This window comes from Panthera onca, chromosome C1 (assembly GCF_046562875.1).
Source record: "Panthera onca isolate mPanOnc1 chromosome C1, mPanOnc1 haplotype 2, whole genome shotgun sequence".
In the NCBI taxonomy this organism is placed as follows: domain Eukaryota; kingdom Metazoa; phylum Chordata; class Mammalia; order Carnivora; family Felidae; genus Panthera; species Panthera onca.
The window spans coordinates 22,453,420-22,597,598 of NC_138346.1; the positions used below are offsets into that span (position 1 = coordinate 22,453,420).

Genomic DNA, 144,179 nt, shown 5'->3' on the forward strand with positions numbered 1-144,179 from the left:
GGGCTATAGATTCTTTTTTGGAAATTTAATATAAATGCAATGTATTTTTAATATTTTGAGTGATTCCAGGAAAGGTAAGATTATCATTGTGTAATTCTGGGTTAAGAATGAAAAGTATTGTTATAGTTATTTTAAAGGTAATGCTTTTTGGTTTGACTCAACTTCCCAAGCTTCCAAATTGATACCTAAAAATGGCATAAATAGATGTATAGATAGATAGGTAGGTAGATAGATAGATAGATAGATAGATAGATAGATTTTGGGGGAGTGAGGGGCACAGACATTTTTAAAAGTTGAAACACACTGGATTCCTGTCTAGTTGAGTACACAGGATGATATTATGTCTCTTATTACCTAAGAATAAAACTCTCATCATTGTATCATTCTTGAACCTGGAGTTTTTTCTTTTGCTTTGATTTTGGAGAGAGAGTAGGCAAGCAGGGGAGAGGGGCAGAGAGAGAGAGAGAGAGAGAGAGAGAGAGAGAATCCCAAGCAGGCTCCCTGCCCAGTAAGGCTCCGGATGCTGGGCTTGATCCCACGACTCTGGGGTCATGACCTGAGCCTGAAATCAAGAAACCGACACTCAACTGACTGAGCCACCCAGGCACACAAACATTGAGGCTTTTGTACAGTAATAAGTGCCAGCATTTATTAAGAATTTACTATGTTCTAAGGACTTTACTAAGTGTATTAGCTTATTGTATTCATACAACAGCAATAAAATATTTTCTATTATCCTTATTTCACAGATGAAAAAATATCTAATCTATCTTTTGCTATAGTGAGAAAAGTAACTAAATGAAGGGATTTGCAAAAATATGAGGAGAGATTTAATGAACTATCTCTCACAGAGAGTGACTTTACAACAGTAACTAAATTTTAATTCAGTTTTCTAAAACTCTAGAATGTATTGCTGAAGGGCTATTAAGGGTTATTACCAATACTAGTAAAGTGAATCCAATATGAACAAGGCATAATTTCTAAAGCAGTATATATAGATGGAAAAAAATAAAACTTTGTAATGACCATTGCTTTCAGGGATAATAGTATATAGTCATTCACTCATTTATTCTTCTTTTTATTGAACACATACTGTATACGAGGCATACTTAAACATACTAGTTACCTCTTACTTGTCCATTGAAAGAAATTTAAATTATTGTATGGATGTTGATTAAGCTGATTACAAAATTTTGAAACACAATAGAACCCAAACTAAGGCCAATGCTCATTTCCTAAATGAACATTTTATGTGCAAACAAACAGCTGCTGGAATTCAACAGAATTTAAAACAAGCTGTTTGTAAATTTTACTGACAGCTGTTTTTGGTGATTTTTGTCAACAGAATTTTCCTGCTTTGCATCGCAGCATTTTTTTATTATCATGTCCCCTCGAAGAATAACTTGCTTGCTTTAATCACGTTTACAGAGATTTATGACTTGATGCTTATTCAGTGGTAGAGCTTCTCAACACAAAATGTCAGTGAGCCTGTTATAAATTGCTTCTGGCATTCCTACTCTATCTTTTATTTGGCTGGGAGTATTTCCACCTGAAAGTGATAAATTCCTGCTATAACCACTTTATGTGCTTCAGTAATTACACTGTACAGAAAAAGGGGGTTTCTACTGAGGTGTCTCCTTAAAAATAGCAAGCAATAAAAGGCAGTGGAATGGGCTGAACTCTGAAGTCTATTGAACAAAAAACAATGACCAGTGAAATATCTGTGTCAGGCTAAATTTGATAAATGGTCAGGAAACACAGAAGATACCAAAACCTTTAAAACCACTGCTATAGGGACGCATTAATGTAACTATGTCCTTAGACTAGTTACTTTTGAGCCTGTGACAGAAATTTGGCAGATGCCCACAAGAATGGAGCTAACACTCTTTCAAACACCATCTCAGAATATCTAGATGCTTCTAGAGACTTGGGTAAGTTTTCAGTAAATGTCAAGGTCTATGTGATGTTCAGACTGTCGCTTAAGTGCAAGTCTGAGACGGCAGCATGTCAGAAAAGTTCGGTATAATCCATTGCAACCAATAACTCGATCATATGCACAATTGTGCCAATCCAGAAGAGATCCACATCGGTCATGATGGCATGTATGAGTGGTGGGTCCTGATTAGTTTGGGCCACACTTTTTTGTTTGGTTCATATAAGCTATCTACAGCACACAGAACAAAGTTACTGTTTTTAGTTGCTGAGGATGTTTTGCTCTTAGAGGATGAACAAAATGTTGTAAACAATTTCCAACTTAATAGAACAAACACTATAAAGATTTTTTTATTATCTAGTACTAACATCATTCCATGGATGGTGTTAGAAATCCAGTGGACACTTCGTTTGAGATGATACTGAAAGAGATTAGGATCGTTAAAATTCAAGCTTCCTTTCAGAGTTATTGAGTCATATTTGCAAAGCAATTACTCCAGCAAGTATCTCTGATCCAACAGTCATGAAATGAGTGGCTCCTTCTTACTCAGAATATGCACTCTTAAGAGAATTCAAATTTTTTAATTGTTTATTTATTTTTGAGAGAGAGAGAGAGAGAGCATGAGCAGGGGAGGGGCAGAGAGAGAGGTAGGCACAGAATCCGAAAGCGGGCTCCAGTCTCTGAGCTGACAGCACAGAGCCAAATGCGGGGCTTGAACCCACAAACCGCAAGATCAAGACCTGAGCCGAAGCTGGATGCTTCACCGACTGAGCCACCCAGGCACCCCTCTTAAGAGGATTTTAAAGCAAGTATAACTGGCTTAGTGCAGCTCAACAATGCCAGAACTAGTCCTATAATTGGGAAAATGTATTCGATGCCTATTGTGAATTAAGCTTTGATGTATTATTAAAGCTCAGTCCAGTCCATCATGAAGGGATTTCCATTGGTTGAGCTACACTACTGGTTTAGAACATTTTCACAATTTGTAATTCCTTTCTCACCACAACCCTACCAGTGTGAGGTTGGGAGACGTCAATCCTAAATTTACAAGAGATGAAACAAAGTTCCAAAATAGGTTAACGCGACGGGCCCCTGGGTACAATCGTAGGAAATGGCAGGACTTGGTTTATAACCCAGTTTTGCTTCACTCCAGAGCTCTATGCACTTAATCATTATGCCACATTGGATTCCAGAAAAAATAGCACAGAGCTTATGACTTTAACTTAGGTTAAGAGCACTTTCACGCAGGAAGGCCAGGTGAGTCAAATGTAGAGAGCACAGACCACACTCCCGGATGCTGTGGAGGTTTGTTCCATTCAAGTGTTCCTTATCAATTGTTCTCAAACTGCATTTTTTGCAGGGACAGGGGGGAGGGTCTAGGTTTCACAGAGGTCCTTGCAAACCAAATTTATATCTGAAAAAGAGAATGCATTCAAAAGAGTCAAAGCAGTTGATTCCACCGTGTGACACCATAATTCAACGAGAAGAATTTGGGTACATGCTGAATTTGTGAGGTAGCTTCGCATTCCACGGGAGGAGAGCCTTGGCATTATGTCTGTCCCATTTTGCTTGTTAAATATGTTTATCCAAGTGCATAGGAGGGAGATTTACTATGTGAAATCCTTCACAACACAACAGAAGAAAGAAATTAGCATTTAGACAGTTTGTTTTCAACAAACTGTTATATTGAGCCTGAAGATCAGGAAAGAGACCAGACCGAGATGCCTTTGGAGTATAAACAGCACTACAGATGGTAATCAATGCAGTTAGGAAGGGCATGAAGAGAGAAGGATATATAAACAGGCTAAAGCAAACCAATTTGTCTGCCTCACAATGCCCGTAGGACCCAAATGTTGCACTGGGTGGGCTGAATAATTTTGGAAGAGTCTAAGGTACTGCTTAGCTGGAAGAGAACAGACTAGGAGCAAAATGGAGCAAGGAACCTGAACTCTGATGTACTCGGGAGGTCCTTGCAGGGACACAAAAAGGGAATTAAGACAGTTTAGTCCCTTTTAAACTGAAGACAGGATATTGCTAATACACTAAGCTAAGGCTTTACTAAGACCCCATAGACGGAATGGATTTTCCTGGGAAGTTTTTCTCTGGAAGCAGAGTTACAGGATCTTAGGCATTCTTGGTGTATCTCATCCTGGATTGGCCCGTCTTTTGTACACATAAATGCACATGGGAGAAAGGACTGGCTTTTATTTTTTATGTTTAAAAATTGTTTTAACGTTTATTTATTATTAAGAGACAGAACGGGAACAGGGGAGGGGCAAAGAGAGAGGGAGACACAGAATCAGAAGCAGGCTCCAGGCTCTGAGGTATCAGCACACTGCCCGATGAGGGGCTCGAACTCACAAACCGCAAGATCATGACCTGAGCCGAAGTCAGACACTTAATCAACTGAGCCACCCAGGCACCCCTAAAGGACTAGCTTTTAAAATTCAGGATCTAAGCCTGGGAGGAAAGGTTGATTAAAAAACACATATCCCATACCATCTCACACCTGTCAGAATAGCTAAAATCAAAAATAGAAGAAAGCGTAAGTGTTGGTAAGGATGTGGAGAAAAAGGAATTCTCATGCACTGTTGGTGGGAATGCAAACTGGTGCAGTCACTGTGGAATACAGTATGAATTTTTCTCAAAAAATTAAAAACAGAATTATCATATGATCCAGTAAGTCCACTACAGGATATTTAACCCAAAGAGTACCAAAACACTAATTAGAAAAGATATATGTACCCCTATGTTTATTGCTGCATTATTTGCAGTTGCCAAAATAGCCAAGTGTCCATCCATAGATGAATGTATAAAGAAGACTGATCTATCATCTATCTATCTACGTGTCTATCTCTATCTACACACACACACACACACACGCACGCACACACACACACACAGTATAATACTACTCAGCTATAAAAAAAGAATGAAATCTTGCTATTTGCAACAGCATGGATCAATCTAGAGGGTATGCTGCTAAGTGAAATAAGTAAGTCAGAGAAAGATAAACAGCATATTATTTTAGTCATATGCAGAATTTAAGAAACAGAACAAATGAACGCAGAAAAAAAGAGAGAAACTGAGAAATAGTCTTATTAATAGAGAACTGGTGGTTGCCAGAGGGGAGGTGGGTGGGTGGGTGAAATAAATGAAGGAGATTAAGAGTACACTGTGATGAGCATTGAATAATGTGTAGAATTGTCGAATCACTATATTGCACATCTGGAACTAATATAACATTGTGCTAATTATACTGGAATTAAAAAGGAAAGGTAGGGGCGCCTGGGTGGCTCAGTCGCTTAAGCATCCGACTTCGGCTCAGGTCATGATCACATAATCTGTGAGTTTGAGCCCCATGTGGGGCTCTGTGCTGACAGCTCAGAGCCTGGAGCCTGCTTCCGATTCTATGTCTCCCTCTCTCTCTGACCCTCTCCCGTTCATGCTCTGTCTCTCTGTCTCAAAAGTTAACAAACGTTAAAAAAAATTTAAAAGGAAAGGTAAAGTGGGGTGCCTGGGTAGCTCAGTTGGTTGAGCGTCTGAGTCTTAATTTTGGCTCAGGTCATGATCCCAGCATCCTGGGATTGAGCCCTGAGTCAGGCTCTGTGCTGAGTGTGGAGCCTGCTTGGCGTTCTCTCTTCTTCTTTCTCCCTCCGCCCCTCTTTTCTGCTTGTGTGCTCTCTCTTTAAAAAAAAATTTTTGGGGGGAGCACCTGGGCAGCTCAGTTGGTTAAGCGGCCTACTTCAGGTCATGATCTTGCAGTCTGTGAGCTCAAGCCCCATCGGGCTCTGTGATGACAGCTCAAATCCTGGAGACTGCTTTGGATTCTGTGCCTGCCCCTCCTCTGCTTGCACTCTGTCTCTCAAAAATAATGACAGAGCAGCACCAGAGGAAGGCAATGGAAGGGGAAGCTGCAGATGAGAGAGTAACCTTGCTTATTCTCTTGATGAGTTTACTATGGCTGCCATCAACCAGCTGCTGAGAATTTCATGAGATGTAGTGAGAGGTGATGGGGCAATGGCAGAGGGAAAGAAGAGGAAACTAACAGCAGGAAAACCTCACTGCCCCTGCACCACAACTCATTTAACAGCACTGTACAGATAGTTCAGTAACAACTGTTTGGTCCAAAGTGTGAAATTTGCATTTACTCTGCTCATAACATAATGTTATGTTCTAATTACAAAAGCATCTGATAAAAATATTCAGTGTTATTCTGTGGTAAGTAAACCATTAACAGTACTAGTTATGTATGTCTCCCTCTCTCTCGCTCAAAAATAAGTAAACATTTAAAAAAAAAAGTACTGGTTATATACGTAAGCATCTTCATATTACCTACCATATATTGACCACTTATGATGCAGGTGATTTTACATTTATCTCATTATAATCCTCCAGATCTACAAAATAAATATTCCCACTTTACAGATAGGGAAACTAATGTTCAGAGGACTTAAGACTTGATTTAAATCACACAATTATTTAGCAGAGGAAGTGGGATTAGAAGTAGGGATGTCTGGCTCCTGAAATCCCCAATTTACTCCATTATATACCATAGCATCTCTAAGTGTATTTAATGTTTTAACTTTTCTAGAATTTGATTTCTCTGAGGCTCCGCAAAGAGTAAGCAATGGCTCAACAGGGTTAATAATCAAAATCAATTTCTTGACTGCCTGTGAGTTTAAGAAAATATTTGGTTAGTTTAATATGCTATTATAGGTCAGTTAAGACACCCTTTAAGATCTTCCTTAGTTTTACCTATTCTGTTTCCACTAACCAAGTGGTTATTTGGCAATGTTTTAGATGGCTACAGTGTAGCCTAAGGATTGGAGGGGACTTGGGTGGACACAGGGATATCAGCCAGAAGGCTACAGCAACAATCTAAGTAAAAAATGAGACAAGGGGCCTGTGGTGGAGTAAAGACAGAGACGTGGGTAGATTTGAGAATAAGTCAGAGGGGCAAATGCAATGATTTGGCAGCGGATTGGATGGAGAGGGTGAAGGTGCTCAGTAGGTGTTATCCATAAAATATGGTGAGCAATGAGAGATCATTGTGCGGATCTGATGAAGTTTTGGGGTGATGGTGGGGTGGTTCGAAGCCGAAGGCCAAGTAAGGATTCTTGAAGATGTCTTTGGTGCAAAAATGGGATTTTATTAAAGCATGGGGACAAGACCCATGGGCAGGAAGAGCTGCACTGGGGTACTGACAGGTAGCTCATTATATATCCTCAGGTTGGGAGCGGGTCAGGGATAGAGTAAGAGTTTAAGAAATTTTGGAAACAAGGTTTCCAGGACCTTGAGGGGCTAGCTGTTGCTAGGGAAACACTATTTATTACCATTTAATAAAACTTCAGCCATGAGACCCTTTAGATATATATGGGGGGCGGGGCACAAACTTGGAGTATGATTGCCAGCATGTATCTTGGGGTAGCTGAGATAAAGGAAGTTGACTTACAGGATCCTGGAGTTTGGGACAATGTTAATTTTCTCTTTTGCCCCCCAAAGTGTCATCCTTGAAGCAGCTGAGCTCCTAGAGGGAGGTCACTGCTTGTTTCAAGACTTGTCAATGGGCAGTAAAGGAATTTAATTTTTCATTTCCTTAGTTTCCCACATTACGGCGGGGCAAGCACCTAAACCCCTTTCCTTTGTTCTGGGTAGCCAGGAAGTGTCTGAGGATTATCACGTTTTCCACCTGCGCCTGGGGGTGGGTGGTGGCCAGCCTGTATTTTGCCTTTAGCTTTCCCCAAGCTCCCTCATCATATCTTTAACAAAACAAAAAAAAACCTGGAAGGGGGAGGGGAAGGAGAAAGTTAACTTTGTTAGGAGTGAAGAAGGTGGCACATTCAGTGTCAGGACCAAAACTTTTCCAAGTTCTATGGTAGTCAAAACAGCACTCCTTAGAGATTAGTCTCTACTAAAAGTTCCTCGCTTTGAGGTCCCTAAAACCCACGGTTCAGAAAAGGACTCGCTTTTTCGCATCTTCTTCCCTCTAGGTGGCCTGGACCCGTCCCCTTTCCCGCCAACTGCAAGCCCCACCCCTCCGGCCCCGCGCGCGGGACTTTTGGCGCGTTTCCGGGGCTCCGCCTCCCAGGGCCCCGCCCTCCCAGCGTCCCGGCCGGCCCAGAAACTGGGACCGTTCGGGCTGGGGTCGGGTCGGAGGTTGGTCGCGTCTCGGTCGTTGCCCGAGCCCGCCGAGCCCGCCGAGCCCGCCGCGTCTCCAGCTCTGGGAAGAGCCCTTCCGGCGAAGGCGGGGCGATGCCGGGGAACCGGCAGCCGAGGGTCCGGTCCGGGAACGAGCCTCGTCCCGCGCCCGCCATGGAGCCGGAGGGGCGCGGGGCCTGGGCCCACAGCCGCGCCGCGTTCGACCGGTTGGAGAAGCTGCTGCGCTGCTCGCGTTGGTAAAGATGGACCCTCGGGCGAGTTGCCGCGAGGGCGGGGGGAGGGGATCTTTTCAAACCCCCGGTTCTCTCCTTCCATTCCCGCCCCGCAGTCGGGTCGGCGAGCAGACTTTGTACTTGCCCAGGGATCTGGTGTTAGTTGTCCCCTCCCTCGCTCCCATCCCCTTCCTTTCCGCGCTGCTTGCTTGTCTTTTCATCGTCAAACCCGACTAAGGTGGTAGTTGTCGAACTTTAGCGGGCCGAAGACTCGTCTGGAGGTGTGGTTAAAAAAAAAATGCAGATTTCAGGCCCCGCCTCCATACTTTGAATCTGTAGGGCTGGGGTGGGGCTAAGGCATCGGGACTTTTTACTGGGCCTGGAATCCCTCCTGCCCCGGGCTGCGCAAGTTTGAAGGGGCCCGCTAAGCTTCAAGCAGCTGTCACTCATTGCTGAGCTGATCCTTTGACCATTACTCCGTAGCAGCGCTTTCTTGGGAGAGGAGAGTTTGGGGGACCCTTGCTGGAGGTAGATTGAAGATGGCAGTGTGATGGACACCGCCATTCTATTTCTCACTCAGTTTCTCATTTCCTTGGTTTAGTCAAAAGGCTGTATGGCTTGGGGTTCCGGCTCTTAGAGATGCTATTTATTATCATTTTTTGCTTCTTATTTTCCTTCATGCTGTTGCACCATGGGAGCCCTCTCACTTCAAGGTTTTCATTATATCTGAAGACATCATGTTCATGACTGGTACTCCATGCTTTTCCTGTAGCTCTTCCTAGTATACAAACCAAGAAGGGCTTGTCACCCTTATCATTTCTTCCAAGAGCCTTGATTGAGCCCCTGCTGTGTGCGCAGCTCTGTATTTCTGCATGGATATAACTCAGGTTTTCTCTCTGCTTGTAGCTGGCCTGACTTTTTTGGACTTTGTTTTGACCCCCCCCCCCCCCCCCCATTTCCAACCCGCAGAACTTACATAAAGCACAAGTTACCGCAGCTGTTTCTTTAAAAATGAGGACTTAACTGTCACCGAGTTTTGCACTTATATTTGGTTTTACAAAAACTTAAAAAAATCACCGCGCTCCTTAGAAAAGCGGCACTTTTGCTAGAATACATGGAGACATTCTGAGTTGTGTGTGTTTTTTAATAACACAGGGGTCCTCCATCTGAGAATAAGAAATTTAAAACTAGTTCTGCTAGTTGCTATAATAGAAGCAATTATAATAACACCTTAGTAGTTAAACAAAAGTTAGACATTCAGATGGGACATTTCTGTATGGAAGGCACTAAGGCAACATCATAGTGCTTCACTTAGAGTGTAGAGTCAGGATGCCTGAGTTCAGGTTCCAGCTTTGACATTATGGCCCAAGTCATTTATTTATTTATTAAAAAAATTTTTTTTTTCTTAAATTTATTTTGAGAGAGAGAGAATGCATGAGGTGGGGAGAAGGGCAGAGAGAGAGAGAGAGAGGGACAGAGAATCCCAAGCAGGCTTGTGCTGTCAGCACAGAGCCCTATGGCGGGGGGGCTTGCTCCCAACAACCCTTTGATCATGACCTGAGCTGAAATCAAGATTCTGACGCTTAACCGACTGAGCCATCCAGGCATCCATGTCTCGAGTAATTTAATTTCTGTGCCTCAGTTTCCCCATCTGAGTGATAATAGTGCTCTGCTCATCCACCTATGGGGATTCATTACTAATAAAAGATACTATTGAACACCTGCAAAGTGCTATTTTGGCGTTGGGGATTCGTTAGTGAACAGAGCAGGCAAAAACCTCAGTCTTTAGGAAGCTAACATTCTGTGGGGGGGGGGAACTAAATGAAATTATATGTGTAAAGTGTTGAGTATGGTGGTTGTTATAGAATAAGTGATAAGTAATAGGTGTCTTATAAAAATACAAAAAAAGCATAGCCTGCTTGCTGAATGGTTTGGTGAAGGCAAAATAGGTGCTTTATAAAAAGAAGAGTAATCCGTAGGTTGTCCTGAACTATAATACAGCCAATTTCACTTAAAAATTTTTTTTAATGTTTATTTTTATTTATTTTTAAATTGTTTTTAAGTTTTTTATTTTTTTTAATTTTATTTATTTTGAGAAAGTGAGAGCACAGATGGGGGAGGGTCAAAGAGAAGTAGAGAGAGAATCCCAAGCAGGCTCTGCAACATCAGTGCAGAGCCAGATGCAGGGCTTGAACTCAAACTGTGAGACCATGACATGAGTGGAGACCAAGAATCCGGATGCTTACCCGACTGCGCCACCCAGGTGCCCCGTAATGTTTGTTTGTTTTTAAGAGAGAGACAGAGTGTGAGCGGGCAGGGGCAGAGAGAGAGCGAGATACAGAATCCAAAGCAGGCTTCAGGCTCCAAGCTCCTATCTGTCAGCACAGAGTCTGATGCGGGGCTCAAACCCACGAACCGTGAGATCGTGACCTGAACTGAAGTCAGACGTTTAACCAACTGAGCCATCCATGCATCCTGCCAGTTTCAGTTTTTATCCCTGCCAAATATTTTTCTAGTTTCTAACAAAAGTGAGCAGACAATAAGAGCCAGAGGACTGAAAGTAGACATCAGTAACTAGGTCTAGACTTTTATTACAACTTACCCTGTTGGGTGGAGAATAATACTGAACTCTAGTGAATTTTCTTAAAAAGTTAATATATGAACCACTGATGGAATAACAACTAAATCTCAATGGTGTCTTTGCAGATTTTAGCCAGGGCTTGGCAAACTTCTGTAAAGAGTCATATAATAACTGATGCTGACCACCATCTGTGTTCTTACTATTTTTTGTCTTTTACAACCCTTAACAACATAAAAAGCATTCTTAGCTCAAGGCTGTACAGAAACAGTCTACTGACTTGATTTGGTGCATAAGCTATAGTTTGCTGAACTGTTTTAATAGGTAGAATGTCTTAAGTTTAAAAATCCTCAGTGTAAAATTTTATATGACACGGGATTTAATATTTAGAAGTGATTTTGCATTCCTGTTGGTGTCTCTATATGTCTTGGCACTGTCTACAGTGTATAAAGCGTGGCCCGTTTCTTCTTACCCAGGGAAGATAACCCCTTTTTTCCCACCCACGCCTTTCCCTGTAGCTGCCTGACGCCATTGCTTCAAAGAACAACTCAGGATGGTCTGCTTCTTGCTTTGCTACCTACCATTCCTGGCAGTGTCCTGTTACTTGAAATTGTGTGTCAGTATGCCCTTTTACAGAGTTTCAAAGTTCTACCCAGTGGACTAGTGATTACCCCGATTACCCTCACATTCAGCTTGCAGCTGTCATCTATATTGTGTTCCCAGGTGTCACCTGTCTTATACAGCATATTGCATCTGTTTTACGGGAAGCATTGCTTGTGGGTGAGGGTGGATTGGCTACATTACAGGGCATCGTTTCTTGACCTTTAACATAAGTAGGACTCCAAGGTGAAGCTGATGAAATTTTTTCAAGAGGCCAGATGTGACATTTGTGTTAGGTCCAAGCCCCACAACCAGATAGAAGCTATTTAAAGATTTGGAAAAATGAGACAGGAAGACTGTATCATTTGAGAGGCTGACAGAAAGCATAGTAATAATGTGTTCCTAAAGGAAGTAGGAAAAAATAATAAAGGCTGTAATGTAAACCCCAAGTGTCATATGACACTATTTTGTGAGTTAAAATTAGGTACCTCTTGACATTTTTAGGTGTGTGCAGGTTGACCTCTACTATAGTGTAATTTGGAGTTATAGCAGTTTTTTTAAAAATTTTTTTTACATTTGTTTATTTTTGAGAGATGGAGTGAGACAAAGTGAGAGTGGGGGAGGGGCAGAGAGAGAGGGAGACACAGAATCCGAAGCAGGCTACAGGCTCTGAGCTGTCAGCACAGAGCCCAACACCGGGCTCGAACCCACAGACCATGAGGTCATGACCTGAGCTGAAGTTGGACGCTCAACTGACTGAGCCACTCAGGCGCCCCTGGAGTTCTAGCACTTTTTAAATCAACTTTTAGTAAAAAGTAAAAAAGCAATCTTGTGATTTTTGGCATAGATGATTTTATTTTTCTAAATTATTTTTTGTCATTTTAAAGGCGATAAAGATTATTTTCTCTTATAGCATCACTTAGTGATTAAGAACATTAATTTTGAACCCTGGCTTGAAATCCTGCTTCAGTGATTTTTGGGTAAATTAGTTTATCTTGTATGCTTCCTTTTCTCATTTGTGAAAATGAATTAGTAGTAGTTTCTATCTTATGAGGTTACCAGAATCAAATGAGTTAATATTTATAAGATTCTTAGAGCAGTGCCTATTATGTTTTATGTGCTATATGGATGTTTGTAAAATAAAGGATAGATTTCTTGACCCCAGCATTAAGCTTTTGTCTTCATTAGCTTTGCTCAGAAGCACTTTACTAGGCCAGTGATCCTTAAGTGGGATGATTACTCCTTTAGCTTGCTCTGATGCTGGTTCTTCTTTAGGACCATAAGTGATCACTGATGGACCACATTAGTGGTGACATGGTGAGACATTTTTTACCTTTAAGGAGCACATGCTTAACTATAAGGGGTAAAATGCACACAGAGTTCAGGGTAAATTATGATGAAGGCCAAGGAGATGTAGAGAAGTGTACTTGGATGGTGCCAGTGGAGGAAAGCTTCATGGCTTTTGAATTGGGCCTCGGAAAGAGTTTCATAGATGGAGACTGGTGGAGTATGCTAATCACAATATGCTAAAAGGTACTGTAGAATAAAGGGGAAGTGAGTCAGATGGGCAGAGAGTAATTGGTAGCCTAACAACTGACTATTCAGTTGGTTCACATAATTCCTAAGTAGAGCAATTTGTGTAACTTTCCTGTCACTCTGATGTCCTCATCTATAAAATGAGGAAAATGGACAAAGGGCTTTCTAAGACTCCCTCTAGTTCTGCAGATTCCATAATTATGAGTTTCCTTTGGGTACAAATTATTCTTTAAAACTTTCTATTGACTTTTAACATACATCCAGAAAAGGGCACAAATCATTGGTGTTCAGCATGTATCCTATATCTCTTCTAAACGTAGAATGTATTTACTTATGTGGTATTTTGATTCTTTGATACACATTTCATAAAGACAGGTTCACATTTGTGGCCACAGTGTTGAATTCATGGTTTCTTAGCGTTTGTTAAATTAGTGCATTAAAGAATTTAGGTTAAGTTAGGATCACATTTAAGGAGTCTTTGCAAGTGGGAATACCATAAGGACCTGGTTAATTTCACTTGACTCACCTAGAATCCTCTGTAGGTTCCTGGGGTTAGTTACCCATAGTAAACAATGACTAGGGTCTTGAGCAGATGTAGAAGCCAAGGTCTTTCGCCCTGGGAGGTAAAGGTAGAACCATGAGTTACACAGACCCATTATAGGCCTCCACATACCTGGTGTTCTATAGTGCTTGTGTCTGCCAGAGAAACTTACCAGAGACATTGAGCACCTGTTCCCCATAGCATTGGGGATGGTCTTACAAGTGAAGTTCTTGTTAATATGAGCCTGGGACTTTGAGGAGAGATTTTATAGGCTGGGAGTGCACTCTTGACAGTCATCTGCATTAGATGGTTTGAAAGCACACTTCTGGAAGTGAGCAGGGAAGAGAATATAAAGAGCCTTAAAATCAACATTTGAGCATTAGGTGGAAGAGGTAAAGCTTTAAGGACAGTTACTTAGATACTGTTTTGCTTTGGAAGAAAAGAAATAAAGGACAGAATAACCAGAAGTATTTGAGGCAGGTATGCATAATATTCTCTGTGCTCATCTGTCTCATAACAATAGATCCCATTATAATCAGTCATTAATAGACAGGAGTCTATTGCCCATTTGGCTTTTGGGATATTGGCTCCTTGATTTATTCAGTATTTGTCAACACTAAATAATTAGACATGATTAAAAAATTTTTTTTTTCCGTGATTTACTTGAATCTGGCATACAAAATACACAGAATAAGATGCCTTTGTGTCATTATTCATATCCCTTGTTAACAATTTTGTTTATTCTGAAGACAAATACAACAGATTGTTTAATTGGCTTGAAGAGCCTGTGCATTTTGGTGTTAAATGTGTTGGTCCACACTTAAAAATAACTTGGCGATTTTCTAAAATGTAAGAGTATTGTGGTAGCTATCTTGCCTAATGTTAAGTAGCAGTTAATCTCAGTAAGCTTAGGGAGCCATTCTGTTAAGAAATAGGTCTGCCTCAGTATTGTAATCTCAACTGAATTTACTTTCCTTTTCTTCTTTGCAAAGAAATTTTTATATCAATAGGCCCTTTTTAAAAAAAAAGAAATTGTTTGTTCTCCCTACTTAGTTCTTCCCCAAGTTATAATCCTCTGACTGCGCTGATCTTTCCAAATCAACTACATGTGAAGTAACAGAAGTATGACTGCAGATTGGAAAAAGTAGAGTAGCTGAATTTTCAAGGTACAAAAATCCTGTTACCATGCAAATGTCTTTTCTTATTCTTCTGGACTTTTTTCTTTCTAATATATATGTATATCAAACAAAGAATAGGGTAAAGATAAAATAGAATTCTTAATATAAATTCATTTTTGCATGTACTCTTCCATTTGCTTCATTCACTAAGGATTTATCGAAATTCTGCTGTTCGTATAGCACCATGCTAGGGAGGTAGTGGTGGGGAGCTCAGAAAAAATGAAAGTCAAGATCTCTTGTTTGTAGGGCTAGAATCTATTTGGAGACCAGGGGGAAAAATAAGGAATCAAGCAGATAAAATACAAAATAATTTAGCTTTCAGCATTGATTTCCAGGGCTCCAACTAGAAGCCATCTCTCTGGAACTTGAGAACATTTTGTAATTCTCTTAAATCATACACTAACTTTGCTTATCAGATTACCTAGTTAGATTATAAGCTCCTTAATATAGATTGTATTGCAGTCAACCTTGTGTTCTTTACATGTATGGTGCAAGGTACAGATTTTGCATGAGTGATGGTATGGAAACTAAAATTCAAGAATTTCTGTGCTTTGTTTAGTGTCATTTTTATTATATCATCCTGTATAATATTTGGATAATGTGTTGGGCTTGAATAGTTTTGGGAGTTGTGAGGAGGAAGTGTATTCTAGGATGGGAGAACAGCCTGAGCAATCTGGTTTTGGATCTTGGGTATTATTTGAGAAATGTTACAGACACTGGCCTGCTGAGAGCAGAGGTTTTTTTTTTGTGGAGGAGCAGTGCAAGAAAATGTTGCTTGCTTTGGAGTTAACTGGATTGTGAAGAACTTTCTAATATTAAGTTTTTAAAAATTGAAATAATACATGCATTAAAATATTAAGGTATATGGTGATTAAATATTTAAGGGGATGACAGGTGGGCCTGAATCCTTTTCTTTAAGAACCCACTATGATCAATTTATTATGTGTCCTTTAAGAGGTTCTCTGTGTTTGTATAAGCATTGTAAGCCTCAGATGAGAAGATACTATACGTCAGGGAGATGTATCATGATTTATTTAACCATTTTCTTGTTGGTTAAAATTTAGATTGTTTCTGGTCTTTGGCTTTAATAAGCTGTGCTGGAGTGAATATCCTTGTCCATGGCCTTTACAAAGTTTTAGTTGAAATTATTTGTGAACAGGGTGCCTGGCTGGCTCTGTCAGTGGAGCCTGCAACTCTTGATCTCAGGGTTGTGAGTTCAAGCCCCATGTTGGGTGTAGAGAGTACTTAAAAAAAATCTTAAAAAAATAAAATAAAATTATGCATGACTATAATCAACAGTCATTAAGTCAGAGACATAATAAAAATATTCATTTGCTTCATCTGTACTCCAGATACAACTTCTTTCATCTCTTAGTTCTTCATGGTTTACATCTACATTTCCAAATAATAGGTTTCTATTGCTACCTCTTGATTTTTTCCATTTTAGACATTATTTATTAACTTTCTAACTTCCTGCACTAAAAGATCAGTTTTCTTATTATTATCTGTTCACTTTCTACTGTGGGAGATGACTGGGTATAAAATTTGAAGGACAAAATAATTTTCAATCATTATTTTGAAGGCTGGGTATCCCTTGTCACCCTTGGGATGTCATATGCTGTTCTGGATCCTTAAAACAAGAAATATTTATATGCATATATGTATATGTATGTGTATATGTATATATGTGTATGTATGTATGTATATGTGTATATGTATGTGTGTGTGTGTATACAGACATATATATATGACGTTTTATTTCTTAATCTCTGGAATCTCTTTATTATCCTGTCTAGATAGACATCTTTGGTATTTTAGAGTTTCAGTTTTGCAAGCACCTGAGTATCTCTGAAGGATAAATTCCTGACACGGGAATAGTTGAATTAAAAGTGGATGCATTTAGGGGCGCCTGGGTGGCTCAGTCGTTAAGCGACCGACTTCGGCTCAGGTCATGATCTCGCGGTCTGTGAGTTCGAGCCCCGCATCGGGCTCTGTGCTGACAGCTCGGAGCCTGGAGCCTGCTTCAGATTCTGTGTCTCCCTCTCTCTGCCCCTCCCCTGCTCATGCTCTGTCTCTCTGTCTGTCAAAAATAAATAAATATAAAAAAAAATTAAAAAAAAAAAGTGGATGCATTTAAAATTTTGATACTTATTGTCTGGTTGTAATAAAAATTGTTTTATTGCAGAGTATCTTCTCTAAGCTCTAGCCATTGTCTGAAAGCCTGGCTTTGACAGAGATCAGTGCCACTCTTTATCTGCTCTGTGAGCTCTTCATTAACAATTTTTTGAACTTGACACCACACCTCCCTCTCCCAGTGTTGGGTATAACACCCTTCTCCCTGCTCCTTCCACTATGCATGCATACATACTTTTCTGCACATGCATATACTTCTCTGTCAGTCTTCCAGTGTCCTTCCTCATCTGTTAACAGCAACAAAAAATATATTCTAGCTCACTAATTAGAATTAGTATAATTTATCAATTATTCATAGATACTAGAATCATTGCTAATCACACTATAGCATCTCATTGCTAGGGTGAAGGGTCAGAACCAGAGATAAAGGGTTCAGAGTCATCGTAAAAAGGAAATTTAAGTTTAGAAATAGAATCAAGGCATTGAGTCGAGTACTGCCATAGAAAGCCAGAAGACTGTGAACTGCGTCCTGGGGATAAGCCTACAATTGAGAGACAGGAAAAGAAGCAGCTAACGAAATGGTGGAATAGGCGGATAAATGTGCTATAAGAAAATTAAAACTCAACAGAAGGAAAGGTTTCAGGAAAGAATGTGAGATCAGTGTTGCCTCACAGAGAAGTCAGGGAGAACGAGGCCTAAAAATGCTTTAGGGAATAGTTTCAGCAGAGTTGGGAGTTCAAGCTAGGGAGATAAGGAGATGGAGAGAACCATGTAGAGCACTTTCTGAGGACTTTACATCCACAGAGAGGGGAAGAGCTGGGGCTGAAGGTAGAGTGAGGCAGGAGCTGAAGAAAGGGCTACTTTTTAGGGTGGAGGAGAGAGTACCTGTGCGTGTTTAGTTGCAGATAGAAGAAGAAATTTTGCTGAGTATAATGATGAGAATCGACTACTTTAGGAGACAGGGAAGATACTGGATCTAGGGACAGGGAGAACAACACATTTTAAGAAGGAAGAATGACTTCAGGACATCTTTCCCCCTGAGCCCAGAGGGAGGGACAGGGTTATGGGTGAAGAGGAAGGAATAGGCCCAGGTGGTGAAAAGCTCACAGTCAGGTTAATGGGATTTAGGAGCATGGAGATTGTTTTGAATAGCCATCTATTCAAGCATTTGTTCTACAAAGGTGAAGAAAGTACCAACTGAATGTATAGAGACACGTGTATATATCTGTCTGTATATATCTGTCTTTTTATCATTGTTATTCATCCCCTGAGAGTAGGCAAGGAAGGAGTGGACTGTGGGGCCTATCTGGTATTCCTGGCATCTGTGAGTGTCTAAAAGGTCAATGCAAATAGGGTGGTGGTGGAGATGTCCGTGAAGTAGTAATTGTGGCCTGGGAATCCAAGGAGCTAATGAACTGAATGGCCTTGTCTGAAGGCAGAGAGCAACTGAAGGTGGAGGTTTGGTCAGAGTGGTGGAATAAAAAAAATATAGGGAGTATATAATGATAGGAGGAAGTGAGATACATCACTTCTGAGATCTTAGAGCCAAACTTGTGATGAAGTAGAATTCAACACACTTGATCAGGAGAGATCAGATTAGATTTGGTGGGTGAAATAGTGAGCAGAAATTATAGGAGGAGCGTGAGCATTGTAGCAGAGATCATCTTCATTGCCAGAGTCACAAAAGTGCCTGGCACTTCACAAGTCATATTTTTACACTGTGATCTGTGTGGTGGGATAGAAAAATCAGACATTGTGAGTTTTTAAAAAGCAATGGGTTTTATAATGTCAGTGAGCACCATTTTTGGTATCTTGAGGATAACATTATAGGTGTGTACTCTGTTTTTAGCATTCTTTCTGAAAGCTCAATTTCACTTTAATGTTCACATCTATTAAATGTGCTATTTGATACTTTTGATCTTTCAAGAAATGTGGAAAACTGTTTTTATTGATATGTGGTACATGTACAGAGGTAATTGGATAATAATGCTGTAAATACCTAAAGGTCCTAAGGTTAGTGTAATAAACCAAGCACAAAAAATATTCATACTTCAAAAGCTTTATTTTCTCCTGTTTGCTCTTGCTGCATTACGCTCTCTGAATACAATGACTTGATGTGTTTATTAATAAGTACGTACTGTTACTTTCTGAGGATTATCAAATGTAGCACGTATTTTGATGGACAGTAATTGTGTTTCTCTCTCTCTTTCCCCAATGCCATGACTCTCATTCAGTCTGTAGAATGTCAACCTGATGATTCCTGTTTGCAGTTGCTTAACGAACAAAACAGTCAGTTAATTGTGAACTGAAAGAATGGCTGTATTTTTGACAAGGCATCTATGTAAAATAAATTGCCTCTTAACAATAGCCAGAAACCAGTGTATTCCTATGGGAAACCATGAATGCTTATGGTCAAGGTGGTCAGATGTTCTGATTTTCCTGGGTCGGTTCTGGTTTACACCTGCTATCCCAGTGTCCTGTTTAGTTGTCATGCCCTGTCACTCCCAGAAATGTTCTCATTTGGACAATATGTTATATGGTCATTCTGCCTTTTAGGCCTTATTTTGAAATTTATGGTCTATACTTTGAATCGTTAAGCGAAGATGTATCTTAGTAATTGAAAGAAGCAGTCAGTGGTCGGTTTTGCCATCCTCTATAAAGGTATAGGGATACTTACACAAAGTTCCTTCTTTCTGAATTCCCACTATATGCGTTATAAAAAATGTTACAGTTTGCACTGAGTTTGCTAGTAGCTATTTGAATTCAGCAGATGTGTGATGATACAATATTTAATCAGTGAGTAACAGCCTTTCAAATAAATATATCCTAATCTTCTGCTTTGGAAAGAGAAATACAGTAGTGTTGGCCCTTGGATTTATGAAATGTTGGGTAATAAGTGTTTATCTCACAATGACCTAAGTCTTGATTGTCTTCCTTTCTTCAAACAGCACTAATATTCTGAGGGAGCCTGTGTGTTTAGGGGGATGTGAGCACATCTTCTGTAGGTAAGTAATTATGACTTGATCCATAGTGTAACTATATTTTTTACTAGGTCATTACTAATAATTACCATATTAGTAATATGTTGTGTGTTATGTTTGTGTAACTCTCATAGGCTACAAATAACTTACTGTACATTGTCTCATTTTGATGCATAAAACTGTCTTACTTTACAAATAAGAGCATCAAAGCTCAAAGGGGGTGACTTGTTCAGAGTTGCATAGCTTAGCAAGTAGCTTGGGGAGAAAAATCTGTTATGTAATTGAAATACAGCTCTTTTTTTTTTTCCCCCTTCTGGTTACTTTGGAGTCTAGACCTTCCAGATTGTGAAAATCTTGCTCTGGATTAATTTTCTGGGGCTTCTGTAACAAAGTCCCAAAGACTGAGTGGTTTGGAATGACAGAAATGTATTGTCTCACAGCTGTGGAGGCTAGAAGTCCAACAGCAAGGTGTCAGCAGGGTGGTTGTTTCTGAGGGCTGTGAGGAAAAACCTGTCCCGTGATTCTGTCCTACCTTCTGGTGGTGGAGAACCTTTGTCTTCTGGCAATCTTTGTCCTTCCTTGGATTGTAGGTCTATCACTGATTTTGACCTTCATGTTCACACAGCCTTCTCTTTAGTGTGCATGTTTGTCTCTGTGTCCAAACCTGCCCTTTTTGTAAGAATGGCAGCTTTCCTGGAGTAAGGCTCACCTCGATAATCTCATGTTAATTTGATCTCGAGAAAGACCCTATTTCCAAATAAGATTAGGTACCGGGGGTTAGGACTTCAACATCTTTTTGGGGGACACAGTTCAAGCCATAATAGTTACTATGGAATTATGTCCATGTTATAGTATGAAAGCCCTGGCATATAGATTAGAATATTAGATTTTCATCTCATTCTATTTCTTATTCTGGAGAAATCAATTAAAGGACTGAATGTCTTGGTTTAATTGTCTCTGAGACAGGGTCCACGTAGCCTCCTTTGCATCAGTTTTTTAATGACTTCAGTAATGACGCATGACTATCTGGCATGAACGACTTCGGCATGAAGTTTAAGCACACAAGAAAATAATTTACTGTGTGACTGCTGTGGGCTGATGTGTGGGAAGTGACTATGCTTGGGGTCCCAGTTTTCCTTCTGGAAACATGGATTTGATATATGGGGCATATCCAGCTGGAGGCTGGGATAGGGAATAGTACACGTTGCCCATCCGCTCTCCGTTTGGATGATGACAAGGACTTCACATGGGCAGGGCACGTGCGTCAGTCATCCTCCTTTCCCCTGTGCCCACGTCAGAGATCTTCATGGCAATAAAGCGGACTGCCGACTACAGAGCTGCTCAAGGCAGAAACCACAAGTAATACCCAACTGCTCTTCCTTGTCACATCATTAAGTTCTGTCACTTCCACCTCACAATGTGCCTTGAATCTTGAATTTTCCCACTCTTCTCTGTATTTACTACTGTTTATTTGATCCAAGCCACCATTGTATTATCTCTCCTCAGACTAGTATAATAAGTTCTTAACTGCTCCCCTTCCTCATTTTCTACATTCTTAATAGTGATCTTTTAAAAATGTAAATCACATCCATATCCTTACCCTCCTTAAAATCCTCCAGTGGCTTCTTTTACAGTTAGAATAAAATCCTTACTCTTCACTATAAGGTCTGGAAGACCTGTACAGGACCCAATTCCTGCCTGTCTCTCCAGCCACACTTCCTTCTAGCTCACCCTGTCTAGCTACCTTCTCCTTTTAGTTCATTAGACACACCAAAGTCATTCCCGCCTCAGAACTTTTGCACTTGCTATTTCCTCCTTCTAGAATGTACTGCCAAATTTTTGTGAGGCTAACTTTTCATCAGTTACATTTCAACTCAGATGTCACCACCTCCAAAAGACCTCCCATGATGCCCTTATGAAATATGCCCACTTCCTATCCTTACTTGGTAGTAAGCAGATTTATTTTGTTTCAGCTGATGTACTTGCTGTATGTAATAGATCGGTGACAAATTTTGATTATGTGATGCCAAGAATTGGGTAACTGTATTCTTTGCAGATTTGCAGCTGTGTAAAACTGCTAGGAAATGTTGTAAATACCATGCAGTTTTCTAATGTTTATTTACTTTTGAGAGAGAGAGACGGAGGGAGGGAGGGAGGACCAGAGAGAGAGAGGGAAACAAAGAATCTGAAGCAGGCTCTAGGCTCTGAGATGTTAGCACAGAGCCCAACACGGGACTCAAACTCACAAACCGTGAGATCGTGACCTGAGTCGAAGTTGGACACTTAACCGACTGAGCCACCCAGGCACCCCGTAAATACCATGCAGTTTTAAAAGATGGTTTGATATATACCAGTCTAGTTGAAGCATTGAAGTGGAGGGGTGCTGGTTGGAGGGGCACAGATTTTTATGTCATTGACAGTGTTATGGTAGTTCCAAGGTACTTTCGTGTCAATCCCTGATAAAAGTAGTCCATGTATTCTCTTTAAGGTAGAAATCATTTAAAACATATGGCAGACATATGCAGACTTTTTGGCTTTGGATCATTTTACACCTTTAAAAATTGAGGATCCCAAAGCAGTTTTGTTTGTGTGTGTGTATTTACCATGTAAAACTGAGACATTTAAAAAATACCATTCACTTAAAAATAACAGTAATAAACTCATTACGTAGTAACATAAGTCACACTGTTTTAAGGAAAAGTAACCATTTTATAAACCAAAGAAAAACTAGTGAGAGTGACACTGTGTTATATTTGTGCAAATCTCTTCATTGTTTTGATGAATAGAAGACTGTAGATTCTCGTATCTACTTATGTAATCATTCTGTTGTGATCTAATGTTTTGATTGCAGTATGTGAGTGAGGAAGATATTGTATTATACATATGCATAGTTGGAAAAAAGAAGGATTTTTAAATAGCCTTTTTAGATAATTATGCATATTCTTCTTTGATACGACACCATTACTTAGCAAGTGCTAGTTTCTTTAGATTTGTTACAGTGTGGACTTGGAAAGGATACCAGTGAACTTTTTGTATTCTGTTTCAATAAATTTCATTGACTTATCCTATGCTGTGAATGGATCTTTCACCCAGTATGATTTCCTGACCACATCTGTCGGTCATTTGGAAAATACTGGCTTACTGAGTTATACAGATCTATTGAGAAGTGATATCTTTCCCCAGAATTCTAGATTAATGTTTACAAAATAATTTGAGAACATTTATAAGATGAACATTATAGAATGTGTAAAATAGACTGAGTACTGGTGTGGTGCTGGGTAAGTGTCTCACCTATTTGGATCTCATTTTCTTTATCTGAAAATAAGGTAATGATTTCCTGATGAGTGGATTGTGACTCTTGTCAATCGTGTTCCTCAAATACTTAAGTATTACATAACAATTGATGATTTCAGTTCCCTGTACAATCAGTTTCCCTATTTTCTCTGTTGGAGTTTTAAGTTAAGGGTTCTTAAGTACAAGCAAAGAAACTCAAAGAAGTCCCTTTCTTTGCTAAAGAAATTTGACATTCATCTGGAAACTCTCTCTTAGCCCAGGTATGGATTACAGATTTGTTTTATAACATATTATTGAGTTACTTTGTATCAGAAATCATGCCAGAATCTAAGATACAAATAATAGAACTAACCACAGGCTTTTTCTGGAAGGATCTCATAAGAATCCTCTGTGCCTACAAATGAGTGGGTCACATGAAAAGGAATGTGGTATTTGGGAGAGATGTGGTTTTTATCAGTTAGGTTACCCAGTCTTGTTGGAGCTCCTTTGGTGAGGCTAAGGGAAGAGTGGATTGTTAGGTTTCTTATTTCTGAATCCACAGATAAGCTTTGGAGGGGGATTGTGACCCCCCCCCCTTTTTTTCTACAAGAGCTTATGTATATCTTCAGATTTGCAAAGGGTTTGTAACCCCTAAAGTTAAGAAAATCCCCCTAACTGTGAGACTTTAACTCCTAGACAGATAACCTGAGATGATTTAATTGAGTCTACAGGTTATAAAAATGTCTGAAAGAATCAAGTATCTTTTCTCAGAAACTACTTTAAAACCTTTAGACACTTGTCTGCAAACAAAACAAAAATTACCTTTCCCAGTCTCTTTGCAGTAATTTTCCATGAAACATAGTGTTAAGATTTAGGATAGAAAAGGTTGAAATGCATGGCTGTTATGCATTTGGTACTAAATATGTTTATTTATGTCCCTCTCTGTACTCTTACCCCTTAGAAGCTATAGATTTATTTGCATGAAAAAGATTTGCAGAGTAATGTCTAAGTAAAATCTCTTCATATCAAATGGCCTAAGCGACTTTAGGTACAGATTTTGTGTGTGTGTATCATAATCTTTCAAAAACATCATTGTAACAAATATTATATGATTGCCCATTGCTTGTTAAAACAACCTTTATTTACTTCTGTTCAAACTGTTTATGTTTATTTTTTGGAATTAAAATTCTGCTGAATGCATTGATATGTATATATATGTGTATATATTTTAACATTTTTAAAGTAATTGTGTAAGTGACTGCATTGGAACCGGATGTCCAGTGTGTTACACCCCAGCCTGGATACAAGATGTGAAGATAAATAGACAGTTGGACAGCATGATCCAGCTTTGTAGTAAGCTCCGGAATTTGCTGCATGACAATAAGCTATCAGGTGAGAAAGATCACTCTCTCTCTTCATGAAATATCTGATGATGAATTCATATTGATCACAGAAAGTATGTAAAGATCCGTCAGGATTTCTGATGGCATATTTCAGATTTGAAGATTGACAGCGTTTGCAATTATTTTGAGAAGTGACAGATAACTTAGAGATCACTTAGAGAAAGCAGGGTCCAAAGAGGTTAAATGATCTTACCTAACATCACATGTGTAGTTAGTACTGGAAATGAGAAATAGAGCCCATTTCTTCTGATTGTCAGTCCAGACACTTTGCACCACCTACATTGCCTGCTTTTTACAGTTATAATAATTTCTGAATAATATACATGGAAAAGTGATTTTGTCCTTAAATTCACTTAAATACACTTTTACAAGATAGAATACAACCTTCTGTGCATCGCTTTTCTAGACTGAATTAATTAGATGAGCACATTTTGAAAGAGCAAAAATCTAATATTCATTTTCTTTTCTATTTAAATGGGGGTTAATGTTTTTCAAATTGTTCTTAGACTCTGTGTATTAACTATATATCTTCCCATTGTGCTTTCTGCTGAGAACTAATTAGCTGTGGAAAGAAAGTAAAAGGTTTTGAATCTTCATAATTAGATACTGGAATTGTCTTTTTATTGATCAGATCATGTCATTTTAGCTTATGTTTATAGGATAACCTTTTCTTGATTGGCAGGATGCTGTGAATGATTGATAATGCTCACATAAAATGGTTGAATTTCCATTTCTAAATCTTCTGATCTTAGATTTCTGACAAGCTGTGTTATTGTCAGCTACTAAAGGTGAAGTTGATTAGACAAATTAAAGAAACAAGGCAAATACTTTGTCTTATTGACTAGGTCCATATTTTTAAGAAGAATTTAAATCATAGTCTACCTATGAAAAGTTTTCTTCATCTCATCATTGTATTAGACTCTATTCTTTTAGGATATAATATGCTACGTGATAAAGTTTTACATGTTTTCAGATGTAATTATATACTCATATACATTTCAAAAAGTATTTACCTTTTTGAAAAAATAATACTGCATTATAAATCTCTTTAAGAGCATAATGAAGAAACTTCATTATTATCATCTGTATTTTTTTCCTTCTTACTCAGGTAGGGCTGATAGTGTTTAATTTTGTAATTAAAATGATTAGTGTATGATATGCCCCCCCCCCCCCCCCCCCATACAGATACCATTGATTAAAGAGAGTTCATGCATCTTTGGAGGGAGTTGAGGGGGAGGATTAAAATTTTTTTTTTTTTTTTTTAAGATTTGCTAATTTTTAAGTAATCTCTGAACCCACTGTGGGGCTCAAACTTACAACCCTGAGATCAGGAGTTGCATTCTCTACAGACTGAGTCTTCCAGGTGCCCTTAAACTCTTGATTTAAGTGTACAATATGAAAAATGTTCATGTCTGCCTGAAAGTGGCTTTTGTCAGAATCTTCAAGATGTGTGGTCTCTTAGGAACATTGGCCATGCATTGACACCTGAGGTGCTATTCTGAGAATTCTGTCTGTCGTGATGGTTTGATGTGATTCTTCTCCAGTTTCTGTGCAGTAATATATTAGCTTGCTCAGACTGCTGTAACAAAACACCACAAACTGAGTGGCTTAAATAATACAAATTTATGATCTCACAGTTCTGGAGGCTAGGAGTTCTAGATTGAGGTGTTGGTATAGTTAGTGCCATCATAGTCTGTGAGGGAAGGATGTCTGTCAGGGAAGGATGTCTGTCAGGGAGGTCTGTGAGAGGAGGGCCTCTCTGCCTGGTTTGTAGATAGCAGTCTTCGTGTTACATGGTGTTCTCCCTGCATGCGTGTTTATGTTAAATTTCCCCATATTTATAAAGACACCAGTCTTTTTGCACTATAGAGTCCCACTCTACTAGTTTTTACTAATTATATCTGTAATGACCCTGTTTCCTGAGGTCACATCCTGAGGTACTGGGAGTAGGACTTGGATAGATGAATTTTATGAGGAACACAGTTTAACCCATAACAATGTAATGTGTAATGTGACTTTTTTAATGCTAATAAAAAGGGAGCAGAGTAACTCTTGATGGGTAGTGAATTATAGCATAGTGGGGTACGGGTATAGTGCCTTGGGGTGCAAAGAAGAATAAGGTAGGGGACTTCTCCAGAAATTCTATTGGCATTAATGATGGTTGAGTCTTTAGTATGGTTTTCATATTTTGTGGACCATGTATGAAATGTCTCCATATTTCATCACTGCTAAGGGTATTTATAAAAATTATCAGGTTTAGAATAAGTTTTTGCATGGGGCCAGAGGCCTTTTAGAATGTTGTCTTTGTCATGTAAAAATAGATTGGGAGTTTGAGGAGAGGATTATGGTGATTCATTTTTCGAAAGCCGTTTTGTGTTCATTTTCCTTATTATAGTGAGTACTAACTACTTTTGTCTGACCAGACTTCAGCAGTGCTGGCTTTATCATTACTTATTTTAGCATGAATTGAAATTTCACAGTTTGGATAACATACAATCAAAATTTTAGGAGCAGGAAGGTCATCCTAAATCACTTATTCTGTAGGTGAGGAAATTGAGGACTTAGGTTATGCAGGAAGGTCACAGTGTAAGTTTGTTTACTTACTTACACTGCACATTTATTTAGCACAATGCTTTGGTTAGGTGTATAGGTGTTCATTGTACTTGTTGAATTGGAGACAAATTGGCAGTGGTAAGGGTTAATTCATACCCCAGAGACTAAACTTAATTAAAGCTATTTTATTTAAAAAACTTTTTTTAATGTTTATTTATTTTTGAGAGAGAGAGAGCATGTGCATGAGTGCACATGAGCGGGGGAGGGGCAGAGAGAGAGAGAGAGAGAGAGAGAAGAGAACAGGATCTGATGTGGGCTCTGGGCTGACAGCAGAGAGCCCTGTGTAGGGCTTGAACTCATGAACCATGAGATCATGACCCGAGCCGAATTTGGACGCTTAACTGACTCAGCCACCCAGGCATCCCCAAAACAATTTTAAAACAAATTCTCAGGTTTTGATTTCAACAATTCATTTTATAATGGTAGCATCTTCCTTTTCTCCTTTTACAGAAGATGGTAAATCTAGGGTGTAAACATATTGAAATACAAATCTCTGTCCAGAGCTATAATTTACATGGTGCCAAACTTATTCTGCTGATTAGTGGCATCGCATTAACTTTTCCTCCTGAGGTTCTGCCAAAACAAACTAGCCTCAAAGGGCATTGGAGTTTTTTTGAGGGTATTTCTCTGTTTCTTTATAGTGTATTCGATATTTTATGTAGTACCTTATGTTAGTTTACGTAGCAAGTACCTCTAAAATTAAAGTGGTATAAGGTGTACTAGGTTACTAGGTAGAGGGAACTAACAGTTGGGGACAAATTATGTTTTATCCTCTTTTTTTTTTAATGTTTATTTATTTGGGGAGAGAGAACACAGGTGTGTGGGGTGGGGAGGGGCAGAGAGAGGGAGAGGGAGAGAGAGAGAATCCCAAGTAGGCCCACGCTGTCAGTGCAGAGCCCAACACAGGGCTTGATGCCCCAAACCATGAGATCATGACCCGAGCCAAAACCAAGAATTGGATGCTTAACCTGCCGAGCCATCCAGGCATCCTGGTTTATCCTCTTTATAATGAGGAAATTGGAAACAGATCTCATAAAATAAGGGTGTTAGATTAAGTGATCCCAAGGTGTAGCTTGAAAATCATCTAGTTCTGTTAAATGGGTGTTGACGGTGATGAATTAAGTGGGATGGTCAGATATCTACATCTCTATTTTTTTTAAGCCCTGTAGTTCACAATTTATCTTTCAAAAGAACCTTGTTAGTTGCATTTACTATGAAATATATAATTACTGTAATTAAGGTGGGTAATTAAGAAGAACTTGTCAAATCATGGACATGGTATATGATATACTAGAGATAAAGAAGCCTGATTTATAGTAATGCTTTTTAAAATGAGCTTCTAAATACTTGAACAGGTTTTCCTCAGTTCAGTGTACTTTCAAGAGAAAAGATTGTCACAAATTTTTCTGAAAACCATTTATGGATAATTTTACCTTATTCTTTATAACATAATCTGTTTTCTACTAATGGAGTTAAATTTAAAAGTTTGTATTTTATATTGCTTCCCATCATATTAAATCAGACCTTGCAGGTGCTGGTCAGGCTCTGTGAAGCATTTGTTGGTATTGGTGGTGACGTCTAACAAAAAAAACAAAAAAAAACACATTTTGATTATGCTTTCATGGGATCACAATTTCCTTTTCTGTTTTCTGGCTTCCAAAGAGATGCTTGTCTTTCTATAGTGAATTACATAGTGTTTCATATATGTTATGACTTTCTTATAATAGATGAAGATGAACATTTGAATAGTTGTGTTGCTGTTGTTTTTTTAAAATAGAACTGAATACTTCTTAACTTACAAAATAATCATTCTTGCGGTTGAAGGCGTTAATGTTGCACAGATGGTAGCAAAGTACTTTCCTTTGATTTTTAATAAGGGACTAGTTTGTCAAAGAGATTTCTCAACTTCTGTTGTGAAACCTATAATAGAGAATAATTTGAAAGGCACACAATGTACATCATTATAATCCTTTGATGTAGATTAATGATAGCTAAATCACGTTTTCTAATTGCCTCCTTTTTCTATAGTTTATTATTAAATTTTAAGAAAAAACTTGGCAAAGCTTCTTCTTAGCAACATGTGCATCTCTGTTCCTCGATATCTTGTGGGTGTCCTCAGAAATATTTATACTCAGGGATAGAATTTTTAAAAATGTCATCATGAAGAAATTTACTATGTGGAGGAAGGACCAATATTTTTCTTCATGAAATGAATATGACAGTTTATAATGCTTAGAAGCATTCACTCATAAAAATTGTTGTAGCTGTTAATATTGTGATTTATGTTCCAGCAAGGTGGGGGTTTTGCTTTTTACAGGTTAAACTTAGAAATGCTGTGTAAAATGCAGAATTTACAATCATGTTTGCTGCTGTGGTCCTTGCTTAGTTAGGACAAGATGCGTAATTTCAAAAACAAGTCATTTCTGATACAATTGCAAGTCTAGAAAAAAGGTCAAAATGAAATCTTCCTGAGAGTATTTATTGCTACTGGATGATTAGTGAGATTATTGTGTATGTATAAATTACACGAATATATGCTCTTTTCATTCACTTCTTTGTAATTTAAGGGATACATAGACCTGAGTATGACATCCGTGTTTTGTTTGTTTTGTAAAGATTTTGTTTTTAAGTAATCTCTATACCCAACATGGGACTCTAACTGACAATCTCAAGATCAATAGTCGCACACTCCACTGACCAAGCTAGCCAGGCACCCTGAAATTCTACATTTTGTAAATTTTATAAGCATTAAGGACTTTAGCACTTGACTTGTTTAAAAAAAAAAAAAAAAAATTTAATGTATTTATTTTGACACCCAGAGAGACAGTGTGCCTGTGGGGGAGGGGCAGAGAGAGGGAGGGAGACAGAAACCCAAGCAAACTCCGTACTGTCAGCACAGAGCCCACGCAGGGCTTGAACTCATGAACCTTGAGATCATGACCTGAGCTGAAACCAAGAGTTGGACACTTAACCGACTGAGCCACCCGAGGGTCCTAGCATTTGACTTGTTTTTAATTGAAAATGTCATCATCTATCTTTAAAAGAAATTTTGGAAAATCAAATACAAGTTTTTACAGACTACCAGAGGATTAACCGTTAAGTCTTTGTAATCTAGATTCTTAAAAAGTAACACTGGTAACATTTCGTGTTGACCTTTCCTCTAGATGTGAAATTATATCAGAAATGACTTGTTTTTGAAATCTACCAATCACTGCAGAGGAAAGACCTTGTTAGAAATTAGACATTAAGTCTTCTGTGTGAATGGATACCTCACTCTGATTGTTTTTATTTCCAAGATACCTCATCTTGATTGTTTTTATTTCCAAGATCCTAATCTAGTAACACTTTGTGGACCAAGTGATGTTCAGCTAGGATGTAAGAAGGATGCCAGAGAGTCTGATGTTACTCAGCTACACACTCCTGGCTTCAGCTGGGTTTGTTGTCTTACTCTCTGGCCAGTATAATGCTACCATTTGCACCAGGAGGAAGGGATGGCTTCTTTGGAATAGAATGGAGTTTGACTGAATTCCTTCGCTAGACATCATGTCTGTGAACTTTCTACAGAGCTAAATACGAATTATTTGTTTTTTAAAATCTATTTTTCATTTTTCTTACCTGTTTAAAGTGCTGTCTTTACGGATCTCTTTATAAACATAGGAGCTTTATGCCCACGAAATAGGAGGTGAAAGAGGAATAGAAAAATCAGTTTTGAACTAAAGAGATTGGAGATTTTAGTTTACTCATCCTCTGGTGTATTAATAATTTTAAATGATAAAATAAAAAAAATGTTCTGTGTGAATAAAAATAAAAGGAATTTAAAAATAACTTCTTTCATAATTTCCTTTTCTCTTGTTAATATTTTAAGGCATGAGAATGTTGAGAAGAAATCTATTCCCAGAAACAAATAAGAAAAATGAAACTAAAATTACATTGTATCTCTTAAGTATTCAAACTTTTCAGGAATAAGCACACTTGGCAATTTTATATAACACCTTAGTAGCATCAGACACATTTATTTCCTACATAGCAGATGTTACCAGTTCTTAGGAAAAAAGATACCACTGGTTTTCTTTTTAAAGTAGCATAGTGTTAGAACTAAGTTTGTTAAAATTTTGCTTTAGAGTCTGTAATGGAAGAAAAGTCTTATAAATAAAGAGTTCTCTTCATCTTGAATGAGGAGTGACTTCTCAGGAAAAAAACATTAATATGATAGCTTGCTCTTTCTTTTCTTGCTTTTCTTTCTTTTCTTTCTTAGGACAAATAAAACATACTCCAAGTACCTTTGTTGGTCAAAGGAGATTACTAATTCTGTCAATTTGGAGAATGAGTTCAGGCAGTAGGAAATTATTTGTTAGGCATTGTTAACCTTGTCAGGTGGTGGTGGTAGTTTTTCCAGTTTCCCTGCCTTTCCTGGGTTCTTTCCTATACCTGAAACAGCATCTTGGTAATCCAGTTCCTGTGGAGAGGAATGCTGGATTGGGTGACCTCCCTGCCTCTCCTCTCTTTTTAACTTTAATTCTTCAAGTGAGAGAATTGAGTGACTCTCAAGTTTTCTTCTAGCCTTTAAAATGTAACCTCTCTTATATAAATGCTTCTCAAGATTTAAGAGCAGATATCAAATAATTTATTCGCCAGTATTTTTTGAGCACCACTGATTGTGCTCACCACTGTGCTGGGCTGACCTGGGTTGGTTTTACCACCCCTGTGTGGGGTGGGAGGAAAGAATTTTGAGGGAATATATATATATATTTTAAACATTTATTTATTTTTGAGAGAAAAGGGGAACACAAATTGGGGAGGGGCAGAGAGAGAGGGAGAGAGAATCCCAAGCAGGCTTCTCGCTGTCAGCTTAGAGCCCAGTGTGGGGCTTGATGTTGCAAACCTGTGAGATCATGACCTGAGCTGAAACCAAGAGTTGGAGGCTTAACCAACTGAGCCACCCAGGTGCCCTGGGAATATTTTTTAAAGAAAAACAAATGGGCTGAAAGGCAAAAACTAAATAAGACAACTTGAAGGAGGATCACTGACAGAATCTGAAAGTAGATCACTATACAACTCATTCACTGACTATTTCTTACTCATCTGTTAATGGGCAAGATTGGTAGGTCTAAAAAAATACAATACATATAGAGATGATAATATATAGAGAGGAAAGAAAAGCTCACTTTTCCTGTGTGCCTCCTCTACTTCACTACTCCTCTACTTCACCAGATGTGTGGGTTTTCCACACATTAAGTTGTTCTGTGACACTGGCTGGGTGTCCTACAGTTTCACTCTGTTCTGTCTGGAGATAGCATTAAGAGCCAACACAGGTTAAGAGCTCAGTCCCACAAGTCTGCCCCCCACCGCCCTTCAGATGCTACCTGGCTTTATCTTGGAGGTTCCCAGGACCTCCTTGAGTTTGATTAATTTGCTAGAGTGACTCAGAGAACTCAGGAAAATGTTTTACTTACTAGATTACTGTTCCCTATTCAGTGGTTGTAACTCAGGAACAGCCAAAGAGAGGAGATTCATAGGGCAAGGAGTGTGGGAAGGGGTGTGAAGCTTTATTGCCCTCTCTGGGTGTGCTGCTCTCCCAAGACCTCCATATGTTTATCAACTTGGAAGCTTCCTAAACCCTTCCTTTTGGGCATAATTGATTAAATCATTGGCTTCTAGTGATTAGTTCAACTTGCAGCTCCTCTCTCCTCTTGAAGGTTGGGGGTGGGACTGAAAGCTTTAACTTTCTCATCTTGATTGGTTCCCCTGGCAAGCAGCCTTTATCCTTAGAGGGACTCCAAGAAGTCACCTCATTAATGTAAGCTTAGGTGTGGTTGAAAGAAGCAGTTACGAAGAAGAGAAGACACCCATTTCCTCTTTATCACTCATACTATTTTAGAAACTGGAAACATAACTAAATATTTATAACAAAAGATGCCCCTATAGGTTCTCTTGGGAAATTACAAAGGTTTTTGGACCTTTGTACCAGGAACTGTAGATGAAGACCCAATATATTTTATTACTATAAATTACAATATCGCATGTAGTGATACTTGGTGAAAAGTTTTAATGTTTTGTGAAAATAGGTATGAGCTCAAATGCTAGCCCTTTCAGCAACTAGTTGTATGACCTTAAACAAGTTTTGTTTTCTGTTTAATTTATATGAGAAATATAAGAGAGCATTCTTTTTACAACAGATTAAGCCATATAAAAGTGTAAAGTGTGAAAGTCCTCCTCCACCATTTTCCCTCAACTGAAAAGTAGAAATTGCTTTCTTTTACAGAGGTGCTGTTTTCATTGTTTAGTTTTCTAGTTCCATGAATTTATGAAGATATTTGGACATAAATGCAATAGAATTTTTAGAACATAAATGAGATTGTGCTACACTTAACAAGTGTCTTGAAGTGGCCACATAAGATCTTGTAGTGTAAATGATCCATAGTTAATTCATTGCCGATTGATGAACACTGATTCTCCCCCCTGATTTATGCTATTAGGAATATTGCTGCAGTTAACATTCTTACACATTTATGTTTGCAGGTACATGCATGGATATTTTCTATATTTGGTAAGATAGATGACTAGAGGCCAAATTGCTTTGTGAAAGGGTGTATACATTTAAAATTTGCAAGTATTTTACCATATTGCCTTTGAAATTCCTGGATTTGATTTGCTGATGTTTTATTTGGCAGTTTTGCAACTTTGATTGTAATTGGCAAAAGGTCCATTGTGGATTCCTGCATACACAGAGTGGGTTGCGATACAGGACATGAACTCTAAGCTTAGGGAATTGACTTTTTGTGGTAAGCCCAAATGGGCTTGCTTTTTTTTTTTCCTGCTGGGAGACACTGCCCAGTCCCTCAGATATGCATGCTGCAAACACAGTCCTGAGAAGTGTCTGGGTACAGAGCAGCCAGGGCCTTGCCTTCTTGGCACACCCTGCAGACGTATGCAGGGCACTCAGAACCACTGGCAGCTCGTGTTCCCCCCCTTCCCCCCATCAGCGTTTCTTCTCTAGTTGCCTTCAGTGGTGTCAGCCAGAAGCACGTGGCTCATCCTTGTCACCGCCGCCTTCTTGTATTCACTTCATCACCAAATTCTATAAATTTTATCTCCTAAATACTTTTCAAAGACTTCTTTTTTTTCCCCTCCTACCACCTCTCCAGTCTTGTTACCTTCTACTTACACTCCTATTCTGGCCTCTTAACGATTGCCTTCTTCCAATCTCTTTTCTCTCGCTCCACTTAAGACTGATTTTGTAAAACACAGATGCACTCATGCCATCTGACTTACATAAAACATTTTATTGGTTTGAAGAGCAGCGAGGAGGTCCAGTGGCTGGAATGGCAAGTAAGGAGAGAACAGGAGATCAGGAAGGTAGTGGAAGATCAGGTTGTTTCTGGCCTGTTAGGTGGCTACTAAGATTTTGGTTTTTTTTCAGAGCCAGAGTGGAAGTCTGGAGGGTTTTAGTGACATAATTTGACGAGTTATAAAGGGATCGCTGACTGCTCTGTTGAGAATAGACTTATGGGGGAGGAAGCAAGTACAGAATCAGGGAGATGATTTAGGAGGTTATTATTACTAATCTAGTGCACGATGATGGTGTCCTATACCATGCTGGCAGGAATGGAGGCAGTAAGAAGTAGTCAGATTTTGGATGTATTTTGCAGTTGGAGCTATAGAACTTGCATTTTGCATATAAGGCATGAAAGAGATAGGAGAGGCAAGTTTGATTCTAAGGTTTTTGCCCTAGGCTACTGGATTGATGATATGCCATTTACTGAAATGGGGACAGCTATAAGAGGAGCACGTTTGGGAAGATGTGGATCAGGAACTCAGTTTTGGTCATGTTCAGTGTGAGATACTTATTAGGAGTAGACGTGCATGTTAAGAGTTGTTGAGTAGGCAGTTGAATGTTAGTCTGAAGTTGAGGGGAGAGGTCTGGGTGGCACATACACATTTGAAGTTGTCCCTGTATATAAGCAGATATATATATATATATATCTGTTCATATATATATATATATATATATATATATATATATATATATATCTGTGTTCATATATATATATATATATGTATATAAACAGATATATATATATATATAAACAGATATATCTGTTCACATATATATATCTCTCACATATATATGTATATATATGTGTGTGTATGTGTATATATAAGATTACCAAGGAGGTGATTGCAGGTGAAGAAGTCTCAAGCCCTCCCACTTCAGAGATTGATGGAATGAGGAATACCAGAAGTAATACTTGTGGCTGAGCTCTTTACATGCTTTATATGCTGAGCTCTTTATATGCTAAGCTCTAGCCACGTTGCTTTTTATCCATTGAATATGCTAAACTCATTTCTACCTTAAGACCTTGGCACTTGTTCTACCTTCTACTTGGGAACCACTTTCCTAGATATTTATGTGACTGCTTCCCTTTTGTAGTTTGTCATGAGGTCTCAACTCAAAAGTGAGTTTTACAGAGAGGCCTTCCTTGATGACCTTAGCTAACGCAGCAAAGTGTTTGTACGAGAGTACTCACCCACAAATTGTGGCACCTTATCTACTTGGGGACAGTGATTCTTTTCTTTTTTAAAGTCTACTGATTCTTTGTGTTTTAATTTCTGATTATTTATTTTTACTTTTTAAAATTATTTTTATTTATTTTTAAGTTTATTTATTTTGAGAGAGAGAAAGAGAGTGCAAGCTGGGAGGGGCAGAGAGAGGAGAGAGAGAATCCCAAGCAGGGCTTGCAGGGCTCAACTCATGCAGGGCTCAAACTCATTTACCGTGAAGTCATGACCTGAGCTGAAATAAAGGGTTTGGGTGTTTAACCGACTGAGCCACCCAGATGCCCCTAATTTCTGATTATTAGTAAAAAGTTGAAGAAATTCTTATAGTACGTATATTGTAACTGTATAGCTTAATGAATTTTCATAAACTGAACTCACCAATAAACAATACAAGTATCCTAGAAGAATAAACACTATTCTAGAAGCCTCTTGTTGCCCCTTTTTAGTCACTAACTCCTTTCCCCATAGTTATCGGATAGTCAGTATTTTGACTTAACACATCATATTAGTTTCAGCTGGTTTTATGTATTGTTTTGTATCTGGCTTCTTTTGCTCAAGCGTATATTTCAGTATGTACTTAAAGTTCATTCATTCACATTAGTTTCTTGTTTACATAGTTTAAGATTATATGAGATGACACCTAAAGAGTTGTGACTATCTTCAATCCCCTAGATTCATTTTGTTTGAAATAAATTGAAGTCATGTTGTGTGAGTCCTCCAATTTTGTTTTTCTTCATTATTGATTTGGCTATTCTAGGTCTTGTGCCTTTCCATATTATAGCTCCTTTGCTTTCTTATGTAAATTTTAGAATCAGCTTGTCTATTTTTACAAAAAAAAAAAACAAACTAAGATTTTTATTGGATTATATTACAGTCTGTAGTTCTATTGGAGAGAATCAATGTCTCAATATTGAGTCTTACTATTCATGAGCATGGAATGTCTTTCCATTTGTATGGATTTCTTTCATAAATATTTTATAATTTTCAGAACTTGTATGTATTTTGTGAGATGTATGTTAAGTATTTTATGGGGTTTTTTGGTACTTTTATAAATGGTACTAATGTTTTTTAATTTATTCTGCATTTTTTTGTTATATATCATATAGAAACATAGTTGAAGTTGAATTTGGTATATTGACCTTGTATTCTGAGGCTTTGTTAAGTTAAAGTTACCTGTTAGTTTCATTAATTTTTTAAAAAAAGTTTTCCTTGAGATATTCTATGTAGTGATTCAGGTTAATTATAAATAGATGGTTTTATATTGGTGTGCCTTTTATATCTGTTCCTTGGGGTGCTATCTAGGAATTTCAGTATATGTTGACTAGGAGTGGTGAGAACAGACATCTTTGCCTTGTTCTTGATAATAGGAACAAAATGGTAGTTGCGGTATTTTACCATTTAGCATGATATTAGCTGTGTGTATTTTTGCCCTTCATCAGGTTGAAGAAGTTCCTTTTTATCCCTTGTTAGTTGGTCTTTTTATAAAGTCATAAATGAATGTCAGATTTTGTCATTTTTTTTCTGTATCTGTTCACAAAATCACATGGTTTTCCTTTAGTTTGTTGATGTAGTGAATTATTGTTGTAATGAATTGTTGGTTATTGATTGGTTTTCAGAAGTCTCAATGAACAAGTGTTAATTTTTTTTTTACTACTGCTTATTAAATCCCATATCTGCCTGCCTGCCTGTCTGTCTATCTATCTGGCATATCTTTTCTCCATGGCTCTTATCGCCACCAGCATGCTGTATGTTCTACTAATTTACTTGTATGTTCTGCCCATCCTCAGTAGAATAGAAGTTCCATATTTTGTTCTCTGCTGTATCTCCAGTCCCTAGAATGTTGTCTGGAATTGTAGGATTCTGTAAATATTTGTTGAATGAGTGAATATCTCCTCTCAAGGAGTTCATAGCCTAGGACAAGGGAAAGGTACACAAATGAAGTGTGATACACCTTAGGAGAACTATGAACAAAATCCTTTGGGAGCTCAAGATGGGGGAGATTAAGTTCGTGTAACAGATTTCTTTTCCTTTTTTCTATCAGATTTGAAAGAAGACACATCTAGGCAAAATGTATTCAGTGATGCAGAAAATAAGAAGAATTCAATAAAAATGTGGTTTAGTCCTCGAAGTAAGAAGGTCAGATATGTTGTGACTAAAGTTTCAGTGCAAACCCAGCCTCAAGTGATAGATGATGGGAACGCTCAGCAGGCCTCAATGTACAAATTTGTCTCTACAAGTCCTCCAACAAGTGTTCCTGAGAGGGCTAAAAAGGCTTCCACGAGGTCCGGAAAAAAACAAAAAAAGAAAACTTTAGCTGAAATCAACCAAGAATGGAATTTCGAGGCAGAAAAAGAAGATGGTGAACCTGACTCCAAAGAGGAATTTAAGGAAAAGCTGGTGTCTTTCTGTAGCCAGCCATCTGTTATTGCTAGTCCTCAGACAAATGGTGACATAGACTTACTAGCAAGTGACTCTGTAACCGAATCGGAGTGTTCTAGAAGCTTAACTGAAGTCTCTTTACCATTGGCTGAGCAAATAGAGTCTCCAGAAACAGAGAGCAGGAATGAAGACGCGACTCCCGAGAACAATGCCTGTGCGAATCCTCTTACATCTAAGCAGTCCTTGCCGTCGGGTCATAATGGGCGACCTGGACGTCGCAGCAGACGGTCCAGTCCCATTTCTAAGAGATGCAGAAGCAGCATTCCTGGCACGAGTGGGCAGCAAATGCTGCTTTCAGAAAACAAACCACTGCCTGGCTGCTTTTCACCACCTCCAAGCAAACGTAAAGTTGGTGACACATTAAGGAGGAAAAACAGTAATATATCAGACGAATCCATGAGCCTTTCACCAGGTACACCACCTTCTACACTGAATAGTCCAAGTTACAGACGGATGATGTTCAGCCCTTCAGCAATGAAGCTGTCTCCCGGTAGCCTTACAGCTGTGAAAAGAAATCATAGAGGAGAGACTTTGCTTCATATTGCTTCAATTAAGGTAGGATGCTTGCTGTGAGATACAATTTTAGAATGAGACCGACTATAAGAAACAATTTCTGTGGGGCCTGTGAACAGTGACATGAGATTACTAGGATAATTAACCTACTCATGTGATACCTCCTTTGAACCAGAGAAGCAGAATTCGTAGGGACTGTGTCCCTACCTCAGAGCAGTGGCCCCTGGGCCTGAGGAACATAATCTTATAAGAGAAAACCAGTATTTCAATATTTCAGCTTCTCTTTTGCCAAGGGCTTTCATTTCTCTATTCCATAATGATTTTGTTCAGTTTTCACTAGTTTCTCATGCTTTAGGAATATAGACAGGGGCCAAGTTACTGCTGGCAACACATTGTTACCCAGCCAAAGAGCTAGGGACAGTGTGGGAGATGACAGACTTCTGTATGTTTGACACTTGTAGTGGGCACTGCCAGAATTTGCAAGGTTGAAAGATGTGGTCTGTACATTTTTCCAATGACCTGGAAATTTGATTATCAAAAATGGCTCCCGTGGTTGACCCTGAAGGAACGTGTCTGTATCCCACAGCCAGACATTTCTTTTAATAGTGTGTTCATTAAAGTTACCTCTCTTTATTTACTGCCTCAACCCTAGGGCTATGGCAGTGTTAGTTTTTTTTGAAACTAGCCCATTTGTCAAGCATGAGGTATACGTGCAAGGGTTAACCTTTGGAACTGACTCAAGAACTGCACATAGAGGGGAGCAGTTAGCACCACAGCTTTACAGACTTTGTGATTTCATGCAAGTGTTATACGAATCAAATACAGGTGAGCTTAGTACTAAATTAGGATAGCTTTTATGATCTTTTAATAAGTTCATCAGGAGATCCTTGGGTGTTTTGCACAGATAGAGATCTTTGGAAGATCTGGAAGGAACCTATTGGAGGCCCCCGCATATAAGGCTGATGAGCATCAGGAAACGTCTGGGAAGAATATGGAATAGACATTGAGTCCAGACATTCCTGTATTTTTGTATGGAGAAAGGGAAAAGCAAAAAAACGAGCTTCCCCAACTGTTAGGGCTTTAATTTTATTTTTTTCCTTGCTTTATCTTCCAATAAATGATGAATATAGAGTACTCTATATCTGATACCAGTGAGGAGGGAAACTGCAACATGACTACATGCCAGTTTCTGCACACATATCTTTTGAACAACTTGAATTTTCAGTTGGTCCCTGTTATATTTTAGTTTATTTATTTATTTTTTTTGCAAAGCATTGATTTAAAAAACCGGACTATATTTTTGTCCTATTTGTTATGTAAATAATAGATATGTGAATAAGCTATTATAATCTTAACTTTATATTGCTATAAATGCTTCATAGACATAAGTAGCTAGCATAATAATGATGTTTTCATTTCTGACTAATGTATAAGAATGTAGACTGCTTTAGTTTCTACGTTTTCCTTTCTGGGAATTATTTTCAGACTACCAGGCAGGATTCTATTTACATGGGTAGAGAATTTTTCTTTTAACCATATCTTTACTAATGAAGATCTCTAAGACCTAGGCCATGGTTTGACAAACTGTTTCTTAAAGGGGCAAGTATTTTTAGCTTCCCAGGCCATGTAGTCTCTACAACTATTCATGTCTGCCCATAGTTCAAAAGCAGCCATAGACAATATATAAACCAATAAAAGTTGACATACAAAATCATGCATCTGGTCTACAGGCCATAGTTTGCCTACCCTTGGCCTCAGCAGTGGAAAAAAGACAAAGAATCTTAAGACAGGAAAAATAAGATGTGTCTTGTGAATTTTCTCCAGTGAAGATTGCTTCATACAAGTTTTGTCGTATAACTAGTTTACCTAGGAAGAGTCTTCTTGCCAGCATTAAAGTTACCCATTTGATTCTTTTGCACTTATCAAATACTGTTATTGTCATTAGTTGGCAGATTCTGATACAGTACATTTAAGACAAGGTAATTGATTTCTATTGTTTTTTTTTTTTTAAATCACTGTTTAATAAGAGTGCTCTCTTTTAAAAATATGTTATGAGTTGAACGTAAACCCCCACCCAGGTTGATTTTCGTAGAACAAATACGTGCGAAAAAACAGTTGATTTGTCAGTATATTTGTCTTTTTATAAGTAGTATTCATTTCATTTTCTGCTCTAATTTTCTCATTTGCGGCTGCAAATGTGTACTAGAAAACCAAATATTGTGATTCTGCTATTTTATTTTTTGTGTCCACCTACTTTAGAAAAAGATTTGAGGTGGCTCTGAAGTTAAAATACTAAAAATGGAACAAGAAACAGGGAAATAAAAGTTACTGCTGCTGAACAGAATGTAGATTTGATGACCTTTCAGGCAGCCAAGCCTAGCCAACTGAAAATAGAATCCGCAGTCCTTCCTATGGTCTACACAGCGCTGTATGATCCTCCTCCTTCAGGCTTCTACTCAAATGCCACGTCTTCAGAGAGACTTTCTCGCTTACCTAACCAAGCAGTCCTGCTTGTTTTGTTTTCTTTCAGTTATTTCCTGACATGTTTTATTTTTTTAAGATTTATTTTATTTTTTGAGTGCAAGTAAGGGAGAGGGGTGGGGGGAGAGAGACAGAATCCCAGATAGGCTCCACTCTGTGTGGGGCTCAGTCCCTTGATCTGGGATCATGACTTGAGCCAAAATCAAGAATTGGACACTTAACTGAGCCATCTGGGTCCCTCTATTTCCTGACATTATTATTATAGCTCTCTTAGTTTCTTGCTTCTCTCTTTAGAATGAGAGCAAGAATTCTGTTTCTTCACTGTTAGATCTTCAGGATCTAGAACATTGCCTAGAACATAGCAGATGAATTTGATGAATAAATGAGCAAATTTTCCACTCAGTCATGATCTGAACCCCATTCTCCTGTCACACTCAACTTTATTTAGCCTTATGAACTATTCAGTACGTTCATTAATGCTACCAATACTTTGCACATGTTCTTTTCTCTGATTTATATTCTTTCCTCTACATGCTTCCCTTTTCCTTCCTGGCTCTTTGTATGTAACCTTAAAAATCCAGTTTACATCCTACCTTCTTAATAAGTCTTTCTCAGGATTCCTAGAGTTAGTTTCTCCTCTATGGTGACATTACTTTGTTTGCATTTATATTCATTTAGCTTTCTGTGGTTATCCAGAATATATTCTTCATTTAAAATTTAATTTCAAAATGAGTAATAACTGCAGGTTTCAAAAATACGAATAAAAGTATTTATAGTAGAAAACCTCACTCCTGTTTCTGCCCCTAGCTGCACTATTACTGACAAGCCCTTTTTGCTTAACCACCTTACTTGTGTGTCCTTTGTGAATTTCTTTATGTAAATATAAGCAAATTATTCCATATTGGTACACAGCTTTCTGTATGTTTTTATAGTAGCGTTGCCTTCTATACATTTTTATTATTTGACTAGTCCTTACTAATGGATGTCTGTTTGTTTCCCTTCTTTTGCTTTTATAAACAGTGCTGTGGCAAGGAATCTTTGTTTCATATGTGACCAGGTGTATTTTTAGGATAAATTCCTAGAAGTCGACTTCTGGGTTAATGTAGAGCATCCCTTACCTTATTTACCCTGATAACCTCCATTCCTGGCAATAGAAGGGTCTTGGTAAATATCCAGACTGCCTAAATTCAGGCTGCTGAATGTTAGACCACTACTATGTCACCGGCAGATACTGTTTGTACTGTCAGTTCTCAAATCCTTTTTTCCCTCAGGATCCTGGATTTACAGGTGAGCCATTCTACTTTTTGGACATTCAGCCCCGTATGAATACAAACCCTACAGACCCTACAGGATTCTTCTTGAATTCCTTATTTATACTTTCATTTTATTACACTGCAGAATTTCAAGCAGAATATTCATTAATATGATGTCTGGGATATTGTGCGTATTCTCATGTAACCAGAACAAATTTGAGATTCAGTTGACTCTTTTTATTGCCCGTGTTTCTATTTGAATGTGGATGTCACCTATGGTTAAAATGCTACTGAGAACATTTTGTTATAAATGAGAGATTTTATGAGAAAGTGTTACTGTGCCTAGGTAGAAACTAAGATAAACACTCATTTATTCTTCTGATTTAATTTTTGAAAACTTAGTATTTGATATTTCTCTAGACATAAAGAAAATTTTGATTTGTTATTTTATCATGTAGGATTTGTGGTTGCTGGAATTAGCCTCAGATTTCTAGCACAGATTCTTCAAATGGTAATGATTGCTCATAATTCATGCCACAGCATTGAATGTATTATGATATAGAAGGCTTGACGTTGGCATGTCATGATATATTTTTGATGCAGACAGAACGAATCATATTTTTCAGGCAACTTATAAGGCATGATACACTTAACATAGCAAAGATGATGAGGATCTCCTAGGTGGAAAAAACATCCCTTGTGAAGAGTCTCCTTCAGGGTCTGACTTTGTCATTCATCGTATTTTAAGGCAGTCACATTGTGTGTGTGAACCCCGTTTACTGCTCGTCCTTCATACCAGCTTCCTGAGAAAGTTGCAGAGGACTCCCAAGCAAACTGGCATCTATGATATTTTCAAGATTGTAATTTCTAGAACATCTCTTGGAGGCAGTATCCATTTTTCCCTCTGTCAACCACCACCTTTATAATACTGAACCTCCTTAATACCAGTAGCTTAACATTACACAGACTAGGTTGTCAGAAGCTTCTGTGAAGTTATTTTATTCAGTAAACTCTTGAAAAGCTAGGGAAATGTTTAATATATTTTAGAGCTTCATTCTGGATGACAAAAAAAAAAAAAAAAATTTAAACAATATCTACTTGCCAAAGGAAAAGTTCTAGGTAACTGATTAGTTCATATATGTGGAAAAGCTTAACCATTTGGGATAAGTCATCGTCATTGTAATGCCCTATACCTTTTTTATCAAGATATTTATTCTTAATTGTATTTTAGAAGAGCTAACCTTTATAATAAGGAAAAAAAAAGTGTGTGTTGGAAAGTTAATTTATATTGCTGTAATATGAACGGATGTGTGAAGAATCTGTTTTTGAATGAAAGGTTAGCAATTAGAAAATTCATTGTGGCACACACGTTCCGTTTGTTTTCAGCCTTTAAGGTATTACTTGAAAATACCAAATCCATTTAAAATTTCTTGTAAGCCTTGGTAAATACTTTACTTGGATGATTTTTTTTTTTTTTTTTCTTGCTGTGGTTTAAGAAACTCTCAGTTACTCTTTTAAGTTGTGGAGAGTCTGAAAGTGAGTGCTTATTACTCAGAAAATATTCTTTTAGTGAAGAAAGTAATTTAAAGAAATTAGAAGCAAAAGTTCATTTATTTCCCAGAAACTCCATATTGGTTCAAGCTTACTCCGTTACTGTGAACTCTAATTTTCATAATTTTATTTATGTGCATGACATTAAATTTACATAAAGTAGAACAATGAAAATGTGACAAACTTTAAGTACTAGGGAAGAGAAAGCATATTGAGTATGAAAAACAAGCAGTTTGCAAATGGGCTGTATGTTCTGGGGAAGTCTAGGGGTGCTTTGTAATAGAAGACCCTTTGATAGTTTGACAAGGTTACAAGAAAGAAAAATACCACTGTGTAGCATCTTTCCAAGAGAATCTGCTTTTAGTTTCTAAATGTCTCTGTTTCTATGTGAGTGTTCTCATGTGACTTTTCATTCCACAGTTGTATTTCTATTTATGGGCTTTGTTAGGTTAATATGTTTTTGTGATTCCTATGCAGAATTAGAATGGGGAAATCTTTCAGAAGGCTTTTTGTGTAGTTTTGTGTGTGGATACTTTCATGTTGAAGGTTGGAAGTGTGTGTGGTTCTGGCAGTTCATCTGCCCCAATAATCATGGGATTGTTTAAAAAAATTCAAGTATCTTGACAGATATTCCTACTTTCATTGGGAATGGACTTAAATATAGAGCAAAGGTTGCTAAATAAATGGTAATTTGTACTACTAATATAGAATTTGCACCCCTAAGAAACTGTGGGAAAATATGTTTTTATTGGAACTGGGATAATTGATTTGAAACATATATAATGTTTATTTTTTAGATCCATTAAATATTTAGGGTCATTTTGGTAATTTAGGAACTTAAAAAAGTATGTTGCAAATGAATTTTTTCTTAGTTTATTTTGAGAGAGAGAGAGAGAGAGAGAGAGAGAGAGAGCGCATGTGTGGTGGGAGGAGCAGAGAGAGAGAAGGTGAGAAAAAATCCCAGGCAGGCTCTGTGCTGTTGGTGCAGAACTCAACATGGGACTCTATCCCACAACCCTGGGATCATGACCTGAGCCCGGCTGGATCAAGTCATAATGCTTAACTGAGCCACCAAGGTGCCCAAGCAAATGGATTATTTATTTTTATTTTTATTTTTTAGAAAACTAAGTAAGCTACCATCTTAAGATTTGTTGTGCTTGAGAGGCAGCAGCCCAAAACAATCAAATAAAAGCAAATGTTACTGTTTTTAGGAGACTTAGTGACTTCTACATATAATCAAACCAATAGGGGAAAAACTCATTTTAGAATATTGAGGATGGGGGTGAGAGAGGAGAGATTTCCTTCTTCCTAAAGAAGCTCTTCACAAAACCAGTTGAACACCTATGTGTCATAGGTAACTTTTGCTATATGTAATTTTTTAAAAAAAATTTTTTAAAGTTTATTTCGAGAGAGGGCACAAAAAGGAGAGGGGCAGAGAGAGGGGGGTAGAGAGAGAATCCTGAGCAGGCTCCTCCCTGTCAGCGCAGAGCCTGATGCGGGGCTTGCGAGATCATGACCTGAGCGGAAACCAAGACTTGGACACTTAACCGACTGAGCCACCCAGGTGCCCCACTTGCCATATGTAACTTATTTATTCAGCCTTTTTCAGAGTAAACTCTGTCAGTAATATTTGGAGAAAATAGCCTTGCTTTTACCTAGAAAAATATCTTTTAGCAAATAAGGCGAATATAAACTAAATTAATGTATTAAGGATAAATGGAGTAACTGTCAATAAAAAAACAATTTGGAAGTTTCAACTGAGTGGCCTTCTTGACCTTGATTTTGTTTTAAACAGTACTTGGAAATCATTTTAATGCATGCTCAAAAAGGATGTTTTTCACAAATGAAGTGATGAGTTTAAATACTTCATTATCATCCGTTGATTTTTGGTTAGTGCCCTTTTTTTGGTATTTTGAAATGACTTTTGATAAGGGTTGCTAATCTCAGAGATTTTGAACTTGATATTCAAGGATGGACCATATGACTTCATGACTTCTTGGTACCTTAGAACAGTTCATGTATACATGACTTATTATTTATTACTCATGAGCAGTAGGCATTAGAGAAGAGATTTAAATTTGCTTCTATCTTTAAGAAGACAAAATTTAAAAAATAAAACAGAACTCAAATCTCAATATCTTCTTTTTTTATTGATGATTTTTAATTTCTTTTTATTTTTTCATTCTATTAGGGCGACCTACCTTCTGTGGAATACCTCTTACAAAATGGAAGTGACCCAAATGTTAAAGACCATGCTGGATGGACACCATTGGTAGTTTTCTATTTGTTTTTTTATTCTCATTTTATGTCTTATAGTTATTACACTGTATGCAGTTGTCTATACACTCTCTTTTTAATCTGAAGAACATACATTTCACTAAGCAAGAGAAAATGATTACTTTTCATCTAGCTTTTCAATTGTGACAGGGAAGAAATTGGCTGCCTTTTCACTGACTACCTTTAGATTTAGGAATCCAGTTACACCACATTGCTGAATGTAGCTAATAACATGGAGGTAACTATTGGAGCCGACATCAGGCCTCATTTTGCCACATTCCAAATTATTGGAACCAGATTTCTTGGAACAAAGAGAGGTCAGAGGGACTGGGTATAGGATTATATCATAAGGCAGTGATTCTTACTGAAGATCTATTGTAGCCTCATTTATACCCTACCCAATCGCAAATATATAGAGGCAGTAGAAATCTTTGCTTACAGTGAACATTTTTAAAAATCTGCTTATTATTACTAAAACTGCAATGTGGAGTATAGTCTGGAAAACGAATAGCACAAATACATGGGAACAAGTGCTGTGTGAGCTAATTGCATGCAATTTGAAGACAGCTATAGAAGTATCAACAGAGGAGGTAGAAGCCCTTACCCTGTAAGCTGGAAATTTATCATAAAATTGAGAGAGTCTTATTAAGCCAGGTGTAAAAAAGGTTTAAAGTTGTAGAGAATGACTTCTCCTTGCCAAATTTTTAAGCTGGGAGGGTTTAGTCTGGATCAGAGTCACTTTGTTGTTTTTGACTCTGCAGGCTAGTTAACCTTTTCAAAGAAAGGTCAATTTTTTTTTTTTTTTTTAAAGCCAGTAAGGCAAGTTGTAAAAAAGATTGGTGAGTGATTTATTCGAGTACCTGATGTCTAATTTCTGTTATTTTCTCCTGGAAATAGACCTACAGATATTTGGTGGGGTATTGCCCATTATGAATTGAATAGATGTTCTTAAAAAGCACAGTATGTCAGTGGTTTATTAGAATATAGTATAGTGGCATTTTTAACAGTTCATTAGACATAAGGAAAGATTTGCACACGAGGCATCTTTGAATGCCTTGAATGAATGCCCTGTTACGTCAGTAAGCTCTTTTTACTCTATGTTATTTGTGTTATCATCGACACCAGCCATACAGTAATCTGTAGCTTCAGCAAATAGTCTTGTCTTGTAAATACTCTCTCCAGGATACTCACTTTGTGGGGTGGTTATGTATACATGCGGGTGCACCACTTAGGGTATGGCTAGGTACCTGATTTAGTAGATTCTATTCAGCCTTGGAGAATTTCACCTTTTATGCATGATCTAGTTGTTAAATACTTTCTATGTTTCTTGTTTTTAATTTTTTACTGTGGAACAGTTGAGGAGCTAGAGTTGGTTTATAGCTACATTTTCTTCTTAAAAAATGAGCAGTTGACTGAAGGCTCAAATAAATACCATCTTTTTCCATGAATTGCATACATCTTGATCATCATGTATGTCATCACTAAGATTAGTAATAGGGCTTTACTCCGGGCCGACACTTACGGTCTGTATGAATATTTAGGTTAGACCAATTTACTGACTGAAGTTCACATTTATTTTTCTAAAGTGCAATTTTATTATGATATGATGCATTATTCTTCCTCATCACTTTTTTCACTTATTTAATTAGCACGAAGCCTGCAACCATGGGCACCTGAAGGTGGTGGAATTGTTGCTACAGCACAAGGCGTTGGTGAACTCCACTGGGTATCAGAATGATTCACCACTTCATGACGCTGCCAAGAATGGGCACATGGATATAGTCAAGCTCTTACTTTCTTATGGAGCCTCCAGGAACGCCGTGTAAGTTGTTCAACTTAAAACCTGGTTTTTAGTTGACTTGTGTTCTTGAGTGAAGGCTGTGAGGAACAAAGGACTTGATACCGAAGTTGGTGGCTGTCTTTCTTGTCTTTCACAACTGAGGTTAGACATGACCATTACATTCTGTATTTAAAATCAGCACTCATGCTCTTTTCCTTTGTGATACTTACATATTTGAGGGTGATTTGCTCCTTTAATTCAGAAATAATTGCCAAGTTAATTTTGGACAAATTCACTTACTTAGAGTCTGTAGATTGAGTCATACTTATTAATAAGAAAAGAATTAGAAGCACAGAAATAACTGTTTTGTATGCTTCCCAGTATTTCAGAATTTGTTTTAAATATTCTATTTTTTTTATGATTTTCCTGCATATTTAGTTAAAATATGGAAGAATTCTGATGTTGGGCAAGTGCTATTGAGTTATTTCTTAGATTTTTCACATCATTCAAATGAAGCTGTGGGTAAATTGTTTTGCAATGTCAGGGCACAGAGATGCATTAGTGAATGCTGGCGGCTGCATTTTAAAATCGCTATTGTCAACAGTGTCACAAGCAATTGCCATATGTGGATTTTATATCTTTAATCTATAACTTGGTTCATGTCTCCCTATATATTATTTTACTCTTTTCAGTTAATGAGGTAGTTGAAATGGAAATAGAATTGCCTCTTCATGTCCCAGTTGCTTCAATAGGTTTAGAAAGAGCACCCGAAAATCAGGCTTACTGTGGTTACAGAGGCAAATAAGAATTACAAAATGCAAAACTTCTAGGTTGTAATTTTTTTATAGCATAATTGAAAAACAAATTAATAAATAATGCAGGAATGTACCATATTTTGGTGCTGTTAGTTTTGGTAAGTGTGTCTAATATCCTTTATGTCTATCACATGTGATGAGATAGTTGGGGCAAACTCAAGGGATACGTATTTTTATGTATTTTTATTTTTCTGGTTTGTGAGTGTGTGTGCTCATGCGTGTGCATGCACACACACACACACACACACACACACACACATTGCATATATATATACACATGGACCTAACAGATATGACCCTCCTGGGGGGATAGCCAGCCATTTGATAAAGCAAATGGTTACTTGGGTCAGGTGAAACTGAATAGTTTCCATCCGTGGGTTCTTAAATCAGCCATGACTACTTTAATGAATGGAGCACTGGTCAGGGCGTTAGGGAATTCAGCTTTTATTTGTGACTCCATTATTGACTTTATAGCCTCAGGCAGGTTAATTTCTGTTCCTTGGTGTCCTCACCTATAAAACATGGGTGATGCCTGCTGCTTTTCTGTTTTTTTTCAGAGTATAGTGAGGATTAATGAGCCAAAACACAGGGCCTGTCTTGTGGTTTGTACACCATGATTCTTCACTATACTGTGAAGCTTAATATACAAGGTGTGGGCATGAGACAGTGAGCCTAGTCTGCCTTCACAGGTGCCCCTCAGATAAATATGTTGTTTTTAAATAGGCTTACCTAGCGAAGTGGCAGATTTAGGTATATCTGTAGCCCAGCACCATCCAGTAGATCTTTCTGTATTGATGGAAATGCTGTATATGTGTGCTGAGCACTCAGTAGCCACTAGCCATCTGCTGCTGTTGAAGACTTAAAATGGGGCTGTTGCTACTGAGGAACTAAATTTGGAAATGTATTTTATTTTAATTGAATAGCCACATGTGCCAAGTGGCCACTGAATTGGACAGCTGGTTGATATAGTTAGGATAGTGGGGAAGAAGGATTTATTTGGGGAAAGGCTGGGAATAACATTAGGTAGAGGACGGTTAGGGAACCATGGAGAGAATGCAGCAGTAGATTGAATCTAGGGTTTAAGAGTGTGATAGCTGTTTCTAAATATTGTTATTCCTTTTTTTCCAGACTGGTTGGTGGTCATCATCCTTAAGTATTTGCTGTGTTTTTTGCTGTTTTATTTCCTAGTAGTGGTTGTTCACCTAATTGACTTCACCCGTTTCCTAACTGGTCTCCTTCTTTTCAGATGGCTTTTCTTTTGTTCATTCCCCATTACTGCAACCCAAGAACTTCAATAAATAAATAAATAAATAAATAAATAAATAACACAAGTCTGGTCAAATCACTTACTGGCTTAAAACCCTTCATTGGCACCTCTTATTGTTTTTCAAAACTTCCAGACATTCATTTGTGGTGCAAGTTAGTAAGTATTTGAATGCATGAAAAGATGGTATATTTTTTCCTCTCTTTTGAAAAAGGGTCCTATGAGATGACAACAGGAATTGCTTCCCTCTGCTCCCTAATTCACTATAAGTGTGGAGTGAAAGTCTAAAGCCATGTTTCCATAAGCTGCACCTTTGCTAGGGTGGTAGAACTGGTTTCCTACGTGCTCCCCGGGCAGAATTGTTAGTCTCTTGTCCACTGGGCATCCATAATCCATAGCATGTTACCTTCTGTGGGTTCGTGGCTTTCCAAAGTAATTCCTATAGCCTTGGTGTTTTTTAGATCTGTTTTTCTGCCAGAGTTCTATATATTGTCTTTTTGAATTAAGTACTGACAAGTGACTGTAGATGAAATTCATTCCTTGACTTCCTCCATTTAAGAGGAGCATTGGGAGGGGCATGGGAACTGTGTGGGCTTCTTAGTACTCTTTTTTTTCCCCCTTTCTCCTGAAGCTCTTGTCTGGTAAGATGGCTCCTTAATGCCACCTTATAAGCCATTAATATCTCAGACTCTGGAATCTGAGTTGGCAAGCATAATACTTTCTGTTGTTTTTTTAATTTAAATTTTAGTTAATTAACATACTGTGCAGTATTGGTTTCAGGAGTGCAATTCAGCGATTCATCACTCACAAGTATATTACTTTTATTTTCTCTGCTTATTATATCTCTTTTACTCTTTTTTTTTTTTTTTTTTTGAGGAATAGTTGACATACCACGTTACTTTAGTTTCGGGTGTACAACATACGGATTCAACTAGTTTGCATATTACACTACGCTCACCATAAGTCTAGCTGCCATCTGTCACCATATAGTGCTACTGCAGTGCCACTGACTGTATTCCCTGTGCTGTTTCCCATGTTCCCATGACTTACTCCTTCCATAACTGGCAGCCTGTGTGTCCCACTCCCCAAACATCAGTTTGCTTGTATCTCTTTTACACGGAATGGAACTTTTCTCTCAATAACCAGGACTAGGAAGAAGGTTTGGAACTGGAAAGGGCAAAGGCTGTTCTTTGTCCTTTGCTTTTTATGGCTTAGTTCTTTGCTCGAAGTTGTAGGTGGGTAGGGTCTTTCTGCTTCATCTGTGTTTCTAAATGGCAGTCTTCAGCTCCGTAACATTTTGGCAGTCTTCTTCATTCCTTCAAGGTTCAAGTAGTCTGTTTTACTTAGATACCTTCATTTCCTGGTTCTTCAGTGACATCCTGTTAGGTTTTCTCCTACTCTTGCCCTGCTCCTTTACTTCCTCATCCCCCAGTTGGTTATCTGCTCCTTCTGTTCTAGTGGAGTAAACTGATTACAGAGCCATGTGACACATGCCTTCATAGGCCAGTGCACAAGATTGTGTGAAAATCTAGAGTAGGGACTGTAAGTGAGACTAGAGGAAGTCATGAAAGACTTTTTAGGGGAAGGAGCACTTCTACTGAATTTTGAAGAATAGGGGGATGGGCTTTTCAGAAAGAGATGGTGGGTGGTACGGCCAAGACTGCTTGTTCAGTTCTAGGAGCTTCGATTAGTGTCGGTAAGACTGGTATTAAAGGGACAATGATAAGAGGCTGGAGAAGGTGGCAGAGGCAGACAGAGGCATAGTATGCCACAGGGTTCAAATGTTACATTGGAAAGTTCTTCCTGCACATGGGCCAGGACCTCAGTGAAGAGGTGTGTCCAATAACCTGGAGAGGTGAGTCTGAGCTGAGGTAGTGACAGTGAGCAGTGTTGGGGGTGGGGGGGGGGGTAGGGAGAGAATTCACTCTTTTCATCAGCTTCTTCCTTCACATGAAGTTTGATAAGTTAAGAAATATCTTACTAGGGTTGTGATTAAAATTGGGTAAGGGTGTGGATTATAGTGGAATTTGATTTTTCATTGAGAAACAGTATGTTTTTCCATTTATTTGAGCCTTCTGTTACACATCTTTGTAAAGTTTTTCATCTATTATATGTATCTGCATTTATGCATGCACTTAACTATTAGATTTTTCTAGGCATTTGATTCTTTTGTTGCTCTGGTTAACTGGATGTTCTGTTAATCAATACAACTTGTCATTCCTGATGTATAGGGAAGCTGTTGATTTTAGTACATTTCTCTTATATCTAGCCAACACCTAATTCTAAGGATCTGATTATCATTTATCAATTCTAACTTCTTATTGCATTTGCCAGTGTTTCTGGAACAATATTATAAAATAATGGTGATAGTTGGCATACTTGTTTTATTCTCATTTTTCAAAAATATTGACTCTAGGTTTACAGTCAGTATTAAAATCAATATTAAAAAATAAAGATCTTCTATTTATTTTGCTATTTTTTAAGAAGACTATACCTTATTAAATGATTTTTTAGCTTATAATGAGGTGATCTTAGACCTTTTGCCTGTTGGTATCATTAATACATTTTAAAATATCTTTTTAAGTTTTATTTTATTTCGAGAGAGAGAGAGAGAGAGAGAGGGAGAATGCCAGCATGAGTTGGGGAGATGCAGAGAGAGGAGAGAGAATCCCAAGCGGGCTCCTCACTGTCAGCACAGAGCCTGATGCGGGGCTTGAACTCAGGAACCATGAGATCATGACCTGAGCCGAAGTCAGATTCTTAACTGACTGAGCCACCTAGGCACCCCTACATTTTAAAATATTAAACCATGTTGTATTTCTGTGATAAACTTAAATATACTGTGCTATTCTTTAAGCAAATACTTTACATCAGTTTGCTAGGATTTTATTTAGTATTTTTGCATTTCTAGTTATAAGTTGAAATTATCTGTTTTTTTATTTTTAATTTTTTTGCCTGCAGAATTTTATATTAAAATTATATTCATAGTTTCTTTTTAAAAATTTATTTAAAAATGTTTAATTCAGTATGGTTAACATACTGTTATATTAGTATCAGGTGTACAAGATAATGATTTAGCAATTCCATACATTACTCAGTGCTCATCAAGGTAAGTGTACTCTTAATCCTTTTCACCTATTTCACCCATCTCCACACATCCCCTCCAGTAATCGTCTGTTTGTTCTCTACAGTTGAGAGTCGATTTTTGGTTTGTGTCTCTTCCCCTTTTTTTTCTTCCTTTGTTCATTTGTTTTGTTTCTTAAATTTTATATATGAGTGAAATCATTTGTTATTTGTCTTTCTTTGACTGGCTTGTTTCACATAGCATTTTACTCTCTAGATCCATCCATGTTGTTGCAAATGGCAAAATTATATTCTTTTTTATGGCTGAATAATACTCCACTGTGTGTGTGTGTGTGTGTGTGTGTGTGTGTGTGTACACATACATATACTGCATCATTATTCATTCATCAAATGACGGACCTTTGGACTGCTTCCCATAGTTTGGCTATTGTAAATAATGCTGCAGTAAACATCGGGGTGTATGTATCCCTTCAACTTGGTGTTTTTGTATTCTTTGGGTAAATACCCAGTAGTGCAATTAGTGGATCCATAGTGGATCATTCTACTTTTAATTAAAAAAAATTTTTTTTAATGTTTGTTTTTGAGAGAGAGAGGGAGACACCAGAGCTTGAGCAGGGGAGGGGCAGAGAGCTAGGGAGACACAGAATCTGAAGCAGGTGCCAGGCTCTGAGCTGTCAGCACAGAGCCCGACATGGGGCTTGAACTCATGGACCATAAGATCATGATCTGAGCCGAAGTCAGATACTTAACTGACTGAGCCACTCAGGAGCCCTTCTATTTTTAACTTTTTGAGGAACCTCCATCCTGTTTTCCACAGGGGCTGCACCAGTTTGCATTTCTGCCATCAATGCAAGAGGGTTCCTTTTTCTCCACATCCTCCTCAACATGTGTGTGTCTTGTGTTGTTGATTTTAGCCATTCTGACAGGAGTGATAGCTCATTGTGGTTTTGATTTCCATTTCCCTGATGATTAGTGATGTCAAACATCTTTTCATATGTGTGTTTGCCATCTGGATGTCTTTGCAGAAATGTCTGTTCATGTCTTCTGCCCATTTTTAATTGGATTATTTGTGGGTGTTTTTTGGTGTTGAGTTGTAGAAGTTCTTTATATATTTTGGATACTAACCTTTTATTGCTATGTCCTTTGCAAATATCTTCTCCCATTCTGTAGGTTGTCTTTTAGTTTTGTTGGTTGTTTCTTTCAATATGCAGAAGCTTTTTATTTTGGTGTAGTCACAATAGTTTATTTTTCTTTTGTTTCCCTTGCCTCAGGAGATACATCTAGAAAGATGTTGCTATGGCTGATGTCTGACATAGTACTGCCTATGCTCTCTTAGAGGATTTTTATGGTTTCAGGTCTCATATTTAGACCTTTATCTATTTTGAGATTATTTTTGTGTGTGATGTAAGAAAGTGGTCCAGTTTCATTCTTTTGCATGTTGCTGTCTAGTTTTCTCAACACCATTTGTTGAAAAGATTGTCTCTTTTCACTGGATATTCTTCCCTGCTTTGTCAAAGATTGACCATATAATTGTGGGTTTATTTCTGAGGTTTATATTCTGTTCCAGTGATTTATGTGGCTGTTTTTGTGCCAGTACCATATTCTTTTGATGACTATAGCTTTGCAATATAACTTGAAGTCTGAAATTGTGATGCCTCCAGCTTTGTTTTCCTTTTCAAAGTTGCTTTGGCTCTTTGAGTCTTCTATGATTTCATACAAATTTTAGGATTGTTTATTCTAGTTTTGTGAAAAATGCTGTTGGTATTTTGATAGGGGTTGCATTAAATCTATAGATTGCTGGGGCTCCTGGGTGGCTCAGTCAGTTGAGTGTCAATTTCGGCTCAGGTCATGATCTCACCACTTGTGGGTTTGAGCCCAGTGTCAGGCTCTGTACTGACAGCTCAGAACCTGGAGCCTGCTTCAAATTCTGTGTCTCCTTCTCTCTCTGCCCCTCCCCTATTCATGCTCTTTCTCTCTCAAAAATAAATAAATTTCAAAAAAAATTTTAAAAAAATCTGTAGATTGCTTTGGGTAGCTAGTGCAGACATTTTAACAATATTTGTTCTTCCAATCAGTGAGCATGGAATGCCTTCTTATTTTCCATTTGTGTTGTCTTCAATTTCTTTCATCAGTATTTTATACTTTTCAAAGTACATGTCTTTCACCTCTTTGGTGAGGTTTATTCCTAGGTATCTTACTATTTTTGGTGCAGTTGTGAATGGGATTGTTGTCTTAATTTCTCTTTATGCTGTTTAATTATTAGTGCTATAGACGTGCAATAGATTTGTGCACATTGATTTTATATCCTCTGACCTTACTGAATTCATTTTTCAGTTCTAGTAGTTTTTTGGTTGAGTCTTTCGGGTTTTCTTTATATGGTATCATGTCATCTGCAAATAGTGAAAGTTACCAATTTGCATGCCTTTTATTTCTTTTTGTTGTCTGATTGCTGTGGCTAGGGCTTCTAGTGCTACGTTGAATAAACATGGTGAGATTGGACATCCTTGACTTGTTCCTGACTTTAGGGGAAAGCTCTGTTTTTCCCCATTAAGTATAATGTTAGCTGTGTTTTTCATGTAAAGCTTTTATTATGTTGAGGTATGTTTCCTTGAAACCTACTTTGTTGAGGATTTTTATCATGAATGGATGTTGTACTTTTTCACATGCTTTTTCTGCATCTATTGGAATGATATGTTTTTTATCTTTTTTGTTTTGATATGATGTACCAAATTGATTTACTTGTGAGCATTGAACTACCCTTGCATCCCAGGAATAAATCCTCCTTGATTGTAGGAATTGATTTTTTTTTTAATGTATTGTTGGATTCAGTTTGCTGATACTTTGTCAGTGTTCTTAAGAGATACTGGCCTGTATTTCTCTTGATGTCTTTATGTGGTTTTGCTATCATGGTAATGCTGGCCTCATAGAATGAAAATGGAAGTTTTTCTTTCTCTTTTATGTTTTGGAGAACTTTGAAAATAATAGGTATTAACTCTTTTAAATGTTTGGTAGAGTTCATCTGTGAATCTGTCTAGTCATGGACTTTTGTTTGGTGGGAGTTTTTTGATTACTCATTCAACCTCATTGTTGGTAATTGGTCTATTCAGGTTTTGTATTTCCCCCTGCTTCAGTTTTGGTATGTTACATGTTTCTAGGAACTTATCCATGACTTCCAGTTTGTCCAGTTTGTTTCATAATATTCTCTTACAGTCCTTTGTATTTCTGTGGTGTTGATTGCTATTTATCCTCTTTCATTTGTGATTTTTTTTTTTCTTTGAGTACTGTCTTGTTTTTTGATGAGTCTGGCTAGAGGCTTATCAACTTTGTTGATCTTTTCAAAGAGCCATCTTTTGGTTTCATTGATTTGCTTGTTCATTTACGTATTCATTTTTAGTTTCTGTATCATTTCTTTCTGCTCTCGTCTTTATGATTTCTCGTTTGGGGTTTTATTTGTTTTTCTTTTTCTAGCTCCTTAGGTATAAGATTAAGTTGTTTATTTGCGATTTTTCTTTTTTCTTGAGGTAGGCATATATTGCTATAATCTTCCCTCTTAGAACCCCTTTTGATGCATTCCAAAGATTTTGGACCTTTGTGTTTTTGTTTTGTTTTTTTTTAAATGTTTACTTATTTTTGGAAGAGCCCAAGTGAGGGAGGGACAGAAAGGGAGAGAGGGGGACAGAGGATCTGAAGGGGGCTCTGTGCTGACAGCAGTGAGCCCATTGTGGGACTCAGATTTAACTGTGAGATTATGACCTGAGTTGAAGTCAGATGCTCAACCGACTGAGCCACCCAGGTCCTCAGACCATTGTGTTTTCATTGTCGTTTGTCTCCATGCATTTTTTGCTTTCTTCTTTGATTTCTTCTTTGATTCCCAGTCATTGTTTAGTAGCATGTTATTTAATCTCCTTATATTTGTGCTCTTTCCAGATTTTTTCTTGTGGTTGATTTTTAGTTTCATTGTGTTACTGTCTGAAAAGATGCATGGTATGACTTTGATCTTTTTTAATTTGTTGAGACTTGTATTGTGACCTATGTGATCTATTTGGGACAATGTTCTGTGTGCACTTGAAAGAAATGTGTATTCTGCTGTTTTTGGATGGAATATTTTGAATATATGTGTTAAATCCATCTGACCAGTATGTCATTCAAGGCCCCTGTTTTCTTGTTGATTTTCTCTTTTGATATGGGTCAATTTATGTAAGTGGGGTATTAAAGTCCCCTACTATTGTATCACTATTGATTGTTTCCTTTATGTTTGTTATTAACTGTTTTATGTACTCCCATGTTGAATGCATAAATATTTATATTCTATCTTTAAAAAAAATTTTTTTTTCTTTACATTTGTTTATTTTTGAGATACAGAGTGAGACAAAGCATGAGCAGGGGAGGGGCAGAGAGAGAGGGGGACACAAAATCTGAAGCAGGCTCCAGGCTCTGAGCAAGTGGTCAGCACAGAGCCTGATGCGGGCTTGAACCCACGAACTGTGAGATCATAACCTGAGCCAAAGTCGGACGCTCAACCGACTGAGCCACCCAGGTGCCCCTATATTTGTTCTGTCTTCTTGTTGGATTGTCCTCTTACTAATTATATAGTGTTCTTTGTCTTGTGTTACAGTCTTTGTTTTAAAGTCTGTTTTGTCCTATGTAAGTATTGCTACCTAGGCTTTCTGTTGACATCCATTTGCATGATAAATGTTTCTTCATTCTCTCACTTTCTATCTGCATGTGTCTTTAGGTCTGAAGTGAATCTCTTGTAGTCAGCATATGGATGGCTCTTGTTTCTTTAGCCTTGCCATCATGTCATCCTGTGTCTTTTGATTTGAATATTTAGTCCATTTGCTTTCGAAGTAATTATAGCTAGGTATGTATTATTGCCATTTTGTTACTTATTTTGCTGTTGTTTTTATAATTCTCTGATCTTTTCTTGCTCTCTTCTCACAGTTTTCTGTCTTTCTTTAGTGATACATTTGGACACCTTTGTTTTTATTTTTTGCATGTCACTGGTTTTTGATTTGTGGTTACCATTAGTTTTGTATATAATGTCTTCTGCATATAGCAGTCTATATTAAATTGATAGTCGTTTAAGTCTGAATCTATTCTCTACTTATCTTGCCCCATGTTTTAGGTATATGGTGTCCTTTACATCCTTTTATTTTGTGAATCCCTTGACTTTTATAGACATGCATATTTTTACTGCTTTTGTGCTTCCTACTTTTCTTACCCTTACTTATGGTCTTTTCTTCCCACTTAGTTCCATTTAATGTTTCTTGCAGGGCTGGTTTAATGGTTATGTATTCCTTTAGCTTTTATTTGTCTAGGAAACTTTTTTTTCCCCCTCCTATTCTGAATAATAGCCTTGCTGTGTAGAGTATTCTTGGATGCAGATTTTTCCTTTCAGCACTGTGCATATATCATTGCATTCCCTTCTGACCTGCGAAGTTTTTGCTGAAAAATCTGCTGATAGTTGTACGGAGTTTCTTATGTGTAACTATCTTCTTTTCTCTTGCTGCTTTTCAAATTCTGTCTTTATCATTACTTTTTGCTGTTTTAGTTACTATGTACCTTGGTGTGGACCTTCCTGGCTTGATTTTGTTGTAGGAATCTCTGTGCCTCCTGGATCTAGATATCTTTTTACTTCCCCAGATTAGGAAAGTTTTTAGCAGTTATTTCTTCAATTAAATTTTCTGCCTCATTTTTTCTCTTTTTTCTTCTTCTGGGGTCTCTCTAATATTTGCATTATATTACACTTGATGGAGTCCCTGAGTTCTTTTAGTCTGTTTTCAATTTGTATAATTTTTTTCTCGCCCCTGGTCACTTGATTACTTTCCATTACTCTGTACTCTCAGTCACTAATTCACTTTTCTGCTTCCTGTAGCTTACTATTTATTCTGTGTACTTTATTTTTAATTTTAATTTCATTTATTTTATTCTTCTTCTCTGGCTCTTTTTAAGGGTCTCACTGATGTCCTCCACCTTTTCCTCAAGTCCAGTGAATGTCTTTATTATCATTACTTTAAATTCTTTATTAGGCATTTTTTTTATCTCCATTTTATTGAGCTCTCTTGCTGTGATTTTGTCCTGTTCTTTCATTTGAGACATATTCCTCTGTTTCATCATTTTGTCTCTGTTTCTTTCTTTTTTTTTTTTTTTTAATGTTTATTTTTGAGAGAGGGAGACAGAGACAGAGTGTGAGTGGGGAAAGGACAGAGAGAGAGAGACAGAATCCAAAGCATTAGGCTCGAACCCATGAACTGTGAGATCATGACCTGAGCCAAAGTTGGATGCTTAACCATCTGAACCACCCAGGTGTCCTTCTCTGTGTCTGTTTCTGTGTGTTAGGAAAGTCAGCCAAGTCTCCTGCCTTGTGAAGTGATGGCCTTATGAAGAAGAGGTCCTGTAGTGTCTTGCAGTGCAGTGTCCCCTGTTCACCAGAACATGGCACTTCATGGGTGTCTCCTGTGTGTGTTGTGTGAGCCCGTTTATTGTGTCTTGACTGCTTTTTCCTTCAATCTAGTCATCTGCAGTGGTTCTCTTTGCCAGTTGTGGCCAGTGTTGGGTCCCTGGCAAGGGTGGGGTGCACAGTTTTAACAGGATGCGTGATATTCCATGAGGGCCCTCTACCACTACCACGACCAAGGCCCTGTGAAGTATGCAGGTAGGGAGATGTGGTATTAGCAAGGCTTGCACGGGTCTTCTGGGGGAGGGGACCCACAGCGCTGGAACTGAGGCCGGCTCGACTGGCGGGAGCAGGGCTTGCTATAGACAAGTTAATAAATGTTGGCGCTGCACCGTTGCCCACAGGTGGCTGTGTGTTCATGCCTGGCAACAGGGGAGGGAAATGTTCTCGGTGTAGTCTCCCTGCAAAACCTACCCCTTGCTCTGAGATGAGTAAATAACTCTCCCATATCCCCCAGGTGTTTCCAAACTGCTGCTGCAAGATGCTGCTGCATCTCCCCAGGCTGTATGTTGAACTTTCTTTAAGGCCTGAATTCTACTTCCTAATGCCCTCTGGGGTCTCCCAGAGGGAGAGTATTCAAATTTCAGGCTTTAAGTCCTGCTGGTTGTAAGAACTGTGAAGCTTCTTTCACTTTCAAAGCCAAATGTTTTGGGGATTTGTCTTACCTGTGTAGGCTCCCATGATAGTCCTTCTCTGTGCCTGTGGCTCCCTCCCTCCCAGGGAGGCTGTGGTCCAATTAGCTTCCTACCACTTGTATGCCCTTCCTACCTTCTTCAGTGTGACCTCTACTCTTCTCTCTCATTGTGGGGTTTGTTCTGCCAAGGTTTGGGTTGTTTTCTGGGTTATTTACACTGATATGAGTGTTATCTAGTTGTATCCGTGGGGCAGGGTGATCTTAGGGTCCTCTTACTCCTCCATTTTACCAGCCTCTTCTCTTCCACTTCCTAGAAAGATACTCAAGGATGCTTTCTGCCTTCTCTGGTCTCTGGAACACGCGTGGAGTATCTTACAGAAATAAGCTCTTCCTCCATTCGGCACATCATTATCTATTTGGATAATTTGTATAGTATATAATATTTGAAAATCTCTCCAGTTTTGTTACTAGTAGTTGCCACTCTGAAATAGTAACGTATTGATAGTAGAGTACAGGAACTAGAGTGAAGATGGACTTTTTGTTGTCTCATTACTTTATCTTTACATATATTTTATATTTTATTTTTTTTTTTTAAATTTTTTTTTTTTAACGTTTATTTATTTTTGAGACAGAGAGAGACAGAGCATGAACGGGGGAGGGGCAGAGAGAGAGGGAGACACAGAATCGGAAGCAGGCTCCAGGCTCTGAGCCATCAGCCCAGAGCCTGACGCGGGGCTCGAACTCACGGACCGCAAGATCGTGACCCGAGCTGAAGTCGGACGCTTAACCAACTGAGCCACCCAGGCACCCCTATATTTTATTTTTTTAATGTTTATTTATTTTGAGAGAGAGAGAGAGAGAGAGTGCCAGTAGGAGAGGGGCAGAGGTAGAGGGAGAGAGAAAGAATCCTAAGCGGGCTCTGCACTGTAAGCAAGGAGCCTGACATGTGGCTTGAACCCACAAATGGCAAGATCATGACCTGAGCCAAAATCAAGAGTCAGATGCTTAACAACTGAGCCACCCAGATGCCCTTTAAATTTATCTTTATATATTCCCTGTATGCTATAAAAATAACGTTTACTTATTTTTCAGTTTTATCTGAGACTGATTTTTAGGAGGATGCCCATGAAGATCATCTTACTGATGCTTTGCATAGGGCATACCAGTGAGACAGGGTCTGTGAGGAAATACTGTATTTATTATATTTCTTATATGTATAGCAGAGTATCGCAAACCCATAAAGGTTTGGACCTGCCTTTATATGATTTAGTCAAATGCTGTGATCGTTCTTGAGTACTGAATGTTAAAAAATACTATCTTTATTTCCACATACTTCAGGGCCCTTTAAGCTAAGGAGGCATGTAAGCCAGCCTTGGGTCCACTGATTTGCACTGTAGTATAGACACAAGGAATTGGTGGTTAATATAGTTCCTATTGACAGCATGTTTAATAGACGACTTATGTCCTTGACACCAAACATAGATTCTTTTTACTCGACATTTGATATATTTTGATTGATTTTATACCTTTTCTGCTACTGTAGGAATTTAACTTGAATTATTTCAATTGGGTGTAAAGCAAACTTGTAGAGAAGAGTAAAGATTTTTATAATTTAGTCTTGGGAGGGAGAAGAAAACCTGAGACAAAATCCAGCCTCAGACTAAGGGTGTTTTTGGATGTCTTTGGAATGTAGCAAAGCTTGTATATGAGGACTAAGGGATCCATGTTAGAAAGTTCTGTATTCGGATATGTTCTGCTATTAAGTTGTCATAAATGGTGCTAAGACCATGTGACTTGGCGTGCCTGGGTGGCTCAGTCAGTTAAGCATCTGACTTCGGCTCAGGTCATGGTCTCACAGTTTGCGAGTTCGAGCCCTGTGTTGGGCTCTGTGCTGACAGCTCAGAGCCTGGAGCCTGCTTCAGCTTCTGTGTCTCCCTCTCTTTCTGCCCCTCCCTTACTCACACTGTCTCTCTCAAAAATAAACAAACATTAAAAAAAAAAAAATTAACCAAAAAGACCATGTAACTTAAAATTTTGGAGAGAAGGCTCAAGAACCATTTTTTTTTAGTATTGCTTATAACGTGTGAAAATAACAGTCTTTTTATAGCCCAGGCGGTGGAAAGAGTCAACAACTCAGAAATATAATTAGGAATTGAATATTTATGGAAGGCCAGGTATGAGAAAAGAAAGAATGGAATATGGTTTATCACAAAGCTAAATGAATTTAAAAGCAATTTGTTGAATACTGGTGGAAGAAATCTTGAAACCTTATAAGGTAAGACTTGGTAACTAGGAATTAACTACGTATAGTACTATCATTGATATTCTTTATCTACTGTCTTCATTGTTTAATTTAAAAAATCCAGGGACTTTTAAAAGTTCACCAGTGAAGTCTTCTAGTCCTGTATTTTCTCATGGAAGCTGTGATCCTCAGCTGTGAACTTCCTACTGTAAGGTTTTGGGGCCCTAAGTCTTTATGATAATGGAGGGAATATGTGTATACTAGATGGTCATATATATCTACTTCAAACTTTATCTTTTGTTTAGACTTAATGTTATTCTAATACCTTACTGTTTTTTAAATCACAATTTACTTACAGTACTTTCTTATTTGCTTTGGACTTTTGCTATGTGAACTTTGCCACTTTTAAAAATACATTTTACATTTAAATATATTAATTCATTTAACTCTGATTTTACTTCTGTTTTGCATGAGAAGTTACCTCTTATGTACTAAAATAAGAGTCCATTACCCAAGAGGGAAAATTACTTCTGTTTTAACCTCAGGTAAAAAGTTTCATATCTTCTATGCTTCTTCTTTGTCTGTGAATATTTATATTGGTGACTGGTCAAAACTATCTGTCTATCTTCCCTACTGCCTTCAGTGCATCCAATGTGAACCTAAAACAAAGCTCTTACATCCCATCAGAACTATTTTGACTGTATGGAGAATAGCATTTTTTTTTTTTTTTTAAGAGATATATAAAGTTTAGGATTTGGCACATGGTCTGCCATTAGCATAGTTTCCCTTGCAAGCATGTAGAATTCGTAATTAGAAAATATTATATGGACCATTGGACCTATTAATTGTCCCATTGCCCTAGTTAATTTTTTAAAAAATTAATCTCCTATAACAGATAATTTATGTTTTACAGCTTAAAAAATAAATGTTGCTCTTTTGAATTTCTGTGCTGTTTCCTGCTTCACAGCAAGCCAAGTGACTTGAAAAATTAAAATCTATGTGTTTGTAATTTTATAGGATTCATAAAGGATTTCATTCATGGACTGTCTTGGTAGCCTGTCATGCATGATAGGTTTAGTATTAGCAAAAATGCCTTTTTGCATGAGTATCTGGGACTGAATGATCTGTGTATGCAAATGGAAGTCTAAATTTGCCCATCTCTCCTTCTCCCCTTTTAAAAGTGGTGAGACTTCTCTTGGGAATAGTCGTGGGCAGTTTCCACCATATTCTTGGACAGAAAGGACATGAAAGGGTTAATGCTGTGACCTGAACTGTTGCCTTTGGGGTGAAGCTGAATAGTTAAACACAGCAGTTCAACTCTTTAGTAAGAACTTACTTCTCATCAGTCTTAGTGATCAAAAAGAATCCTAGTGAGGAGAGTTATTCTGTCTTCAATTAATAATCAGTCACAGTGATAGTCTCCTGTATGTGTGACGTGTCACTTTTCTTCAAGTATTACCTTTTTTTCAAATTTTATTTATTTATTTATTTATTTATTTATTTATTTATTTATTTTCTTTAATGTTTGTTCTTTTTTGAGATAGCGCGAGCAAAGTAGGGGAAGAGAGAGACAGGGAGAGAGAGAATCCCAAGCAGGCTCTGCGCTGTCAGCACATAGCCCAACTTAGGGCTTGATCTCCCAAACCATGAGATCACTGCCTGAGCTGAAACCAAGAGTTGGATGGATGCTTAACCGACGGAGCCACCTAGGTGCCCTGCAGTTATGTACATTTTAAACTGATTTTTTTTACACTAAGTCTGTAAAGAAAATGTTAGTCCATTCAAATATATCATTATGGGGAAAAAGGTGTGGCTTTCTCGTACCCATGTGATAAAGGAGAAATCTTACCTATGCTGTCTCCTCTTGCTCTGGTTTTTTGAAGGTGCCGTATAAAAACTTGTCTCTAATTTCAGATTTCAGTAGTCCACGACAAAGGCGAAACATGACAGGATTTAATAGGCTCTGTCTCCTGTGATGCAGGACTGAGGCTTAACTGATTATCTTTCAATCTGTAGCATTTGTATGTGCCATTCTCCAGTTCATTAGCAATACAGGAGGGCTCAGGGTTTAGTGAACTGTGTATAAGCAGAAGCTGTCCATAATCCAAGTGCATGTTTAAAGACCATAAGAGATAGTAAGCTTTGTGTAGTAAGTACTCTAAATGTAAATTAGAATCCTGCCTGTCATTTATGACGGAAAACTTCAGTACAAGCATCTTACTTGTGCAGACAATTGTTTTACTGGTTACTTTTTGTTTGAAGCCCACAAGCTGATGGTGGTGCTTTGAGAAGTACTTTCATTAATATTATTCTGTGTTGTCGTAATGGACTTTTATTCATACCTGTGTAAAAACAACTATGCTATAGTTACTACTTATTAAAGTACACTTGATTGGGCTCTTACCTTTTATGTCTGTGAAGTGTGAAATTTTCAGTTGTTAAAAAAGTCTTTTTGTGTACAGTGATTTTTTTGATGGCCTATAGTGTGACGTGGTTTTTTGTTGTTTATTCATTTTTGCACTTGGTGGTTTAAGACCCAGAATAACGGATTCATTATCTCAGATTTCTGTTTTTTGATTGTCATACTTACAGAATATATGTGTGAGGAGATTGTTTATTTGGTATGTGAGCACAGTATTTTAAGAGAATGAAACTGAGAAGTATCAAGTATAGTGGATGAAATTAATTGCCTTTTGAAATAAACTGAGATTGCTCTAAGTGTATGGGAATTTGGAAAGACCCCAAATGTAGCACAATGACTTGTCACTTTGTTGTAAATCAGAGAGCCAAAACACAATGCAGTTCTTGTAGAGAAAGACTGTTGTCAGAGGAAGGTTACAAGTTATTGAACCTAGGCCTAAAGGGAAATCTGAGAGTACAAATTTATCCATATTTACCAGTGCTAATCCAAAAAGAAAGAGTGACTGAACCTGATAGTGATAAGTAACAGTGATTAGAGAAATGTTTGCTGTGGTTCATTTCTTTTCTTGATCACTAGCTTTCTTTTCCTGCTATGCCATCAAAACATCTTTCCCCTTGGTCATTAATGACCTTGTCTCCAAACTGGTGCTTTTGTCCCTCATTTATGTGCCCTTCATGCAGCATCTGAGTTGACAGCTTCCTCCTCCCTCTTCCTTCCACTCTGTTTCCTTCCAGATCTTTCTCTATACATTCAGTGCAATTTTAAAAGCTGGTATTGTACCTTGTTCGCCATTTTATATCTAGTTGAACACATTGCATTTTCATGGCTCACTTTAACGGCCATTACATGGACATACCATAATCTTAAAAACTATGAAGTCTTATAAAAGAAATGCTCATTTTAGGACACTTTTCTGGGGGGCTCCTGGGTGGCCCAGTCAGTTGGGTGTCCAGCTTCGGCTCAGGTCATGATCTCACAGTTCGTGGGTTCAAGCCCTGTGTCGGGCTCTGTGCTGACAGCTCAGAACCTGGAGCCTGCTTCGGATTCTGTGTGTGTCTCTCTTGCCCCTCTCCCACTTGTGCTCTGTCTCTCTCTGTCTCTCAAAAATAAATAAATATTAAATTTTGTTTTTAAAAAGAAAACTTTTTTTATGTTGGCATATTACTTTTTTTTTTAATTTATTTTTAAAAATTTATTTATTTTAAATTCAAGTTAGTTAACATGCAGTGTTTATGGGTTTCAGGAATAGAGCCCAGTGATTCATCACTTCCATATACCACCCAGTGCTCATCCCAAGTGCTCTCCTTAATGCCAATCACGCATTTAGCCCATCCCCCCACCCACCTCCCCTCAATTTGTTCTCTGTATTTAAGTTTCGTATGGTTTGCCTCCCTTTCCGTTTTTATCTTGATTTTCCTTCCCTTCCCCTATGTTCATCTGTTATGTTTCTTAAATTCCACATATGAATGAAATCATATAATATTTACCTTTCTCTGACTTTACATAGCATAATACACTCTAGTTCGATCCATGTTGTTGCAAATGGCAAAATTTCATTCTTTTTTGTTAATGTTTTTTGTTTTTAGTTTATTTTTGAGAGAGAGAGAGAGAGAGTGAGAGAGAGAGAGGGAGGCAGTGCATTAGTGAGGGAGGAGCAGAGAGAGAGGGAGAGACAGAATCTGAAGCAGATTTCAGGCTCTGAGCCATCAGCCCAGAGCCTGATGTGGGGCTTGAACTCATGAACCGTGAGATCATGACCTGAGCCGAAGTCAGACACTTAACTGACTGAGCCACCCTGGCACCCCAAGATTTCATTCTTTTTGATCACTGAGTAGTATTCCATTATATATATATTCCACATCTTCTTTAACCATTTATCAGTCAATGAACATTTGGGCTCTTTCCATAATTTGGCTATTGATAGCACTGCTGTAAACATTGGGGTGCATGTGCCCGTTCAAATCAGCATTTTTGTATCCTTTGGATAAATACCTACTAGTGCAATTGCTGGGCCGTAGGATAGTTCTATTTTTAATTTTTTGAGGAACCTCCATACTGTTTTCTAGAGCTGCTGCACCAGTTTGCTTTCCCACCAGCAGTGCAATAGGGTTCCCCTTTCTCCACACCCTTGCCAACATCTGTTTCCTGAGTTATTTCAGCCATTCCGATAGGTGTGAGATGGTATCTCATTGTGGTTTTAATTTGTATTTCTCTGATGGTGAGTGATGTTGAGCATCTTTACATGTGTTTGTTAGTCATCCGAATGTCTTCTTTGGAAAAATGTCTGTTCGTGTCATCTGCCCATTTCTTCACTGGATTATTTGTTTTTTGAGTGTTGAATTTGATAAGTTCTTTATAGATTTTGGATACTAACCCTTTATCTGATATGTCATTAGCAAATATCTTCTTCCATTCCGTCGGTTGCCTTTTAGTTTTGTTGATTGTTTCCTCCCAGAATAGCTAGGGCAGTCAAATTGCCCTGCATCATAACTCTCCTGTGTTTTTTCTTTGGCGCACAGCTGGGATTCAAAACCCAAAGTCTTAAAGGACCTGGCATCACTCAGACTCACTCCCTTCCTCCTCCAGAGCAGAGCCTCTCTGCTGAAGAAAGACCCTTGGCTGGCACCTGCAAGGTCTTTTGTCCTTAGGGAGGCAGTAAACCCCCTTCCAAAAGTACTCCAGGAAGGGGACTGTTCCCTCCCAGTGTATCCCAAAGATCACTACACGACACTATGCACTCCAGGACCTCGTCCCTTCTCTCCAGGAGCATGCTCCACAGTTCTGCTCCAAAGAGAGTTGTGCACGTCCACAACCTCAGAGTTTGAGCTCCATCAGCTGTTTGCAAAAAAGAACTGAGACCTCAGTACTTCTCGTTCCCCTGTCCATGGGCCAGGGAGGTTTTCTTCTTGTGCTGTCTCAATGCTGCACTATCTCAACACCTCTCTGTTCTGTCTCTTCATGGAAAGGTTCCCTTTTCCTCCACAGCTAAGCTGTTTTTCTCTCTGCTGATTCACATCTATGCACCTCGTACTTGCCAAGCTGTCTCCCTACAGCTGTGAAGGTCCTTTGCCACTCTGCAGATCAATTTCCTGGGTGTTCCAAGTACTCTGACTTCAAAGCAGCTGTGTTTGAGAGGCAAGGAAAGCCCAGGGTCCCCTCTACTTCTCCACCATCTTAACTCTATCATTTTAGAAAACTTTTTATCATAATACAATATATTAAAATTATTTTGAAACCATGTGTAAGGAAGTGGAATAGTAGACAAAAGTTGTACAGTTTTACCAATTTACTTATAAATAAAAAATGAATGATGGGCAGTATTGAATATTATTGGAATAAACAAGGAAAAACACAACCTTAGTTAAGTCATTGGAACCTTTTTGTTTTCTTATCTATGAAATAACAGATTTCTACACGTCTCTGAATTCCCTTCCAGTGTAATATTCAGTGACTTATGAATTAGCACATGCTGAGAAGTCTGCATCAACTTATTTCCTAAACCACAGTTGGTTTTCTTGATGGCTGTGATTACTATATAATGTACATACATATTAAAATTAATTTTAAAAGTGCCCTGTCCACTACTTTATTCATTTGTTTGTCATGTGGCACGGTTTTCTTTCTAGAGGATCTGAATGCTTGTCCTGTGTATTTATCTAATTTCTGTATTTGTTGACATAGAATACAGAGACTATAATAAGTATGGTAAATTATTTTTATTTGCATTTGAAAGCATCCTACCCTTGGTGATTAATGATTATAAAGCTATATTAAAAATGTGAATTTGAATACAGAAGAATACAGAGTTGTGAAAAAATTCATGTGTAAGTAACAATATATCCAATTAAAAATACTCCCTAGAATGGTCTGATATCAAATTGAAATTTCACATGTTTTTTTCCATTGAATTCAACAGCTTGTGATACTTGATTCTTATGCTTTGTATGAATTCTGAGTCATTTATTTTAGTATAAAAGTTGTGTATTATTAAGGAAGTTGAAAAAATTTATCCCCTGGTGCATCCATTTAGTTAAATATCAAGTCACACATTCTATTTACTTAAACCCATCTGCACTTATTTTACCAGGAACATATTTGGTTTGCGGCCTGTGGATTATGCAGACGGTGAAAATATGAAGTCACTATTGCTGCTACCAGAGGAGAATGAATCATCATCAACTCGCCATTGCTCAGTAGTAAGTATGGATTAGGCTTTGGGAAATTTAGGTCTTTTATTGAAATTGATTATGGAAGGAACATAATACATAAATTTCCAGTTAGCAAATTGCTTTCAATCACCAAAAAATTATTGAACATTTTCTTTGTATTAGCTACTGTGAGTTCAAAGACTATTATAATCAGAATAAATCCATCAACAAATATTTATTGACTCCCATATATATTTTAGGGAGCATTCATACTGCAATCAGTGTGACAGATAGAACTCTTATTCTCAAGGAACTCACATTCTAATATAGATGTCTGTAAGACAGAGATGTCTGTAAGACAGATGTCTCTTACAGAGACACTCTGTAAATATGTAAACTAATGTAAATGAAATAATTTCAGGAACTTAAATTGTGTGGTTTGAAGATTTTGTAGAGTATAATTGAGTGGAGCTTGAGGGCTCCAGAAAAGGCACTGCATTAGCTGGAGTCATTGGAGGGCCTTTAGAGAACTGATGTTTGATTTGAAACCTGAATGAGGAGGAGGAGGTATCCAGGTGAACATCTGGAGGACAGGTGTTCCAAGCAAGTGTATAGGGTCCCTTAGTGGATGAGTGTGGCATATTTGAAGGTTAGAGAGAAGGTCCTACTTGACGGTGACTAGTCAGTGTCTAAGAGTACTGGAAACCGCTGAAAGGATTTAAAGCAAGGGAATGACGATTTGGTTTATGTTTTAGGAAGTTCACTCTGGCTACTTTGTAATAAAGAGACTGAGGTGGGGCAAGAGTGGAGGCAGGGAGATCACTGAGGACTGTTTCATTGTGACAGGATGAGCTATCATGACCTCCTGGGTTAAGGTAATAGTGGAAATTACGAGAAGTATGAAGTTGAGTGTCTATTTTTGAGTTAATGGTACCATACTTTCTGATGGATTATATGTGAAGTGTGGATAAAGTAGAATTAATATGACTAGCAAAGGGGTAGTAGATGGTGGGGCCGTTTCCTGCTGTGGGGGAAGGAAATCAATAATTCTCTTGACCAATTTTATGTCTCTAAGGCAGCAAGTGGAGATCTTGAACAGGCACGTGAGTCTGTAGTTCAGGAAAGAGCTACAAGCTAGAGAAAGTGAAAAGAATGCTTATTCCATAGGAATTTACAGTTTAATGGTGAATATAGATATAAAAAGAGTTCATTACATACTGTAATGAATTTATAATAGAAGCCATAAAAATGTACAGGAGATCCACAGAGAAGGAAGAAGCTGATTCCAGAAGGGATCAGAAGAGCTTCACAGAGAAGGTAACAAGAAAGCTTGTAAACTTTTAAAGGTAAAAGTTTTAGCAAGGTATCTAATAGAATGCTGTTGGCTGCAGATAACAAAACATTTACTCAAATGCCTAAAGGCAGTATATTCTTTTATATAAAGGTAATCCCAATTTAGAATAGCTTTCTTTGGTGAGTTCAGCAATTAAATGGCTGCGCTAGAGACCCAAATTCTTTGTCTTTCTGCTTTGCCATCCTCAGGTTGGTGGCTTTGTCCTCACCAATCTCCCTCCAGTGGTTATAGGGTGATAGCCACAACTGCACATGTGACTGTGTCCACCATTAAAAGAAGGACTAAAACCCTTCCTAGAATCCTTCCACTGGACTTCCCCTTATGTCTTACTGGTCAGAACTGGTCACGCGGTTCGTGTTGACATACTTCATGGTTGGAGGCAGGGAAGGTTCTTGAAGAGTGGATATCTGGAAAAATGGGATTCTGTTAGCATGGAGGAAGTGAGCATTGCCGCACTGCAGTCAGGTATACAAAGTGGGGATGGCAGTCCAAATCTGAGGAAACAGAACTCATAGACAAGGAAGCATAAAGAATCTTTGAAATCTGAGAAACTAGTTAGTGTGAGAGGAGCACAAGGTATATTATCAGAGAAGAACCAGAGGTCAAGAGTGAAGTTGAGATCAGAATGTAAAAGGCTTTGGCTCCCCCCAGGAGGAGTTTAGACATTACTACGCAACAGGGCACTCTTTGTGCATTTTCAGTGTATTGGGACCGCAGAGGACAGCTGAGAGTGGGCCAAGACCAAAACCTGGTTAGGAGGCTGTGTGGTAAACAGAACTCTGATGGGAAATGGTGGTGTGATGTGGGCAGGGAGAGAAGAAGAGGGTTTTTCAAGAGAGGGGTGTGGTGGGTGCACTCAGCTGCTCAGATAGGGGAAGAGGAGAGAAAGGGATGAGTTCAGGTCAAAGATGTGGTCATAGCTGCTGTCGCAGGCTGGTTACCTTTGTGCTCTGACAGCTGTTTATCTCCTGCCTTCTCCTGGACGTCAGCCCTGCAAGTGTGCACCAAGGTGGTTTTCATAATGAACTGCAGGAGAAAGTAGAAATCTTTCTACTTTACTAGTAGAAATTTACTAGTTTACAAAGAAGAAAGCTGAAACCTAGTATGATTTGCTCATGGTTAACGAGCCATTAAAAAAAACGGAAGAAAGAAAGTAGGGTTTTTTTGAATGGACTAGTGAGAACTTGAATTTCTTAAATCTTAGGTCAGTACTCATTCAGTTCCACCATACTTAATAGGTGTAAATTGGCATGTATTTATTCATTTGGACTTGAACTCTACTGGCAGAACATAGCATGACTGAGTTGTCATTTGCCAATGTTCCTTTTATGAAAAGCTGGAGAAGAATTACATCAAATGTGTCAAAAACAAAGATACCTTTACGGTGGTCTTGGAGTGTGAACATGGCGATGTCCTCAGAAAAGAGGAAGTTGTTTACCCCCCCTCAGTTCTACCCAGTTACTGCTGTGTTTTTATAAAGTGTAAGAAGCCTGTACCTTCTGCATGTCTCATGGACATGGCCTCACAGTATCATTATTACTATCTTCATGGTAGATTTCTGGTGAAGGAAAAGATAATGGTTATATGGTAAGTCCTAAGGTGAAAGGGTTGTGTCCTTCTGGAATCTGTCTTCCCTCAGCTGCTGCCAGACCCCCTTTCACTCATCATTTTTCAGCCACGTTGCACCGCCTCACTGTTTCTAGAATCCACCAACATGCTCCCATTTCAAGTCCTCAGCACCAGCTGTTTTCTCTGACAGGGACAATTGTAGGGAACTGGACATAGATGTGGCACTCTGCATCACTCCCTTTAAATCCCACTCGGGTGTCGTCCTATCCAAGAGGGTTCTGTACTACTGTTTCTCAAGTAGCAGCCTCCCAGGGCTTTGTATCCTCCCAACCCTGCTTTATTTTCCCTTACCACTGATCATTTGACAAAATACATTTTTATTTTATTGGGTTTCTACCCTCCCTTCCAGTTAGACTATAACCTGCATGAGGTCAAGGACTTGCCTCTTTTGTTAATGTAGCAACCCCAGTACTGAGAACAGTGTCTGGCAAATAGTAGGTGCTCTCAATAAATGTATGTTAAATGCATGAGAGAGTACTAGAGGGCCCTCCCTGATACATGCTTGCTCCTAAAACCAGGACAAGTGCTTAATAGCTGAGTCTGAATTCCTTCAGATTTGTGATTTCCAAGTCCTGGGAGCTGCTTCAGGAAGAGCATCATGTGGAAGGAATTGGGTGATAAGTGTGTGGGGTTTGAGTGTCTTTACTTCCAATCTAGAATTTTTGTTTCATGGTTGTTGGAAGGCATTGTTTGAAATCTGAGAAGCTATCTCTAGTGACTTAAAAGGCTGTTGCTGTGTTCATTTTGTTACTTCTCTGCCCATGCTCCTTTTGAGTAGCATTTTTATCCTTTTTCTTTTCATAATTTCAAACCCTATTTTTTATAAACATTAATTAAGAATTTAAGAAAAATTTTCATAAGAGTTTAATGCCATGTACATAGCAACTAATATCTATAAAATCAGGGTATTGAACCCTTGGATGTGTTCTGAACATCTTTTGAACCTCATGGTGAATAACCTCTGCTTATTCAAACCACGTGCCTCCTCACCCACAGCTCCTGCCCCCAACAGTTGTGTGGCTTTGGTGGCTGTTTGCTTTATGTTGTTGTTGTTGTTGTTGTTGTTAATAGTATTCCTTAACTATGAGAAATTAGTGTCGTTTTCTATTTTTTGTTCAGACTTACAAACGATGATAGGAAAATGCTTGACCCACTTTGGTGCTCTTCTCAGGCTGATGGAGATAGTATCATATGCTATATATATAGAATTGATATCTTTTCACTCTTGTATTTTGTACAGAGAACTCATTTAGCTGAAGTGGAGTTACATAAACTGGAAAGTAACGTGTTCCATTTAGAGCTATTTTTATGGCACATATTTGTATAACTGACAATTATTGAATCACTATTTTTTACTATTATTTAGTAATTGAATGATCCATCAAGTGCACTACACTATTTTCATCTTAGGGAATGTTTACAGTGTTTAGGTTAGACATGGTAAAAGCACCTTATAACTTAGTGAATAGGAAAGATAACATATACAGAAATGTGATGTCAATATGTGTGTGATGTGTATAGCATGTCCAGTCAGACCTTTGCAACTTGAACCTCAGATGAATAATTCAGGAAACAACATTTTTTTGAGAAAGAGAGCGAGCATGTGTATGCGAGTCAGGGAGAAGCAGAGCAAGAGGGAGAGAGACTCTTAAGCAGCCTACATGCTCAGCGATGTGGGACTCAGTCTCATGAATATGAGATCATGACCTGAGCAGAAATCAAGAGTGACACGTTTAACCAACTGAGCCACCCAGGTGCACTTAGGAAACGGAACTTTTTTTTTTTTTCTTTAATTTTTTAAAAAATGTTTATTTATTTTGAGAGAGAGAGGACAGAGTGCAAGTCGGGGAGGGGCAGAGTGAGAGGGAGACACAGAATCCGAAGCAGGCTCTAGGCTCCAAGCTGTCAGCACAGATCCCAACGCGGGGCTCGAACCCACAGACCATGAGATCATGAACTGAGCTGAAGATGGATGCCCAACTGACTGAGCCACCCAGGCGCCCCAGGAAACTGGACATCAACTTTAGTTTTCAAATAGTTTTCAAGTTTCAAGACTCAAGTGCTGAATATCGCCATTAGAAAAACCTTTCATAGAAATTTTTTTAAAATGTTGTGTATGTACTTACTTAATACATGGCAGAATTTCATTGAATATATTTTGAGCGAATGAATGATTAGAATCGATCTGTTTATAGATGTAGGTAACAACTTAGTGTTATAGGGTACGGCATTAGACTATGAATTATCACTACATTGATATGTGAATATTTAAACACTAACTTTCTCTAATCTAGTTGTTGAACTGCACTGGTGATCAGACCATACTGTTTCACTTTGTTCTTCAGAGCTTTTGAGAACCCCAAAATCCCATGCATAAAAAGTCACACACGTTGGAGGGCCTTCTGTCTTGTATTTGAAAATTACAGGACTGTGTTTGGCTTTTTATTCTTTAACACAATAGTGCTGATTTACTTTTTGTTTTCTTCTTTGCCGGGACATTGCTTGTCTTTTATCAGGTAGCTTTTGGCTGACTCTCCAATTCCATTTGTTAAATTCTCTTGGCTGCTGTTGAAGACATTAGCTCATTGTTTCTTTGAATCTTTCACTTGATGCTATCCATTGGTGTTTTCTCTTTATACTTGTTGTTTTTGTCTCCTGGAAGTTCTACTTCTTTCTGTACAACTGAAAATATTGGTCTTTGTTAGAGCAATTCTTTTTCATAGCTGCATTGAGTTATTACTGTTGGTGGATCTAGTCTATCTTCTGTATTTTCTTGTCTGTTTTAATTGTCTTGGTTTTGATAGGTAACTGTTTTGATGTTAAGAATTTGTTTTCTTGGGACACCTGGGTGGCTCAGTCAGTTGAGCGTCCAACTTCGGCTCAGGTCATGATCTCGTGGTCTGTGAGTTTGAGCCCCGCGGCGGGCTCTGTGCTGACAGCTCGGAGCCTGGAGCCTGCTTCGGATTGTGTCCCCCGCTCTGTCTGCCCCTCCCCCACTCATCCTCTGTCTCTCTCTCTCTCAGAAATAAACATTTAAAAAAATTAAAAAAAAAAAAAAAGAATTTGTTTTCTGTTTTTGAGCTCAGTGTTGTTAGACGCTTTACTGTTCTTTGATTTATTTTTTATTTTTTTTAACATTAATTATTATTGAGAGATAGGGAGATACAGAGCATGAGGAGGCAAGGGGCTGAGAAATGGAGAGACACAGACTCTGAAGCAGACTCCAGGCTCTGAGCTGTCAATACAGAGCCTGACGTGGGGCTCGAACTCACAAACAGCGAGATCATGACCTGAGCCGAAGTCGGACGCTTAACTGACTGAACCACCCAGGCGCCTCTAGTGTTCTTTGATTTTTTTACATAATCTCAGTTTAAAATGAAAAGACCAGGGGTGCCTTGGGTGGCTTAGTTGGTTAAGCCCCTGACTTTTGGTTTCAGCCCAGGTCATGATCTCATGGTTTGTGAGTTTGTGCCTGGCATCAGGCTTCATGCTTGCAGTGCAGAGCCTGCTTTGGATTCTCTGTCCCCCTCTCTGTGCCCCTCCCCTGCTTGCACACACTCTCTCAAAATTAAAAAAAAAAAAAAAAAGACCAAACCAAGTTTAACTTTAGTAGAATAAGTTAGTGGAGGGGAGATAGGGAATTAATAATTTTAAGTGGGTGTTTTGGGTTACTTAAGAAAAGAAGGTGGAACTCCTCACTGGCTTAGTCGGTGGAATATGCAACTCTTGATCTCAGGGTCGTGAGTTCGAGCCTCACGTTGGGTGCAGAGATTATAAATAATTTTTTTAAGAAAGGCTTACTGGTGACAGAATGAAGTTATAAAATTCTGGAGAGATCCAGTTTAGAATCAAGGAAACAAGATGCCCTGCGTTTACATTACTATTTAGCATATTATTCTGGGGTGAGGTGGGGAGGAAGGACTATAAATTATTCAAATGCATTGAGCATTAGGTTCTGAGCCACAATTCGATGGAAATTATGGGGAATTACTAGATAGAGGAAGATAAATACTGAGATTCAAACTTCTATCAAGTGAAAGTTAATAGGTTTCTTTAGTTTTTAAATGATTTTAACACTGTGGTATCTCCCCTTTCATTAATAGACAAACACTGGTCAGCGTAGGGATGGACCTCTCGTGCTTATAGGCAGCGGGCTTTCTTCAGAACAGCAAAAAATGCTCAGTGAGCTTGCAGTGATTCTTAAGGCTAAAAAATGTGCTGAATTCGACAGTACAGGTGAGGATTTTTATATACTTATTTTTGTCTGAAAAAAATTTTAAATAGGCAATCCTATTTTATTTGTAGAATTCCCCTCATCAATTATATGTTTTAATCATTGGGGAATGGCAGTATACTTTGAATCTTATAATCTAAAATGTTTTTACAGACCTAATTTAGTCGGGAAATGTAAAGTTTAAAGCTTTGCACATATTTTAGGACAGAACAGTGTGTCAGAAGGGCAAACTTATGTGTTTGCTAATGACAAATAAATTGTGTGCAATGTAATACTTTAATTCTTTAATTACAATTTGAAAATAAAAGAAAAATATATGTTAATGTGGCTTTAAGATACATGGTTTATGATCTGGTTTTTCATGTTGTTGGTCAGGATGGAGAGTGATACTTAGTTTAAAAAGTCTTATATCTAAGTATACAAATGGTTGCTTTTGAAGAAAATTCAGATTATGAAGCACAGACTAGTTATAATCATTGAAGAATTTTTTTGGTATATATTTGTTTCTGTTACTTCTTTTTTTGTATTCTAGTAACTCATGTCATTGTTCCTGGAGATACAGTTCAAAGTACCCTAAAATGTATGCTTGGGATTCTCAATGGATGTTGGATCTTAAAATTTGAATGTAAGTATTAGATTTGGGAGAACTACAAAATGAATTGAGTAGATTAATTTCATTTAAAAAAAAAATTTTTTTTTAATGTTTATTTATTTTTGAGAGAGAGACAGAATGTGAGTGGGTTAGGGGCAGAGAGAGAGGGAGACACAGAAGCAGAAGCAGGCTCCAGGCTCTGAGCTGTCAGCACAGAGCCCGATGCGGGGCTCGAACTCACGAGCTGTGAGATCATGACCTGAGCTGAAGTCGGATGCTCAACTGACTGAGCCACCCGGGCACCCCAATTAATTTCATTTTTTATGGTGTACTACTGCCAATAATTATTCAAGGAACTTAACGCTAATTTTTCTTACCTCTGGTTAGTCGCTGCAGTTTGAAAAAGCTTCCTTCCTATGTTGGTGGTATTGTTTAGATGTTCTTGATGAGTGTCCACAGAATTTTTTAGTCTTTTTTAAAGTCTTCTTTTTCACAATAGGAACTATTTTAATAAAGAGTAAATGGGTTTTAAGCTTCCAGCAATCCAACAATATATGTAACTTAAACACATTTTAAATATACTACCATGACGTGAAATAATTTGTTGCTTTTGCCTTATGATTTCTAAAAACTGTGTATGCTTTCTTAGTGATCCAGTATATTCTAGGAAGCTGTTAGGAGTTAGACTGCCTTGTACTCCCTGATTTGGGGCGATTGCACCAGACATTATCCAAACTCTTACCTGCTTCTGGTTGGTCCAGCACCACCACCTGCAGAGCTGCCTTCTACCTTCCCTGCTCTCACTTGTTTGCTTTTCCTGACCTTGGATTCACTTAGGACTTCAGACAGAAAGAAAGCTCCTATGGAGTTACTTCCTATTCTTCAGTAGCTAAAGTATCTACTTTTGATACGATGGCTGAAGTAGGACAATGTGTATACCTTTTCTGTTAACTAATTTTTTAGAAAAGAGTAATGGCTGTAAAGAGGTTGCCCAGGGAGTCTTGTGATGATGCAGCTGAGCGTCTGGACCCCAGTGGTGGGTACATCACCCAGGGCTACACATGTGATTAAATTGTATAGACCTGCACACACTCGTGTGCACGCATGTAGCTGAGTGCGTGTATAACTATGAAATCAGAATAAGCCCTATAGGTTGTATCAGTGTCAGATTCTTCTGTAGTGTGTGGGGTGTTAACATTGGACACTGGAGGAAGGGCGCATGGGACATCTCTGCATCCTCCTATGAATCTGTAATTATTTCAGTTAAAAGTTAAAAGTTAAAAAAGAGTAGTATTTTAGATGAAACTTTCTTTGTAAGAAGCGAATGATGGATTAGAATTAGCTTTAAGAAACTTTATGTTATGGCTTTGTGCTTTGAAGGTTTTATGATAGAAATGCTTGATTTACCAATATCTTAATTGTGTTATTAATTTAATCTCAGTTTGAAATTAATTTGGTTTGTAGAACAGTTTCCCTTTAGCAGTTGGTATTCATGTCCTTTTTAAAGGCAGCCGCCACTCTCCTTGCGATGCCCGTGTCCACCCAGAGGTCAGACCCAGCTGAGGCTACGACTAGCACTGCCACTCATCTGTTCTCGTCCCTAACTGTTACTAGTCTCTCCTTTAGTCTCTCCTGGTCATGGCCAATTTAAGAAGTATAATAAGCAATTGGACTGGGTTATTACGTACATAGAAAAAAAATTTCTGCTTTACTCTTATTTTTGAACCTCTTTTTACCTTTCAAATCTGTGGCAAGTTTTATTGGGCTTCAGTCATTTTAAAACATTGATTTAAAATGGTTCCATGATGGTAGATGCTGTTTTACTGAACCTGCTGCAGAAATTTTGCCAGTGGTTATCAGAAGGAGTGGGTTTTCATAATAATAAGGTCTTAACAATGAAGAAGTCGTGTGAAATTTTGAATGTTAAGGCATTGCCGGTTAAGTCTAGTTCTTGTGAATATGTTCAACTTGCATCTGGTTAAATATACAGGCTACATGATTGGTTTCCATAAAATCTGCCTTTAAGAAATGGAAGTTTTGTCAGTTTAATGGCTTAGCCATGTCATTTTTATAGAATCACCATGGACTCAAACTGACTCAATAGTGTGCCATTTGGTGATTCTCAGTCGTGAATAACACTCCAGTGTCAGTGCTTCTGTGGGATAAGGGATGCATGGGATCTCTTACTGATTTTAAGACAGTTACTGTAAATAGTCACTGGGTGTATCAACAGAAGGCAAGAAACTGCAAATACCTTCTCTTCTAGTCTTTATTTCTCACTACATTGATCTTAGTGTCAGACGTGTCAGTTTGATTTTTAAAAATGTTCAAGTCTATTCAAAACTGTCTGAAAACATCCACATTGAAGAAAGATGAGGTGAACCAAAGCTTTCAAAATTAATTGTAAAGATTTATGACTTATTAAAACTAGGTCTTGTGTTTGAAGATATCCATTAGCTTGCTGGTAGACAAAATCTTTATTGGCTTAACTATACAGAAATGTCACTATTATCTTTTTATGGGATTTTCCATAAACCAAGAAGATTCAAGTGGGATTTTTTTGTTTTTTTTTTTGAGGGGAAGTGGCACAAGGGCGGGAGGGAGAGAAGAGAAAGCGAAAGAGAAAGAAAGAGAAAGAGAAAGAAAAAAGCAAGCAGGGCTCACCTGAAGTAGGGCTCATGTACACCTGAAGCAGGCCTCAAGCTTATCCAAAACAGGGCTTGAGCTCTCCCAATGTGAGACTCGAACTCATGAACCATGAGATCATGACCTGAGCCGAAGTCAGATGCTTAACAACTGAACTACCCAAGAGTCGTCAAGAGGAAATTTTATCTAAACTTTTCTCTGTGGATAATTGACTCATTTAACAAATTAAACAAATTTGAACACACGAACACTAGAGAATTACTGCTAAATTTAATTATTGGATATTTTCTGTTTAACCATGTTTTGTCTTACTTGGTCCATCTCTTATTTTTTCCATGTGATATGTGAGAGTATATTACAGTGTCATAGTTAATGCATATACCAACAAAGATTCTGAGATTAAGCCATAGTGATACTGTTGTACCAGCCATCTGTTTTGTAGTTTTTATTTTGTAGAAATGGGAAATAGAGATAGGAAAAGTTCCTTAAGATTAAATTTTAGGGCTTACGCCCTGGTCTGGTGCCAGTTCCTCACAGGCAACGTAGAACCATCATTGTCCAAAGGTTGTTAAAACATGTCTAGAATGAAAAAAATAGAAGATGCATGAATACGTAATTTGTATCGCCCTTCTAGACTGTGAGTAAGGTGGCACTGCGTGCTAAAGATGTAACCTAGCCTTCAAAAGGGGGAAACCTCTTTTACTGACCTGTCCTTGTAGTACCCTGCTTTCAAAATTTCCTCCAGCCTAACCTTTAAAAAAAAATTTCTTTTGCCTTTTCATTTCTCATCTCAGTGTGAAGAGGAGAGCAGATGGCTGTCATCTTTTCTTTAGTAATCTCTCTCTCTTGCCCACTCTCATCTCAGTTTAAATACAGTTGCTGCTGGAGAAGGTTTGAAATTCCTTAGCACCAGAGGGCATTGCTGGGGGAACGTGCCCAACATTTTACATTGGGCTGGCATTTTACATTGGGCTGGCGTCTGTGAGGTGAGGAGGCACCACATAGGGTACTTTGTTTGTGCTTTTGTTTTTGTTTTAGTTGAGGACAATGGAGCCTAAAAGACAATCGTTATACAATCATATAACCTCGTAGTCAGGTTAACAGACTCACACTTTTCCATTACAATGTTTCTTCAAATTGTATTCACTTCAATAAAATAGAATCTGTTCAGTTCTATTTAAACTTTGCTAATTACCAAAAAGTAAATATACCAAAGCATTCTGTCAACTAAGATTGATAGGCAACTTCATGCTTACAGAAATCCTTCACCAAAAATACTCTGAGGATTATTTTTTTGAAAGAAGTAACATCTTTTGGGGCACCTGTGTGGTCCAGTTAGGTAAGCCTTTGACTTCGGCTCAGGTCATGACCTCACAGCTCGTGAGTTCGAGCCCCGCACCGGGCTCTCTGTGCTGACAGCTCGGAGCCTGGAGCCTGCTTCGGTTTTTGTGTCCTCCTCTCCCTGTCTGCCCCTCCCTCATTCATGCTCTGTCTCTCTGTCTCTCAAAAATAAATAAACATTAAAAAAAAAAAAACAAAAAAACATCTTTTGATCTAATAGCCCCACTTCTGAGAATTTGTCCTAAGCCAGAAATACGGAAGAAATACGGAAAATAACATTTTCATTGTTATTTCTAATAGCAGGACATAGGGGGAATAAATATGAAAGAATTAAGAAAAGTTTAAAGATAGTTTCTGAAAAAAAATCATGTTATTGTACGATAATGGTTACATTTGAAGTATTATAAAAAAGGATTGTTTACATTTTAAAAAAGCATAAAACAATTATATCTTCACTGTTAACCCTAGATAAATGTGTGAAAGCATACAGGCAAAGGAACAATCAAAAGAAAACTGGTGGATTAATAGGCAGAGTCCTATTTGTAACACTTTTGCGCAGGGGCCATGCTAATCTTCTCTGTATCGTTCCAATTTTAGTATATGTGCTGCCGAAGCAAGCACAATTTGTAACACTTTTGAAAACAATGTGTGTCAGTTGAGTGAAATCCATGCTCTCTGGAAGAAATTTAGCTTCTCAAATTTGAATAACAATTAGAAAGTATATCTTCTTTTTCAACTTTCCAAAGATTAATTGTATAGGTAAGAGCTTCAGTGTTTATCAGGAAAGTTAGAACCTGTGTGTACATTTCTGTAGTCTAACATGCCAGATCTTTTACACCTGTTCTCTAGACTACCAAGGACATTTTGTTATGGTGATTGTCCTGCCAATCAAAGAGGAAATTCCTACATACATAAACTTTAAATATATGACTAAAAAAGAATACCAAGTATGAATTTTTAAATTATTTTATTAAGAAGAGGTTTTGGATATTAGACTGAGTTTGATCTTTAACCACAACTCTAAAAAGGGAATTATTTTGATATTATGAATAATACAGGGTTTTAGAATTGATACCCATATTTTGCCTAAGAAAATTTTATGATACAGCCTATAATACATTTTTAAGATAGAATTTGACCTGCTTCTCAATATACATTAAGTAAAATAAATAAATTCAGCATACTACCCCATGAAGAAAACTGTTTTTATATATAAATATGTTTGTAGTTAGAATACTGGCCTAAAAAGTAGCCAGAAATAGCCAGTTGTTAACTGGTATTTATATAGAATTACAAAACCTAATGATCTGCAGTTGTGTTTCCTGTGATATCCCAAGTCTAGATGTTGATGATGGCCTGAGTGGAACACTGAGCTTTTATTTTATATTTTCAGCCTTCATTTCATTGTCCTTCCACTCTTTTCTGTGGCATTTTGTAATATGGGACTTATTTCTTCTTGTACTGGCCACCCAGGTTTTCAGAAATTGCAGGGAGAGCATAAGTTGTTTTTCCATTTTTTTGTCACAGTTGTGTAAGGTTTCCTGTGATGATTTCCTTTTTTCTAAAGTTTAGTGATATCATAGGCTCTTTGCTTAAAAAGCGCAACTGAAAAGCATTTGAAAAATAAAGTATTTTGTTTGTACAATTTGGATATTCATTTTTAATAGAGTCAGAGGGTAAATTCTTCAATATTTATTTTACTAATATTTTGAGTTCCATAAGTGTCCACTTTGGATATAATGACATATTTATTAGGACTTAATTTTGACATAGAATGATGTTTGATTCTGTATTTTATTTGTTTATTTTTTTAGGACATTACATGTTGGCTGAGAGTGATCTTTAATTCTGAAATTTTCAGTGCTATTTCAGCTATGGATAGCTCCAGAAAAATAGCAGTTCTTTAAAATAAGGGTTTATTTACTGCTCTAGGTTTTGAAGAAAAAGAGCAGATTCTATAGCCCTTCATGGAGGGGTAGTTTCCCCCTCTGGACATTTAACAGATCTCCATGTGAAAGCTTTATTCCATCTTCATTGTATTCTGTAATCATTTGTGTATAGCTGTGGTTTCAAGGACCCCTTTTTTCCTACTCCTTCCCATTTCCATGATGTAAAACTAGATTTTTTCCCCCTTCTAAAACTAGATTAAGATAAAGCTGATTAAGCTTAGTATAGATTCACAAACATCACCAGCGGTTTGTGAAAATACACATTCATTGATATATGTGATGTTATGAGATGTAGGAGGTTAAGAGTGGTTACTAGAGATTTAGAATGAAGGAATATTTTTCTGTATAGTACAAGCTTCTCTTAAAGCCATTGTAGCCCAGAATCCATAGGCTGCATTACTATGCAAAGATTCCAGGCTTTACTAAGGTAGCCAGAGCTCCCTTAATGACTGAGTTAATGACTTTGAGTTAAGCAGCACTTGGGGAATTGAGCTGCTTTCCCATATATAAAAAAGTAATAAGATCGGGGCCAAAGGAAAGCTTACCTGAAATAGTAGACATGATCAGGAATATATCTGGGTTAAAAGAATTTCTGAGTTTTAAAAAACCGGTACTTCATTCCTATATTTCTGAAAATGGTAGTTTCAGTCAAAATCCCAAAACAATGAACATGTGAAAAGGAAGAAAGGATCTAAACTTTTTATAAGGATAGTGGCTGGACACATTATAAAGTATCTATCATTCCGGCATATGTAGAAATCTGTGTTTACATAAATAACATAGCTTATTTACCTAGTTATTTCAGTTTGGAAATTATTAGCTGAGAAAGCTAATAAGTGGTCTTGTATATGCTGCTTATTTCTTCAAAAGAGAGGATAAAGGATAAGTTCTTTTTGCTGAACTATTTTAGTGACGGATGATGAAATAATGACGACTTTGCCAAGTACATGGTATAAACATAACACATTTTTTGGTTAAATTTTAAGAAGTATCTTTTAATTGGAGGAAAGTGGCCTATTTTTAAAGTTTTTTTTAATGTTTATTATTTTTGAGATAGATAGCAAACAGGGAAGGGGCAGAGAGAGTGAGAGAGAGAATCCCAAGCAGGCTTCTCGATATCGGCACAGAGACCAACACAGGGCTAGAACCCACAAACTGCGAGATCATGACCAGAGCGGAAATCAAGAGTCAGACGCTCAACCGACTGAGCCACCCATGTGCCCCAGAAAGTGGTCTATTTTTAAATTTTGACATACATATAGAGAGAATAAGCATTACAGTATATATTGTATTTTGGATGATTTTATGTCAGTGGCTGTTATGAAAGTTCTGATACTTTGTTTAACACAGAAGATGGGTTTAAGAATTTTTGCTGCAGTTTGCTTAACTTTTTATTGAATAAATAAAAATTTGTAAATACCATCCATTGTTTTGACTTGTTAATTAGGTCATATTTTGCCTGGTAGATTCTTCCATTTCATTGATGATGTTAATGTCTCACTTTAAATTGCTGAAAGTTTCTTTTTTTTTTTTTTTTTTTACTTTTAGTAAATCTTGGTTTACCTCAAAAGAGGTTCACTAGAAAATTGATACGAATTTGTAATTTTTGTAAATGTTGAGAAGAGTAGCAATTTAGGCATCAGATTAAGTAAAATCATTGATTCACTAAAAACAAAGCCAAATGCATTGTTCGCCCCATACCCCCTCCCCCAGGATAGTCGGCACTTTTTGCCATTTGTTATACTTTTTGCTAATCTCTTAAAAAATATGGATCCTCCTACTTAGTCATCTACTAAGTGGTTATATGACTTATTGTAAGAGAGGTACAATACCTTAAATCTGTGTAGAAAATGCCTGGCATTTCCTTAGATGTTTCATTTTTTTTTTTTTTTTTTTTAAACAAAGAGTAAAGCTTAAAGAAGAAAAAAGATTAAAAAAACTTCTCTAGGAATTGGAAGATATCAGAGTTCTCATCTCCATTGTGTCACTGAGAAAACTGCTTAAATCTCTTAAGACTTCAGTCTCTATCTGAAATGAAGAGGTCGATTAGACAAAGCATCAAGAGTTTCAAATTGGCAGCCTGAGGACCAGAGCAGATACGACTTATGTGGACCAGCTCTGTCCCATGTAGCCATTCAAGTTTCAAGTTTCAAGTTTCCTGTACATTTCCTAGTGGTTGCAGTCTCCCCAGCTTCCTACCACTTAACATGATGTTCCTCACACGTTTACCTAATCTGAGGGCCCTCGGAGACACTCGAGTTGCAACCCTTGGACTAGATGTCACTCCTGACTTTCAAAAATTGATGTTTTCTGTGCTGTGACAGCAATTAACAATACTTAGTCATCATTCAAACATGTTATTAAAGACCTGGACACTATTCTTTAATTTTCAGGGGGAAAATGCTTTATTTTCTTCTTTAACTTGATATAAGTGGCACAGAGAGTTGGCAGATTATTGCTTAGAATAAGAGAACATCAGAGGAATGTATTCTTAATTCAACTCACTAATTAGAGCAATGGATTTTCCTGTCTTACCCTATAGAACTGTACTGAGCATCTGCTATAAAGCTGTAAGTTTTATGATTTGGGGCACCTTCCCACTACAGAAGCACTGAAACAGCCATGCTGCCCTGTTTGTGACTGCCCTGGGCAGTTTGTGACATTCTTGTGTCTGCTGATTGATACTAATGCCAGCACGGTGCCAGGATCAAAAGATACCAGTGTAATAAATAGGCTTTTTTGACAGTTTAAATAATCAACCAAATAAATTTACAAAATGGGTAAGCAGCCGGCATAGGCACAGCCCATTTATTTATCCTTGTAGTTAGACATTTGCCATTCACTTGTTACAGTAGTTACCATGGGAGTATTCAGTCCTTGACTTTATATGCTGGCATGTTCATCTAAAGATACTGATAGGAATGTTCTGCAGAGCTATAGGAAAGGAGGTTTAGGAAGGCGGGGCGGGGGGGGGGGTGGCTCATGCTGAAGAGATGAGAAGTAAAAACAAATATTCACATGTAAAATAATAAGTTTAAGGTAAGTCCACGATTTAGATTGCTAATGTTTTTTAGGTTGGTTTTTAATATAGAAACAGTATATGATGTAAGCACACTGGCAGTGTCTCTAGTATGATACTTTGACCTAGTCAAAATTTTTGAGACTCCTTTTCAATAGACAGTACATATTTTAATATTAGCTCCATTAGAAAGATAGTTTTTTACTCAGTGGGCAATTATTAAAAATTACAGTATTTTTAAAATGCAATTTTTATGCAATGCAGAAACCCAACAGTTTTTATAGAACCATTATATTTATGATAAGTTAGTGAGAATAATAAGATTCAGAAATTCATCATAACAAACTTGGCTAAATATGAATTTTGTATTAAAAACATTGGGAGAAGGCACACCAAAGCATAAGCAAAACTAACAAATTAATAATCACATGATAGGGAATTATAGATATCCCAGAGTTGAATGTTGAATTTGAATATACGTTAATAGTCCCAGGTTAAGAAAAAAGTTCAGTCTCTTGACAGAGCTCTGCTTTTGGAGAGATGGAGAATTCGGTTGTTAAAATCTTCCGACTTTTATATATTAAAGCAGCATCTTGGATCATTTCTATTGAAACATCTCTAAAGCATTTGGCATATTCTCCAAGTTGTCCGTGGACGGGAGACTTCAGTTGTGTACCTGTCAAATCCCAGACCTGTCCCAGGCTCTGGGACAAGCACTGTAGTGTCCCTACTGGGTGCCCAGCTGAGCTAGGTGTGTGGACCCACTGAAGAATCTAACAGGAGGGTAGACCTAGGACTGGAAATGAGAGGTGCTGCTGGTAGGCCCTCAGGTTCAAACCATTGTGGGCTGCACTACATGAGGGACTTTTTATTCACCTTCATTTTGGTAATTGGTATAAATAAAAATTTAGATTTGTATAATTGCTGTGAACAGCGTATTGATTTAGGTTTCTCAGAAAAGAAACTAAAATTAGTGTTCAGTACTACTTCATTGTTCAGTCCTCTGAAGGAAAGATTTTTTTATATTTTCTTTACGTGGAAAACATTTTTAATCATATTTTGTTTTAACATAAATAAGGTGTCTGTTTCTGTTTCAGAACAATACTTAAAACAGTGATGGAGAAGAAAAGTCATCTAGGTAAATTGTTTCAGTAAGAAACAAATACTTGATATTTATTTTCCTCTTATCCTTTTTTTTTTTTGTTGTTGTTAGGGGTGAAAGCATGTCTACAAAGAAAAGCATGTGAACAGGAGGAAAAGTATGAGATTCCTGAAGGACCACAGCGAAGCAGGCTCAACAAAGAACAGCTGGTATTTTTCTTTTGTTACTACTTTCATTGTTCTTATTATAACTTTATATCATCACCATCAGGAAAAACTTCTCTTGCCCTTTCAACAAGTACAGGTGACTGATTAAAATTTTAATTGTGCTTATTTCAAGCACTTGATTCTGAGAGATGATCACAATGAGCAGTAAAATCCAGAAGGTGATAATTTCATACTGTTAATGGATTGTTGGCATCTTGAACATTCCCATAAACCTTTCAGAATCTGGGGAGAAGTCTCAGATGCAGAAAGTCACTTGAAAGAAGACTTATGGCTGCTGCTTGTATTGAGTTCCCATATGTCTTTATTGCCACATACTGCAGGTTTAATGGATGCTATTCCATTATCCTGTGTACATATATATATTAGAAATGACGAAGAAGAATTTTCGCAGAAGACAACTGTGAAACTTTTTTATTCAATAGAACACAAAGAAATGTGTTTCATAGCTAATTGGATCCCTAGCCATGGCATCATAACATACTCTACCCCAAGGAATATGTATCTGGAACCCTGGAGGCCACCCTCCCGCCAGGACTGTCCTGGAGACCTGAGGTTGGTAACATATAGAGACCTGAGTAAGGATGGGCAGAACTGGATAAAGATCCAGAGAAATGATGTTACTCCTATAATTTTATTAAATGTAGCCCAGGATCCCTGAAGTACATTTCAGATACCCTAGGAATTCTTGAGGCTTTAAGTCCCACCAAATATGAATAACATTCTGTTAAAAGAAGTGTGATGAGCAGTGTTTGTTTGCTTTTTAAAATACATACCCGCACACACTCGTTCCCACATGCATACGCAAAGCACACCTAAAATCTGAAGGGGGGAAAGTACCTGAGATGGTGACTCAAGGAAGCAATCATAAATAGGAAATCTATAAAGCGAAGTCTTTTTCCTGACCCAATAGTGTACTTGAAATGCAGCTTATCCCAGCACTTCTTTGAAGCAGCTTCTTAACTGCTCATGACTATTTATCTTTATTTTCCTCATTCCTATGCAGTGTTTTTAAATGTTTTCATCTGCTTTTAACAAGTTTTTTCTTGTTATTTCAGTTGCCAAAGCTGTTTGATGGCTGCTACTTCTATTTTGGGGGAGCCTTCAAACACCATCCAAAGGACAACCTTGTTAAGCTTGTCACTGCAGCTGGGGGCCAGGTTCTCAGTAGAAAGCCCAAGCCGGACAGCGACGTGACTCAGACCATCAATACTGTCGCGTACCATGCGAAAGCTGACTCCGATCAGCGCTTCTGCACGCAGTATATCATCTATGAGGATCTGTCTAACCATCGCCCAGAGAGGGTGCGGCAGGGCAAAGTCTGGATGGCTCCTTCCAGCTGGTTTATAGATTGTGTGATGTCCTTTGAGTTGCTCCCTCTTGACAGCTAAATATCGCACCAGATTAATGTTTCAAATTGAACTTACACAGTGTGAGAACCAGCCATTGCACTGTTTTCATCATATACATGTTTACAAATAGGTAGACTCATTCATGCACGTTTTTTCCTTGAATTAAAAAAGAAAAAAAAAAACTTATGCCAGATTAGGAATTCATTCTGTGTTTGCCATTTAGATGCTGAGATTGCTTTGAAGGATGTTTCTTTTTAAAACTGGTGTATGTTTTGATTCATCATGTCTTTTTATTCAGATTATCAGCTATTAAAGATTAAGGAGAGAGTTTCAGAACTATGGGTTAAATATACAAGTAGTATCATTATCATCTCAGCCTTTTAATGTTCTTTGATGAAAAAAATCCACACTTGCTGCCACCAGCAAAAATACTTCCCATCCTTTGGTGAACAAGGAATATTGTCAAATAATTGATTCTGGCTTTATTGTAATGAAAGTAGAGTACCTGGTCCTAATGTACCACCACAGGTGTTAAATTCTTCTGTCTACAATTGTCGTCATCTTACGTTGTGTTTAGTTTCTTATAATGTACGTGGATGTCAGTTCCTACATTTTTATCCCTTTTTATCTATTCATCAAGAAATCATGACTTAAACCATAACATTATTCTTAGGTGGTGAAAACATCGGGCTTATGGTACATATTTTTATTGTATATACTTGCTTATTGTTAGCTATCACTTTGTAACTGTGTTTCTCTACAGTATATGTATGTATAGATACACTTAGAGTATATGTATATATATATACACTTATAAATACATATGCACACTTAGAGCATTTTCTTTAACACATTTTAGTATCAATATTGCTTAGAAGGTCTTACTAGACTAGCAAATTGTCAATCAAATATTAACAAATTAGGAACCAGTCTTTCTCTGGTAGACCTTGCTATATATGCTAAAATAATTGTTTTTGAAGGTCTTAATTTCTTTTTTTGTAAAGGTTTTTTTTTTTTTTTTTTTCCACTTTAGATTGCTGTGGAGGCAGAAGTTGGGGATTACTTGATTTAGAACAGATTTTTGTCCATGTGATACATAAGGCTCTAACAGTAAGTCTAAGGGTAGGAGTGGGAAGGACTTACTTCTAATACCAAGACAGTTAAGGTTTGATGAGAAGAGTGGACAGGACACCACCTGAGAATGGGAGGCCTGGGGGAGGTTCCTCTGATTGAAGTGTTCTCATTTGTGAATGAATCGACAAGGTAAATGAGATCATTTAAAAATATTCTTTAAGAAGCAGAATTCTTGAGTAAGTCTCCCTAGAAATTGAATCTAGTGCTAACATTAAAGACATAGGAAGGGAGACACTGTGGGCCCGGCCAGGTTTGGTCCCTGGTGGGCTAGAGAACAGTTTAAGTCCTGGATGAGAATACTGAGAGTGTGAAGTTAATAAACCTATTAAAGTTCATTTATTTGTAAGTTTGAGATTCTGCGGATTATTTAAAAATAAATTTTATTGTAATTCCTCTTTTGACATGTTACTTTTCCATATCAAGAAATGCACTATGTAAATGCAGTGATAAACTGTGGACCCTGACCTTCAAGGATGAATCGGCTCTGAAAAAGCTCTCCAACCAGTAATGTGTTTGTCCCACATTTCATCCTAATGGAGAATGATGAACACCATAGCACCAAACAAATCTGAGGGGTTAGATAATGTCTGGATTACATAATTTAAGACTCTCTGGGATTTGGGTTGTCATTTTTGACTTATAACTGACTTTTAGTCACTTTCTATTGCCTCATCGGTCACATTTCCTAGACAGGTTTGTGTGTGTTCCTCTGATTTGAATCCCTGTTTGTGAAACAACTTTGAGGGTTGCCGCTCACTCTCCTTCAGTCATTTTCTGTGTTTATCCTCCCTCTCCCTTCGTTGTACTGGGTCTACCACTATTAAGCAGTTGTTTTGTAGTTTTTCTTTGGTTTCTTTAAATATATTTTGACAGCAGTTGGTTGATGTTAAGCTGTTAAATCTTGTGATTTCCGTATAGATACACTTGTAACTGTTTCCATTTTTTGATCATAGATTCCAGCTTCTTTTTTGTTTACTACAAATCATTAAAGTTACTTGTGTTTCTGTATCTCTGTATCTTCTATAGAAGTAGCTCATTCTGCACCGTTGAAGAACAACACAGGTTAGCAAGACCTGTGCTAACAAAAGCTTATCTTTTGGGACATTAATGCATTGCAATTAATTTTGGATAGAAATATTTCTAAAGTATATTAGGCACTTTATTACGTTACATAAATTTGTCTGAATACAATGTAACCTTGATAGTTGGAATCCTCATTAAGGGCATCAGTTATTACAGGATGATTCCTTCATGGTTCCGTTAAAGCCAGAGGGTAGGTGGCTTGGCCACAGTATTACACATGGCTGCTTTCTAGTTCTGCCTGCGTTTTGTAGTTTTTTTCCCCCTTGGCAGCCGCTACTTTGTCACTACTTATCTGTTCCCCTTAATAATTTACCCTATCTAACTTTTTTTTTCTTTTGACTTGCTAAGGAATGAAAACCAGGTGGGAAGTATATTAGAATTATGAGCAAAATGGGGATAAAGAATGTGTGAGGGTTTTGGTGATTCACCCATGAGTTAGATACTTCAATTTTGTAGATAAGATTTACCATTTATTCTGCCTGTCTTGACTTCTTTAGAGACTGCTTTGTGAATTTGGTGATTAGGTGACCTCTGCATGTTTTGGGAGGTTTGATGTTTCTTTGGGACTAAGAAGATTCAGGGAGGGGCAGTCACGTTGCACATTACCTGTAATTATCTCCTTGGGTTGGGGCAAAAACAGTGCCCGTTGTGATTTGAAAGTTCGTGGACCTCATCACAGTCACAGATGTATATTCTCTTCTATAACCAGAACACATTAAAATGACAGGAAATAATATTTAAGAACTGTAAGCCACTTTTTTGTTTGAAGATGGACTGCCCTACAAATTGTGAACTTAACATATGATTTTATCATCAAATCACCCAATAAGTAAAAACTAAGCAATTACAATCTTTTTTCAGTCAGCTAATACATATTATGTTTGGCTACTTAGTTGCATACTGTCTTATGAATTAAGGATTGCTGATTATTTGTGTGCCTTTCTAAGGCACATACTGCACGTTTTGATAACTGGAAGTTGTTAATTAGGATGGCATTGTGGGAGAAGTGGGGAAGGCACCAGACTGTTCTGTGACCTGGCTTAGAAGGTTGATGACTAACTCTCCAGACCCAAGGAGGATTCCTTTGGCCCTCAGTGCTCCCATATGCCTGTGCAGGCCACTTCCAGAAGGTCAGTAAGCCTCCTGTCAGGCTTGGAGATTGGATTAAAGATACTGGTGGGGGGGGGGGGGGTGGTGAGAGGGCATGACTCCTGTGCAGGCTTTGAAGTCTGTTAGACCTGGATTTGTGTATCATCCCTTTACTAGTTTAGCTAACCTGTGTCTGCGTTTATGAAGTGGGAAAGATGCTCCCCATCTCACGTAGATGTAAAGATGGAAAAAGCATTGAGCACCTTGTTTGTCGCACTCACAGGATCAACCTCCTGAAACCTTGGTGAGCAATATACGTCAGAGACCGCTCTAAAAGCTCATTAAAAGGTGGCTTTGGGTAGCAAGGCTCATCTCAGTCCTCAGTAGTCCTGCCTGTTGTCCCCAGCCTCTGCTCTACTGTTTGCTGTCCTGTCTTCACGTTGCTGGGGTTAGTCTTAACAATGAGGACCTAGCCTGTCTAATTTCTCACCTCTGACCTCTCTCCCCATCTCTGAAGTGTCCCCATCTGTGTGGCCTATCCTGCCCATTCAGCGAACACTTGATTCAGCTTTCATCCCATGGATGCATCTATTTTGGGTACCAGGATTGCTTGGGTCTCCACACTTGAGATAAACACCCCTTTATTCATTTACTTGGGTTTTGGATGTACTAAGTTAATCTACAACCCAGAAAAATCGCTGTTACCATTCTTACCTTTTTTTTTTTCCCCTCTTCAAGTGTACACAGAGCTTTTATAACTAAGGAATAAAACCCTGAATATACTTTGACTTCCCATATTTTTCCACGTGATTAAATATTCTTGTATGTAATTTCCAATAGTTGTAGCCTATCAACAGGATGATGATAATTTAACTAAATCCCTGCTATTGTATATTTGGGTTATTTCAGCTATAGGTAAGTCTGTATAAACATTGTTGTGATAAACATTGGTCCTGGGGGAAGGAGGAGGTTTTCTTTACAATGTCAAGCTAAGTTACCACCTGTCGTTACTATCTCTAAAAAATGCAGTGCGCACCCTACACAATTAAATTAAGACCTGTAGTTACACTTAAAATACAAAAATTAGAAAATGAGCCTTAATTGATTGCTATGATTTTCATGAATTGCTGAGACTTTACACATAAGGTTCAAAACACTCCCACTCTTACGGTTTAGAAACTAACCAGAAGGGACGCCTGGGTGGCTCAGTCACTTGAGCGTCTGACTCCGGCTCAGGTCATGATCTTGCGGTTCGTGGGTTGGAGCCCCAGATCAGGCTCTGTGCTGACAGCTCAGAGCCTGAACCCTGCTTTGGATTCTGTGTCTACCTCTCTCTCTGCCCCTCCCTCCCTCCCTCCCTCCCTCTCTCTCTCTCTCTCTCTCTCAAAAATGAATAAATGTTAAAAAACCTAAAAAAAAAAAAAAACAGAAAAAGGAAGGGGAAAAAAAAAAAAAAAGAGGAATCTTAGGCCTTTCGGTAGAGACCTCAGAGATCACCTTGCCTATGTTAAGATGAGGAAACAGGCCTGGGGAACTCAAGAACCTTTCATTGGCAGGGCCCAGATTAAGTGTGTGTGTTCCCTTTATTGTGCCAAACCACCTCCCAAGCTACATTGCTTTAAGTAAATTGAAGTGTTTGCTATTACAGAAGCCTGTCGTCTTGTACTTAAGTGAGCTTATTGGGCTGGTCTGGACATCCAGAAGGTGAGATGGCATCTACCCCAAATGGGCTGCAGCCCCACTTTTACCTCAGCAAACATTATTAATTACTACATCTGTTTTGAGAACAAAAAGAGTCTTAAAATATTTTTCAGCTTGTGTTTCAGGCAGCCACAACCATTGGTGAAGTTGGTTTATCAGAGGACATTTTTGCCATCACTAAACAGAACCATGCCTTAAAAATTGAAGTGATCTTCATGTGTTTATTACTTTCCCCACAGCATGCCAAAAGTATAGGGACATATTGCAGTCAATAATTGTGGCTCGGTACAGAAATGGTTCTCAACTGGCAGGGCATGTCCTCTTAGTTGGGAGTTAAAAGGGTTAAAACAAAAACAAAAACAAACAAAAAAAAAATGCTCCAAGATAAGGAAAGAGTAGGAAGGAGAAATATATTTGAAAAAGCTTTCTAGGTGATTTTTATGCCATCATTTACCACAGCTGCAAGTCACTGCCTGGCACAATTTATTGTTGGAAAATTCCTTTCAAAATTGTATTTCTGATTCAGGCACCTAGTGCAATGCAAAACGTGTGTGTGTATGTCCAAACGTGACCATATATTTTGTATGTAATGTGTCTGATTCCCTAAGACAAGCATTTCTGAAATTGAGGTATGTAGACTTTGATGGAGAATACAGTGATGCATATGCCTCATCATCGCTACTGTTCCCATCGTAATAATGACTTCTTTTCCTGTGAGTGCTGATGTTCTGACACCTGGTGGTAAATTGGGATTATTTTTCTGGGTGGTGGAGGTAATGGTTAGCAAGGGTGATATTTAATTTATTTTAAAAGGGAATTAATACATTCTTAAAAGTAAACCAAGTCTGAAGGTTTTCTTCTACTAACCTTTCTTTTGCAGCTATGTGACAGAAGCATGAAGAGTAGGCAGTTGACTTTCAGTAAGTATCCTCTTATTTAAAGGGCTATGCAAAGATTCACTGGTATTATGCATAGGAGTTTTCTCTTTTTTTGAAAAAATATACATCTGGCTTTAAATTTTCAAAAGAGGTTGAAAAAGAGTCTGATACTGGTCTACTCGCTAATGTGTACATTGATTCATTGGATATTTATTGGGAAGCTACTGGATATCAGGCTCTGTTCACTTCGAACAACTAAGATGAATAAGACATGGCCACAACCCTTAAGGGGCTTATGCTCTAGCAGGAGAGCCAAACAAGTAAAGGAGTAAAGTAGAAAGTAAAGATTGCACAGGCATTGCTCTTGGGGAAGCAGGACCCTGAGACCTATGCAGGAGAAACGCCTTGGTGGAGTCCTGCACACCAATGGGCGTGTCTATGTCAGGACATACTTCTGTTCTTTTTTTCTTTAATGTTTGTTTGTTTATTTATAGTTTTTACTTTTGAGAGAGAGAGAGAGAGAGAGTGCGCGTGCGAGCGAGCACGAGCAGGAGAGGGGCAGAGAGAGAGGGAGACACAGAATCCCAAATGGGCTCCAGGTTCTGAGCTGTCAGCACAGAGCCCTATGCAGGCTTGAACTCACGAACTGCAAGATCATGACCTGAGCTGAAGTCTGATGCTCAACTCACTGAGCCACCCAGGCGCCCCAATGTTTATTTATTTTTGAGAGAGAGAGACAGAGCGTAAGCAGGGGAGAGGCAGAGAGAGAGAGGGAGACACAGAATCTGAAGCAGGCTCCAGGCTCGGAGCTGTCAGCACAGAGCCCGATGCGGGGCTCAAACTCACTAACCGCGAGATCATGACCTGGGCAGAAGTCGGAAGCTTAACTGACTGAGTCACCCAGGCGCCCCAGGACATACTTCTAAAAGTCTACCTCACCTACTTGGCAGAAGAAACAACCAGTGCTTGTTCTGGACATAATCAAGTATTTTTTGAAAGGGTACTGAGGACTCGTTCTTAGGATCAGATGACTTAATATTTGCCATGATATTCACTAAGAATTTTTTGATTCCCCTTGAGTGATATGTCTTGTCTTTTGCAGAAGAGAATGACATTTTATCCATATTTTATTAGAGGGATTTTTTAAATTATTTTTTCCTTTAATTAGGAAGACAAGTCAGAAATAGGAAATGCAGCTTGCTGAAGCCATGAATAGGAAATGAGTTTTTTGCTCTCAGTGTTTAATTTGCTAAGTTAGCAAGTTTAATCTCAAGATAATTTAAAGAGTAGTTGAAGCTCTCTAGATTTCATCTACCTTTTTGAAAAAAAATGCATCATTTTAATATTCATACTGGTTTTCTCTGAATTCAGATGTAGTCATTAGAAGGAAAATTTTCTCTTTTTTAATGTAAAAAACATTTTTAAATGAATTGTTGCTATTTTGAAATTTTCCATTTTATAGGGAATTAATTTGTGTACATAGTTTAAAAAGTGAAGTAGTGTTAAAAGGTTTAGACTAAAATGCGTCAGTCTCCTATATTAGTTTCTACTCAGAAACAGTCACTTTGTACTCTTTTAGAAGTTTATATTGGCATTTACCTTCTACATGAGTAAGTACGTATGTACTGCATTCTTGTGATTAATCTATTTTAGACATCTGTGATCTATTATGGTAGCTGATTCATTCATTCATTCATTCATTTATTTTTGTGCTCCAAGATTCTTCTTTCCTTTCCAAATCTTTCCAAACAGGTAACTTAAATTTCTTCTTGGACTTTCACAATGATGGCTATGGGACATATTCCCTGATCTTCCAAGTTTTGTTTTTTTTTTTTAATAGTGATTGCATTTCCTTTTTATAAATATTTTTTGTTTCTCTTAAATTTTTGTAAGTTTTTTTTTTTTTAATTTTTAAGGTTTATTTATTTTTGAGAAAGAGAGAATGCAAGTGGGGGAGGGCAGAGAGAGAGGGAGAGACAGAATCTGAAGCAGGCTTCAGGCTCTGAGCTGTCAGCACAGAGCTGGACATGGGGCTCAAACTCACGAGCCGTGACATCATGACCCGAGCTGAAGTTGGATGCTTAACCGACTGAGCCACCCAGGCGCCCCAAATTTTATAAGTTTTTAAATGTCTGTCTAAAGGTTTGAACCTATGTCCACATCTTCAATTACTTTCTGACATCTTTGAAAAAAGTCTCACAATATAACTTTTCTCTGAGACAAAAACTTGTTTGGGTAACAGACTAGCTTCAGTTCTTCCCAGAAGCATTCCTCGTGAAGGCTTCTGTCTTCTCTCTTCAGTGTGGACTGGACTGCTTGCCAGTGAAATCTACTGCAAAGCTTTTATCTTGCGACTTACCTGCCTTCCCAGGTCCTAGAAAACCCCTTTGCTTCTCTTCTCTATTGGGCGGGGGGGGGGGGGGGGGGGGGGTGGTCCCTGTTCACTGCTTTACACATTTATCATGATAAAGCATATCCTCCAGCAGCTTCATGAGAAAGAATACAATCTGCACATATTTTGACTGAAAATGTTTTCATTCTGCTATCCCTCGTGATTTTGACTTTGGTTTGGCAAGTAATTCTTATGTGGCAATTGTTTTCCCTCAGAGTAAGGTTTTGAGAAGTGAATTAGCATCTCTTGTCTATGCCTGTCTGCAGGCACTTGGTTTTGACCTTTGTTATCTATGAAGCCATTTTCACCTACCATATGTTGTGTCCAGGGGTCAGATTACTCAGTGGATTTTAGCCAGAGGTAGCTGCAGGCACATTTGTACTCATTCTTCTGAAAACGTTTTATATATAATTATATATAACTCTACCTTTTACATAAAGTTAACAAAATGATGCTTCGGTTTACTTATGCCATTTGGAAATAATTGGACATACTCCTGTCTTAAATGATATAATGTGACCCTTTGAGATAATGTTTGACGAAAAAAAAAAAAGGCAGGTTAGTCATGTGGGGCTTAGGACAACTTACTAACATAGCTTATAAACAGTTTCTTTTCTGAATGCGATTTGGGCCCTTGAATGATAATTTTAAATGGTTGAATCGTTTCCTGCCCTGATAAGCCCACTGATTCTATTCATAGTACTCTATATACAAAATATCAGTACTTCGTGGATAATCTTTTTAGCCTTTCAATCTAATGTCTCTTGGCCAGGGACTTTTTTCTTTAGGTAGAACTGTTGGGATTTATAACTCTTATAACCTAAAAGTAAAAGCAGTATTGATAGGAGATCTAAAAGATCTATCTAAAAGTTAGGAGATCTTCTAAAAGAAAGTCATCTAGATGTAGGGGAGGTAATGGGAGTTTTTAAAAAGTATAAGAGAAAGAGCTATCAATGATAACACAAAAAGATAAGGTCAATTGATGATGACCAATTGGGCATTTTGGCTGGTGGAATATCAAGTGGAAACCGTATTAATCTCCTATAACCATGGTTGAGGAAGAAGAAAGGACAAATTAAAATATTTAGAATAATTGTTTTTTGTCTTTTTATATTACACTGTAATAATTTCTTAAGAATTGGCAAGTATCCAGGGGTGGCTGGGTGGCTCAGACAGCTAAGTGTCCAACTTCGGCCCAGGTCATGATCCTGTGCTTCGTGCATTCAAGCCCACGTCAGGCTCTGAGCTGTCAGTACAGAGCCTGGAGCCTGCTTCAGATTCTGTGTCTCCCTCTCTCTCTGCCCCTCCCCTGCTTGCACTCTGTCTCTCTGTCTCCCAAAGATAAATAAACATAAAAAAAAAAAAAAAAAAAAAGGCAAGTATCCAGAATGTGGAGGGGGTGGTCCAAGATGGCAGCCTAGCAAGATTCTGAACTCACCGCCTCCCAAGAACACACTGAATCTACAGCTATGTATGGGACAGCTCCCTCTGAAAAAGACCTGAAAACTAGCTGAGCAGCTCCCTCATAAAAACTAAGTTACAATTGACTTAAAAAGAGACGGTTGTATAGATAGGTTCATAATTACCACAAAGCAAAAACCTATCGCAGATACACAAAATATAATGAGAAAGGAACCTAAGCATAGAACTAAAGAAAGTCATCAAACCACAGGGGAAGAGAGCAAGAGAAGAAGAAAGGAAAAGGGAGGAACTATAAAAGAGCCAGAAAATGAACAAAATGGCAATAAGTATGTACCTGTCAATAATTACTTAAAAAAATTTTGTTTAATAATTATTTATTTTTGAGAGAGACATGGGGCTCTAACTCACTAACCACGAGATCATGACCTGAGCTGAAGTCAGAAGCTCAAGCAAATGAGCCACCCAGGTGCCCCTATCAATAATTACTTTTAATGTAAATGGTCTAAATTCTCCAATCCAAAGACACAATATCTGAATGGATTAAAAAACGAAAACAAACAAACAAAAACAAGACTCGTGTATATGTGCCTATTAAAGACTCACATCAGATGTAAGGAAACACAGACAAAGTGAAGGGATAGAAAAAAGTATTCCATACAAATGGAAACAAAAAGAGCTGGGGTAGCTATACGTGTATCAGACAAGTGGACTTTAAAACAAAGACTGTAATAAAAGACAAAGAAGGGCATTACTTAATGATAAAGGGGTCAATCCAACAAGAGGAAATGACATTTGTAACTATAAGTATTCAAACATAAGAATACCTAAATAAATCAAATATTAACAGACTTACAGGGAGAAATTGACAGCAGTACAATAATAATAGGGGACTTGAATACCCAACTTACATCAATGGATAGGTCATACAGGCAGAAAATCAATAAATAAGCATTTGCCTTAAGTGACACATTAGATGGATCTAATAGATACAAAGAGAACATTCCATCTAGAAGCAGCAGGACACACCCTCCTCTCAAGTGCACGTGGAACATTCTCTAGGATAGATCCTACGTTAGGCCACAAAACAATCCTCAATAAATTTAAGACTGAAATCATATCAAGCATTTATCTGACCATAGTAGTATGAAACTAGAAATCAATTAGAAGAAAACTGGAAACATCACACATGTGGAAATTAAACAACATGCTACTGAATAACCAATGGGTCAATGAAGAAATCAAAGGAGAAATCAGAAAAATACCTTAAGACAAATGAAAATGGAAATACAACATACCAAAATGTATGAGATGCAGATACTCAAAAGATTTTTTTTTTTGAGAATCTATACAAAATCAGTTCTAAGAGGAAAGTTCACAGGATGCAAGTCTACCTCAAAAATAAATAAATAAATAAATAACTTTATACCTAATGGAACTTAAAAAAAGAACAAAGGAAGCCCAAAATTAGTTGAAGGAAGGAAATAACAAAGATCAAAGTGGAAATAAATGAAATAGAGACTAAAAAGACAATAGATCAATGAAGCTAAGAGTTGGTTCTTTGAAAAGATAAAATTAATAAACCTTTAGCTAGACTCATCAAGAAAAAGAGAGGATTCAAATAAATAAATGAGGAAAAGATACAACTGATACCACAGAAATACAAAAGATCACAAAAGACTACTTTCAACAATTATATACCAACAAATTGGACAACCTAGAAGAAATGAATTCCTAGAAACATAATCTTCCAAGACTGAATCATGAAGAAATATAAACTCTGAATAGACCAATTACCCATCAGGAGATTGAACCAGTAATCAAAAACCTCCCAACGAACAGATGTCCAGGAACAGACAGCTTCACTGTTAAATTCTACCAAACATTCAAAGATTTAAATCCCTATCCTCAAATTCTTCCAAAAAATTGAAGAGAAGAGAATACTCCCCAACTCATTTTACAAGACCAGCATTATCCTTATACCAAAACCATAGAAGGACACAACAAAAGGGAAATTACAGGCCAATATCTCTGATGAACAAAGGCACAAAGAGTCTTAACAAAGTGTTAGCAAACTGAGTTCAACAATACATTACAAGGATCATACATCATGATCAAGTGAGATTTATTCTAAGGATGCAAGGATGATTCAACATCCACAAATCAATCAAGATCATGCACCACATTAACACACTGAAGGATAAATATTATATAGATGTAAAAAAGGTTGACAAAATTCAACATTTATTTATGATAAAAATTCAACAAAGGGGTATACAGAGAATGTACCTCAACATAATAAAGGCCATGTGTGACAAACCGACACCTGACATCACACTCAGTGGTGAAAAACTGAGAACATTTCCTCTCAGATCAGCAACTAAGCAAGAATGCCCACTCTCACCACTTTTATTCAGCACAGTATTGAAAGTCCTAACCAGAGCACTTAGTCAACAAAAAGAAAGAAAAGACATCCAAATTGGAAAGTAAAACTGTCACTGTTTGCAGGTGACATGATTTTATATAGAGAAAACCCTAAAGACTCCCTCCAAAAGTGTGAGAACTGATAAACAAATTCAGTAAAGTTTCCAGGTACAAAATCATTATGCAAGAATCAAGAAAACAATCTCATTTATAATTATTTCAAAAGAATAAAATGCCTAGGAATAAATTTAACTAAGGAGGTGAAAGACCTATACACTGTAAACTATAAAGCAGTGACAAAAGAAACAAGACACAAGAAATTGAAGAAATGGAAAGATATTCTGTGCTCATGGATTGGAGGAATTGATACTGTTAAAGTATCCATATTAGTTAAAGCTATCTACAGATTCAGTGCCATCCCATTTGAAATTCCAAAGGCATTTTTCACAGAAACAATAAATAATCCTAAAATTTGGGTGGAACCATGAAGCATCTCAAATACTCAAAGCAATCTTGAGAATGAAAAAGCTGAAGGCATCATGCTCTCTGATTTCAAACGATACTAGAAAGCTGGAGTAATAGAACAGTATGGTATCGGCATAAAAACAGACACATAGATCAGTGGAAAAGAATAGAGTCCAGAAATGAACCCATCCATATATGGTTACTAATTTATGACAGAAGCCAAGAATGTACACTGGGGAAATGGCAGTCTCTTTAATAAATGATGTTGGGAAAACTAGACAACCACATGCAGAAAGAAGAATAAAACTAGACTACTATCTTATACACAGAAATCAACTCAAAATGGATTAGGGACTTGAATGTAAGACCTGTAAATATAAAACTCCTCAAAAGAAACCTCTTTGACATTGACCTTGACAGTGATTTTTTTGGATATGACTCTAAAGGCAAAGGCAACAAAAGCAAAAATAAACAAGCAGGACAACATCAAAGCCTTCTGCACAGCAAAAGAAACCTACTGAATGGGAGAAAATATTTACAACTCATATATCTGATGAAGGGTTAATTTCCAAAATATATAAAGAACTCGTACAACTCAATAGCAAAAACCAAAAAAAAAAAATATTAAAAAAATTTTTTTAATGTTTATTCATTTTTGAGACACAGAGACAGAACACGAGTGGAGGAGTGGCAGAGAGAGAGGGAGACACAGAATCTGAAGCAGGCTCCAGGCTCTGAGCTGTCAGCACAGAGCCCTATGTGGGGCTCCAACCCATGAACTGTGAGATCATGACCTGAACTGAAGTCAGACGCTTAACCAACTCAGCCACCCAGGTGCCCCCCCCCCAACAAAAAAAATAAATAAAAAATATTTTAAAGAAGGCAGAGGCTCTGAGTAGACATTTTTCCAAAGAAGACCTACAGATGGCCAACATTACTAATTATCAGGGAAATGCAAATCAAAACCACAGTGAGATATCACTTCACATCTGTTAGGATGGCTATTATCAAAAAGAGAAGAAATAACAATTGTGGAGAAAAGGGAACCCTTGTGCATCATTGGTAGGAATACAAATTAGTATACCACTATGGAAAACAGTATGGGGATTCCTCAAAATTAAAAATGGAACTACTATATGATACAGCAATTCCACTTCTGGCTATTTATCTGAAGAAAATGAAAACATTACTTTGAAAAGATACATGCACCCCAAAGTTCATTGCAGCATTGTTTATGATAGCCTAGATATGGAAAGAATGACATCTTGCAATTTGCTACAACATGGATGGACCTTGAGGGTATTATGCTAAGTGAAATAAGCCAGAAAGACAAATACTGTATGATTTCACTTACATATGAAATCTAAAAACAAATAAACAAACAGAACAAAATGGTGGTTGCCAGAGGGGAGGAGGGTTGGGGGTATATGAAATGGGTGAAGATGTATAAACTTCCAGTTATAAAATAAATGAGTCATGGGGTTGTAATGTACAGCATGGTGACTATAGTCAATAACATCATAGTGCATATTTGTAAGTTGCCCAGAAAGTAAATCTTAAAAATTCTCATCACAAGAAAAAAGTATATAACCATATAAAGGTGGATGGTAATTACATTTATTGTGGTAATCATTTCTCAGTGTGTATATCGAATCATGTTGTATACCTAAAACTAAGACAGCATTTCATGTCAATTAACCTCCTTTTTTAAAACTTTGTGTGTGTGTGTGTGTGTGTGTGTGTGTGTGTGTGTGTGTGTGTGTGGAGAGAGAGAGCATGAGCACTGAGCACAAGCTGGGGAGGGGCAGAGGCAGAGAATCTTAAAGACTCCACTCAGCACACAGTCCAATGCGGGGCTTGATCTCAACGACTGTGAAATCATGATCTCAGCCAAAATCAGGACTCAGAAGCTTAACCAACTGAGCCATCCAGGAGCCCCTCAATTATACCTCTTTAAAAAGATAGAATTGGCAGGTAAGATAAGCTTATTCACTGTCATCTTATGGCTTTTCATCTATAAGAGAATACATTCATTCAATTTCAAAATATCCCTACATCGTGGAAGTTAGGGGCAATAAGCCAGTGATCCTACTATGGGTAGTAAATAATCTTTAGAAATACCATATTCAGGTAGTTACGTCTGTGGAATATCTTAAATAATATACAATAATTTTTGAAGGAAAGGAATCTATAGAAAAAAAAATTCAAGAGTTGAATATGTCTTTCATGGGACTATCCCTACTAAAATTGTTAGCATGTGCTGAGTGTCAGGAAATTGTGAATTAGAATCTTGATCCTGAGCCATTAACTTCTTTTGCTTTGAACCTTTTCCAAAATTTTGTTCCTTTATAAATCATTTCCATTTGTAGGTGATCTTCAGGACCTCTAAAAATAGCACAGTGCTTCAGTTGTCTTGTTTAAAATGTTGCATCACATCTGAGCAAAAACGTTACAGAACCGGAGTTCAGAGTCTTTGATTAGTAGATTTTCCTTTTTCTTCTGCATTTTATATTTGGGTGTTTTCTTCTTGCTAATTCTGTCACCAGATATTTTTAATAGGTTTTTTCTTATAGTAAGTTATCTGCTTCCATCTCTGTCCTACATCTTGAACAGAAGACTGATCGTGTTGTCCTTTGCTTACTGTTTTTTGTTTTTTGGTTTTTGTTCTTATTTTGCTTCTGCTAGACTTCCATTGACTTTGATACTACCATTCTCCTGCTTTGCTCCGTGTTGAGATCCTTTTGTTGTCTGTTCAGTGGCATTCAGTGTCAAAAATTCTGACCTTCACTACCCTGCAGTTATTTTCTAGCTTTGTCATCCAAGAGGAAAATATGTTTCTCAGGATTCTTGGAATTATCTACTTTTAGGAAGCCATCAGAAGTTCATCCACCTGAGTCAATGGAACACTACTCTCCACCCCCCTCCCATCCATTATTGGTTTTCTTTTCCTGTACCCTCCACCCCAGAATATGGCTTTTACTTCAACATTCACTCAATGTAGCTATCAAAAAATTACCAAATTTTAATTTTGTTATTGGTGAAAGTCAACAATCCTTTGGCTTTTATTACAGAAACTGTGATCTGACTTCTACAGACTCCTTAAAGCTAGGACTACATGGTCACCATAGCCATGAATGCTTTCTTGCTGCATGCTCTACAAGGACTGGACACCATTTTCATTGCTTTGTATGTGCTAAATAATTCTTGCAACAGCCTTCATTGCCTCAGGACTATTTTTGTCCCATTTTAAAAATGAGAGAGGCTCTGAGAGGTTAAGTAGTAAAAGAATCTTCAAGAGGTCCAATGCAAGATGGATGAAACAGATAGAAATATAACCCATGTAGAATAATGTCCAGGTTCACTGCTAATGGCAAATTTCCTATAATGCTGGGAAGTGGCCTGGCTGAAAAAGATAACTATGATGTCTCCCCATCTGCTTTAAAATATGAAAGTAATGTGATTTTAATATGCCGGCATTTGAGAGAGGACAGTGGCCTGTATACATTTCTTTTGCCTCAGATCTGATAAAATTGATTTTTTATCCTCTCATAGGTCATTTCAGAGAAGGTTCTTGCTTATTAGGTAAAAAATATTTTAGTAATGAAAGAACACATAAAAGAGGCAGACTTGTCCCATCTAGTGAAAAAAGTACATCAACATTTTTGGAGAAATATTTAAGGGCTGAGCTGTCTGGATTTTACCAAAAATCCAGAACCAAGCCTTTAATGTTGTAGGCTTGAGTTGTCATTGCCCTTGTTGGAAGATAGGCATATTTGTTTTCTGCATTTATGAGTACAGCCAGTTTCACTGTGGCATTGATGAGTCTGCTGGCTTCAGCTGCTGGGTTTTTGCTATTATACAGATAAGAGCTGATGCAATCATACAGAAGCTCCTGGTATTTATGTAGATGTACTCTATGGCTTGAAGGATTCTGCTCTGCCTAATTTCAAATCACTGCCAGGCATGGTTGGGCCAGTACAATGTTTCTCAATTTCTTAAAGCTTTGCTACATATTTCTGCCACATAAAAGTCAAGGATGTATTAAATTAAATCACCCACCTCCTGATAATAAGATTGGTGACTGCCACTCTTATATCAGAGCACACTCATATCCACGACTGAAGATGTCAAGCATTTCTGTCTCTATCAGAACAAACTTAAGTATTTCTGATACAGGGTTCAAATATAACATTTTGCCAAATATTTATGTTTATTTTATATATTAAGAACATAGCATGGAAAACATTATATTTTTTCCTTAACAAAGAAGGATTCCTCTTGGCTTATATATCAGTGCCAACCTGTGGTGACTCTGAACTCAGAATTTAATAATATTTTTGATTCATGAGAGAGAATAGCATGCGTTTTGCCCTTCTGTAGCAATATTGGTTCTGCACAGGAGGTGGTAGTAAAAAATTTATTTTTTTCTGAGTACACTAAGCATATGTGAATCAGAAGACACATGGGAAGGAAATATATGTTCTTCTGAGCACTGTTTTTGCAAAGGCTCTTCTTGACAATAACCACACTTTATGTTCCTGTCCTTTACAATATTCTGTAATTTCTAACACCACATAAAATAAATTTACACTTTCCTCTTTAAGTCAGCAGTTGTAGGTTCTGCTATCAATCCCTCAAGTTAAAGTATATTGTGTGTGGTTTGAAGCAGCATAATATAGTAGCAAGAGCATTAGACCAGGAGACGGAAGTTCTGGATTGAGTTCCCACTGGGCCATTTACTGTCAACCAAGACAAGGCCTTTCAAAGTCTGTTTTTTGTTTTTGTTTTTGTTTTTGACCTGTGTCAAAAAATAATCTTTCACTATCCCAGGGTGGCTTCATATATCAAGTAATAATGCATGTGTAAATTTTTAGATCCTCTGCAGACATAAGGAATTATAATTTAGGAGGCTTTCGACAACATACTAGCCTTTGTAAATTCAGGGCTCGCTTATTCTCTCACGGGGAGTAAACATCTGATAGATGTACTTGACCAAAGCAGACAAAGTTATTGGCCGTCAAGAGAAATGAGGAGAGTTTTTGACATCAAATAGGTCTGATATTTTAGAGAATGGCATCTCCAGAAGCTTTCCACTTCCAAGACAGATTTGTAATAATTGTCATATTATTATCAGAATATTTACAACCTATCTAAATTTGAAATATTTTATAGATGCCATGTAATCACAGATAAATCGAATGAATCTTTAATAAATGCCATATACTCTGTTAAAATTATAGAATGCTTTGTTGTACACCAAGATACAACTATGATGTAGTTCTGGTAATAGATTATTTATTATGCTTCCTTCATATGATTTTAAGGCAGTGAGTTATTTCTTAAAAGAGGCTATTTACATTTTTAAATAAGGAGATATTATTAGATGAAAATATTTTTATTTTTAAGCCTCAAAATTAAAAAAAAATTAATGTTTATTTTTGAGAGAGAAAGACAGAGCATGAGCAGGCGAGGAGTAGAGAGGGAGACACAGAATCCAAAGCAAGCTCTAGGCTCTGAGCTGTCAGCACAGAGCCCAACACTGGGCTCAAACCCATGAACTGTGAGATCATGACCTGAGCCAAAGTCGGACCCTCAACCAACTGAGCCACCCAGGCACCCCTTAAACCTCAATTTTTAAAGACAGAATATAAAGGATATTTTCTTGAGCTAGTCATAATTACATACTCTCAATGGCATAGGAGAATCATAAATTCTAATCAAGATTAATCTTTACACTGGATTCTCAATCACGCATAGATTCAGTATCTCCTTCAAAAATTAGAAAAGGAGACTTTAAATGGCATGGACTATTAAATTCACAAAATAATCACATGAAAGTGATCTAAAAAAATGTCTGTAGTCTGAAGTTTTGTTCTTAAGAGTGTAGTAAAAATATGTGAAATTGAAATTGGGCTCTGAACTTGTAAACTTGCAAAATTCTACATAACATTTCAGGAAATATGGTTTGAAAAGTAGTAAGAAATCCAAGGTTAATTCAATATGACTAACAAAATAAATTATCAAGAATGTGTTTCTTTTCTTCCTTCCTGTTGTGTGTGTGTGTGTGGGGGGGATTTTTCATTGAAGGAAAACATTCTACCTCTAAATGCATTCTTCTTAAAATGCTCAAAATAATTTCCAAAAGAGTAAGTCCTTCATTGAAAATTTTACACTGCTTATCAAAAAGTCTTTACTCTTTACACCCCATTTACTTTTCATATTATAAATATGTATCTGTCCAAAAGCATTGGTTTTTTAAAAAAATTTTTTTTAATGTTTACTTTTGAGAAAGAGGGAGAGAGGGGGAGGGAGAGAGAGACAAAGTGGGAGCAGGAAAGGGACAGAGAAAGAGGGAGACACAGAATCTGAAACAGGCTTCAGGCTCTGAGCTGTCAGCACAGAGCCTGACACGGGGTTCAAACTCATGAGCTATGAGATCATGACCTGAGCCAACGTTGGACGCTCAACTGACTGAGCCACCCAGATGCCCCCAAAAGCATTGTTTCTTAAGTAAGTATTTACCTGTTGACAAGTTCTACTGTTAGTCATATACAGGCACTATAGAATTAAAGATGAGAAGACATAGTTTCGTGTTTTTTTTAACAGCTATGATTTTCTAAAAAAGGTTTTATTTATTTATTTTGAGAGAGAGAGAAAGCACAAGTAGGGGAGGGGCAGAGAGAGAGAGGAGAGAGCAAGAATCCCAAGCAGGCTCTGCACTGCCAGCACGGAGCCCAATGTGGGGCTCGAACTCTCAAACTGTGAGATCATAACCTGAGCTGAAAGCAGATGTTTAAGCAACTGAGCCACTCAGTTTCCCTCAGAAGACGTAGTTTCAGATTCATGAGGATAAATTTTCTTGATGATTTAAACAAGTTTAAAAATGATTATTTTGAAAGGCAACAAAACTTTTAAATCTAAGTCAGACAAATTGTATTTTATCACTTATCTAACATGGAAGGGTATATGTGTGTCATTTACGTATTGATATAACAAAATTTAGTGACTTAAAAAATGGGTCCTATTTCACGATAAACTGGTTTGACTAGATTCACCTGGTTGGTTCTGCTCAGCATGGTATCAGCTGAGATTGCAGACATCTGTAGATTTGACTCATTTAATATGTGTTGCTCATGTGACTGGCAGTATTGGCTACACCACCCCTTTGTGTGTTGGTTCTTCTCCATACGGCTCTCAACTTAGACTTGGATTAGATCTCTAAGAATATGTCAACTGCCTTTCAAAAAAAACGGGGGGGGGGGGGGGAGTAGTATTTCAAGCAGTGAAGGAAGAAACTGCTCTTGAAACAAAATCTCTTGAGGCCTACCCTCAGAAGTTACACATTATCACTTGTGCTGTATTCTATGAATGGAAGCATACCATAGGGTCAGCCCAAGTCCAGGGGAGTGGTAATAAAGCCCACATCTCAATGGAAGGAGAGATTGAAGAATTTACAGCCATCTTTAATCCACGACAGGGAGATTGTTCTCCATGTCTGGTGAGAAATTATCATGGCATCCTAAAAATTGTTTCAGATTCTGCCATTACTTAGACGATTAGTTGCTTTTTCTTAACATCCTTCTTCATTGCTTCTGAATTCAAAATAAAGTTCATTTGTATACATAGAACATTGTGATTTTTTGATCTGGCACACATCTTTGGGAAAATATGTGCAAAATGGCTGCAGAATAGTTACCACCAGCCCATAAAAATAGACAAAAAAACCTTACATTGTTTATGCTCATTATTTGTTTAGACTTGATTGGACCAACAGAAATTTTGATCATTGTTACAAATAGCTGAGATTTCTAGCTGTTGCCTCTTACTACTCATTCTCCCTTCCTTCCTTAGTATAGATATAAAATCTTTTAGCCCAACTAAAAGACTACATTTCCAGGTATCCATTGTATTTAGCTGTGTGATTAAATGCCAATGGTCAGTCACAAGAAGTGTTGGATGACCACTTGTCTTTTTTCATCATTGTGGAGAGCCTATATCAGCCCAGGACTGGCAACCTCATAGTCTCTTTTATGAGAGATATAGTTGTGCCTTCTTGTATAAGCTACTTCTGTTTTGGGTTTTTGTTATTGTTGTTATAAGGAGCCAAGCTTAATCCCACTTAATTTATCTGCTAAGCAAATCTGCCATCTCGGATTTAAATTTAACGAAAATGTAGTCAATGGTGATAAATAGCTTCTCTATGGGTGATGTTAAACACGATTCTTGTTTTTTTGTTTCCTTTTGGGTCTGGAACTTGTTTGGTGACTTCAGTGAAAGAAACATTGTGTACACACATGCTCATTTACAGGCAAGGAACATTAAGAAAACTTTAAAGCTGACCTCAGATAATATTCTGACTGTTGTTTGCCAACTTATAATTTTCCAAAGACTACACCAAAGAAAGTCGATTCTTTTATGTTTATTGATTATCAGAGCACTACTGAGTCACAAGCAGAAAATGAGTAAATTTAATTAAAATCAAATAAAAAGTAAAATACAATTAATATATAATCAATGTTTGATACAAAGAAAATTATGCAATATTTTTATGTAAATAGAATTTTTTTAGGCAATGTTTAAATTTTATTTTTCTTTCTATAAGGTGGCACCATTCCTCAAAGAAGTGATGCAATTTTGCACATTACTTTATAGTGAAAGGAATTCCATTTGTCTCTGCTTGTGTTTTGGTTTGTTTTTCAATAGATGAACCAGTGCCCATGCCTCCTCACCCAGTAAACAGTCCCTGCAGGGTTCCTTGATGACACCCTTGGTCTTGAACCACAGGGTAAGCTGCAGTTTGGGCAGGAGGTGGATGGGGAGAAGCAAGGCCACTGTGGCCATGCCATGTTGGGCTTTGCACCAACAGACCTGCAGCTGAAGGGGTCCTAGAAGGAGAGTGGAGAGTGTGCAGAGGGTAGGGGGGACGGGTTGGAGAAGGTTGGCAGGGGTGTTGGGTGGTTCACTGGGAAATGATTTTGATGGAGCAGAAGGTTCAGGGCAGACAGCATCATTTTCCTTACAAATACAGTTGCCGTGTTGTGACTGAATCTGGGAAGAGGGTGTCCTGGAAGGCTGGCAGTGCCTCACATGCACTTCCTAAATAAAAATATTTCAATATAATCCTGAAAATTTATTTTCTTCAATTGTGTTTTTATGTTCATGGTGCCTACTTTTTTTTTTAAGTAACAGATTTATTGAGGCATAATTAATTTGTATGTCATAGAAGTCACCCTTTTAAACTACAATTCACTGGGTTTTAGTATATTCATGGTTGTGGAACCATCACCACCATCTAATTTCAAAACAGTTTCATAACCCTAGATAGAAACTTCACAGTTGTTAGCAAGCATTTCCTATTTAGCCCTACATCCTGTCCCTGGGGAACATTAATCTACTCTTTGTATCTATAGATTTGCCTATTCTGATAGTTTCATATATGTGGAATTATACAATACGTGGCCTTTTGTGACTTGTTTCTTTCACTTAGCATAATGCTTTCAAGGTTTATCCATACTGTAGCATTTATGGGTACTTCACTTCTTCATGACTGAATAATTTCCATTATTCAGATCTGTGTTTTGTTTATCAATCCATCAGCACATGGATATTTGAGTTGTTTCCACATTTGTGCTATTATGAATAATGCTGTGAAAAATATCTGTATACAAGTTTTTGTGTAGATATATGTTTTCATTTCTCTTGAGTATATACATAGGAGAGAAATGGCTGGTTCACATGGTGAACCATGTTTAATCATTTTCGGAACTTATAGACTGTTTCTCAAGTAGGTTGTACCATTTTACATTGCTAGCAGCAGTATCTTAGGGTTCTGAGTCTCCACATTCTCCATAACACATATTATTATCTGACTTTTTGATTCTAGACATCCTAGGAACTGTAAGGTAGCAACTCATTTGGGCTTTGATTTGCATTTCCCTGATTACTAAGGATACTGAACATTTTTTCATGTGCTTATTGGCTATTTGTACATTGCCCTTGGAAAAATATCTGTTCATTACCTCTGCCTATTTTTAAATGGGGTTGTCTTTTTATTATTGAGTTGTAAGAATTCTTTACAACCTAAAGATACAAGTCCCTTATCAAATATATGATTTGCAAATATTTTCTCCCATTCTGTAAGTTGTCTTTTTATCATTGGTATCTTTTGAAAAAAAAAAAAAAAAAACCTTAAATTTTGATGATATCTGATTTATTTTTTCTCCTGTCACTTGTGTTTGTAGTGTCATGTCTAAGAAACTGTTGCCTAATCCAAGGTTATGAAGATTTATTCCTACATTACCTTTTAAGAGTTTTACACTTTTTGCTCTTACATTTAGGTCTTTGATCCATTGAGTTAATTTTTATGTATGGTATTAGGTAAGTTCCCTGCTTCATTCTTTTGTGTGTGAAATGGTCCCAGCACCCTTGTCAAAAATTCGTTGGTACCCTTGTCAAAAATCAACTGATCATAGGGGTGCCTGGGTGGCTCAGTTGGGTAAGCCTCTGACTTCAGCTCAGGTCATGATCTCCTGGTTCATGGGTTGGAGCCCTGCTGATGGCTCAGAGCCTGGAGCCTGCTTCAGATTCTGTCTCCCTGTCTCTCTACCTCTCCCCTGCTTATGCTCTGTCTCTTTCTCTCTCTCAAGAATAAATAAACATTAAAAAAGAAAATTAAAAAAAAACAACTGATCATAAACATACAGGTTTATTTTTGGGCTCTTAATTCTATTCCTTAATCTAGAAGACTAGCCTTTGCTAGTCTCTGTCTACTACAGTCTCAATTACTGTGGAATTCTAGTAAGTTTTGAAATTTCTCAGGGTGAAGTCTCCAACTTAGCTTTTCTTTTTCAGGATTGCTTTAGCTATTTTGTGTCTCATATATTTCTACATAAATTTTAGGATCAGCTTGTCTATTTATGCAAAAAAAAGGCAGCTGAAATTTTGGTAAGAATTGTTTCAATTCTTCAGATAAATTTGAGAAGTATTCCCATCTTAACAATATTAAGTCTTCCAATTCACAAACATACATGGGATATGTCTTCATTTAGTTCTTCTTTAACTTATTTCAGTTAAAAAGACAGAATCTGAAGCAGGCTCCAGGCTCTGAGCTGTCAGCACAGAGCCTGATGTGGGGCTCAAACTCACAAACTGCAAGATCATGACCTGAACCGAAGTCAGTTGCTTAACCAACTGAGCCACTCAGGTGCCCCATAGAAAATGGAATTGTTTTCTAAACTTCATTTTCTGATTTTTTATTGTTAATATATAGAAATACAACTGATGTCTGTATATTGCTCTTGTGTCCTACAACCTCACTGAACGAAGTTATTAGTTTTAGTAGTTTTTCTCTGGATTTGTTATGATTTTCTATACACAAGATAATGCCATATGGGAGTAGAGATAGTTTCACTTATTCCTTTCCATCTGGATGCTTTCCATATGGGAATAGAGATAGTTTCACTTATTCCTTTCCATCTGGGTGCTTTTCATTTTTATAATATATGATTGATTGATTGATTGATTGATTGCCTAATTGCCCTGGCTACAGCCTCCATTACAGTGTTGAATTGAAGTGGCTAGAGTGGACATCCTTATCTTGATCTTAGAGGTTTGCACCTCTAAGTGTGATGTTAGTTACAGGTATGTAATAGATGTTCTTTATCAAGTTGATGAAAGTCCCTTCTATTCCTAGTTTTCTGTTTTTGTAATGAAAGGATTTTGATTTTGTCAATTTTTTTCCGACTATTGAGATGATCATGTGTTTATTCTTATTCTATTAATATTGTGTATTACATTGATAAATTTTAGTATATTGTAAGACCCATTCATTTCTGGAATAAATCCCACTAATCATAGTAAATAATCTTTTTGTATATATTATCAGATACTTTTTGCTAATATTGTGTTGATTAATTTTATGACTATTTTCATAAAGGATATTTGCCTGAAATTTTATTTTCTTGTGATGTCTTTGTTTGATTTTGGTATCAGGGTAATCCTGGCCTTATAGAAAGAATTGGAAAAATTTCTCTCTTCTATTTTTTTGGAAGTGTTGATGAAAGATTGGTATTAATCCTCCTTTAAATATATGGTAGAATTCATCAGTAAAGCCATCTGTCCCTGGGCTTTTTCTGTGTCCCTGGGTTGTTGTTGTTTTGGGTTTTTTTGTTTTTATTTTTGTTTTTTTATTATTAATTCAATCTTTTTCTTTCTCTGGGTCTGTTCAGAGTTTTAAAATTTTTCTTCATGAGTTAGTTTAAATTTGTGTTTTTCTAGGAACTTGTCCATTTCATTTAGGTTGTCATTTTTTTTTTTTTTTTTTTGGCGTACAATTGTTCCTAGTGTTCTTTTTCAATCCTTTTTATTTCTATAAACTCAATAGTAATGTTCTCGCTTTCATTTCTGATTTTAATAATTTGAGTCTTCTCTCTCTCTCTCTCTCTCTCTTTTTTTTTTTTTTGGTTAGTCTAAGCAAAGTTTTGCCAATTTTTGTTGATCTTTTCAAAGAACCAGCCTTTAGTTTTATTGATTTACTATCTTATTTTTCTATTCTCTCACTTATACCCTATTCTAGTATTTATTGCTTGCTTTTGGTTTAGTTTGCTTTCCTTTTTCTAGTTTCTTATGGTGTAAGGTTACATTATTGATTCAAAATTTTTTTTTTTTAATATAGAAAGTATGAGCTATACCTTTCCTTCTAAGCTCTGACTTAGTTGTATCCTTCAAAATTTTGGTACATTGTGTTTTCACTTTTATTAATATAAAAGTATTTTCTAATTTCCCTTGTGATTTCTTTATTGATCCATTAGTTATTTAGGAGTATGTCTACTCTTTATTTTATTTTTTATTTTTTAAAATTTACATCCAAATTAGTTAGCGTATAGTGAAACGATTTCAGGACTAGATTCCTTAGTGCCCCTTACCCATTTAGCCCATCCCCCCCACAACCCCTCCAGCAACCCTCAATTTTTTTCTCCATATTTATGATTCTCTTCTGTTTTGTCCCCCTCCCTGTTTTTATATTATTTTTGTTCCCTCCCCTTATGTTCATCTGTTTTGTCTCTTAAAGTCCTCATATGAGTGAAGTCATATGATTTTTGTCTTTCTCTGACTTAATTTTATTTTTTATTTTTTAAAGTGTACATCCAAATTAGTTAGCATATAGTGAAACAATGATTTCAGGAGTAGATTCCTTAAGGAGTATGTCTACTCTTGATGTCAGATTATGAGATAAGGATCAGGAAAATAAATACTGAATAAAAAATTTAATAATTTATTGTATGGAGGGGCGCCCGGTGGCTCAGTCATTTGGGCGTCTGACTGTGAGGTCATGATCTCACCGTCTGTGAGTTCGAGCCCCACATTGGGCTCTGTGCTGACAGCTCGGAGCCTGGAGCTTGCTTCAGATTCTGTGTCTCCCTCTCTCTGACCCTCCCTCATTCGTGCTCTCTCTCTGTCTCAAAAATAAATAAAAATTAAAAAAAGAATAATTTATTGTATGGAGCAGATCCTACTCTAAATACACATTACTTGCAATTAATTAATAGAACATGCCATTGCTCATATTCATCTTACATCTGTGTTCCTTTTATATTATGTATTCTAAGATGGTATGGATAGATCTTCCCAAGGTTTTATCATTTTTTCACTACCTACAATAATCTATATTTCTTCTAATTTGATCCCAATTTTCCCAACTGTTCAGTAATCAGTGAAACAACTGTTTTTGTCTTTTCTACCTTGAGGGAGCAATAGGACAGCAAAGAAGTCATATGTTTATTCTATCTTCTACTTTCAGCATAACAAGAGATTCAGTACAAAAGAACTGAAATTTAATGGGTTTGTTATGTTTCTTATGTGTTATTTTATTTTTTAATGTTATTTTTTTTTATTTTTGAGAGAGACAGACAGCATGAGTGGGGGAGGGCCAGAGAGAGAGGAGATTGGGAGAGAGAGAATCCCAAGGAGGCTCTATGCTGACAGCGATGTAGGGCTTGAACTCACGAACCACGACATGATGACTTGAACTGAAATCAACAACCAGATGCTTAACTGACTGAGCCACCCAGGTACCATTATGTGTTATTTTAAGTTATTGAAGTACCACGTGGTAAGGAAAATTGTTTCCATTTTACTTATGAGACTTGGAAAAATTAAGTAATTTTGAATAAAGTTACAGTAATAGATGATATATCAGGGATTTGAACCCACTTTTGTGCCATGTCTAAGCCCATATCCTTTCCACTACATCTTCCTCCCAAGAGACAAAGAGAATGGCCTTATGCTGACTACATTTTGGTAGTTTTACAGTGAGCATTAGGAATATACCAGCCATATCCAGGCTGTACAACATGTTCTCTACTTTCTCAAAACTCTCATTTGTTTTTCCTTTAATTCTTACCAGGATGTTCTCATTTAAATGATCCCACTCTCAAATATGTTGATTTTTGAAGTGTTTGATATCTTCTTTACATATAGCTCTTTATTTGATCTGATTGATACCTAAAATAATTTGCATAATTTTGCTGTACAGTTCTATCTCCATTTTCCCCATGTTTTGTTCCAGTATGCTTGAAGTTAAGATGATTGTTCTTATCACTTATCCTTTTCATTTTTTTTTTTTTTGTTCTTTTCGCCACAGCCATTGACCTCCCTATCATCTCTCATTGTCATGTTATGACAATGTTATCTTCTATATTGCCATTGTCAGCTTAAGACTTCTAAGTTTAGTGGTTAAGAGGATGGATTTTGAAGCTAAACTGTTAGCTTGAAATTCTTACTCGGCCTCTGATCCCAACTGTGAGAACAGGAGGAAGTCACTTCACCTCTTAAAACCTAACACACCAGGTTATTGTGAGCTTCAATAAGTGGACACATGTAGAGTGCTTGGACACTAGAGTGCCTAGTATAAAGTGTTCAAAAGCATAAACTCTTATTTTTGTTATTAATATTATTTGCCAATATTGATCCAAATATATATAATTTTTTTCCAATAAAAATATAAGCTGACACCTAGCATTGTAATATTTTTATAAAAGAATTTCTACATGGGTAGACAGTAACTTCCTATAGTTTCTTCACTTTTTCAGTATTGAATTTATAGCTTGTGTTTTCTTTTTTTTTTTTTTAAGTTTATTCATTTTGAGAGAGAGACAGAGCAGAGAAGGGGCAGGAAGAGAGGGAGAGAGAATCCCAAGCAGGCTCCACACTACCAGTGCACAGCTTGGTGTGGGGCTCGAACCCACGAACCATGAAATCATGACCTGAGTGGAAGTCAAGGGCCGGATACTTAACTGACTGAGCCACCCAGGTGCCCCACATTTGTAGCTTTTCCTGAAAAAAATACATATATATATATGAGTTTGTTTGAAGTGGTAGCATACCATAATGGAAGAAGCTAGAATTTATGGTCTTGAAAAGAGTTTTGTAAACTTCGTAGGGCCTGATTCCTCTTTATCTCTCAAGCGCAGGACAATCAGTGGTCCAGTGGTTTGGGTTAACTTTAATGGAAGGGATGCATCCTTGTATAGTTCTGGGAGGGCCCACTTCCTCTGATCGTTCCACTAGAACCAGTATCTTCACAGTATTTTGATGTTCTCATTATTATCTTGGAACTCTTTTCTTATAACTCTGCATCTTCTCCAATACGTATTTCTCAAGTCTTGTTCTTTTACGAAGAGATATTTGTCAGAAAGTCAAAGCATAGAGTCTGCATTGGACCTTCTGTTCAGGCTTGAGGTAAAACATAAGCATGTATGTTCCCCCATGGATACAACTTTATAGCCTTTAAGAATGGAAGATAGGAGAAATGCTTTTGGTAAGAGAACTCATTAGCTCTTCTGGCTTATAAATTTCCTTCTTTTCTCTGCATTTACTTCTACCCAACCTTTCAAATGAAGGTAATTCAATTCCACTAAAATAAAAATCATCTGAGGCACTTAAAAATTATAGTTGCGGGGATAAGACCCTTGATATCCTGAATCAGAATCTGTTCGTATAAGGTTTTACAGATAAGTATTTTTTAAAATAACAGCCAGAATGTATACATTTTGTATATATCCCCCCCCCCTTTTTGATATGCTTATTAGTCCAAATAATTGTACTTCTGGGTTCGTCTGTCCTTCCTACCCTCCTACCTTCCTCCTTCCCTCCTCTTCTCTTCTCTTCTCTTCTCTTCTCTTCTCTTCTCTCTCTCTCTCTCTCTCCTGAGAATTTTCATACTCTTATCTTTTAGTCTGCCTTCTGGGAGATTTCCTTGCCTTATTTCCAATTATCTATTGAAATATTTATTTCAAAAACATATTAATTTTTGAGTGCTCTTGTTTTCTAAATATCACCAATTTATGTTCTTTCTCCCCCCTTGATGTCTTCCCAAGGGGTGCATTAGATTTTTTTTGGAATTAACATGGCAATAGCTTATCTAGATCTAGGAATATTCCTAGATCTAGGAATATTCCCAGAAGTTGTAGGATATTTAAAATAATGATGAGGAAAATAAGTAAATTTGGAACCCTAGAGAATATTCTTGCCTTTAAAATTGTAGTGAAAATTTCTTTGCAGTTTTATTACTAAAAATGCTAAGACTTAAAAATCATCATTCCAATTTTGTTCATGTTCTCTGCCTGCAATATCCCCTTGAATATCTCTGAAGATACAAAAATAGCTTCCCTTTTATCCGGGGTCATTTGTCTTGGTTTTTATCTTTAATGTTACAGGTTTTTCTTAGCTTCTGGATATTGACCTTGGATATTCAGTCAAATTCTAGAAAGAAGAATTGATGGGTGAGAGCTCTATGTATATGGGCTAGGTTAGTAACAATATGCTTTTGATTTGTTTTTCTAGGTGTGTGTGTGTGTGTGTGTGTGTGTGTGTGTGTGTGTGTGTATTATAAAATACTATATTGAAGGAGCAATCACAGTGTCAGAATCAGAATGGATACACTCAAGGACATTAAAACATATTCACTAGCTATCCTAGTTATTATTCCAAGGTCTTAAAAACAACTGTTTAGAAATGGTTTATTTACTTTTTCTTTTTTGTTCCTGGGAAATTCATGTCAGTTACCAATACTCTACATGCAAGTATGGGGATGTGAGGGTAGAGTGGGAAGGGAATAGACTTTTCTGTAGTGTACACAGACTTACAGTACCCTATTTTCTGCCCCACCCCCTCCCTTCAGTCCTTTGTCTTACCTGCTCTTTGTCTTAAGTCTGGAGACTCAATTAGTGCTCTGTGGTATTGAATCCCATTTTGTTTAAACTCTAGGCTACAGCTTCCACAGTATTGTCTCATTTGTCATTTTTCCATATTTTTTTCTCTTCTATAAATATTTTGAAATAGCTCATGTGCTGAGGACCTACATCTAATCTTAGAGGTCTTTTATCCTTTGCTGTCTTTTGAATGAGATTTAGTAGAGAGGAGACTTGATTTTCAAATAAAACTTTATTTTCAAATAAAACTTTAAGGTACATTAAAGTATATTAAGGTAGTAACATAGCTAATAAGTGACAAAAATGGACTTAGATGTAGATTTTCTGACTCTTTCCCTAATGCTCTTTCTTTCGTACTACATCACTGCTACCAACTGGTTTCTTTCAGCTGATTGGTTCCTGAGGAATGAATTATTCCAGAGCAACTAATATCATGGACCACAGGTACCAATAATTCATTGTATCTTTGTGTCTTAAATTCTGACTGTCAAATTATTCATATTTATATTGAGCTAAAATATGTAGCCAGTAGCTAATACTAGTTGGTGTTGGCTTTGTCTTGAAGTCACAAGAATAAGTTTATTTATTTTCCAAATAGTGATTCTTCATTAAAAGATATGCCCTCTTTTTTCTTTTTATCTTTTGCACCACGAGTCTTTGTCTTTTCCTTTTCCTTTCTCTTTTCTTTCAGCAGATTTCTTTTTGATATTTTAATTATGGTAAAATGCACATAACATAAAATTTACCATCTTAACCATTTTTAAGTGAACAGTTCAGTAGTGTTAAGGACATGCACGTTATTGTGAAACCAATATCCAGAACTCTTTTCATCTTGCAAAACTGAAACTCTATGCCTAATCAACAACTCCCCATTGCCCCTTCCCCCAAGCCCCTGGCAACCTTTCTACTTTCTGTCTCAATGAATTTGACTGCTCTAAGAACCTCATGTAAATGGAGTCATAAGATATTTGTCTTTTTGTGAAGGGCTGTGTCACCTAGCATAATGGCCTCAAGCAGTTCTTTTATAACATGATTTCAAGCCCCCTAACAACTCCACTCATTCCTCTTAATTCTCTTCTGTTTGTCCATATTCCACTCAATAAGGTGAGTTCCAAACAGCACATATTAATCCAGGCATAGTCTGAGAGGCAGAGAAGAGAACTCATTGTGAACATTACATTTCTAATAAAGAATGTGCGAGATTTTTTGATGGCCTCCTGCCCCACTGTTGACTCATACTGAGCTTTGCTATCACTCAAAACTGCTAAATCTTTTCAGCCACTTTTTCCCTGCCACCTCTGCCCATCCCACCGCCCCCCCCCCCCCCACCAATGTGTATCATCAGGCAGGAAAAACATTAGAAATTGCATATTAAGGTCATAATGAGATTTTTAAAATCTGCATAGGGTCTGCATGGTGAATGAATTTTCGTATGCAGTTTCTTCTATAATAACATTTCATATTTTCATTAAACTCTGGTCCATAGGTAGAATGAATACAGTGACTTTAGGAGATAGAAAATAGTAAAAATTATTAATATGCACTGACCCTGCTCTCCAAATGCATGTTATGTGATGATTCAGAGTTACTATGCTGGGCACGTTTTTTTATGCTCCCACTTAAAGCACAAACATATGAAATTGAATTTTTTCTTTGCAAACATACATTAGTTTGCATTTAACAGGCTAGCAGTTCTCAAAATGATGTCAAGCCACATTCATATAGCTATGATAAAATGGGTGGTGAACTTCAATATAGGTCATTTGTTACTAACAAAAGTACCAGAGTTTATAAATGAGTTACCTTCTGTTAAAAATTAAGGTGGACCCAAGCCTATCTCTCTCACCTACTTTCTGGTATGGGAGAAAATGGTTGAGTTGTAATTCATTATCTGGGTGAAAATCGTACATAATTCCCAGCCTTGTCCTTGGAATGTAACTGTTATTAATGTGCTTATAGTAAGTGAGGGATTATGAATCTTTTAAATACGTGAAAGTTGCACATATTAAAAAAAATTACCAACTAAGTTTATAACAAGGAAGAAAGTGAAAAAATGTGAATAAGATTGTGAATCTTAAGTTTATATTACATGCGTTCAAGTTTACATTACATTACATTCATTGCGTACATTCATTGACAAGCGTTGGTCAAAAATGCTTCAGGTTCCACCCAGTTATATCTTTGTTTCAGCAAGATCTGTGTAACCATGGAAATGTAAACATGTGAACATCACCTATCATATCTGTTGAAGCTGAAAAAAAGATTGAGAACCACTAATCCATTAGGATTATACATATCTGAGAATACAAATACAATTTTTTTACACTATAAAAAAACTTACACATATATACTATGTTTTATGAGACACTCGAAACGTTGGTATTTCAGCAAACAATTACATCATACTGGTCAAATTCCCTAAGAATATAACTCACTAAGCCCTGCTAGGGTAGGATTTTTAGAAAGTACTCATTAAATAGATTGCATTTTAACCTGTGGAATAGTATTAAGTATTCATAGTCTTAAGTTTATTTTTGAGTTTGAAAATTATTCAGCAGTTAATAGTAGTATTTCCCTCTAAATACATGTAGCTTCTTAAAACTATATTGGATTTTCAAACAGTATGAGCATTCTCAGAAAATACATATTACAGGATGATCAGTTGATCATTTGCTAATAAAAAACAATTTATATATTTATCAATAAATAGGGACAGAATTCTACACTTTTATGTTCAGAATCATGCATAAGAAATGGAGTCGAGCTGAATTCCTTTACAACTAAATAATACAAATATTGTTTAAATGAAATTGTAAAAAAAAAGAAAGACAAAATGGAACAAAACAAAATGTAGTCAAGATGCCACGTAGATAGCAGAGACTGGCTTTGCTTACTAGGTGAGGCTGGCTGGCTGGTCTTATCTTCCCCTAATGGTTGCAAACTGCCAGCTGTGGGCTGTATTGAGTTCACAGATATGCTTTTGATATTACAATGTTTAAAAATTTTTTAAATACTTATTGGTATTGAGCTGTTACATAAAATTCTGATTCTTCTTTTGAAAAATCTAATGTTGTGATGCTAATGAACCTTCATTCTCTGGGCCAGCAGTTGGCTTGGGCTGCCCAGTGCTGGCCTTTTTAGAATGGAGCCTATGCCCTCCTGTTCTCCTTAGTGCTCCCAGGGCCATGTTCTCTTTATGCTAAGAGTATCTCATGCATTAAGGTACCTGGTTGGCTACTGTAGCATTTATATTTGAGACTTCTATTCCAAATAACTCTGTACATTGCTGCCACGTTAATTTTTTTTAAATATTCTTCTTCATACTTTTGGCTGATTCTAGTTGTCTTTAAATAAAGTTTTCTGCCTCCTTAGTAGCACTTTGTCCTCCATTTACGTGGAGATTCCCTATCTCCATTGCATAAACCCTTCACCTTTCCATTTTTCAAATGGTGATATCCCTACCTGCTTCTACACCTTTAATTAGAAAACTTCTATGACCTACAGCTGAATGATGGTTGACTGAATGATGTCCTCTCAGGCATGGCTGAATGATGTCCTCTCTTGGGCATAGCCATGTCCTAATCCCTGGAATCTGTGAATATGTTACTTTATATGGCATAAAGGGGACTTTGTAGCTGTGATTTAGTTAAAGATATTGAGAATGGGAGATTAGATTATTCTGCTTATTATTACCCAGATGTAATCATAAGGATCCTTGTAAGAGACACGGGAGATCAGACTGGGAAAAGGTGATATAAAAGCAGAAACAGAAATTGGAATGAAGTGGTTATGAGTTATGGAATGCCAAGGTAGCATTCAGAAGCTGAAAGACACAAGGAATGGTTTCTCCTCCAAGCCTCCAGAAGGTACCAGCTCTGTTGATACCTTTATTTTTCTCTTTAAGACTTAAAGTTAGACTTTAACAAAAGTTAGACTTTTGACTTCCAGAATTGTAGGAGAGTAAATTTGTGTTGTTTAAGCCACAAAGTTTGTGGTAATTTGTTATAGTGGCCACAAGAAAATTACTATAATCTTCTTTCTCTATCTTTGCTTATAAATGTTACCTTCTTCTTGAAACATTTCTGGTCATCAAAACAGTGCATGATCTCCCACTGATTTTATGTCTTAGTTCTGCTAGGATGGAGGATCATTGAGAACTGGTCCTTGGTGATTTAAGGACTGAATTTTTCCCAGGACTTCTTAAGTGTTCAAAAACAGTTAATAGTTAAGAAATATTTTTTGAGTGCAGTGAAGAAGGAATAAAGGGGAAGACTAGGGATGTTGGTAGCTAAAATGGCCGTGATGAGCAATTGTAGGGAATGACGATAGTTTATATGCCCTGCTGTCTTGCAATGTTTGTGTATCTCGATTTCTTGCAATTGCCTGATAAACCTAAGGGAGAGGAGAATAGAGAAGAGAGGAGAGTGGAGTTAGTTAAAGTGGGAAAAGTGGATTTCCTTGGTTTCCTTTTCTATTTGGATGTAGTATGGATCATGAAAAGCCTACATTGCCTACTGGAGTACCAGAAGAGGCAATTTTGCTCAATGAATTTTAAACTCTAATTCTATCAAGCGCTCCTCCTAGATGGCTTGGGTTACAGTATTTCAAAGCATTTTTTCTTTATAGGACTTTTGGTCTTGGGTTACTACTGCACTCTACAAATTACAGATTTCCTTAGCAGATGAGATCAAGGTAAGTTTTCTTTGTTTTTCTGACACATATTAGAGTAGGTTACAGCTGTCTAAATGGACAATGTGTTATTTCAGTGCAACCTAAGTACTGGCATCCAGGCAGAAAGTCTCCAGGGAAGGGTATACATTTGCATAATGTCACTGAAAGTTTGTGTTCCTGTATTAACTGACAGAGATGGGCAGTGACAGGATGCCAGACAGCTGCATTAATGACAGAGCCTCTGAAAATAGAGAGTGCATGTTCTTTCAAGATGACATCAGCCTTCAATTATAGGAAGGTGGGAGGACACCCTAAGGAAGGAGAAATGGAAAGATGGGAAAAGAGCCGATGAAGAGTTGACAGGGTAGAGTGTAGTGTTTGATCACTGAAAGAAGGAGGGAAGCAAAGGTTTTAATTATGTTAGACTTTTGATAACAGGATGTGAAACTTAGTACAAATGGATTAAGCATTTTGAAATGTTTATATATCTAGATTACTTGTGTTGGCCAGATGAAGGTAAAAGGACAAGAATGGAACTTGGTTAAAATGGGAAGAGTGGATTTTTAAAGGGCTAATGAGAGAACAACTAGATTTGCTAATAGTATTACTATTATTTTTCCGTTCTATGTTGTTGATCACACCTTAAAATATTATCTTTTATATGTGTAACCAGAGCGAAATGTGCCCTAATTCTGCCCTGTGGAGGCACAAAAGGACGATTCCTGTTTTTGCTTCTTGCTCATCCCAGTGAAGACCTCAGAACTTGGTCCCATTCTTAAAAGAATCTACTTGTGTGTAAACATCATAGAGTGTGACACAGACATTACTTGGGATTTTATAGAGATGATTTGTATAGTGTATGTGTAGTTATAGTGGGGAGTAGTTCTGTCACATGAGTCACCAGTTCTGTCTCAGCCACTACTACTAAATTTATATTCTCAAACCCACTGAAACAAAGGGCTGATTAATAGGACCCATCAATTGTAGAAGGCAGATAGCAATTATCTTTTGTTACTTATGCTTGCTTTTGGGGTTGTAACCAGTACCTAACTGGCTCATTGTCTTAGGTTGGGTTCCCAGAGGCAAACCCTTGGGTGAGAATTTTAGTGTAAGTAATTTATTTAAGGTGTTCCCAGGAGACACTAGGAAAGGAGTGAGAGGAGTAGAACACAGAAATGGAAGAAACCAAGCAAAGTTGACACTTTAGATGAAGTCCTAGACTTGATCTAGTCCTATGCAGTAAAAATTATACCCATAGTTTGTGCCTTGAGGCAAGAAGGCTAGGCTTCCAAGCTGTGGCACAATCATTGGCAAAGGGCCAACCCAAAGGGTAATAAGCTCATATGTATTTGAGGCTCTGTGTTTGTGCAGGCTAAGGGCTTCCATTGCCTAAGGTCAGTCCATCAAAGAAAAGATACCACTGTGAGCCCTGAGAGGCAAGTGCACATTAAGGCTGCACAGAAGGGCACAAAGAAACAGGGAGGTGGGATCCAAGAAGATTTAGGCTGAACATGAACCATGTCTGCTACCCTTATCAAAATATCCTTTCCAAAATGAATGCTCTCTTCAAGAGGAGTTCTGGGGCACAGAATTGCTCTCTCCCATTTTATTTTTATTACCCCCTCATCAAAATGATTTCCCTGCTCTTGAATATTATAGTGGGAATTAATCAAGGCAAATTGCCCTTTCAAAATGTCAGAGAGGTGGAACAAGCTGTACAAGTCAAAAATTTGCTATCTCTATAAGTCCTTCATCCTCTTGACTCCATTTGAATACTTGGCCTAACCTGACTTTCTGGGTTCTGGTCTGGTACCTCCAAGTGACTTAGTCATGGTTATTTCTAGTGTTTTTCTAGATAATCTATAACTTCACTGGTTTTGGAGTGACATCTTGACAAAAGGCTATCTTTACATGGTCTCTTGAGGTTTTAACCATGTTTTGAATTACTGAGATTCATCCTCTCTTATTACTGATGGTGATGATGGTAGTAATAAAAGGGACAGTTACCATTTATTGAGTGCTTCTCAGGCAACTTAGATATAAATTCTCACACTAGCCCTAAGAATGGGTATTATTATCTTCCTTTCATGGATGAGGAAATGGAGGTTAAGTAGAGAACAAAAACAAAAACAACTTTCTCCATGACCTTTCTACTCTTACCATACACTACAATGCACTTAGGATATGCAATTCTACCCCCACTTCTCCTCACATCATTACTTGGCTCTTTCCTGGACAATTATGAATTTTACATAATCGAGACAAATTAAAAGCAAACGCATGTTTATTTTATTCAAGGTCAGTAGTAGGTTGCCTTGTGTAGAGGGGCCTACTGACGAATGACAATCCATTGTTTGACCTCCATATGTGGACTGTCAACTAACAGCAAAAAAGATAGTTAGCTGTTGTTTTTGCAGCCTAGTGGGTTTTTTTTGAATTGATGGTTTCTGTCCTCATTAGAGGCTCTTAGCATATCAAAAAGGTGTTTTAAAAATCACTCTGAGAATCCAAAGAGCAAACACAAGCACATTTTGGTGTATTCATAATGAGGCTAGCTACTTCAGTTAACAAATAGGCCATAACACTATGAACACTGTGAAACCGCTCCCCCACCCCCAAATGGTTCACACAAATGAGTCTAGTGATGTGCAAGACCCCTGGGAGCTCGACATTTCTCTTATGCCATGACTCCTATGACACCATTGAGAGGTTAGAGCCTGGAAGAGATCATCTGCCATGGGGACCAGTCTGGGCTGGCTTTTATTTTCTTTTTAAAGTCTATATTAAACAAGTTTTAGGTTATTTTAATTTTCTTATCAAAATCTTCATCTGTCTCTCATGGTAACAACTTTACCACCATCTCATGATGAGCTCGTTATCAATTATGTAACAAAATGTGACAGACTAATACATCTTTAAGAAAATATTATCTCACAATTTTGTGCATCAGGAATTTGGGCAGAGATCACCTGGGTGATTCTTTTACTCCATGTGGGTTACTCAGTGGACTTCAGTTAATCTTTGGGTTGTTGAAGTAACTCAATGGATGGGTTAAAGTGAAGAATGAATGCAGCTGAGGTAAGAACAGTAAAGTGGAATATCAGATTGAAGGACTCTGTGAAGGAATCAGAAGAGGGTAATAAAAAATGTGAAGAATGAAAGAAAAATTAAGAAATATGAAAGTTAGAGGTAAAAATGTTAATGACTTTTTAATATTAATCACAGAAAGAGAAAAAGGAATTAATGGAAGGGAAAAAATACCTAAATCAATAATGGTGGGTACAGGTTTCATATATAGAAATCTATATGCATTCTCTTGCAAAATATAATACAAACTAAAAATATAAGAAAATAAGATATCTTTCATAATAGCAACAGAAACTATAAAATGTTCAAGAATGATCCTAATAGAATGTACGAGATCTTCAAGTAGAAAATTTTTTTAAAGTTATAAGTTATAAAATAAAACTTAATAAATTAAGTCAAGAGACACAGTATATTCAAGGATGAGGTCATATAACATAGTCAAGATGCATATCTCCACCTAACCCCCAAATTATTATTATTTTTTTTACATTTTTTAAAATTTATTTTTGAGAGACAGGGAGAGACAGAGCATGAGCAGGGGAGGGGCAGAGAGAGAGGGACACACAGAATCCAAAGCAGGCTCCAGACTCTGAGCTGTCAGCACAGAGCCTGACACGGGGCTTAACCAACTGAGCCACCCAGGTGTCCCAATCCCCAAATTAATCTTAAACTCAATGCAATTCCAGCTAGAATTTATAAAAGATTCTTTCATGAAATTTGAGAATATGGTTTTCTAAAATTTAGATGGAAAAATAAAAATCTATGAGTAAACATAAACTCTTATCAAACACTGGGATGTATTACAAAGAAATAAAAACAAGATAGTACTGGAACAGTGTAAGAGAATTGATTAATGGAAAGTATGGTCCACACATATGGGAATTTGGGTTAGGATAGTCGTAGCATTACAAATCAGTAGGTATAGGATAGATTATTCATAGATGGTCTTGGATAAACTGTTTCTCTATGGAGAGAAAAAAATAAAATTAGATCACTGATACCATATGGACCTCAGATGAATTAAAGATTTAGACTGATAATGATAAAATTATAAAGCTAAATATAATAAGAGAATATCTTTATTAACTTGGATTGTGGAAGAATTAAAAAAAAAAACAGATTCCTGAAAGCAGAAACCATCAGGTAAAATTTTATGTGTTTGAATTTTACCAAAATTAACTTTTTTTGTTAAACAAAATTTACCATAAACCAGTTAAAATGGGATGTTATATTGAGACAAAGATATTTGTAATTTCTAAAATATAAGAAGGTATGAATACCTAGAACGTAGAGGAAATGTCTGCAAATTTCACAAAGAAAAAAAACGAAAACCCAATAGAAATTGGAGAAAGACAAGGAATAGGTAATTCAGAGAAAAAGAAGTTAAATGGCTAAGAAGCATATAAAGAATGTTAAATTTTTTAACAATTGGAGAAATGCAAATTAAGTTTATGAACAACATTAATTTTGCCAAACATCCAACGTGAGAAAGTCATGGTGAGGGTGAAGAGCTCATACTGGCAGGAATTTATATATGTAGTTGTTTGAGGAGTATCCATCCTGACAGTGCTTCATGACATTAAATACGGATGTACCTTTAGACCTCACACAGCCATCCCTGTGTATATACCTCAGAGAAACTGGCATAGACCCATAAGGAGATGTGTTTGAGGAAGGTCACAGCAGCATTTTCATTGGGCAAAATTTGGTCCTTGATAAATGATAGTCTCTCCGGGAATGGAATCTAAAGTGGGTATAACCACATGGTGAATTACTCTGTTGCTTTTGAAATTAATCAGCTACATTAGCAAATAACAGTGTGGTTAGAACTCAAAAATAGTATGAGTTTAAAAAAAACTAATACATAATTATATTTAAGTCTAATAGCGTTTATGAAGTTTTGTAAAACAATAATTTTAATTTTATTTTTTAACTTTTAATTTTAAATGTTTATTAAAATTTGTTTTAATGTTTATTTTATTTTATATAGAGAGACAGAGTGTGAGAAGGCAAGGGGCAGAGAGAGACATACACACATACACACAGAATCTGAGGCAAACTCCAGGCTCTGAGCTCTCAGTACAGAGCCCGAGGTGGGGCTCAAACTCATGAACTGCGAGATCATGACCTCAACGGAAGTCGGATGCTTAACTGAATGAGCCACCCAGGTGCCCCATTTTTTTTTTTTCATTATAGAGAAAGCTTGAGTAGGGGAGAGGGCAGAGGAAGAGAGAGAGAGAGAGAGAGAATCTCGAGCAGGCTCTGCACCCAGTATGGATCCCAACTCAGGGCTCGAACCCACAATCCTGGGATCATGACCTGAGCTGCAATCAATAGTCGGACGCTCCACTGACTGAGCCACCCAGGCACCCCAACACAAAAATATTTTTGGGATACATATTAATATACATGAGGACAGCATACTAGGGGCCTACTTTAGATACAGTGAAGTAGGTGTTTAGAGATGGGGAAAGGGAATGTGATGGCAACAGAGAAACAAAGCAGACAGGTAATAAAATAAAAGAAAGCAAAGAGAATAAACTAGGGATAATGGTGTGCCATAGCAGAGCATAACTAACTTAATTCTGTGTACCTAAGATAAAGGAAATAAAGACAAAAAGAAAAAAGTAAGAAAAGAGAACAGAATTGCAGAAGAGAGAGTGAAGCAGCACTAAGAGACCTCATGGAGGAGGGAGGCCTGAGACCCTGCACTGACCTGCAGAGCCAATCAGCAGCTTTCAATTCCCTAAACTTCTGTGATCCTCCCATTCATTCATTCATTCATTCCATAGAAAATGTCCCTTCAGAGTTGTTGATGACAATGGGAACAATGACAACTACACTTGGTACAAACAATATTAGAAATATTGACAAAACAGGAAATCAAAAGAAAAATCAAACAATTCTGTTAACTGCATTCCAACTTCTATTAAAACAAACTTTTAAAATTTATTTTTCATGACAGCCATAGACAGAAGACTCTATTTTCTTTAAGATTTTATTTTTAAGTAATCTCCATACACACCGTGAGGTTTGAATTCACAACCTCAAGATCAAGAGTTGCATGTGCCATCGCCTGAACCAGACACCCCCAGCAGAATCTATTTTTTCAGAAAAATTGTTCTTCATCTAAATGTTGATTTAATCACAGTCACTTAAGATTGAGCAGTTTTGTTTTCTCCGTTGCACATCTTCACTTTTCACTGCCTAACATACTGTCAAACGAGAAACTGAAAGCCACTTGAATGTGAAGTCACACCAAGTGTATATTTTCTCCTAATGACTCTGCTGTCACCTTGCATTTGGAAACCTGCATTGACTGGCATGTGTGCTGAGAGCCTCTTCTTGTGAAAGCCAATTTGCAGCCGTTTTGGGAAATGTGAAATGATAGATTCCTTTCCAAATAGGAAATAGACACAGAGAATCAGTGATATCTGAGATTTTCAAAAACTTGGCTGATTTGATGATTTTGTATGGCAATGTCTGACTTCAAATTCTAGAGTCTAAGGAAACCATACCAGATATAGGATTGTGAGAATTCTAGCCATCTTTACTCACTTCATGAGATGCTGCTCATGAAGCATATATTCCTTCTGGGGGTAGTCGCATAGAAAGAAGAAGGTTTGGGGATGAAACACAAAGACAAAGATGCCCAGAAGAGCTACCTGATGTAGCTCTTGCCTTTAGAGCCCTTTAAGTATCTCCCTTGTCACCCACTCTCACCTCTGCCTTGACAGCGTTCTGAGAAAGCATTGACATCTGTAGTTTTCCTACTGTGCTAATAATGGAAACTGGATTCCCTAAGGAAGACAAATAATGCAAGTAATAGAATTCTTCTACCTAAAAAAAAGTCCCTCATTTTGTTCTTGGGTATCTGTATCTTTTGAGTACAAAGTGACACTAAAACCACATCTTAAATGGTTCCCAAAGAGAGTACATACCTGAAATGATGGTCCAGTTATTTAAAATTTTTTAAAATGTTTACTTATTTTTGAGGGAGTCAGAGAGAGAGAGAGAGCATGTGCAAGCAGGGGAGGGGCAGGGAGAGAGTGAGACACAAAATCTGAAGCAGACTCCAGGCTCTGAGCTGTCAGCACAGAGTCTGGGGCGGGACTTGAACCCATGAACTGTGAGATCATGACCTGAGCCGAAGTCAGATGCTTAATCAACTGAGCCACCCAGGTGCCCCGTGGTCAAGTTATAAAAAAAAAAAAAAAATCAGATTTTGTTTTTATTTTGAAAAATCGAAGTACATATACATGTGTGTATGTATATATGCACATATATATACATATATGTATATACACATGTATGTGTACATATACACACATAAACATACGCAAAACAGTTTGAACTCATGCATGTGCTATACACATACATGCACACACAAATATATACTTATAGATACACATGCATACATAGTATATATATAAGAATATGTGCACAGATATGTATATACACATGCACACATGTATACATATATGCACACATGTACCTACATATGTAAATTTATGTATATATACATACATGTACAAATTCTAAATGTTACTTATCGACCTAAGTCCATTTGGTCTTGTCAAAGTTCTTTTTTGGGGGTTTTCTATAGCATCCAGTAGTTAGAAGAGACAAGGGATGCTGGTTCAGTTTGCTTGGACCAGCCTCCATTTGTGCCTATTGTCCTAGTGTACCATTCAGTCAGTAGTTGAGCACTCTTTAAAAGTGTGCTTAATTAGATGATAAATGACTACCCTGCTTTCAGTCTTCTCCCTAACAACCTCCTTACTGGGTAGTATAGTACTTTGGAAACAAGTTTTAGACCCCATTCTGTCACATATAAAAACAGCAAGCAGGCACAAAAAATAGCCTGTTCTGAAAGCATGAGGGAGAGCCATCTCTGTTCTTACAGGCCCTCTGAGTACCTTACCTACAGGTCTTATGTGGACTAAACCTTAAATAATTCTGAGAGCTCTTTTTAAGAAAAAAATAACACAAGTGGTGCCTGAGTGGCTCAGTCAGTTATGCATCCGACTCTTGATTTTGGCTCAGGTCACAATCTCATGGTTTGTGAATTCGAGCCCCACATCTGGCTCTGTGCTGCCAGTGTAGAGCCTGCTTGGGATTCTCTCTTTCTCTCTGCCTCCTTCCTTGCTCACATACACACTCTCTCTCAAAATAAATAAATAAACTTGAAAAAAAGAAAAATATAACACCAAATTCTAAATACAAAACTCGAGATAAAAATATGTATTTAAATAGAAAGAAAAATCACAGGGGCCCCTGGGTGACTCAGTTAAGTGTCTGGCTTCGGCTCAGGTCATGATCTCACGGTTCGTGGGTTTGGGCCTTGCATCAGGCCCTGGGATGACAGGGCAGAGCCTGGTCTGGATCTTCTGTCTCTCTCTCTCTGTGTCCCTCCTCTGCTCTTTAAAAAAACAATTTTTTTTAATGTTTATTTATTTTTGAGAGAGAGAGAGCGTGAGCAGAGGAGGGGCAGAGTGGCAAGGAGACACAGAATCTGAAGCTGTCAGCACAGAGCCCAGAGCCCGAAGCAGGGCTCAAACTCACAAACCTTGAGATGATGACCTGAGCTGAAGTTGGATGCTTAACCAACTGAGCCACCCAGGTGCCCCTTCCCTGCTGTTTAAAAGAACAAGAAAAAAGAAAGAAGAAAGAAAGAAAGAAAGAAAGAACTAAGGAAAGAAAGAAAAGAAAAATAGAAAAGAAAGAGAAATCACAAAAATATCACACATTTTTGTGGAGCTAACAGATACCACAAACAACACAAAATTCACATGCTGAATAAACATATAAAGTATAGATATTTTATTGTAGTTAGCTTTCTGGATTTACCTCTGTGTTGAATTTTTTATTGGCTATTATAGATTTATAATATCTGTATTTTAATTTACCAGATCTTAAAATAATATACCACTTCATATAGAAGAACCTTAAACAGTATATTTCCTCTTCTCCCTCCTGTTCTTTTTGCTATCATTGTTATTATCTTTCTTCATATGTTATAAACCCCACAATATATTGTTATTTTTAATAAGACAAATTAGAAAATACAAGCCATATATTAGTTTCATACTAGTCATGTCCAGCTGTCTTCATCCTATTACATAGATTTGAGTTTCTGTAAGTGTCCTTTTATTTCAATCTGAAGAACTTCCTTTAGTAGTGATAGCTCTCTCTTTCTCTCTCCCTTTTTGATAAAAGCCTTTATTTTGTCTTTATCTTTAGAGTATAATTTCACTGAGTATAGAATTTGTGATTGATAGTTTTTCCCTCCATCGTTGTAAAGGTGCCATCCTATTGTCTTTTTGGCTTCAGTTATTTCTGATGATTTATCAATGTAATCCCCCCTTTTTTTCCCTTTAAGTCATGTGTTTTCTTTTTCTGACTGCTTTTAAGACTGTTTTTAGCAGTCTTAAAGTCTTAAAGATGGTTTTCAGCAATTTGGCTATGATGTGCCTACTTGGGATTTGTTGAACATATTGGATTTCTGTAAGTTTACAGTTTTTGAAAAAATTTGTCCATTAATTCTTTTTTCTCTTCTTCCACCCCCTACTGAATTTCACTACTTTAATTTCACATATATGAGAGCTCTTGCTACTATTCCATAAGTAACTATATGCTAATTTTATTCAGTTTTTTTCTTTCTATGATTCCATGTGGATGGTTTCTTTTGCCATATTGATACTACGTACATTCTGTAAACTTATCATTTCAGAGACTGCACTTTTTTATTTTTAGAAGTTCCTATTTGTTATTGGTTTCATTTCTTCATTTTGTTTATGTTTTTCTTTAAATATAGAACATAATTATAATAGCTGTTTTAAAGTTTTTGTAATTCCCTTGTCTCTGACATTCTGTGACCTTTTGATTTTTTTTTTTTTTTTTTTTGCTGGTTATGGATCACATTTTTCTGCCTTTTTTTTTATACATGTCTAGTAATTATTGATTGGATGCCAGACATTGTAATATTACATTATTGAGAATCAAGATTTTGCTGTCTCTAAAAAAAAAAGGTTTATTCATTTTTATTCAATTTTAAGGGGGAGGAGGGGTATAGAGAGGGAGACAGAAGATCCTAAGCAGTCTGCACTGACAGCAGACAGCCTGATGCAGGGCTGGAACTCATGAACCATGAGATCATGACCTGAGCTGAAGTCGGGCAATTAACTGACTGAGCCACTCAGGTGCCCCAAGATTTTGTTGTCTTTTTTAGAAAGAATGTTAAAGTTTGTTTTGCAGGCAGAATAGATGGTGTGAACTATCACAACATTGAGGCTTATTCTTAAGCTTTGTTAAAGTGAATCTTGTGTAGTCCTTACTGTAAGACCAGTTTAACATTGTTACTAAGGCATGGCCCTTCTGGGGTGTCTATTGAATGCACCTTTGCTTCAGTGAAGTCTCCACATTGTTTGTAGCTTGGATGTCTCCCAGCCCTGTGTGAGCATGGGAAAGTATTCAGATTACAGTCACCCTTAGTTTTTCCGACTCAGGAGACTGCCTGTGCATATTTCTTGAGTTATTCCTCTGTATACACTCCTCTACTTTCTTGCCTGCAAATTTCAGCTGCCTCCATAGTTCTGATCAGCAAGACCACGGTGGTTTGTTTGGTGTCCCCATTTCTGTGCCACTTTCTGGAAAGTGCCTCGAGGCAGAAAACCAGGGCAGCAAGTAGGAATCACCTTATTTGCCTCCCTGGCCTCCCTGTTTTTCCTGGGCTCCCTGTTTTTTAGTGTCTGCAAACAATTGCTTAATTATTTGTGTTGAGGGGAAAGTCATATACTATTTCACCCATCATAGCTGGAAAAGAAGTCAAACCCACTAATCTTATTAATGAAAACAGTCTTTTAAAAAAAATGTATTAGATTACTACAAGAATACAAATCTTTGTTTGTGTTCATTGATATAGAGAAAGTGCTAAAAACACTTGTTTTCACAGAGTGGCTTAATCAATATTTGTTAAATATGAATAAATCAATATAATCTATTTTTTAAACTAATATGACCTTTTCTATTGATCAGAAAACAAGAGTAATGATGTGATTATATTAACCTATTTATGCAGTGTGGGCTTTTGATTGGCACTTTTAAAAGATAATTATTATTAATAATTATTCAAATGTGTATTTCTGATTAAGGAACTTCAAATATTAACTAACACCCCCCCATCCCAGGTACAGGAATAAGGTAAAAATATTGGATGTACACACATATGTCATGTTATCTACGTTAAAGTCTTTTAAAGAAAGATACAGACAACATACAACACAGAACAAAAAGGTAAAAAATTCTCCTTCCTGCCCCTAGTTCTTACTCTTTCAATCCTCTTCTCTGTAGTAATTTTTTTTTCATTAGCCTATGTACATATAAGTTTCATATACATGTCTAATCCTCTTTCAGTCCCACAGATGATTGCATATTATATGTACTAAACTGCACCTTTGACTTTCATATAACTGTATTTGTTAAAGAGAATTTCATCACTCATCACATTGTTTTAACACTGTTGAATATTTTACTGACCAGATATAACACAGTTTATTTAAAATATTCCTGTTGATGGATATTTAGTTTTTCCCCAGTTATTTGCAGTTACAAACAGTGCTATAATCAAAAGCCTTACATTGTGTCATTGTGCTTTTTTAAAAAAAGTTTATTTCTTTATTTTGAGAGAGAGACAGAACATATGAGTGGGAGAAGGGGAGAGAGAGAGAGAGAGAGAGAGAGAGAGAGAGAGAGAATCTCAAGCAGGCTTCACACTGCCAGCACAGGGCCCGATGCAGAGCTCGAATCCACGAATCGTGAGAGCATGACCTGTGCTGAAGTCAAGAGCCAGACACTTAACCGACTGAGCAACCCAGGTGCCCCTGTCATTGTGCTTTCATGTGCCATGGTTCCATCATACAATTGCACAAAGCAGCAATAAAAATGTACCTGAAACCCAGATAATGGACAAGTAAGCCTTCAATAACAATTGTCTTTTATTGCTACATAATAATTGCGTCTCTCAGGTTCAAAGTATTATAGTAAGGAACTTCAGGCACACAAATTACCCCAAAACATTAACATTGCCGTGTAGTACCTCCTTACCTCTTCTCAATGAGCTGTGTATAATGTGTGGTATTACTGTGGTGGAAGTCCTTTTTACTAAGAAAATAAATAACATCCTAGAACTTCTTTGGTCTCTGGATTAGAAAAGAAGAAAATTTGAAACTTTGAGCCTGTGTGTGTGTGTGTGTGTGTTCATGCACCCAAACAAATAACAAATAAATAAAATAAAGTTCTTCACATAAATGAGGAGCCAGTATCCTGTTTGCATTTTCCTCATTTTTTGTCTACTGTGTAATTCATTGAATTAGGTGTTTGCATTCACAAGAGAATTGCATTTCTCTTGCTTTATTTTCTCATTAAATTTTTTTTGGAATGCTACCTCTGACAGAAGAAACTCTTGTTCACAATTCTAAAACATACGCTAGCCATATGCTGATAGAATTAATGGCTACAGGTTTTCTCTGAGAAGAGAAGGCACAAATATTCTTTCATATGTTAAAACAAAAATCTAACTTTCCTAAAGAATAATTGTAGGTCATGAAGTCCTTCAAGTACTTTTCTTGTTCGCCAATTAACATCTTTGTGTATTGAAGAAAGTCCCAGTGGAAGCTTAAAGACATTATTAAAACAAAGCAGAAGCTTGGATTTTGTAATGTAAAGATACCAGGTAGACACATGAGAGCCTGGACGTGGAATAATTCTTAGCTACTCACAATTAAAGGTCATTTAATATGACATTGGAAATGTAATTTTCTTAAGGCTTTGATCCTTAATTGTTTTTTTCCTTATCAACACCTGGAGGGTTCCCCAGACTTTACACACTTCAGTGTTCCTTTTACAGCAACTACCCAAAATGTTCAGAGCGGGTGATTTTGGAAATGTTTTGTTAAGAGAGAGAAGAGCCAGAGGGCCGCTCCTCTGGGAGACAGTCTGCTGGATTTTGGGTTCAGGTCACAGCACATCCTAACAATGGGGAGAAATCTAGGGTGACTGCCAAATGGGAGACAGAGACCCAGATTTTCTGGAAAGCCAGTGGAACCACGTAGCTGTAAGAAAGATAAGGTACCATTCCAGGAACTGCTTCTGTTGACACTCCACTTGTACCTTCACTGCCCTGGGGTTTGTGGTAGACTATGATTTGACCAGTACTGTGATATCCAAATAATTGGAACTTGCTGAACAAAACATCTCCCCTGACATCCAGCTTTACAGTAATGACAACTATAAAGAGAAATCTGACAGCAAACTATTGTTATTATTTAACATTTATAGAACGTTAACAGCATGCTTGGTGCTGTGAAAAATGAGGAATACAATACTGAGATAGCTTGATGAGTTTATGTTGTCAAGTAAATAGTGGGAGCTAGAGCATTAGGTATCCTTTGAAAGGGCTGAGACAACTTTATTGAATTCAGTGGTTTGTTTTTCTTTCTCTTCTTGCTCTTGCAGTGTTCTTCTTGGATGTCTCATATCCCACACCTCAGCCGTTCTTAAACATGGCTACATATTGGAATCATCCAGGGAGTTTTTAAAAATAACATGGCTAACTGCTTCTCACCCTCAAACACACTGAAGTAAGAGATATAGAGTGTGTTCTGGGCATCAGTATTTTTTAAAGCCCCCTGTGTAATTCCCACATGCAGCTAAGGTTGTGAATCACTTTGTGGTTTTGTCTTTGTTATTGTCATTTATTTTTAAATTAATGGCTCTTGATAGCACTCCAGTTGAAACAACCTTTATCCCTATTTTAATGTTTTTCTCTTCTCTTTGTACCTTTGGGGGAAAAAAGAGGGGAAATGAACACTATTAATCAATTCCATGAGGTATTTTAACTAGGGTCTTCTGGAGACAATGTCTGGAGACCCAAAGCTGTGGGTTTAACAGTACAGATTTTAAGTGAATTGTTTGGCTATTAAGTCTCTACTTAGTTTGTGAATCACCTTCCAGCCCTTGCTCTGTTTGGAACAATCAGCTAAGAAAGACTTATGTTAAGGTCTCCAAGTTGTGCTTCCCAACCAGCTTCAGGTAGTTGTTCTGGATTAAAGAGATGTCTTTTTCCCAACTCCTTTATAGAGACCCTGAGGGACCAGATCAGATTACATCTGCTCCCTTGACCACCCTATATCCTTCTTCCTTTCCTTATGTTGTCCAGAGTATATTGGATCATTTATAGGCTCTGAGATGCCATTCTAAAAGTAGCTCTCAGGTTGCATGTGGGCATCCTAAGATATACATACCGAATGTAAGCTTATGTCTAACTCCCATCTTTGAGGAGTAGATTGGTGTAGTAGTTACTTATTACTGTATAACAAACTATCTCACAACTTATCAACTTGAAACAATAAACACTTATTAGTACCTCACTGAGTTTCTGAGGGTCAGGAATTCAGGAAATGGTTTAGCTGAGTGGTTCTGGCTCAGGATCTCTTATGAAGTTGCAGTTAAATTGTCATCTGAAGGCTTAACTGGGGCTGGGGGATCCTCCCTCACATGGCTGTTCACAAGCCCCAGTTTCTTGCTGGCTGTTGGTCACCAGCCTCAGTTTCTTACCATATGGGGTTCTCCACAAGGCTGGTCATGACATGGCAGTTGGTTTACTCCAGGGTGCATGTCAAAGAAACAGAGTGAGAGGTAAGCCAAAGTGCCTTTTATAGGTAATCTTGGAAGTGACATACTATAATACCTGTATTTTATTAGTCACACAGACCAACCCTTAAACAATGTGGGAGAAGATTTTTTTTCTCGTTGTTGTTCTGTCACTTAATTTTTGAACTTTTTTAAAGAACAGCTTTATTGGGGCATTAATAGATGAGTAATGTTTCAATGTACAAGTTCATTGGTTTTAACACATGTTTACACACATGAAATGATCACTAAAATCAAGATAGTGGATGTATCTATCACCCCTGAAAGTTTCCTGGTGGTCTTTTGTAATCCCTTCCTCCCATCCTTGTTTGGCCCCCCATCCCTAAGCAACTACTAATCTCCTTTCTGTCACTATAGATTAGTTTGCATTTTCTATAGTAGATAACCTTGACCTCAGTGTCAGTGCTGTTGATATTTGGGAGCAGATAATTCTTTGTTGTAGAATAATGTCATGTGCACAGCAGGGCGTTTATCAGCATCCCTTGTCTCTATCCACCAAATGTGTATAGCACTCTTGGCCCAGTTGCAACAAACAAAAATGTCACCAGACATTGCCAAATGTCCCCTAGGGGGCAAAATTGACCCTGACTGAGAACCACCATTCTAGAGTTTTATATAAATGGTGTCATGTGTTATATACTCTTTCCGGGGGCTTCATTCCCTCAGCATAATTAGAGATTAATCCCAGTGGGGTCCTTTTCATCAAGCTACCTGATCAGAAGAGTCTCTCAGAGTGAGTTTTTGGTTGTCAAAGTAGGTACTATGTAGAATATTAGTCAACATAGGAGTCAAAAGTCTTAGGTTCTGATTCTAGCACTTCCACATACTAGCTGTTCTGTATTAATGATGTAAAAAATATTTATCTTGCTCACTTTGTAAGATTACTGTGAGGATCAAGTTTGAGCTATATAACATTAAAATACTAGTATTTGCTTTCATTTTGGAGAGTCTATGAAAATAGAATATTTTTTAATCAGATAATCTAAACTGTCATCTAATTTAAATTTTTTTGTGAAATACTTGCACCTATAGAGTGTTCTTGTACTCTGACACAAAAATTAGTTTGTTCCCAAAGAGCCTATAAGACATTGGAGTTAAATAAAACACTAGAAAGATAGGAATATGGATGAGGTGCCGAGATGGCAGAGAGAGGAAAGAGTGATGGATTCATTCAGGAAAGCACTAATACAAAGATTTCCTGGAGCAGGTAAAATCTGGGTTGGATTTTGAAGGATGAATGGGATTTTACTGGGTGGACATTGCAGAAGGGAATTCCATTAGCATGAAAAACATGCAAGCAAGGAGGCATAAAATAGCTTGATGTATTTATTTGGAGAACTGGGAGTAGCTTAGTATTGCTGGAGTATGAAACAAGATCACATCTGAATGGTGGGATATGAGCAATGAGCAAGAATCAACTATAAAGGAAATATTTTATCTTACTAATGAGTTTGGACTTTATTTTACAAATGGCAGGAAGCCAGTGAAGTGTTTTAAGCAAGAAGTACAAATTGGTTAATGCTTTAGAAAGATTGTTTCGGTGCTGTGTGAAGAATTGATTTAAATGCCTGTTTTCATTTCTGGAGTCTGGGGGTTTTTATTTCATCAATATTTTATTGTTCTGTTGTTATAAATTAACATCAGTTTGTGCAATTATGTTTCATTACTAAATGGCAAAAAAAAAAATGACTTCTTAAAAGAGAGAAGCAATTCCTTAACGTAATTTTAAAGAGCCAGATTAAATATATATAAATTTTTTTTCTTTTTTTTTAGTGGGACTTCAGTCAATCATGACAGTTTGAAACTACTACTCTCCACCCACATCAAAACATTAAAAGTCCCCTGTGGCCAAAAGGTGGGGGGAGCATGAGACAATGAACAAAATAGCTCCACATGTAGCTCACACTGAAATCTTCTCTAGGGACAGGTAAAGGAACAAGTTGCCCTTTAGAAATGAGACTCACAGCCTATTCTATATTGAAGAGAGAAATAAGATTTATGAGCTACAAACTCTGTCTGATTTTCAAAAGGATAAAATTCTCAACTAACAGGGATCCTTAATATTTTATCCTCCTAGACAGATATTGAGACCCCCTTTATAAATCTGCAATGTCCTCTTGTACGCATCTCACCCTTGCTTTTCCAATTGGATGTTGTGAGATCTCATTTTCCTTAACTGAATGTCATGTCACACCCCCCTACCCTCCTGATCACAAAGCAAATCTTGGAGGATCTTGGATTGTGCCCAGTATCAACCAAAGTCTGTCATGTAGATGTGTTAGGGAACTGGAGCACGGTTCCTTCTTTCATTGCTTCTTATTTCCTGCAGGTCAGTTTGTATAAACAGCAAAGCCTTGTTTTTATATTCTGAGCCCGAATTGATTTTTCTACAACAGTACTGACTTAGCATGTGGTGTGTGGGGCCCTTCATTCTCCTGGAATGAAAAACTAAATATTGGAAAAATTAAGACAAGAGGAAGGGAATTAGGATGAGAGAAAAAAATGGGGGAAAAATATCTGGGTACATAGGAATGAAACTTAGCCAGACCTGAATTATTGGCAGGCTGAGGGATATTCCTGGAAACTTGTCTTTTCTTCAGTTAGTTGCACAGTAAATACTTTAGGGTCATGTTGCATTATTTTGTTGTGCTTGTTGAGTATATAAACACAGACTCAAGAGTAGGAGAGAGAGGAAGCCATGAGGGTATAAAAATTGCCCCATGAAAATGTGAAGATGAACATATGTATATGCCTGGCAGAATCCTCATGCTGGGAAGAGAGGTAAATGGTATTTACCTATATTATTCTCATGGAGAACTTGGGAGACATATTCCAAATATGCGCTGTTAAAAGGACTTCTCAAGCCTCTAACCATGATTGTGGCTATTTTCCATTAATCATGTTCCCATCCTGTTGCAATATACATGCATCAACATGTTGTATGAAATTAATACAAAGAAATGGTACTCTGGGAAAGCAGAAAGATATGGGAATGAGAACAAGAAGACATGATGAATGTCTTCAAATATTTGGTGGGCCATCATAAGCTGGAAAGATTAGATTGTTGTACCTATTTTCTAGTAGTAGAACTAGGACCATAAAGGAGATACTGGGTTAAGACAGGGAAGACTTCTGTATATTAAACAATTTAAAGTGGTCACCAACAGCTTTTTACCATTGAATGTAGTTAAATTGAGGCCAAATCACATCCTGTTCGGTTACCAGGGAGGCTTTTAAAACTGAGTCAGACTAAGTATCTTCTATGTCTCTTGGAAATGTAATATTCTAAAATTCAAATAACATAATAATCTTAATGTCAACACTATGCACTATGACCTTTACATAACTTTTGTATCATCAGAGGTAATGAAGGTACCTATATATATATATATATATATATATATATATATATATATATATTTGGATAGTGAGATGTCCTCATTTATCCTCTGTAGTGTTGTCATTTTTTTGTGTGTGTCCCTCAACTCTTTTAACTTGTTCTTTCATTTATTTGTTCATTCATTTATTCAACAAGTGTTGTTGAGTTCCTCATCTACACTAGATACTGTGCTAAGAACCGAAGATGAAAAAGACACTGTATCGGCTTTGTCCTCACGAACATGTGATTCTGCTCAGCTGTGAACAATTTGGAGCTTTATATTTAAATGAATGTGATGAATTTATTGCCTTTATTGGTTGTTTAAAGCCTCAAAATATAGTATTATTTATTTACCCCAATGGTTTCAGGCAAGGATTCACTCAAACCAAATGTCCCAAGAATTAAGTGAGAAGGCATTTGAGGCATCATTCAGCACCATATTTAAATACTTCTTGATCATGACTGGATGGCTGAAGCTGTCTGTGGTCAGTGCTTAAGGGCATGGTTTCCAGGTTCAAATAGCAGCCACCTAACTTTTCTGTGCCATAATGTTTTCATCTGTAAAAGGGAATTATAATAGAACCTGCCTTGGAGGGTTCTTAGGCACAATGGAGATGTTTGTAAACTGCTTACCCCAGGGTTCACACATAGTAATTTCCCAACCAAGATAAGCTATTGTTGTGGTACCTTAAATGAGGCTTTCATATGTTTATGTTTCTTTTTTAGCACTTACTGAATTGCATTTAGTAACTAGTTATTTGCTTAATGTCTGTCTCACTCACTCAGTGGTGAGATTTCTAAAAAACCTTAGTCTTTCCTGTATCTTAATGTCACAGTGCTTTCCAACATTGTTTATGTCAAGGCAAACACTACAGATCTTGATCTGTCAGTGACCCACCAGGGAAATGAGAAAGGCTGATCGGACTGGAAGTGACCAACCTGTGGGTTCTAATGACTCCACACTCTGCCCATCTTTCCTGAGGGCTGAGAGCATCAGTCTTTTGGAGCACTAGGTACTGCAGCATATGGGCTAGAAAACTCCAGTCTTAGTGCTTACCATGGTGGTAAGCAGGAAATAGTTCAGTAACTATTCTGCTGATTTTTTTTCCTGTATTGAAGAGACTTCTATTCTCTTGCTCCATTCTTGTGCTTTAGAATTAAAATGCTCTTTTTATGTTTTCTGCATTTGGAGTATAAATCCTATAAACTGAAATCTTGAGCTTCTTTCCAAAAATTTTCTCCACAGGAAATGTGATGCCTGTGTAGATGCCTTGGGGTTTCCAAAGTGGTTTAGGTCCTCAGTTTGCTGCTTAATTACCAATTACTAGCATGTACATAGCAATTTTATAGTGGGATCATCAGGAGCAGATATAAGGATATACAACATCTAGGTACAAAGTTCTATCTAGTGTAGCTTAAGATTTTATGGTCATTGCTGAGGAGAGATGCTTATTTCCCTGCTCTCAGTAGTTCACAGAGAGGGGCTTTTCTTAAATGTTTAAGCCTTTTGCCTCAACCATTAGTTCTTACCATGGAGGTAGGATGAGCTAAGCGGTTGGTGGATGAAAGGCATCCGTTCACAATTTTCTATTGGGTGAAGCTAATAGATGAAAAGTTTTTAGTAGTGGAGGATCCTTTCTCTTGTTGCTATTCTCTTTCCCCATGAACAGTGCTAGGAGCTGATCCTTATGAAGTGTATATATTCTTAGACTCAAACTTTTTTTTAGGTAGACTGTTTCAAGGTATAAACCAGGGTGAGGGGTGTCAGGGTGTTTTAACTGGTCTACCTGGTGCTTACTCTAAGCTATTCCCTACAATATAGCTTTATCAGAAATCAGGTTGACATTATGGCTTCCACCTCTCTGATTCCTGTATCTGTATCTCACTCCGTTCTGAATTCAGGCAGAAAACAGGACTGTCATCTATTAGGCCTTCAAAAATGCCAACAGTAGTCAGTTGTTATTGATTAGTAATTAATCTGAATTTTAAAAAAATATTTAAAATAGAAGTGAAATATGAAGATGGTAAAATATTTCTACCATACACATGAATAAAGTAAAACATAAAATTCTCTTTCCTTTCCCTTGTCCTTCTTCACAAAGTTAAGCACTGTGAATCTTTAAAGAAGAAAAGGCACAAATACTTACATAGGGGTTTTTATGTGCTTTAGAAAGTGTACACAGAACTTTGGGTTAGGCAAAAATTTCTTAGATATGACACCAGAAGTGAAAGTTATAAAAGAGATCAATTATACTTTAAAGTTAAAAAAAATTTGTGCTTCAAAGGACATCATCAAGATAGTGAAAACACGACCCACAGAATGGGAGAAAATATTTGCAGGTCATATATCTGATTAGGGACTTGTATTCAAAATATATAAATATATGACCACAAATGATTAAAAGAGAATCCAGTTGAAAAATGGGCGAAGGCTCTGGACTGACATTTCTCTAAAGAAGATGTATAGATGGCTAATAAGCACATGGTAAGATGCTCCACATCATTAGTCATTAGGAAAATGCAATTAAGACCAAAATGAGATGCCATTTCACTCTTGGTAGGATGGCCATGATAAAAGAGTGAACAGGGGCGCCTGGGTGGCGCAGTCGATTGAGCGTCCGACTTCAGCCAGGTCACGATCTCGCGGTCCGTGAGTTCGAGCCCCGCGTCAGGCTCTGGGCTGATGGCTCGGAGCCTGGAGCCTGTTTCCGATTCTGTGTCTCCCTCTCTCTCTGCCCCTCCCCCGTTCATGCTCTGTCTCTCTCTGTCCCAAAAATAAATAAAAAACGTTGAAAAAAAAATTAAAAAAAAAAAAAAAGAATGGACAATAGCAGATATTAGTGAGAATGTGGAGGATGTGGAGAAATTGGAACCCTCACGCATTACCAGTGGGCATGTAAAATGTACCCGCTTTGGAAAACAGTCTGACACTTCCACAAAATGTTAAACATAGAGTTACCATACAACTCAGTAATTCTACTCCTCAATATATACTCAGGAAAAATAAAAATATGTTTACCCAAAAACTTGT

The 144,179-nt window shown here is 37.4% G+C and overlaps 1 protein-coding gene and 1 pseudogene across 4 annotated transcripts; one reads left to right on the forward strand and one right to left on the reverse strand.

The window, feature by feature from the left end:
• The first annotated feature begins 8,060 nt into the window (after positions 1-8,060).
• On the forward strand, positions 8,061-90,646 carry BARD1 (BRCA1 associated RING domain 1). Of its 4 annotated transcripts, XM_060623460.2 has the most exons (12): positions 8,061-8,331; positions 19,822-19,878; positions 24,371-24,519; positions 37,744-38,696; positions 46,131-46,211; positions 47,866-48,038; positions 69,002-69,110; positions 76,149-76,281; positions 76,812-76,904; positions 87,040-87,137; positions 88,211-88,456; positions 89,538-90,646. In XM_060623460.2, exons 1-12 carry the CDS (start codon positions 8,189-8,191, stop codon positions 89,574-89,576), a joined length of 2,274 nt encoding a protein of 757 aa, XP_060479443.2. In that variant the 5' UTR covers positions 8,061-8,188; the 3' UTR covers positions 89,577-90,646. The 4 variants fall into 4 exon arrangements, with proteins under 4 accessions (XP_060479443.2, XP_060479442.2, XP_078307025.1 ...); XM_060623459.2 differs by having other exon boundaries at positions 88,211-90,646; XM_078450899.1 differs by having other exon boundaries at positions 24,383-24,519; positions 88,211-90,646.
• LOC144617328 (U6 spliceosomal RNA) lies at positions 81,379-81,479 on the reverse strand (annotated as a pseudogene).
• Positions 90,647-144,179: the final 53,533 nt, after the last annotated feature.

Bases quoted from the DNA above. Each gene is read 5' to 3' on its own strand.
- BARD1 (XM_060623459.2), top strand. From the start codon at position 8,189: ATGCCGGGGAACCGGCAGCCGAGGGTCCGGTCCGGGAACGAGCCTCGT. The intron at 19,879-24,370 runs GTAAGTAATTAT...ACATTTTTAAAG, and splicing joins TGTGAGCACATCTTCTGTAG to TAATTGTGTAAGTGACTGCA. The intron at 87,138-88,210 runs GTATTTTTCTTT...TTGTTATTTCAG, and splicing joins GGCTCAACAAAGAACAGCTG to TTGCCAAAGCTGTTTGATGG.